The sequence below is a fragment of the Miniopterus schreibersii genome (genome assembly GCF_964146895.1).
Source record: "Miniopterus schreibersii genome assembly, chromosome: 2".
Classification (NCBI taxonomy): Eukaryota; Metazoa; Chordata; class Mammalia; order Chiroptera; family Miniopteridae; genus Miniopterus; species Miniopterus schreibersii.
The window spans coordinates 48,953,662-49,097,840 of NC_138102.1; positions in this window are offsets into that span (position 1 = coordinate 48,953,662).

Genomic DNA, 144,179 nt, shown 5'->3' on the forward strand with positions numbered 1-144,179 from the left:
CTTAGCCCTCTGTTTACATCACATATTATGCCTGCACGTGAGTGACAGGTTCAGAAGAGGCCTGGCTAGACATCAAGGCATCAAGGGCCCAGTTTCAGTGAGAGACTACAGTGAAGTTATATAAATGCACATTTACAGAGGGTCTGATGAAGAGGCTTTTAAACAACCCCTGAACAAACTAGTCCAATAGCCTACTTAGGCCAGAGAGGACATGAAATGAACTCACCGTCTACTCAGATAATGTTAAGACATTTGCAAAACCATTTTAGAATTAAATCATTGGTCCAGGTTAAAGAGCTTTGATTTTTAAACATTAATGAACAAGTGTGTTTGTGTGTATGTGTGTGTATTTAAATGATTCCTAAGAACAGAATATTTATTTAGTATGATTTTCAAGAAACTAGTGCTTAGAAAATTAGCTGCAGCAGGAACAGTGGCTTGCAATGCACACAGCAATCATTCAGAATACATCATAGCCCAGGAACTCTATACACTCATTCGTGGTTGAATGAATGAATGAACAAACATTATTGTCCATCCTATTTAAGCTGTGTACTCAACAGCGCAATTCTGAGGGTGGCTGGTATGACTGAACTGACAAATGCTAACCTGTAGTTTTCTCCCTTCTGAGTACACATGTAATCTGTCATGGTCAATTATATTTCTGGCACAGCCGGCCAGTGCCTCTCTGACTGGCTAGTGGAAATCCAATTAACTTCTCTTTAATTCTATTTCTATTTTTGTAGCTTGTAAATGAAAATACAAACTGACCATCCCCCTCAGAACCAGTGTGAAGCCAAAGGAGATACTGCCCGACTGAACAGTATAAGCCAATAAATTTGGACCATCCAGGTAAATCCTTAGAGACAGAACGGAGATTGGTGGTTGCCAGGGACTGGGGTGCGGGTGGGGGAGGGAATACTGAAGAGTGACTGCTTCATGGGCATAGAGTTTTTTGGGGGTGATCAAAATGTTTTGGAATCACAAAGAAGTAATGGTTGCACAACATTGTAAAGGTACTAAATGCCAGTGAAGTGCACACATTAAAATGATAAATTTTATATTGTGAATTTCAACTCAATAAAATAATTGTATTATAATATTTACAGTTCTAAAGCATGTTTTTGCTAAGTCTGTGAAAAGAGCAGTGTGGTGAGCATTGTCTATCTATGTGTTTCAAAAAGACAGCAATTGTGCCATAGTTTTTTAATAATGTCTAGTGAGTTTACAAAAACCAAGAGTGGATATCAATGATGAATGTGGTGATATCCTGATAAAGTTACACTGGTCTGAGTCTGAACCTGAAACCCGGGCAAATTTTGTGATGTGGTAAGGCAGAATATTTCCTGGCAAGAAAATTATTTGCCTCCTTGAGTATAAAACAAAACAAAACAAAAAAACTCGCTAATATCCTTCATATAAAAAACATTAATGAGCAATATTAATTATGGATTATGGCCCATTGACACATATTCTCTGAAAGCAAGGTTTCTTTAAACTCAGTTGTCACAAGTATATTTGAATTTCAAATTCATTGCTCTTCAATAAATCAACAAGTATTTAGTGAGCTCCACTATGTATCGTGTGTGTCTAGCACTATGGCCAGACTCTAAAGGGTAAAAGAAAACGGAAAAACAGGTTTTCCTCTCCACTATTGTTATTTACAAAGTTGGGTTTTATAAAGAGATAGTATCGAATTAAGCAAACAAATGCAACATAACCCTGCATTTATATAACTCTTGGCAAAATACTTAGGCATATAGAACCCTTACAGTTGACCTGGAAGCAAGCAGAGTTAGATTATTTATTGCCATACTATAGGGTTAGAAAGCTGCAAGGACACACAGTAAGTAGTACAGTCAGGATTGAATCCAGGTCTCACTCACCGAGGCCGGCACTCCTTTCATAATACATAAACTAGGGGTCAGGAGACCTGAGTTCTAATCACGATTCTGCCATTAACTTGCTAGGTGACATTGAGCAAGGCCCTCAGCCTCTTGGATTTCAATTTCCTCCTCTCAGATAAGATGGTTGAGGCACATTTGTTAAATGTGCTGTTTTTGGAGCCGGCATCCTCTGTTAGCAAGTGCAGGAATTGCACATGCATTAGCTTTCCTGTGATTTTTTAACCCAGGGGCACCTTTTAATCTTCATTTAACTCAGTTTTCAGATGCAGTAACCCACGTTTTTTAAGTGCTCACTATGTAAAGTTTGTGTTTGCAAAGCCACTTCAATTAAAGTAGCCTGACAAAGAATTTCCTCAAATTCCTCAGCCTATAACATGAGCTTTTCAAGGTCACACTGGTCCTATCTGTAGGCAGCATTCTTCCTTGTCTGCTATATCCTTCACTTATAGTACTTTGGTGCAAAGTGCTTTTCCATCTCTTGTCTCACTTGGCATCACTAGTACCAGGCAAAGCCTCAGACTAAACCACATTATCTCTCCCTAACTAACACGGCCCTACACCCAGTCCTGTTGTTAGCCTACAAGGATGCGACAGAGATAAGACAGGGTGGGAAACTTGACCCAGTGACAGCCAATCAGAAGAGCTTTTGTCTGTGGATCTGACCAGGGGTCATTCATCAGCCACCAATCCCAGAGGCTTTCAATAAAAGAACAAAAAGTCCACTATTGCTCCAAAGGCTATGCTTGGGTTTATTCCCTTGTGGGGGAAAAAAAAAAGAAAGTTAGATTAACTGTCAAGAGCAACTTCAGAATTCCCACAAAACAAAGCTCAAGGGAGAAGAGTCCAAAAAAACAAGCTAAGTGTATTCCTACAGTTTCAGAAAGAGTAGAGTCAAGTGGTTGCATAATCCAGGATAAGTTGTCCCTAAACAAATACCCTAATAAGCTCATTTTTCTTAAATGTCCACAAAATCAATGTAAAAATATAAATTATTGAGAGAATGGCTTTAACTTCCAATCCCAGATGGAAGCTTACTGGGGTGTCACTTCTTATAGGCACACCCTGGTTCTTACTATACATGAGTGTACAATTTTTTTTAACTTGCCTACTCCAAAGTACCTTTAAAATATAAAATCAAGCAAGCTCATCTTTTCCCTTATTTAAATTTAAAAAATTATTTCCATGGAATATGGTGTTATTACACTCATAACTCTTAGAATCCAGAAAAACTCCATCCATAATTTGTACCAGGGAAGACAGCGTGCGCAGAAAACCATGGGCAAGTGATGTGGGTGGTAGGTGTTCCAGAGAGTGAGAAATGATGTAAAGGCAACCTCTCCCTCCAGACAAAGCCTCTAACCCACCCTTATCTACAAGGGACTTCCAGAGTTAGAAGGGAGTAATATTAGACAAGGGGAGCTAGGAAACAAAGCAAAAAGCAAGCCAACTACCAAAATTAAAAGGCCTTTTACAATATGCTAACACTATATTCAGAGTCTGCCTTCTCTAGGTGTCAACCTTGTAGTTATTTCATTATTTTATTTTACCATTAGACGCAAATTGGTATAGTCAAAAGAGTTCTGGAAAGGTGACCAGGAGATAGGAGCTCTAACTGCAGCACCAGGTCCTGACGTTACTATTTAGATGCCCTCAGCCCAGTTATTTTTTTATTTATCATACCATTCATTGTTCAGTGATCACTTAGTACATGCATAATATTTTCCAAATGCTGTGCTGGGTGCTGGCTCTAAATGCCTGCCATGTTTAAGACTCCTTTCAACGAAGATGGTACAGGCAATTCCTTACATATAGATTTCAGTGATTTGTACTCCATGACATACTACAGTGACCATATTTGTTTGGATCAGAAATTGGCAACTGACTAAAGCAAAGCCATTTATTGGCCTTCCAGCACCTTATAAAATAGCTTATAAGAAATGCCCCAAATGCTTCTCTATACTAGATAATAACCAATTGAACCATTATAAGAATTTCTCAAGGGGGTAAGTATCAAATATAGACAGCAGAGCAGGCGGTAGAGTTCAGTAGAGGGAAGAAAGACAGAGATACAACCATGTGCTCAAGCCATGAGGCAATAGAAGCCATGCCTAAGTATACACGGTGAGTGAAGTAAAGAGACTGCAGGATCTGTAACAAAGGAAGTAGGGATCTGTTCCAAGTGGAGAGGATTCATCAATATAATCAATAAATGGTTATTGTGTATTTTCTAGGTGTGAAGATACAAATGAGAGTAAAACACAATCCCTGTCCTAATGGAGTCTACTGTAAGAGCCAGACATTAATCAAATAATCACACCAACTGTGATAAGTGCTTGGAAGATAAAATCACGGGGAGCTACAAGGTGAAATGAGGAGGGAAAGCTGATTTGGTATGGATGAGGGGTGCTCAGTGAAGATAGCTTGGGGTGGTGATTGGAAGGGTGATCTAAAAAAATGAATAGCAATTAAGTGGGCAAAAGTAATGTGGGAAGAATCATGATATCATGGAGACATTGGAAGAGTAAGGGGCAGAGGAGAGCAAGGTTAATCTAGAAAATTAGAGAGAGGCCAGGTCTTATCAGGCCTTGTAGGCCATTTTAATGATTTGGGCCTTAATCCCAAGAGCTGCAGGAAGCCATCAAAGGATTCCAAAAAGGGGAGACAAGTGGAGATGTGCATTTAAACTGACAACTGTGACGGTTATGTGGGAATTAATGGGAAGGGCTTAGAGTGGAAGGACCAGTTCAGAAACTTCTTCAGGAGTGCAGGGGAGAGACGGTAACAGCCTGGACCAGGGAGGTGAACAGTACCCTGAACATGCAGGGCTTCAGGGTGAAAAAAATATTTAATTTACCTCTGCATCCATAAGGTATGGCACAATTCTGGCGCCTTAGTAAATACTCAATAAACGGTTGTTGAATGAATGGAGATCGATTCTCCAAAGTCAACAGTCAGTAATAACTTAGTAAGTTTCCTCTTTCACAATGAATCTACCCTAAATGAGAGATGTCTAGTGGTGGAATTTCACATACTGTGTGTTACTCTTTCAGAAGAGATATTTGAGGTAAAGGAAACTTTAAGCCCCTGAAGTGACTCCATTAAAGGTACCTCTGCCAAGAGGCAGACTAGAATAGGGGTTAAGACTGTAGGTTTGGGAGTCAAAGTGCCCAAATTGACCTTCCAATTCACCCATTTCTCATTGTGTTAAACCCTCTTGGTCTCCATTTCTTTATTTGTATAATGGAAATATTAATAGTATTAACATCTGCCTCCAAGGAGTGTTGTGACTATTAAATATGTTGATCATTCATCATGAGACTTGTCAAATAGGAAGCATTCAATAAACACCATTATAATTATTGTTATTCTCACCTAGACTGTGAGCTTCGAAAAAAAGTACCCTTTATTCAAAGATGGGGCTTGTGACATATTAGGGACTCAATAAACTAATTTGTGCTGTTGAGTTTGCGATCTTAATCCAGCATCCTGAATTTGAGGATTCCACCTCAGCATGTTTGTTTCAGAGCCATCTTCCCTCCCCCTCTCCTAACACCTTTTGTATCCTGAAAGAGAACATTCTTCTCACCCTGTAATTATCGGCCTTTCCATCACCTTCCTCTTTTCCTGTTCCAAAAAAATTATTCAGTCTGCCTACCTTTCCCCCCCCAAATCCTGCCATTTCAGAGTTAATTGCTTCTCCTTCCATTACACACCTGCCTTGCTGTATTTTGTCTACTAACTTCGCTTTCTTGTAAGCAGATTGTATCTATCCCGCGTGTCCCCTTTCCCTTATTAATGAACATCCTCGCCCTGGCATCAGTTGAGAGTTACACTTCTTCAATCCAGGCTCCTTAAACCAGTCTCCAAATTCTTTGCTGCTTAGGTGATCGCTTTTGGCTTCCTCCTTGCTAATTCACCTTTGTTAAGCAATTCTTGTCTCTGAAAACATCCCTTTCTTCCAGAATGCAGGAGGCAATTACTCCTCCCAACAACTTTTTAACTGCTCTTTCTTTCGAGTTGGTTTTCTTCTCTCCTCCCTTTGAATGGCTAGTAATAAGCATCTTCCAGCTAGAATTGCATATTGTCCCTACCTCTGGCAGGGAAAAGGAGAGAAGAGCCACACCTCCAGGCACCCTTCCAAGAGGAAAGCCCACCCAGCTCCATCCCTCTGGGTACCTCTGAGCATAGGCCAGTTTTCTTCAGGAAGATTAATTCTGTCTTTTCCAATTTTTATGCTCCACTGGCATCCCTCACCTTCCATATCTTACTACTGTATAGGTTGATTGTCCTCTTTAATTGTATTCTTAACACTGATTCTATCTACTTACTCTGGACCTAGTTTCATGGCTCATTGCAAACTATTCATCTCACTACCCACCCTCCTCACCACTCCCCAATCTCTTGGGTTTCTTTACACAATTCTTAAATAAGATCTTAGGGATTTTATTCGTTCGAAGTGTGTTTTTCTGTGGGGACTCCTTCTTGTTTTGTTTTGTTTTTAACTCTTCCTTGTACTTCTCTAGGGATGGTTGCTGTGAAGGGCAGCATTTCCAGGGCTCTGTGTTTTGTTTGGCTACATTTCTGCCTTCACTCCTAAGGGATCAGCTTAGTTAATCACTGGGCTTAGCATCATGTTCACATTTGTCTTCATACTCATAGTGAGTCAGTACAGAAGAAGGGCTACTGGGTTGAGAATTAAAGAATCTTAGGGCAAAAAGAACCTTAATCTGACCCGATCGCCTCCCAACACTGATGTCTTTTTTACTGCACTTGAATACTTCAAGTGACAAGAAGCTCACTGCTCTACAGGGAGTCCTTATACTTTTAGACATTCCTATGTTCTACAAAGTACTTCCTAATCATGAAGTGAAATTCACCTCACTTTGATTTTCACACATGTGTATTACTTTTCTCCTTGAGGTTCAATGCAATACATTGACTCACTGTTCCCCATTAAGTTGTTGAAGTATTTAACAATCGGTGTCCTAAATCTTTGACTACTGCTCTTTTCTAGGCCAGTTATCCCACATTTCTTCAACCATTGATTAAGAACCTTAGCTTCCATCTCCTTACACTCTCCTATAGAGTTCTTGCATGCCAATGTCCCCTCTGATCCCTTCTGACCTAAAACCAAGTGCAGTGTTTCCCAAGGATCTGACCAGCTCAGAGCGTGGTGCAAGGATGACCATTTTGTTACATTAATTAGTCTAAGATTGCATTAGCTTTTGAACACCCTTATGTTATAGTGACTCATAAAATGTTTTATTCCTAATTTTGATATGACTTATTCCTGAATCCAATATCCTTTATTCTAGATAGCACAGCTAATTTTTGGAATCTAAATGTAAGACTTTGCACTTAGACTTATTAAACTACATTTTGTGAATTTTGGGCCATCTTTTTAACGTTTTTATTTCTTTTTAAATTCCAGCTCTAATACTCGATATAGTTATTCTACCTTCACTTTACTTCAGCTTTAAGTTTGGTAAGTACTTCTCCTATATTATAATGAAAACCACTAGCAAAATATCAACAGAGTCATAGCCAAGAACATGAACCAGAGAACCCCACTTACAGTTGATATGAATGACACAAGCAACACTCTTTAGGTCCACCACTATCCAGGGGCTACAACCCTCTGGAATACACGGTACTGCCCATATTTCTTCAGGTGGTATAAAGAAATCATCTACACCACAACTGTGAGAACAGCTAACATGTATTGTGAGTCTGTTAGTACTAGAAATTTTTCTGAGTTCATATACATTAGCTCATTTATTCTTTTTCTTGCCTTATCTATATTTTTAATTTTTTATTTATTTTATTTTTTCCATTACCATTTATCCCCCCTATACTCTCTTCCACCCCTACCCACCCCCTTCACCCCTCAATCACCACACTGTTGTCCATGTCCATGAGTTCTTTCTTTTTTTTCCTTTTTGCTCAATCCCTCCACACACCCCACCCACACAGAGCAGTCTGCCTACTGCTCTCTATCTATGAGTTCCTTTAGTCTTTGTAATACCTATGAAGTAGGTCATATTATTATCCCATTTTACATGTAAAGAAACTAAAGCGCAGCGCAATTAAGATGCTTGGTCAGACAGCGATGACATGAGATGTCATTGAGATTGTCAAAGGACATTCAAAAATATAAAATTTTTATGAGTCTCCTAATCAACCAACCTAGGGCTTTCCAAAAGAAGAAATGCAGCTGGTTTAATGTAGATTCTAAGTGAAAATGCATGTGGCTTTTAGTGATCACAGCTTCTGAGTACTCATAAACCATGTCCTCAGTAATCCAAAGCTATCATTTTACTAAGAGTAGAACTAAGTTCATAATATGACCCCAGGTTTATATTTGTCCCATCTGCATATGTTCCACATGGCATGTGCAGTCCAGCTACCCTCACAGCTTATTGGCCATGATTCAGAGATCATATTTTCTCAGATACCTTCAGAAATAGTAGACCAGTTTAAATATTTAACCTATCACTCTTTTAATCAGCCCATCTTTCTTGAACCTCAGTTCTCTCTTAACTTTGACAGCTGTGATGCTCCACTGAAAAATATACTCAAGATATTTTTTTATTTTTTTTTTAGCCCAGCTGGTGTGGCTCAGCTGTTGAGCACCAATCTAGGATCTAGGAGACTGAGGTTCAATTCCCGGTCAGGGCACATGCCCAGGTTGTGGGCTCGATCCCTACTCAGAGGCATGCAGGAGGCAGCCGATCAATGACTCTTTCATCATTGATGTTTCTCTCTCTCTCTCCCTCTCCCTTCCTCTCTCTGAAGTCAATAAAGATACATATATATTTCAATTTTTTCAGGGAAAAATAGAAGTTGAATATTTCTAGTCTCCTGCTTTTATCTAAAAAACGTTATAGCTTTTCTTTTCCCGCGGTGGGCCTTTCTCTATTTTCCTGGGAATTAAAGTGAAGAACACCAGTGTAGCAGGGTATGGACCTTTCTGCTCAAAATAAGACTGAAGGGAAGATTTTATCAGGGCATATAGCATGCTAGGATGTTTCAGGAACAGAATATAGTCCTACCCAAATATCTGTTTTCACAAGCCCTGCAAGAAGAAAACAATGGCATGTGTAGCCCAGCTGCACTGACACAGTTCACACCAAACAGGCTGACTGGAGTGGGCATGGCCAGGGCACTCACTACTGATGGACAGTGATACAGAGCCCGAGGGAGTCAGGGAAGTTGAGGGTTCACAGTCACTGGCAGAGGAAAGAACGGGAGCTAAAGAAAGAAGGAAATATGAGAAGATAAGCACCAAAGAAAAGAGAAGAAATGGGGAGAAAGTGATCTCTGTGGGCTGGGGTAATTAGCATGGGTCATGGGTATCTTTTAACGGTCAGCTAGCTTACCTTTCCAGCTTCGGCATCTCACATTTTCCTCCCATGACCCCAGTGTACACCACACCCAAATGTTGCCCCTAGCTGAGCATCCTGGGCAGCAGCACATCATGACATCATGACCCTTTGCCTTTGTTCACAATTAAAGAAGATTAAGCAAGTAGAGTGCTTGGTGCTGTGCCTAGAATATAGTATTTGTGTGGCCTTTATTATCAGTTGTTCTTTGTGGTTCAGTGACACTCAACAGAAAGAAAAACTCACTTTTTAGATGCAGACCAGATTTAAGAGCCTTGCAGAAAATGGCTGGGATGTAAAAATCCAAGACTGACCTTGGAATGACCCTAAGCAGTGGTATGAATACATAGACAAAGCTGAATTAGAAAGCCTGGCTAAAGCTCCTTGACATTTATTTCATGCTACTATATATTCCAAAAATATGCCTCTATAAGCCATTAGATATAAACATAAATTCTTTTTTAAGGAAAACCACGCATTTGATGCAGAATATAGTGTTCATAGTAGATCCAAGGACACTTTCCATTGCCATGTTCTGAATATATTTCCAAAGAAAATTTCTAGGGAAATTTTATAAAAATGTTGTTGTTGGTTTTTTTGGGTTTTTTGTTTGTTTGTTGTTTGTGTGTTTGTTTTTTTTAAAACAAAAAAAGCAAACTCTTTTGCAAAAGAACTGCAGTGGCGGGAATCTAGCACTACAGATTGTGCATTAGACTTGACCTCTTGAATCGTGGTCAATGAGAGAATGTGTAGCTCATGGTTTAGAGAAGAGTATTGAGAAGACTGTTGTTCACATACTGCTACTAAAACAACAGAAGTCGTTTTTGTCTCTAGATGTTTCAGGGCAAGTTGAATCCAAAAGAAATAAAAAGGGGGAATGTTTTTCCTGGCTACTTCTCTCGTGGTTTTCAGCATTCTGGCTTAGTGGGGGCAGAATCACGTGACAATCTTTTTGAGATGGAGAACATGGGAATAGCCCTTTCTTAGATTGTGCTTGCAATCTATAAATTCCAGCCAAGCCAGAATTCATTCTCTCTCTCCAAAACTGTTGCCAGGCATTAACACCAAAAGAATTATACTGCATAGGCTTTTTAAAGAAATCAATTACAAACCTTTTCCATTAGCCAAACAAGTTCAACTACTAGAAATATTTTGTGTGAAACATACATTAAGACCCACAGTCATTTTGCATGGTGTTTACAGGTTAAGCTTCTTTATGCACCAAGGTAGAATATGGTGAATGAAACACAAGTTTTCACAATACACTGCATTTTTTCTCATGCTTCCTCTGTGAAGGATTGTGAATGCTAAAGACCAGCAGTGGGGACCAGCAGCCAAAACAGAACTCAGGGCCATTCTCACTGACAGCATTGTGGAGTTACTGAGGGAACCGCAAGATGAAGCTTTCAGCATTTTTTCAGTGTCTAGGGGGAAATATTTAGAAGTAGATTGTGCTTGGCAAAAGTTTCCCTAGCTTCAAAATCAAGAAAGAGTCATGATGCAATTAGGCTGCAGGAAAGAAGCTACATCTGGGATCCCTAAAGAGTGAAGCTGAAATTTTAATTCCACTAATCAGGAAGGGAAATTGCTTTAGAGATACCAGGTCTGTGAAGAATTGTGTTGTGTACAAGATTATCCCACATTCTTTAAGTTATCAAATTCTTATCAGCTACAGGTACCTAGAAAATTTGGCCAAGCTAATAAAAATGACTGACTACAACAAGTTTCCATATATGGGAATTCCAGCTCATATGCAATATTGGACCAATATTAATAGAAAAGTTCCTAGATCTTCTGCACAAAATCCCTCCATGCCAAAACAGAAAGAAAAACAGAGTCAGAGGTGACACTCCATAATTGGGAATGAATAGCTCATGCCTCAGTTCCCTCCATATGCTAAAGGAGTTTGTATACAAAAATATAATACCCAAATATTCCCTGAGATTCAAGAAAAATTAATAAGCATCTAAAACTGAACATTGTCTGAGGCTAACTTCATCACCTGTCCTGCCTCCCCTGCTCCTCTTATGTCCTCTGCTTCAGTAGAGATCCATTCAGTTTATCCACACCAGAACACTCTTTCTTCCTGAACTCATCATATCCTGTTCTCACTAAGTCTGACTGATTCTACATCCCAAACATCTCTTGCAATTATCTATACCTTTCCTTTTCGTTACCACTACCCTAGTTTAAATCAAAATTCTCTTCAGTTCACACCACTGAAATGGTCTTTCAGTTGGTCTCTCTATCTCTTATCCACTCTTCCACACATATTCATACAGGGTGGGGCAAAAGTAGGTTTACAGTTGTGAGTATGCGAAGCACGGAGTTTATTCTTGTATTATTAGTTATTAATTATTGTACTATTTTCCATACAAAAACTGTAAACCTACTTTTGCCTCACTCCGTATTTCCTTCCTATAGCCAAGCATGATTCTGAGAAAATGTAATCATTCAGAAGAATTCCTTACCACTTTTAGACACTGATCTGGGAACTCTAGAAGCCAAAATTAGGTGATAAATTTAACCCAAAATCTAAAAAATAAATTACTAAATTATAATTGCCATCAAAATAACCACCTCACTAGGTCTCTTATGGAAAGGTAAGGTACTGACTGAAAAAGTGAGGCATCCTTAAAGTTGGAATAGGACTGGCTATCTGAAAAAGTTCTGAGAACTAAAAGAACCCTCAACACAATTAAATGCTTCTTATTTAATAATTTCCCTTCAACGCCATCTCCTCATTATTGCTGATTGGGTGACTAACACTGGACTTCTATGTCATCCAAAGGATAAAGTGTGGCACCCAAATAAGGAAAAAAGTTACTCCTAGACAGAATTAAAGATTCTCTAATTTTTTATTTATTTTTTATTTTTAATTTATCTTTATTGTTGAAAGTATTACAGATATCCCCCATTTTCCCCCCATTAATCCCCTCCACCCCGCATCTGCCCCCACCCCCAGGCCTTCACCACACTATTGTCTGTATCCATGGGTTATGCATATATGCATATAAGTTATTTGATTAATCTCTCCCCACCACTCCTCCACCCCTACTTTCCCTCTGAGATTCATCAGTCTGTTCCATGCTTCTACGTCTCTGGGTCTATTTTGTTCCTCAGTCTATTTTGTTCATTAGAGTCCACATATGAGTGAGATCATGTAAAACTGAATCAGGAAGAATCAGAAAGCCTGAATAGGCTAATAACAACCAATGAAATCCAAACAGTAATAAAAAAACAAAACAAAAACAACTCCCAGGAAACAAAAGCCCTGGTCTGGATGGCTTCACAGGGGAGCTTTCTAATTCTTTAAATTGCAGGGTTATAGAGTTTACTAAAAATTTTTCTTGCTTTTTGAGGTAGGCCTGTAGTGCTATGAACTTCCCTTTCAGGACTGCTTTCACTGTGTCCCATAGGTTTTTGGTTGTTGTGTGTTCATTTTCATTTGTTTCCAGGAAGTTTTTTATTTCTTTCTTGATCTTATTGGTAACCCATTCTTTGTTTAATAATTTGCTATTTAGCCTCCATGTGTTTGAATGTTTCTGAGTGTTTTTACTGTAGTTGATTTCTAATTTCATGCCATTGTGATCTGAGATGCTTGATATGCTTTCAATCTTCTTGGACTTGTAGAGACTTGTTTTACATTTAAAAAATCTGGGGGGAAAATATATCATACATTTTTAATATGTTGGACCAAAAAACACAGAACATAATTTTGGATTGGGTAGCAACCACCATTGATAGAGGTACAATTAATTGCATAGAGTCTGAATTCAATGTGTTTGCCTAGACAACTGAATACAGTTATAATCTAGTTGCTGCACTACCTAACTCAATCTAAGATCAAACATGAAATCACACTAGGGGATGCCAAAAGGTCAGAAAATCCTTATTTTATGTGAAAGGAGGACTTAAAAGACTTTGGAGACAGTAAACTAGATTGGAATGTTCAACATACTTTTCTACCAGTCCCTCGACAGGAAAAAAATTGAGGAAGGAAATAATCCAGTCTTTAAAATATGCCTAATAACGGGGTTTAGTTGGCTGGAATTGTTGATTACAGAGGATTCAACTGAAATGGAGAAGAGAGGAAGTAGGAAGAAATATGGGTATAATCACAAATTAGGCAGAGTGCCTAATTTGGATATCAGGGCTCAGAAAATGCACTGACCTACAGGGATATAAGTATTAGACTGATGGCCTTATGTGATAATCAGAATCTCCAGTTGTGACAGATGCCTGACCAAGTGCCCACTAGCATTGTGGCATCTCCCAGGCATCAGACTCAAGTCAGTTCTCAGGCCCAGAGCAGTGTGAATAAAAGAAAGTCTGGGTAGATCTCAGGAATAGCCCTCTTTTTACAACTATGCAGTTATAGTATGAATCTTGTTCCTGTCTTTTACCCAGGTAAAAAAGAAATCCTGGGAATTGTGAGTTCTTCTGGATACTGCTTTAGGCCTGGAGGTTATGGCTTAGTGGAACTCATTGGTTCAACTCCTCTCTACCCAAAGAGTGCAGGAAGTAGTATCACTTCTGGAGGGAAACTGGAGAGACTGGTGCAATTAGAAAGCCTCTAACTGTTGCTTCTTATCAGATTATCACTGAATTGCCTAGTCTCCCTGGCTTAGAGATGATATAGGCAGACACTAGGTGAAAGGAGAGTGCTGTGGGATGGAAGTCTTTTTTGGGGGATAACTTAAATAATCTTAAGTGAATATTTTATTCTCCACTTTGCCTAGAGCTGGTCCAAGGGCATGAATTCCTTTAATTCCTGGAATGGCTACTGATCTGGTTCCATGGTCAAGAACTTGGAAAGAAGAATATTAGGAATTGGTGAGGAGGAACTTCGAGAAAGGGGTATGTGAATGGTCATCTCAGAATGGGCCCAAGCCTGAAAATATGGTACATCACAGCACGAGAAGGTCTGGCTAATGTAGAATAGCCAAGTGTTAATGTACTGATCTCCTTTTCCCTTACAGTGGATGTAGTGAGGCTCAGACACCTCCCTTGGTCATCTCCCCAGTTTCTCAGTGTGGCTAAAGCAGTCCATTAGTAGATACTGACCACCGTCCTCTGCCAGGCACCCCAGTGTTTCTTAATGGAGCCACAGGAAGAGGGCTCTACTGGGCTCTACCACATATAATCCCATCACCAAGGCTGCCAGGCTGCTTTTATAAGCCAAGTGCCCTATTTGACACAAGTAAAGTGATTGAGATACTCTCCCATAGTTCAAGGAAACCAGCCAGAAATCAGCCAGTGGCAGGTCCATTTCTCTGAACCCCCAAATTGCAACAACTTGTCCTTGTTGAAATAGAGACTAATTTTCCATGTTAGGATATTAGAAGCCCTTTTCGTTCTCTTTACTCTATCCTAGTGAATATAAAGGATATAGTCAGTGGCTAAATTTAAACTGTTATTCTGTATGATGAAAAAATAATATAGTCCCATGATAGAACTAGAAGCAAAATGAAATACAATCTTTGCTTCAGTGAGCAACTGATGATTTTAGGGAGATAAAACTAACATAAGAAAAAAGAACATTACAATAATAATGTATAAGGATGCAAGAAGGACTCTGGTAAATAATTGCTTCCACAAGGAGCACTTACTGAGGATCCGAGAACTCTAGAAAGGAGCCATAAGCAGGTGCAACCACCTGAGCTCAGTGGAGTTGGACAGAATGGACAAAATGAAGCTGGTGAGCACACTGTGATGGGGAAGGTACAAGAAGGTGTTTACAGGAAGAAATGAAGAGAATACATCAGTAATTGTGCATAGAACCAGACTTTAGGATGCTGATTTTTCTATCTGGAGACTCAACTCTGAGACCTAGAATGCCCCTATTCTTTCTTTGTGCAGGAAGTATATTTATAAAATTATCATGTCTGAAGCATCCTTTTAATATACTTCAAAAAAGCATCCTGTTCTGTATTTTAATACCATAAAGTCTATTTTAAGTTCTCTAGATTCCTAAGAAAAATGTCTTGTCACTCTTAGCTGCTAATACTCTTTCATGATGAGAGGTTTTATTCAAACCTGTAAAAAATGCAAAAGAACAAACAATAATGCTCCACTTCCCATTGCATTTCCTTTCATCTAAAGTTCTTAAAGCACTTGAAAATATCAATTGTATCTCTAAGTAGCTGTAATATAATATGACTCTACCATCATGTGTGTGTTTTTTTAACCAATGAGGGTAAATTATAGAGCAATACAACTATTGACTCAAGTAGATGAGGTCCCAGGATCCAGGCTAAGAACCAGTGCATCACTCTACAAACCAGGACATGCAAAGGAAAAGAAACTAGGGATACAGGTCTTGCAGATCAAAAGAAGCAGATTCTAGTGTCCTTACAATATAAAAGAGTCATTTAATATTTAATATTTTTGTCATCTGTGAAATAGGGATAATATCTTTGAATGACTGGGATGTGTCTACCCCACTTAGACACTTTAAGGAAGGGCAGAAAAGGAAACTTCTATTTTCCCAAATTATTTTTCTTTTGCCAGCAAGCACATTAACCAACAAGACAATTTTGGCAAGATATATTTTTCCCAAATAAAAAGGACATGAGCTGCATTTGCCTGAACTAGAAATACATATTGTCTCTTTTGCTGTTACTTCTATCTATAATTTTAAGCCAGCTCACACCCTCTAATTTCCAGGTGTATTGATAGGGGACTTAAAGCCCCAGCTCCTCTATGGAAAGGCTTCCTTTGCAGCCACAGTTCTTGAGCATCTGAGTCCAGCTTTGCTTACTGAGCTTTCTTGAATTTCCCAAACAGCATTTTACAGTTGGCACTAGGCAGCAAGGTAGATAGACAGACTTTATGCTACAGCAGCATTTCCTCCCAGCAATTACAGTGTTAAATTATGAGCAAACAAGGTCTTTTTAAAATAAAGAGCTCTGCAAAAGTGACCACTTAATTAAGGGCAGTCAAATCCCTTGATGCCATGGCTAATTCACCTGCCCCCTTTTTTGACCTAAAATAAGCCATCTAATCCAAAACATGAGATTTTTTCCCCTAGGCCAATGAAGACACAATTTGTCACTCAGGTCATTTAGTGCCACATCTTGCCATAAGTCTCCCTAATGTAGTGAAAAGTCATGGTTATGACATTTAGGGTTTCTGGGTAGCCAATTTCAATGAGGGATAAATAATTTTTCCTGTTCAGCTAATACGTGTTGGTGTAGAAAGGTAATCCAAATGTCACTGCTCCATCTCTTTAATGCAGAAAGAGAATAATGGGCAACATCTGCTTTGAATATGTTCCTGGGGGGAAAGGCTCAAGGTCTCTTCTAATCACAGAATGATCTGTGAGAGTTGAGCACTCAGAGGCCTATGTACTTCCAATTGTCACAGTGTCACTGGGGAAAAAAACACAGCGGGAAGCTCTGGGTATAAAAACTGTGCCATCATTACTGCATGCATGTGTACACACTTCTGCTCCAGATGGTAGAAAAACATCCAGAGCAGGAAACAGCATACAACAAAGGTGTTTACTGCAGCTCTTTAATAATTGGTGGCAGTAAGAGGAGCTCTCAGGGATAGGTTCCTTCCCTCCAGCTTTAACTGTGTCCACAGAGCTGATGGGAGCCCAGGCCGGATGATCATAAATGGACAAATTTATAATCTAGCTTCCATAAAGTGCTCCAAGCTGCATCTCACCCAAATTACCTTTGGGCTGCATTCATCACCTGTGATGCCCAGGGGATGGGGTCAGAGCCTGATGTCCCCCTGCACCCGCACAGACCAGCTGGCTTCCAGTGGGGATTAGCCTGTTCCCATTTATCAGAAGGTTGAAGGCTTGTTTTGATTTCTTGGATTGCTGCTTTGCTGAGATGTCTAGATATTTATTTTTCCTTCTTTGGGGAGCATATGCTCAGACTCCTTTAGATTCAGAAACAAAAAATAAACTTAGCTAAAAAATGAAGAAACATAACATGGCACTCTCTGGGCCCTTGACATCTGCTTTTTCCTGTTGTGTTTTTAATATGGCCACTCTGTCCAAATTTGTGATGGACCAATGCTTAACTAAACAAATGAGAATAGGACCTTCTTTAAAATACTAACTCACCTACTGAAATATATATTAATATGCAAGGAATATAAATCCAAGACTTTAGGCTTGTATAAAAGCAGAGAAGCCATCAGTTGTTTCAGTTGATAGGGAATTATCAAGAAAAAAATGAAAAGAGCTTTGTTCTCTCATCTTTACTTTGGATTCCATTATTGAGAACCTGTATTAGTTAGGGTTATCTAGATAAGCTCACAATAAAAACATTTAAAAAAATAAACTCTAAATCTCAATGGCTTTGCCCTGGCCGATTTGGCTCAGTGGTTAGAGTGTCAGCCCACAGACTGAAGGGTCCCAGGTTCGATTCCGGCCAAGGCCACGTACCACGGTCACAGGCTCGATCCCTGGCCCCGGGGCAGGATGCGTGCAGGAGGCAACCAATCGATGTGTCTCTCTCACATCAATGTTTCTCTCTCTCTCCCCCCTTCCACTCTCTGTGAAAGCAATGGAAAAAAATATCCTCAAGTGAGGATTAAAAAAAAAAAAATTAAAATAAATAAATAAATAAATCTTAATGGCTTAGAATAATCAGTTTACTTTTTTGTCTTTTGTGGGATTTTGTTGTTTTGTTTTTCTTTTTCTTCTTTTTATTATTATTACATCATGATTGTGGTTCTGATGGCTGTTCTGGATGACTCCCAGGATACCACGCTAACTTTCTTACCCCTGTAGTCTAAGGAAATCCCTACAACACTTGCATCGGTAGGGTGGTGTAGTGATTGATCTCATTGCCGCTGGTTCCACTCTGAATCGCTTCTTGGGAAGTGATAGTCAAATCAAGAACTTTCCTTTTAAGGCCAGCAATGAAAATTCTTTCATAAAAACTTAATTTCAAAAGTAAATGGAGAAGGGATGGTAGAGGGGGTTATTAATTACCTCATCAAAATACTGGGTTTTTCTTGTTTGTTTGGTTTTTTTAAAATATATTTTTATTGATTTTAGACACAGGAAGGGAGAGGGGGAGAGAGATAGAAACATCAATGATGAGAGAGTCATTGATCAGCTGCCTCCTGCACATCCCCTGCTGGGGATCGAGCCTGCAACCCGGGCGTGTGCCCTGACAAGAAGAAGCTGCCAGAAAAAGACCCCAACATGAGTGTCAGTGTTAACTTCTGCTTCTCTAGAAAGTCTTCAGAATGAAGTGAGGTATTCTATCACAGAATGATACTCAAGATAGAAGCAGGATTTATTGGGATGATCATGTATTAAGTTATGTAATGAAATTTTTTTTTCATTTAAAAAAAAATTTTTAATCATAAAAAAAAGACTCAGTGGGTGGATGGAGGAACCTTGAATAAATGCAGGATGGAGTGCTCTTCAGTTTATTGGAGACCTCAGCATAAAAGTGAGTGGCCACAGGTCTTTTTGGGGAAGGACTGAGGTAAAATTATTATGTATAATTGCCTTGTTTATGCAAGGTCTTTTTCACTGGGACTGAGCCTCTTCTTCAGTTAATGGTTCTGAGTATAAGAACTGGCTCAAGTCTGGAAATCAAGATGTTGACTTTATTAGAGGTAACTACTCTCAGCCTCCTGGTCTCCCATACTTTTTTTTTGGATTGCTTGAATTGAATAATATCCTTGTTGGTTGCCCATCTACCCTGCCCCTAGAAAAGCATAGTGTTCTTTTAATCAATTCCATAGCTCTCCGCCTCTCAGTGCAAGTTTGACCTTAATGCTCATTTTGAAAATTGTAATCACTGTGAGATAGGGTATGTGGCGAAATGGCTGCAACTGATAAATCTACAGGAACTATCAACAAGGAAGTAAGACCCACCCCACCAGATTTATGGCTTAAAACCAGCAGAGACCAGCTCGACCCAGCATGGCAACTAATTTTACCTTACAGTAATCCCTTGCCTCATTATATGCTCATTGTAATACATTAGCATGCCACATGACACACACCCTCGACATCATGATCTGAAATGAAAAGCCCATATAAGGACACAAAATGGCCTACAGAGCTCTTCCAAGAAATCTCCACCCCTTTCCCAGGAAGATCCTGAATATTACACCCCTTGTTGGATACCCTACCTCCTGATTAAATTAACCTCAATAAAGGAAGAAAATTTTGCTAAAGGGAGGCTTCTCTGTTTGTGGAGTAGCCTAATCTCTGTCTTGCTGCTTTCACTAATTAACTCACTTTAACTTTATGCTGGCTCCTGTTTGAAGTCTTTCCTGCATGAAACCAAGAACCCATAGAAGGTGGCAGACCCTCAGGTCCCCAGACCCTTGGAACTCCTGCATCAACTTAAATGCTGAAAGTTAAGCACAGCCACTTGGCTTTTATTATATTGGGATCGCTTTATTCCCATTGCTCTTAGAAATCCCTGTTCTGTAACAACATCTCCTACCATCAGCCTTGGCTTATAGAGGACACTCATTCCTGACCTTGTCAAGAATACTGAAGTTCCTCTTCTCAGCGTCCTCTGGGGCCTCCCATGGAACATAATGGCCTGATAGGTTTTCTGTCTTATATAGTGTATCTACTCTTGCATGTCCATCTCTCAGCCACTGGCTGCCATGATTGCAGTTCTGGCATTTCTACTTGACTTAGTTTGTGCCATTGCTTTTTCAGGGCTTTCAAGAGCCATTTTTCTAGTGATTTACCACCATCTCTCAGAGAATTTGCTAGGATGTTTAATCCAAATGATGAAAGAGTGCTCCTATATTGGTACACTCTTTCTTATCTATCTTTATGTCTACCGCACCTCCTGGATCCATGTCCCTCAGAATCTCCGCCTACTAGGATTTTGATTAGAGTCTCAACTCTTTTCCTGTTATTGTTCCAGGATGGGCTGGAGGTTGCACATTGAAGGGCAGTAGCCTCTGTATTTTTTTCAAACAATGCGGGGAATGTTAGCCTTTAACAGGGATGTGTGAACCAGTTCTTCAATCCCAGAAGGCTGAGGACTATCTTGGGATCAGGGTTCCTTGAGTGCATGCACCCAGATTTCCCTATCCCAGGTATCAGGACTTCCTTTCTTCCCAAGCAGAGCACTGATTTTGGCATAGCAAACTTGGCCCAGGTGAGAATTCAACATCCCTAGAGCTGTACTACTCTTCTAATTAGGTCTTGGATCTGATCCTTAGTTTTGTTTTTTTATTTTGTTTGTTTGTTTTGTTTTTGTTTTTTAAACCTTGAGTTACAAAAGATAAGAGTCTCATTATAGTCTGCCAAGGAGGCCCTCTGGCTTTTAGGCTTCACCTTAAAAGTGTGGTTAATCACCATTAACTGTTGATTGTCTTTCTTCAATGCATCAATGGCACCTCACAACAGCCATCTGATTCGGTAATCTTTATAGTTTTTTCTTTCCCCCAAACCTCATATGCATGAGATATAACACCCACCAGTTAATTGCATATTCTCTTCCTTTGCTATCCTGAGTTCACAAAAAGGGAAAGTTAAAAAAGTATACTACTTCCACATGTCAGTGAAATCAGTGCTCCAAATACTACTAGTGATGGGGTTCCCATTGCCAGCGAGCCACCCAGCAATGACTGTCTCCAAAATCTCACTTGAGAATTTGCTCCTAAGATTATTTTAAGTCTTTGTTTTCTGGAAATAGACAATGATGCTGAGAATTCATGCAGGGGGTTTACTGAAAGCCCTTGGGAATAACACCTATAAGGGAGAGAGGGAGTTAGCTTTGGGAAAAGGGGTAAGTTGAACTGGGATGGTTTCAGCAAAGGCCTCATTTAATTCTATGAGTAGACTGGGACCTTGGCATTTCAAAAACAACCCTCCTTAGCTGGAGACTTTATTACTAGATAATAATGGGTAGAACAACTGTGCAGATCAACAAGGAAATAGAGGGTTTGAACATAACATAAAACAATGAGACCTAACAGACACCTTTTGAGCTATAAACTGTCTATAGAACATCTTCTCTAGTGCCCATGGGACATTCTCCAGGATAAACCATCATGGGCTATAGAACAAGCCTCAATAAATTTAAAAGGATAGAAATAATACAAAGTATGCTCTCTAATCACAGTGAAATAAAATTAGAGATTAATAACAAAAAGAAGTCCTGAAAACACACAAATATGTGGAAATTAAATAATACATTCCTAAACAATGTGTCAAAGAAGAAAACAAAAGGAAAATTAGAAAATACTTTTAAAATTAATTAAAATGAAGACACAGCATACCAAAAACTTATGAGATGCCACTAACTCAGTGATTAGAGGGAAACTTATACCCATAAATGCTTAGGTTAAAAAAGAAGGAAAACCTTAAATAAATTACCTAACCTTACATTTTAAGACACTGGAAAAAGAAGAGCACACTAAAGTTAAATCAAGCAGAAGGAAGGAGACCATAAAGATTATAGTGGAAATTAATGAAACAGAGAATAAAAATCCAATAGAAAAAAAAAATCAGTGAAATAAAAAACTGTTTCTTTGAAAAAAATCAATAAAATTAAACTTTTAACTAAAATGATCAAGATAAAAAGAGTACAGTCAAATCAGTAGAATCAGAAATGAAAAAAAGATGCTGGTATTGATCTTATAGAAATGAAAAGAATTACAGAGAAATATTATGAACAATTGTACACCACCAAATTAGAAAAATTTGATGATGTGGACTAATTCCTAGAAAGACACAAACTACCAAAACTGACTCAAGAAGAAACAGGTGATCTGAATATATCTACAACAAGCAAAGAGGTTGGTTTAGTAATTAGAAAACTACCCACAAAGAAGAGTCAAGGAGCAGGTGACTTCACTGGTTAATTCTACCAAAGAAGAATTAGTAACCAACTATCTGCAAATTCTTCCAAAAAAGTAGAAGCGGAGAACACACTTTTAATTTATCTTAAAGGGCCAGTATTACCCTGATACAAAAATCGAAGATCCTATAGATATGTATCTTTTATGAATAATGGACACAGGAATTTTCAGCAAAATACTAGCAAGCCAAATCCAGCAACATATTTTTTAAAAAATCATACACTGTAACCAGGTGGGATTTATACCAGGAATGCAAAACAAAAACTACATAACCATTTTAACAGATAAAGAAAAAAGCATTTGATGAAATCCAACACCCTTTCAAGACAGAAACATTCAACAAACTAGAAGTAGGACGGAGCTGCCTCAATCTGATAACTGGTATAAACAAAAAGCCAGAGTTAACACCATACTTAATGGTGAAAGACTGGATGCTTTCCCCTAATATGAAGGGGACAAGGTTGTCTTGCCACTTTTATTCAACTTTGCATTTGTGCTTCCAGCCAGGGCAATTTAGCAAGGAAAAAAAATAAAAGCATCCATTTAGAAAAAGAAGTAAATTTGACCCTAACTGGTTTTTCCCAGTGGTTAGAGCGTCTGCCCATGGACTGCAGGGTCCAGTGTTCGATTCCGGCCAAGGGCACATACCTTGGTTGCAGGCTCCATCCCCGGGCCCAGTCAGGGCTCCTATGGGAGGCAACCAATCGATGTGTCTCTCTCACATTGATGTTTCTCCTTCTCTCTCTCTCCCTTCCACTCTCTCTGAAAAGCAATGGAAAAAATATCCTTGGGTGAGGGTTTAAAAAAAGCATAACTGTCTCTATTTGCAGATGACATGATCTTGTACATAGAAAGTCCTAAAGAATCCACTAAGAAACTAGTAGAACTAACAGCTGAGTTCAGTAAGTTTTCAGGATACAACTGTATTTCTATAGACTAGCAATAAACAATCTGAAAATGAAATGAAAAACCAATTCCCTTTACTATAATATCAAAAAGAATAAAATACTTAGAAATAAAAGTTCACAACTTATACCCTGAAAACCACACAATATTGCTGAAAAAAGTTAAAAAGATTTAAATAAATGGAAAAACACCCCACGTTCAAGGGTGGAAGACACAATACAGTTAAGATGGTAGTACTCCCCAAGTTTATCTGCAGATTCTATGCAGTCTCTGTCAGAATCCCAGCTGGATTTTTGTAGAAATTGAAAAGCTTGTTCTAAATTGTTTATGTAATTGCAAGGGATGCTGAAATAGCTAAAGCAGTTTTGAAATACAAGAATAAAGTTGGAGGACACACACTTATTAATGTCAAAATGTACTGCAAAGCAACAGTAATCAAGACAGTGTGATATTGGCACAAGGACAAACAGACATTCATGAAATGGAATTGAGAGTCCAGAAATAAAGCCATGTGCTTATGGTCAACTGAATGACGTGAAGACCAGCTAAGGAAATGAAAGAGAACAAATCTGGACTATGTGATACAAAATATGTCAGGGAAAGCCTGACAATTGGAAACTATAGGATGTTTCATAGTTATGACCAGCTCTGGGCTCAGCTTCATCTGTTTGGAATTCCAACAGGACATTCCAAGATGGCAAAGAATCCCAGCTGTGACTAGAGTTGGGACACTGTACGTGGCCAGCACTCATGCCTAATCATCAGTAAGAAATACTCAAAAAGTCACTTGTTTTAATCAGAAAAAGATCTATCTTTCTTTTGCTGTAACTGTGGTTATTCAGCAGTGTATTTAAACCCAATGTTATGTTTAACACATGGTATTTAAGAAATAAGATAAAAATAAGAATAAGATAAAAAATATGCAGAGAGGCAGAAAAGTAATTTTTACTTAAAACTCTAATATTCATACCACTCTCTCTAGGAGAGTTTAATTCCAAGTGCCACTTAGTTATTTTCCAAGGTAGAAAACTGCAGCAGCCTGAGGAGGAAAAGGGAACAATTATATTTATATATCAATTCCCTTCCCACACTTCTGCTTGCCTGCCTTCTGTAAGTGTGTCTTTCCCTGAACGTTAATAGCAGAAGTGCATTTGTGACTAAAAGGTCCTTTTACAGATCTCAGTAAGTATTCTTCACAATCTTTACATTTTAAATACATGAGGTTCAGGGGGAGAGCAAAGAAAGAGCTGTCCTTTTATAATATGGAGTAAATAAAAATGGAAAAAATGTGGAAAAACAAAGAGGATTTCCACATCATTTTTGACCTCACTTCTCCATGGAGCGGTCAGTTCCAGTCTTATGATCAGTGCCTGGACCATGTGCAGTGGGTGGAGGTCATCGGAGAAAGAAGAAAGGTGAATGTAGAACTTCTACGATTTTAAATGCTCTCAAATCGACAGGTAAGCTTTGAGTTAATGGAAGTGTTTAAGGCTCTGCCAGTTAGTATTTCAGAAAACTCAGGGAGACTATGTGAAACTCTTAAATTGGATACTATCAGTAACTAGCAAAACAATCTCAGGCTTCTTTAAAATGTCATCAATGATCCATGTGTAAAGGGATCACAGGAGCAAAATAATAGCCAGACCAAGGACATGGTCCTGAATCTCACTCTGTCTAGCCTCTAGGAAGTAGAAAATGATAGCAATATTTTGGCTCCAGAAAGTCCCTAATATAAGTCTTGCAAATAAAATCTTAGTATATACCTGATTTTATGATGACAGAAATGCTACAGGCGGAATGATAGTGTCCTGAATCCCATGGTGGAAGCAAAAAATGGCCTTGAGGGCAGGCTGAGAGGATTCTGTTCACCCCGAAGAATCTGTACTCAGCAGATGTCCCCCTCCCATTTGTTCCAAAATCGGGCGTGAGAGACACTGTTATAACAGGTTCATTCATAAGCCTCCAAATACCAGCTGACTTCCCAGAAATTGGGTCCTTTCTCATTACTCACAAACCCCAGCCACCCTGGGCCATCAGCTCAGGTGAGTGAGCTACCCCTAATGCCAGGAGCCAAATGCATATTGTGTGTGGCCTTTGCAGACTCTACGCACACTGCTGACCCAGGCTTCCGAGGACAGAGTGAGAAGCGAACAGAGAAGCAGATCTCTCTTGGATCATGGAAGGTCATATGTTCCTAGAGACAGGAAGAATGCTTGAGTTTACTTAAGGCAAGATCAGCATAGTCCCGCAGATACAAAAGTGGGGGGGATAGTGCAGGGGAATAGAATCTACCTCACAAAGCTGTTCGGAGAATTAAACAAGACATTATATGTGAACAGCACAGCACATTGCATGGGCTTTAGTAGATGTTCAATAATTGTTATTATCATAATGACCCCTTTACATGAGGGACATTATTTTTAAAAATTCTCCTAGTCCTTTCTGCTTTAAATCCTTCCTTCTAGAGCACATTCTGGTTTTGAATAGTTTTAATAGCCACAATGTAGTGCCTCCTCTGGGAGCTAGATGCCAGTGGCCCTGCTTACTGGGCAGAAGCCCCCTTTCTGTGCCCTCCTGCTTCACCCATCCACTCAAGGCTTCTGGCCCGAAACTCCCAGTTCAGATTTGAAGAAAAGAATAAAAGGAGATTTTTCTTCCTCTTTTTCAGACTCAGGAAGATGAATTACTATACCTCTTCAGAGGAAATAAGGCAAAATATGTTCAATAATAACTTAGAAGGCAGAGAGCATGCTTATTGAATTAAGAAAAGTGGGTGTTCTCTTGGAGGAGTGGCAAAGAAAATTGGGGAGGAAGAAATGAGACGGGACTAACAGGACTGTCAGGGAGAAGTCATGGCGGTGAGAACGGGCATAGTGCTCATTCATCAAGGAGACACCTTCCAGAACACGGACGTTTGACATGGTCTTCACTCCCCAGACTGCCCCTGCACCCACCCCCTGGACTCTATGTGTGGGGGCTCTTGAAATCCTCCCCCTGGAGAAAGGCACTACAGAGGGCTCTGAGCAATCTGAGCTCTCCGTACTCACTGCATTTGGGCCTTACCTCCCGATACTCGGCTTGACCAAGTTCCAAAATTAAAGTCCCACCAAGTCCCACTGGCTTGGGCTTGGACCCTGAAGTGCACACATTTGGGTATTGTTTTTCTCACATAGAGAAATTGTGTAACTGCAACCGGAGAGGAGATGGAAAAATGGATGAGCAAAACTTTTAAGAAGTGCCTATAACATCTCATGTACTTGGCATATTTAATCTTCATAAAACACTAAAGTTGGTATTGCTTTGTATGTTTTACAGACAAGAGAAAGGTTCGATGAGGCATAGCCAAGCTTCAAATGTGGTGTTCCACCTCCTATCCAGTGCTTTTCACCACACCGATTTGCTTCCCCATGGTATTACTGCAAAAGATAGGTATTCTTATTCTCTCTCCCTAGCATTTTTATGGCCTTTTCCCCATTTAATAAGTTTGGAGATTGGCATAAGTCACCTCAAAGTTACTTCCCAGCTCTGTCATTTATTAAGAAGGGCCCTCCTTCAATGCCAAGGCCTAAGGAGAACAGGATTCTATTAAAGCTTGGAAACACCCTGCCCCCTCTCCGCAGGGCAGGAGACAAAGCTGGGATCCATGGGGGGGCTGGTCGTGGGCTGAGAAATCAGGCAAGTGTGAATTCTAATCCTGGTGCTGACATTGACTTCCTCTTAATCCTCGCACTCACTTTGTTTCCGAGTTTCTATCGCAACAAGGTTAATAGGACTCATCAATCTCCCAGGAGGGTGTTCACGTCTGCTCCGCATTTGCAAGGAGCTGAAGCCTCGTTTCTGTGGGCCTGTCATGGTTTTACATGGGGGTACCCAAAGAAACAAAAATCATGAATGCTCAAAGGCAAGTTATTGAAAACTGCATTAAAAAAAATAAAGCATGTGGGAACCTGCTTGATTATCTCTACTATAAAACCCATTTTGAAAAGCAGTTCATTATTTGTTCAGGGGGAAAATTCATGTAGCTGAAGTCCAATCTAGAAGAAGGCACATAGTAAAAGAGGTTATAAAATAATACCAGACACTTTGGAGTTTAACAACCACAAAAAAGCAATGTAATCTAATTATTCTTTTCTTTTTAATATTATCTTTACCAACAGAATGACAGGCTGAATAGAAACACAGGATAGACTTTTGCATCCAAATTTAAATTGTCAATTTTTTACTATGAAGAAACATTCTGGAAGAACTAGAATCACCCAGAACTTACAAATGTGCTCAGAGTTTGAATGGGTGAAAATAGCTAAGCACAGCAAGAAACCTCTAGTGCCTATACTTGTCTGAGGTTAAACAATTTGCCAGGTGAGCTTCATGTTGCCATGTCTTTTTGTATACAGATAGATAAATAAGTAGATAATTATATAGATATATATATGAATATATATATGAATATATGTGTTTACTTATCTATTGTTATTGAAGGTACTCCCAGAGTGTATAGCTTTTAGCATCAAAAAGTTTTTTCTAGCCTGCTGTGATGGGGGTGCCTGCCATGGAGAGTCGGAGGGAAGAGAGTGGGTCAGCCAGCTGTGCCCCTGTATCTGTATTTCCTCCATCCTGCACATTATGAGAAGAGAAAATTTCTGATGTAGCTTTCCACACCTTCTCACTATCACCAGAGACTGATCAAGTCTGCCCTTCCTCTTAAGAGCAGTGAGACTCATCTTTTTTTTTTTTTTTTATGTAGGCCTTCCACATATTTTCTTTTTTTCAATCCTTAATTGAATTTCCAACTGCCTTTCTTAGTTGGTAAATCAGGGACTTCTTTTTCCCACTCTGAACTCCATTCTGACATCACAGTAGCTATACAAACCACAGAGTTAAGCAAACAAAAGAATTTTTCATTTTCTCTTTCATTCAATAAGCCTCCATTTTCTGTCCCCCTACAACCTTTTGACCTGAGTCCTAATGGCACTGGTCACTCAAGGGCAGAAGTTCAGCTGTAGGTTAAGTCTGTGTGTGTTTATGCTGAGGAGAGGGCCTGTTTGCACTCATTTCCTGTTGTCTGTGCCTGCACCAGGCAATTGCTCTCCCAGAGCCCTGGGATCCCACCTGCTGAGTGAGCTCCCTCTCCTGAAAGATAAGTTACAAAAAAAAAAAAAAAAGGAAGGTTATTTTTCCCTTCTTCCCTCCAGTCACTATCACCAAACCCTTTGTCTTTGGGGCAACTAAGCTGACATTAGTCCAGTTTTACCTTGAGAAGTTAAGGGGATATATGCTCTAATATGGACTATTCCATTTGGTTGTAATCATTTCCCAGTTTGCATTTTTTAACATCCATGAATCCTGAAAGTGCATTAAAATGTGCTTTTGGTTGCTGTTTTAAAATGTTTGAAACTAATGGGAAACCATGTATTAATAACTGAAGCACCATGGAAACAGACTATATGGGGACAGTTCTAATTTAAATAACCAAGTCTTACAATTTCCCCCATAGGATCTTTTTTCTCTTCTATAATGTCTTCTCTTGCCACCTCACCCGCTACCGTTCCACCCTGCCATCCTGCAGTGTTGTTTCCAGGAGGGAAACACTAACCAGTATTTGTGTTAAATGGCTGACTGGTTGTGGAAAATGCTGCTGTGTGCAAATCATCCACCCATTCATTCATCCAGTCCGCCCAATTATCCATTCAACCATTCACTCATTTCCTCCTCTTCAAGGCAGGCCCAAGCTCTAGAGGGTGGACAAATGTGAACTCTGAATAGCTCAGTACGCCTCCAGTCTAGGATGGGACAAAGGATAGGTAAAAACTGGACTGCAAAAGAACATAGTGTCCACCAGCCTCTCCTAATACAGAACTTTGGGATACGCACCATGGCTTATATCTCCTATCTCCACAAACCCCCTCTGTATAACCCACATGAACAGGCATTGTGTACACAGCATGGCAGGGCCCTCCAGGGACCCCATTCTCTCACATTCAACTGTCCCCTGAAAGATACCACAGAAAGGATATTTAATTTGGTACCTCTCCAAAAACACTGATTTACTCTCCCTGCTGGTTCTCTATTTCCCCTTCATGTCTGTATGACAGACTCTAAGACCAACAATGGGCATGTAATTAACTACTTGACCTCTGTTCGGCTATGTGGACAGATGATATGTAAAGCTTCCTGCCTTCTTTTCCGTTTTTGCCAGGATTCCATGTTATGTGTGTCCCCTCTGTTGCTCAATCTCTTGTTTTGTCTTCCCCCATATGGTGTGACAGATCACTACAACAGACCATTATGGATGGGCTCCCGTGAGGGAAGACTGCCCTACGGAGGCAGATTAATGAGCATCCTGGAGCAGTGCCACATTCTCTTTTCCAGGGGCCAAACCCGGATGCTACTGAGGAAGATATTAAAAAACTCATAGGCACTTAATTGTGCAATGTTATACTTCCCCATGCCAGCTGGTGTTCAAATTATGAGATGAAACAAGAGGATTTATAATCCTTGAAATTTCATCTGAGCCTCTGTTGTCACAGAGGCAGTCCTTACCATATGGTCCATCCCTTTTGCAAGGTTCCAAGAAACCCACCAGGGCATTGGGTCCCAGGGGTTAATTTCATTTTGTCTGTTTACTTCCTATCGTAGCAAGAGATAAGATGCAATGGAATACTCCTAGTCAGTTTATTATTTTTTCCTTTGAATCTATGTCCTTTGCAAAAATAAGTGGTTCTCTCCCTAAAATATATGATTCTTCTTCCCCAAATGGTTTAGCATTTCTTACTGTAAAATCCTCCTTCATACAGCTGTTCCTTATTCTTTATCTGAACTGTCATCATACTTTCCTCACCTAGGATTTCTGTCATTGTGCTCATTCTGGTTTACTATAAACATTTGCAGAATGTTCATGGCGACTGAGTGTTTTTCTCATCTCTAACTCAAGGACCTTTGCCAAAATATAAATATCTGGGACGTAGTTCTCTCTATATATGGTTTTACCCCAATATAAGCAGGAGAATAAACTCTCTCCCAAGACTCTTCCATATCTGTGTACAGAACTTAGGAGATAAAAATGTCTCAGTCAAGATGTAAATGGTGATTGAACAAAAAAGAAAAAAAGAGAGAACTCACAGACATGGACAGCAATGTGGTGATTGGGGGTGGGGGTGAGTGGAGGTGGAAGAGGGCACAGGGGGAATAAGTAGTGATGGAAAAAATTAGATTACATTTTTTAAAAATATGTAAGTGGTAAACCTTGGGTATTTAGGAGATGTATAAAAATCGATGAGTTAAATTTTAGATGCAAAAAATCATCATGAATCTCTGAAAGGAGAGAGTGAAAAGGCAGATAATGACTAGTCTGGAGAAAAGTAAGACACCTTCCATTGAATTTCATGGGTAAGTGTGACCCAGAGGTAGAGCTGTGCAGAATTGCCAGTACTCTTGGTAATCAAAGAGTTTTACAGAAGCTAGAAAAAGATGGGAAATTCAAGGTCAAAGTCATGGACAATAACCTGAACAATTCACAAAACTGAAAGTGAAAGAGGTAATTGAAAAAATCTATAAGTAATGCAATTTAAATATTTGTTTATTTAATCAGTTGAAAACGAAATCTATCATAAAAGGGACTATACTCAGTCCAGAGAGGATATAAAGAGAAGAGCAAGTGAAAAAAAAAGTTTATGTCTTCAGAAATCCAGAAGGAATCCAATCAAGATAGACAGAAATATAATTAACTAGTTATATGTCCTTGGCTATACCATAACAGTCAAGTGTTAGAGGAAAGAAGGGTACAAGCACAGAGAATGAAGCCAGACTGATTGAATTCAAATCCTGGACCTGCCATGTACTAGCTGAGCAACTTGGACAAGTTGCTTAACCTTCCCATACCTCAGTTTCTTCATCTGTAAAATAGTGATAATAATAGCATTTTAATAATAGCATTTACCCCCAAAATTGATTGTGGGAACTAATGGACTATATACATCTGCATGCTCTAAAACAGTTTTTGACACACAGTAAGCGCCACATGAGGATTTGTTGTTGTGTTACTGTTGGACAGAACTAAGAAGCAAGAAAGAACTATTTCTGTGTTGACCTTTGTAAAGCCAGCTTCCTTACGGATAGCAATAGACCTCAAAACATCTTTAACTGCATGCAGGGTGGAAAAAACTGGGGAAAGAGCCAAAGGGAGAAGGAAAGGACAGGGATGCCTTAGAGATAATTTCTGCATTAGTCCAAATTATTTTCAGGGCTGCCTTCAACCAGACCTTTTATCTTCACATTTTCCACACCTCAACTTCTACAATGGGGACTAAAAATGCAACTCACTGCATGCATTCAAGGACATATTTCTACCACACTTCTGGAAATCATGTTAAATATTTGCTGTTCGTAATCAACTTTTTTAACCAGATGAGGTCCAAGTCTTCTACCCTTTATTTGAATTTACCCCTAATCTCTGTATGAGGCAGCTGAGATTTTGAAAAGTACAGATGGGAAGAAAAAGTTATCAGTGTGAAGGTAACAGCTCAAGCAAAGGCAGCAAAAAAATGGAAACATGAGGGTAAACCAGAGCATATGTGGACTAGAACAGACGTACTTCTAAGTAATGCAAAGGGGAAAAGGGGAGATGGGACGAATGCATAGTGTAGAAGCAAAAGTCTAGGAGTCAGAAGACCCGTTCACTAACTAGATAACCTTGCTCATGTCACTTAATTTCTCAAACCTTCAGTTTCCTTAATGTTTCAATTTTTAAAAATGTATGGAACTTCTGCTCTGTGCCAAACATCGTGCAAGGCCTTCTAATGGATTCAGAATTGAATGACGGCATCTGTGCAATTAAAAAGTCAGACCAAGAGACCTGTTTTACATGTCCCAAGCCTACATGTCATGATACTAAAATCAGGACCCAGCCAGTTAGATTCCCAATCCTGTTAACGAAGGATAGCCAAAATATTCACCAAATGTTGTTGTATATAGTCTGTAGACAGTAAACTCTGAAGAATTTTGTTAAGATCTACTACCATGAGCCTGGTAATCATTTTACTTTCTCCAGGCGAATGAACAGGTGAAGAAAACTGGGTAAAGAGGGATTGATTCCTTATACAGCCTAAGAAAGTAATTGCATATGAGAATGAAAAAAAACCACGGAAATGCAATTTATAATGATTATCAGGAGATACTTTATCTTGTCTAGTTTTAATCAACTTTTGAAATATATAAATAGAGATTTAACTGGTTGGTTGATTAATTCTTTGTCAGTTTGTGTGTTTTCAAGTGATTTGTGATTTTTTTTTAAAATGTTTTTCTCCTTTCCTTTTAAGAATTCCTGGCAAGTTGACATGCATATGGTGAACATATGGCCTTCTCCTAATTGATTTAATTCAAAAGAGGACCCAGGGGAAAGCTCTGAGCACTATCTGTTCGAGAGCTTTGGGGAATGTTTATTTCAGAGTGAAGGGTATAAGTGCAATCCCATCAGAGCAGTGCATTTGAAACAGGTTGGGCAGTACCCACACGTGGTCGGAAGTATCACTGGTATAAATCATTAGGATAATTTTCACTCAAAATTTCTGATTTGGCAGAATAATATAAAATACATTTTTAAGTAAAAGTGGTAGTTACTGACTGTGATGTTTATTTCAAGAGATTTTGAAAAATTATACTAAATTTCCCCACTTGTAAAACTGTCACTTCCCAGGTGAAACTGCACTGCCTCATTAACCCGCACCACCCATTTGGAGATCAATTTGACTGCATTCCAGAATGAGCCTGTGTTTGCCTAATGCATCCTCCACCTGATAGAAATAATTCTGTAGCTAAACTACTGCGGAAGAGATGGTGCAATCGACTGCATTCCTTCCCTGCAGACTGCTATAAATAAAGCCATGTGTCTATCGTCTGTTTGCTAAATGGCTCCGAGATGATAGTAATCCAGCTGCAACAAAACCAAAACCAAATTGAGTTCACTCACTTTATTGTCCTCCCTGGTTTGGCTCTAACAATAAAGTGAAAATACCTGTCATTAGCTGATGATGGCCTTATTGATTTCGAGCTTATTTAAATTCTAAATATTGGATCACAAGACTCAATTTTTAAAATGTGACATCTGGCCATGGCTCTATCAATGTCTTTGTGTCAGTTATGCCCTATAACCAAAGCCTGTTTTATCATGTGACAAAAATAAAGGATGTATCAGATATATCAGTCCTTCTGAGTCAGGCATGGTATTTATATTTAATGCATATTTAATACAGTATGTCTATATGTGTGTATATATTCACATATGTATCTTTATATTACACATGTATGTATATATATATATATATATATATATAATATATATGTGTGGCTTTTATTTTTTGCCTTTTTAGGCTTTCCTCTGACACATAATATGTTTCTAATACATATTTGTTGAATGAATGAGTGGCACTTTCCATGGTTTACATAAATAACTATCCATAAGATAATTGTATAGTGGTAGTAGCTCTAGTACTGATAGTAATACTACTACTATTAATATGGCTACTATTAATTGAACTCATACAAAGTCCAGGCACTAATGAAAATGTACCTTGAACTAAATATTGTCTCATTTATTCCATTTGTCCTAGAAGAGATATCTTGTTATTCCCCAGGCTACAGATCAGGGAGTTAGGGTGGGAGGGGGTTACACAATGCACTTAAGAACAAATAGTTAATAATACAGAGTCCAAATAATCTTATAACCACCAAACTATTTCAACTCAGGGAGCACATTGTCATTTACATGAGATTAAAGGCTATTTTAGTTTCAGCAGTTGATTTCACTTACAGCTTCCCTCCTCTCCTGAGAGTTAATTCAATTATATTAAATTGCTCTGGCAAGTTGTTAATGACCCTGTATTCATAGACTATAAAACAGAAAGGGTGGGGTGGAGGCCTTTGATTCTGGCAGTGTATTGCCATCAAGAACAGAGTAAGACACAAGTCAGAAAGTATTTCTGAAGTGCCCTCGTCCATTTCCATGTGCCTGAGCAATCCTCGGAAAAATTATTACTACACCAACATACCAACCTTCAGGTCATCCTCAAACCCTTTGCAATGGAATAGAGTATATCATTGCTTCATTTCCACAGAATGTTTAGGAATTTTCCATTAGAAATTGATCCTAAGGAAGAGGCCTTAAGATCTGCTCTGTAGAGAGCACCCCAGAGCTCACTAGTGCATTTTGATGTTTTGTAGAGCTGTGCAGCATAGTGCCACAGAAAACAGCACTCCAGCCAGAGGCCACAAATCAAAAATTCCCTTCCCGAAGCTCATATAGCCATAGTACCAAGGGGAAAAAGAAACGTAATATATTTCTCTGTGTATTATGACAGTATACTTCGGTTTACCGAGTGAGGCCCAAAGAAAGAGAAACAGTGCAAACATTATTTTAGAGCTTAAGATTAGCTCATGTTACTTATTTCACGCATTAGAGTTACCAACACCTCTCTAATACCATTCTTTAATCAACTGGAACTTGAGCTTTTAGAATTCCTACAATTACCTGCATAATTTGAACACAAATTGTACACTAAAACTTTCTGTATTGTCATGGCTAAAATGACTCTTTTACTTAATAATAGGAATACTATAGACTCACAATAGAGGATACCTTGGGTGCCATCTTTATTTGTGAATGAAACATCTCTTGTTTTTAAGTATTTTCACAGAATCCCCTCCAAAGTCCTTTCAGTTTTCTCCCATGCACATCTCTTTAATACTCAGGCAAAATGACCATCCATTGATGTTTTCTGCACAGCATAGTTTTAAATACTTTTTCAAAGGCCACATCAGCACATTCAGGCTGGTCAGACAGTATGTTCCAATCTGAGATTTGAAAGCATCACCACAGGACACAGACATAACAAGTGTACATCATAAGTTGAATATGGTTCTGTCTCTGTCCGGGTATTGCACAGAATTTTAAAGGGAGCAGGACAAAACTGACCAGACTACAAGGGAATTCACACCATAGAAGCTAGTGATCCTGCTTAAAATACTCCCCTCGCTAAGGAAAGACAATTCAAGTAAATATTTGTATGGTGAACAATTTACATTCTTTGTTTCCCATAAATGTCTACCTTTCATCAAAGATCCACTTATCACCTGCACAAATTGCAGGTGTTGAAGCCAGGGCTGTGACCTGAAGACCATCTTTGCCGTTTCCGAATGACCTGTGCATCCAAAAATGTGCCCTATGTCTACAAGCAGTTGAGCCTCTGAAATTCTCTCTAAGGAACACAAAGCATATGCCATGCAGCTGGCTCACATATCACCCGCGGTGTCAGACAACTGCTCTCTGAAGGGCTCTGGTTTTCTGATCAGGAGACACCTGTTATGCTGGTCACGCTGTGGGGAAAGCATGGAGCTGGGCTGCTAATAACTGGGTTCTGGGTCCGCCTTGGCCACCAGGAATGCGTGGGCATGGGTTAGTTCCGTTGTTTCTAGGCCTCCACTTCCTCACTTGACAGGAGCTTTAAGGCCCTTAGTCAGTTCAAAACACCTGTGACTATATGATTTTACAATCCAACAGGATAATAGCAACTCGCTTCAATCTACTCTAAGAGCTTCTTTGAAATTCTATTGGTTATTAGATTCCCTAGAGAATATTACTTGCTAAAAAAATTACTTTAAAAATTAAGTCCAAACTCACCCTCCAACAAATACATGATACACCATGAACATCGTAAACTATGTACCTTTTTATATGTACAACCCTCCACTGGCCAATGTACAAAGACTTTACATTCAAGCAAATTCATCACTTTTGCAAATTTGGTTCCGCAGATTTATAATAGATAATAACTAACATAAAAAGATTGGATGAACTTATTTTATAGAAACAAAGAATTGGAGAAAAATAGAAAGTGACTTTTCTGTCTGCTTGACAGATCTTGTCTGAGTGAGTGGGATTCACTACCCAGCTAGGACAAGTGGCAAGAAGTAGAGCTATCCAGAGCCTCAAAGAAAGTGTCCTGCAGCCTTTCAGAACTACCTTGGGTCAAGAAGATGTACCACTTCAGCCAAAAATAATCCCTCCAAGATCAAGTTGACACCTTTCTGAGAAGCAGCTCTGGTTTAAAAGCTAAACAGAAGGGTGCCACCTCCTGCAGTGCTGGGCCTATGTATACCACAACATCCCTAAATCATAGGGAAAATAACAAGAATTAATGTTTTCAGTTAACAAAGCAATTCTGCCTTCCCCATTCAAACTTTACCAAATGAAACTTGGAAGATTTCTGTGACAGAAGTATTTTGTTCTATTTTAGTATTATAATTTTCTCAGCACAGGAAATATTAAAGGCACACAACAGAGTGCAAAACCCAGTCTTACCCAGAATCACAGTGCTTCCCATGCTGGAAGCTTTTTAAATGTTTTCCAATTTCAGTTACAATGAGAAGCTATACAACCCACACCTGTAAATCCAAAGCATGAAATGGAAATAAGCAGCTATCCCTATGCGTTCCAGGGAGAGCTGTAAAACTCCTGGGACATGCTGAAGAGGAGGTGTTTCAGAGTAGAAAATGCTTTCTAACATGGAAAAATATAGGTGGCAAAAAGTTGAGGAACAGCCAGGTTTAACCCCTCGAAAGCAGATACTATTTTGTGGAGAGAAGATACTATTTTGTGGCTTTCATTAGGACTCATAGTCCCTCACTTAATTCAGTAGACCCCTCCTGGCTACTCAGGTCCTTCTACTCTGAATGGACCCTGTTGGCAACCCCTCTTTACTCTGGTATCTTTCTCCATAGCCCTTCCCAAGCTTCCTCTTGTCAATCACCAACGCCAGAGTCTCCACGGTCTTTCCTCTCCTCTCTCCCAGTTGTCTTGGGAACATCCTGGTGTAGTCTGATGTCTTGTCAATAATTATTAATACCACTGCCTTTCACTCTCAAAAGCGCCCTGTTTTGGAGATAAATTATATGGTTGCCCTCTATCTTGCCTTCTTCCCTTCCTCCTTCTGTAATTTCTGTAATTTCTGTAATTTCTATTTCTGCAGCATCAAAATGCCATGTCCATAGAAATGCCTACCAAATACTCCTTTAGCCCTGTGCTCCCTTCCAAGTCTCAGATGGACAGTTCCATTTCAGTGCTATACACGTCTATTTGAGAGTCCTTCTAAAACTGTAGACTCAACAAATAATAAATTAAGTCATCTGCCCCTCTTTCTCAGGCAGACCAGTTACTCTCTGGTATTATAATTTCTGTTTAAAAAAAAAAAAAAAGCCAATAAATCTCAATACTGTAAAGTCACCTTGTTAATGGATTCATATGCCAGTCTTATAAGTTCTTCAGGGTCAGGATGTTCCAAACCATGTTTTAACTTCCCCTCCAGTAGAAGCACATTGAACCCTAATCTCCTCTTACAAAATACTTACTCATAGCTGTTCAAAAATGAGCAGTGATTACAAAGGATGTCTAAATTAACTTCAACCCCTTAGCCTGGCTTTCAAGGCCTTGAATACTATAGCTTCAACTCAACTTCATCTTTTTCAGCTCTAACATTCCAGGACATTATAATTCTATATAGCCTTTCTTATTTCTCAATAGTAATCCACCTGGTATTCTGAGCTTCAGGTAAACTTATCTACTGCAAGGCAAGTTATATTCTATTTCTGAGAATAATCTGTAAACCCTTACCCATATGGCCTCATCTGTACCATTTCCTCAGCCTGGACTACTATCCTTGTCTCCATTTCTTTAAGAACCTATGAAATACCACTTCCTCAGAAAGCCTTTCTTTCTCTACTCTCCCCCAAAAAAGTAGTGTTGGTCTCTCCTCTCCATCTTTACCACTATTACCATCATTCTGTATTTACAGAACCCTATAAAAAAAAATAGTATTTGTCCTGTCCCTAGAACTATATACATCAGGCATTTTCATATTATGGGATTGCTTTATTAAAACTCATCCTTGGTCCCAGCGGTTGAGCATCAACCTAGGATCCAGGAGATCGTTGTTTGAGTCCCTGTCAGGGCACATGCCAGGTTGTGGGCTTGATCCCCTGTTGGGGGCCTGCAGGAGGCAGCCAATCAATGGCAACTCTCTCATCATTGATGTTTCTATCTCTCTCTCCCTCTCCCTTCCCCTCAAGTCAATAAAGATATACTTAGAAAAAAAAAAAAAAACTCATCCTTGGTTATATTTATGTCTGAGGCTTATCTATATAAGTTTGTTCATTAAGTATTCAACATTCAATAAATCTATTGAGCTATTAGTATGTACCAATGCTATACTAGTCTCAAGGAAACTGGTTGTAATGAAGACAAATAATGTCCATGATTTCATAAAGCTATATTCATGTGTTTGTATTTCACAGTGGGGAAGACAGGGGAGGAGTTTCATTATAAAATTAAAAAGTCAACACACACATATAACAATATAAGTTACAGTAAGCACTATGGAAATGAAAAACTATAGAGGGATACAGTATGATATAGTAGGGAAAAGTTTGATATTAATAGTAATACTTAGCATTTACTGAGTGCTTAGTATGTGATAGGCACTGTTTGAAGTCCATGTGTGTGCACATACCTGTTTAATCCTTAAAATATCCTATGAATTAAGTACTATTATTCTTAACCCTATTTGACAAACTAAGGTCTAACTGAGACACAGCAAGTTTAAGTTACTCGCTCAAGGTTTGCCTTGCTAGTAGGTGGCAGAACTGTGAGTCTCTCTCAAGCTGTTTCCAGAGCCTGGCCATCTTCCCATCTATCAGACATGAATGTGACCCAACATGACTGTGATGGAAAAACTCAAGTCAAATGGAAATATCTTGATGGTCCTCAGGAAGATGTTTCTATTTCTACCACACTGTCAAAAACGAAAACTTCCAGTGATTGTTGGTACATTCTTCCCTTCCCTTAAAGCATAAGAGGTGAAAGGAAAAAAACAAAGAAAGAAATGGGTGGATGAAGATAGAGTTAGGAAATTCACTGTGCTCAAGACACATTTTCTGACCAAAAAAAGAGTGAAATGGCAATACTTTTAAATAAATTCAAATGCTTTTTATCTAGTTAACCATACTAGAGTAACAATATGACTAAATTGGGGTAGTTTTTCTGATGGGTGATAGATAAATGTAAGTAAATCTAAGTTATTAAAAAGAATAAAAGCATTAGTGCAAGTGAATGTAATAATCACTAACAGTCTATGATGATGGCAGGAAAATAACTTACCTCTCTTTGAGTGGCAGTCAACTAACTTCACTTACCAAGCATTGTATTAGTGTAATTTTTCATTTAGCTTTTTTTCTTCCCCTAATGTGGAGTGAACTCTTTTTCCTGTTTTAAAAAGGTCAATTTTCTTGTGGATGAAAAACTTTGGGTTTTGAACTATTGCTTCCCTATCCTCTAAAAATGCTCTTTTATAGGCTTGAACACAGACACACAAGATTTGGAGAAATATTTGTTCCAAACATTGCATAAGACAATCTATTTAGTATCTGTTACTCTAACGCATATAAAAACAAAAACATTTAGAAGTAGATTCAACAGTATGGTACTGCACAGCCTATAATTCAATGATAGTAAATATATCTTATTAAAATAGGTATTTAAAATTATTGTAATCAATAATATGTGCAATATCCCACTTAATTTTTTGAGCTATCTTTACAGAATTGATTTATGAGCTTTTTGCACAATTGAAATGACTATTTCATTCTTAAATATTCTACATAAAACCGTCACAGTTTGATTCCTAAGCAAAAGTCTCTTAGAGTAGTCTTATGTATTTATATGACAGCTTTACAGGTTGACTTAATTTTAAAAAAATAATGTGGTAGCATGAAAAACAGGATTAAAGGATTCAAGCCTATAGATTTTTTACTGTATATGTGACTTCCAACAGAGCGAATGTGTGTATCAGGTTTAAGGCCTCTTAGTGAGCATTCTTATGTGCATAAATGAAAATGTACATTATAAGGAGAATGAGATTTTTGAAACTTAAGGATTCGAGAACACTGTAGGTCAGAAAAAATCATTCTGTGTTGTCAGCCAGTCCAGAGTCTAATACATGTTGATAGCAACCCTGATATCCAACAAACATAGTAAAAAGATGTGTGAATTCAGACCCACAGGCGTGCACCGATACCCCAGACTGACGTGGGCACAGGCAACCCTTTATGTCTGTTCTGACTTTGGCTTTTGCAGCTGCTGTTTTCTCAGTGTTGTCTCCGGGGCAGTTTCCTGTTGCCATAGCTGATGGCCTGCCCACGCCTGCCTGGGCCTTTCAAGTGTCAACACTCCCAGGCCGGCTGCAGTGGTCAAATGCTTGTTAATGAGATATAGCAGCTGGGTAGGGGTGAACCACTGAGACGGATAAAGGAATGCCGCTGGTGCAGGAAGCGATGCCTTTTGAATCTTTTCAGCGGAGTGAAAGCTTTCAAATCAAAGAGGGTATGTTGTATTCATTAATAAACCCAAGTTCCCATGCAGTCACATTAAAGCCAGCAGTTTAACTTTGCATCAGACAGGTGAATTTCCCCCGATTTTACCGAGAGACAATGCACAAGAAAACAAGGCCTGGGCTTGAAACAAAGCAGCACTTCCTCCTCTGGGGGCTGCCGGCTCTGCTAAGCCACGCAGGGGTTGCTGCATTCTTCTTCAATTTCTCCTTTGTCCGTGTATTTGTGTGTGTGTGCGCACGCACGCGTGCGTGTTGCAAAGCTCATAGCAACCACTCCTGCTCCCCTCTCCCTCTTAGCCCCTTTTTTCCCCTTTCTTTTAAAACCTGACTTTCAAAAACAGAATTAAGAACTTAACAACTACTTGTGAGGAAGAAATACATAGGTGTGATGTGGGCACACATTGCTTCTGTCTGGGATGGACTATAGCTGCACCCTCAACCCCCTACCCCCTTCCCAACCTGTAGATGAGGTTGTTTTTTTTTGGGGGGGGGGGGGTGGAAATTGGCAGATCCTGAGATAGCTCCAACAGCTGGGAGAAGCCCAGAAGGGGTTACAGAAAAGGATATTGAAAGCATCTAAGTGGAGGGGAGTCCTGATGATAGTGCTGAGGAAAGTATGATTTTTAAACTCATTTGCTAGAAAGTTGGACTCATGGGGAATGAAAATAGCCACAGTAAATAGAATTAGAGATGGATTATCTACTTTGGGGTTGTTTGAGAGAATTCAGAAAGAATGACACAATTTTAAAAGCAGGGATATGTAACTTGCACCAGCTGAGACATAAAGGTGTTCTTGTATCTTGCTGTCTCCATTTTTTTCAATAATCTCAAGAATTGGCTAATAATTCACCAGAGCTATCTAAGCCCTACAAAGCAAATGCAGTACTTATATATTGTCCTGATGACATTTTTAACTGCAAGACTAGCTATCCAAGGAGATAAATAAACAGAGTGAAAGAAATGCATTCTTCAAGTATGTCAGTTTTTAAAATATTCACAAATTCATTTATTTTGAGTCTCAATTCTTATAAGAAGGCCTTTAATCTATATGAAAAGAGAAATAGATATCCCATTTATTGGATGCTTATAAATAATGTGCCAGGCATTGAGCTAGATAGGCACATTAAAATTGTATATTAAAAATGTATATGTGCCCGGCCAGTGTGGCTCAGCGGAACCAGAAGGTCACAGTTCGATTCCCCAGTCAGAGCACACGCCCGGGTTTCAGGCTTGATCCCCAGTAGGGGGTGCAGGAGGCAGCCAACTGATGATGTTTCTCTCTCATCTGTGTTTTCATCTCTCTATCCCGCTCCCTTCCTCTCTCTCTAAAAATCAGTAAAAACATATTAAAATTTTTTTTTAAATATGTATGTATATAGCCCTGGCTGGTGTGACTAAGTTGGTTGGCATATCATCTTGTACACCAGAAGGTGATAGGTTTGATTCCCGGTCAGGGCACACACACAAAAATACACATATGCACACACTCACACACAGACACACACACACACACAATCTCTTTAAATACTAAGATAATCCTGTGGGTACTTTTATAAGGTAGTTTTTTTTAAAAAAAACAACTAATCAGGACCTTCAGTTGTGGAGAGTTTATATCAACTACTCAAGGCCATAACAGAGCTGAATTTAAAAAGAACGCTTTATTCTGCCTGCACTTTTCATTTTACTGTATCACCTCCCCAGCTGGGATAATTTTGGCCACATCACTCTGACCTATCAGGTATTGTCTGACAAAAAACAAACAACAACTTCAGAATATTCATTGCTGTTTGTAAGTACATACGTGAATGTGTGTTGTGTATGTGTGTGTTTGCATAGGGTATGGAGATGCATTATTACTAATTATTCCAGAAATCCTAAATAAAAATGCCATAATGGACTTCCATAAAGCCTGTATTCCCATTAAATTTAGCCAAGAGGTGACTATGGGATGTGTGCTACTTATATTCCATATTTTAAAAGGCACCTCGGGGCTGCGTATCTTCGTAGCACTGCGGAATGGGCTTCGAATAGATGGAGAACTGAAGAGGAAAAGGGCCAGCTCTGGAAAGGTCCTTGTTTAGAACCTACAGAAAGTCTCCTGGGACTCTGTGCTCAGTCTCTCCTCGGTGCAGAGGAGGAGAAGCCTAACTTATAGTAGGGAACCTACGGAGATTCCACACAGAAAACGTCTGCCAAAATTTTACATTTACTTAGAATACATGGTCTAAGGGTTGGTTTTCTAAACCTTCATCTCCTTCTGCCTTCACCCCAAGTTCTGAACACCTCCAAGGAGCTGCTGAGTCTTGTCTCTCCAGCAGCAATAACAGTGTGACTCATCTGGAGCCACTGCCCCTGCCCTGGCACCCACGGGCGCCTCGCATGGCAGCACCCTGCCCAGCCACGTCAGATGGGCGCCGGGCGTCCTCGGGAGGCTGCAGCCCCTCCTGCGGCGGGGGGGCACAGAGGGCACAGCCTGGCCCCCGCGGCAGCTCCGCCTGCACACTGCTGCCTGTATTTCTCCGCCTTTGAATTCACTGGATCTTAGCAGTTCCTTGGAAAGACAAAACCCTAAACAGCACAAAATCATTACAGTGCCTACCTAAAGCAAAACAGGAACCTCACTCCCCAGGGCCCACGTGCACCCTGCGCTTCATGTGAGTCTGGCATTTGACACACTGCTGCATTTTGTTGTTTTCTTTTCTGCTTCGCCCAAACCGCCTCCACTTTACACCACATTCTCTCATTTCTTTCGCCTCTTCTTCTTTTTTTTTTTTTTTGTTAAGAAGGTTTTGACTTAAAACCGAAAATATTCTAAGTGACAAGTAAGTAGCCCCTTCTCAAATAAAACCTGCAATAACGTGCCTGGATTACATTAAGGAATGCTGGAGGGGATCCCAAAAACCAGTGTTTGAACAGTCAGCCTGACAGAATCCTAGGACACCACTGAAAGGGCTCCTGTTACCTAACTGACTTAGAGGCAATCAGTGTAATCCGCATGACAATACGTTGTCTGACTTCAGGAACCTGCTGGAGGGAGGGGGAGGGCTGGAGGGAGACACTGGGAGTGTCCCGAGCCTCTGCTGTGAGCCTCCTTCCCTATGGCTCTGCTTGTAAACAATGGGAACCAAAAAGTTTCATAGAGTGAGATAGATTTATTAAGGCAAATAAGCTTAAGGTGAAGACAAAAACAGAGAGAAAACCACAGAAAGCTATCAATAGCTAATGTCCAAATCCCAGGAAACAGAGTAGTAGTGAGGGTAAGTTTCTTGGCTGGCAAACCAGACTGGTCTAGAAAAAAGTTTTGAGAAAATGTTTGAACCAGCCTCAAGACAATGAAAATGTTTCTAAATGAACCCTTTGACTAGTTTTCTCTTGGACAATGTGAAGACCAAATGAAGGGAGAGTGGAGATATGATTACATCTTTTATAGGCAACTTAGACTTTCCTGTGGCTTTTTAGCCTTTCTGCAAATTTGTCTCAAGACACTAAAGCCTAAGAATGCAACAACAGACTCTCGATGGCACTGGAACTGTCTGTCACCTCCTGGATGAAGGTTGAAATCAGTAGGTAACACAGTATCAGTCTTTGTACCAACATTTGTGTCTTTTGTCAAATGTCCCACCCACTCAAGAAAAAACTCTCAATAATTGCTATGGATACTTTAAAAACAACAACAACAACAACAAACACTTCTGTTTAGAGGTTCTTGTTTGAAACTGTTTAATCAGAAATAAAGGTACATACATTTACAGTCTGGCTTTATTTCATTCCAGGTCATGCTGCCCATGAGAAGGAGGGCTGATATCAAATGCCACGCTCAATTAAATTTATATCCTGTGGACAAAACTTAAGAAAAATCAAGAGGACTAAATGGAGGGAGAGGAAGAGTGATAAGTTGAGAATCAGAAGGTATGTTCTATATCATTTTGAGTGAGATTAAAGTCTTCGATGGCTTGAATAGCAAGATGGTCCTGTTGACTATCAGCATAGGCTATGGTTAGATTACTATGTCTTATCTCTTGTTAAAAGCTCTACTTCAAAGGACTATTATCAACTGTTCAAGTAGACAGCAAAAACTCACAATGCCTTAGAGCACTCAAGAGAGGAAAATATGAAAGCATTCTTTCTTGCGGTAGAGGAAGGTTTGTTGCATGTTGAAGAGAAAAAGGCTGCTAAGCCAGTCACAGTGCTAAAGTCTGGTGAGTGAACAGGGACAGAATAGGTCCCTGGGAAATTAAGAAATTTAAATAGAAATCAGAGAAACAGAGTGTTTGGATGAAACTAAATTTAATTCTAAACTGGAAAAGGCTAGACATTGTATCATAGCAAAGCCATTCAATTTGTTTTGGTAATTTTCTTAATGATTCTCACTCATTTGACAAGTATTTATTGAGCAACTATTAGCTGCCACACTCTGTTAAGGTGTTGGAAAAACTGCAAAGAACAAGATAGCTGAGAATACAGCCATCATAAAGCTTATATTCTAGAGATTATTACTATTTTACTACACATTCAACACAACCATACTGAGACTGCAGAGTGGCCTTAGTCAATTATTCTGGCTATTTTTCCCTAACCATTTACACTTAATAAATTCGAAGCCTTATGATTAATCTAATCTAGGTGAAAGACACCTTTTAGATGACATAGTACTATTAATCGCAGCTTAATTTGATGGTGGGAGTAGGGGGGAAGAAGTCATTTTAAAATGTGAATTTAGAAAATATCACAGAGAAGAGAGTTATTTTAAGGAGAGGGGTTTGGCCTTCCTGGAGGCATCCTATATTTTTGCCTCCAAAATCAGAGTTTCCAGAGGGCAATAATTTACTTTCTAGAATCCCCTAGGACATTTTCTTCAGGGCTAAGTGGCTGCAGTTCACCCAACTCAAGTCAAAGGAGAATAGCATCTAGAATATGCACTGAGTACAGAGAATTTATAATGAGGACCACGTCCAAGGATATATGCCTAAGAGTTACAAAGGAGAGAATAAATCTAGAACTTAACTGGTTATTGCATACTAATTCACCTAAATATTGTTTTGTACATTGTTTTAATATTTATTTCATATTAAAACTTGAATTCAAAAAGTAGAATGGCAATATCCTTTTAAAACATATAAGCTGTGACTTGTTACATTTTATATAAACTCTGGAGCAATAATAAAATAATCATTGGGACAAATCCTTATCTTTAAAGATAAAGATTAAAGGATTAAATTCAGGACACTGTATTTTCAAGTGCAAGGACAACAAGGAAGTTCTCTGTAAAAAATGCCCATCTGTTTGAAGAACTTTCTTTCATTTCTATACCCTTGCCTTGTATTGGACTCTAACCTCTGCAGTGCCCTAAAAGGTATGTGACACTTTGTTTTCCAACACATTTTCCTGAGGTACCTAATAATTTCTGCCCCATATTATAGACAGATGGTAGCTAATTTTATTATGCAAAATATTTGCTTTTGTAGGTCGATGTCAGAGTATCTGTTCTATATCTTCCTCCCTTCATACAGCACACTCAAAAATTAAAAATAAAAAACTACCCAAAAGCCTAACAGATCAATCACAGACTAATCCCAAAGGAGGAAGTCAACCCTTTGATTTTTATCTAAGGTAAGCTCCAGTATAAACAATGTTCAGTGGTTCACACTCAATTTCCATTTCAACCATCTAATTTCAAAATCAAAATTTATGAATTTTACCAGGGTTGTAACATAAAAAGGCTATACTTCATTTTTCTAAATTTCTTTAACAGACGTCGATAGTATCTATTCCAAATTATTTTTTAACCATCTGTTTTGATTCAGTGAGTCTTGCTGTTGGCATGCACGGCAACTTTTGTTCCAAAAGTGATGTTACTTTTTTTTCTTCTTCTAATTGGGTCAATGTAGTAAAGGGATATGGGACATTTTCTTTACACAGTAGAAATAGCCCAACTAAATGCACATCAAAGAGCATCTCCTTGGAAAATTATTAAATCAAATAAACATGTTTTTGCTGAGTGGTCAAAGGTCTGTATTTGAAGCTGTTAGTCTTCTATTCTATATGATATTTGAGGGAGCTCATAGAGGTCTAGTGGGTAGAGTAGTTGTCTTGAGAATGAGAAAACATAAAAAACTAGGTCCAGTTGATGGAAATGTAGCTGAAGCAATCCACTGTCTTCCCAGTGGACTGAACCAGGAGCTATATAAATGATGAAGATGATGAGATGAGTGATGTGATCAGATTAGTCATGCCAAAGTGTAGTTTAGCAATCACCTACAAACATCCAGCTGAAGTCCACGTTGCCTCAGCTCTCCCAGAACCTAATTGGTTCTTGGGAGGCATTACTGAATTCAGGTGTCTGCCCCTCATCTAGGAAAATAACAACACTACAAACTCTCAAAAAAAAGTTACTTCAAAATAATTCAAACTGTAATAGGATTTTCCCTGCAAGTTACCCTTACAAGTATAAGCTTCTTCATGCATGTAAGCATTGTTCCATTTGCAAAAAACTCATATTGTATTCAATGTTTCTGTGGCACATTCAATGTATAAAAAACAGATGGTACATGAATTAAAATCTCAACTTTTATTGAATGTTAAGCACAGAATAACTGATTGGAGAATAATTTAACTTCAGAAATCCATATTACACAAAACAATGGAGAGCAAAGGATATCCAATCTGACCACAGCAGCACGAATTTTAAAGAGGAAATCCAATCATCATCGCATCTTAGACTTCTAAAACATAGAATGTCTTAACCACTGCACCCTTTTTAAATCTATATAATGTTGACTATAGTATATGAATCATTCAACAGTCACAATTCAAGTTTGATCTTTCATTTTCTTATCTAGAAAAATTTTTATTTTCAAGTATCCAAGAATATTTAAAGTATCCAAAGTATTTCAAGAAAACTTTTGGCACATGTCACCCAAGCTCAATAGCTAACAGTTGCTGCCACCTATAGGCCCAGCCTCAAGAGAAGAAGCTGGGACTTGAACAGAGGCTTGCAAGTTTCAAAGGCACAGGTCAACTGACAAAGCAAGTTTTTCTTTCTCATAGAAAGAAACAGTTGGTACCCATAGATGGTTGATGCAGCTCCCTGAAATATTGGAATTACATATGACAAATTTCATTGGTTTTTATCAACCACAATCTTTTTAAACTACTTTATAAGGGGCAGGAACTTTAAAGTAACATCCTGTCCTCTCACAAAGCAAACAAACAAAAGTGATCAAGTTAGCTAGGTCTCCAGTCACATCAACTTCTGATTGTCATGCCTATACAATGATGTGAAGATAAGTGACAAGGATATACTTTCTCTTGTGTTTATTAGCATATATTACATGTGAAAGCCTGGATTTTGGGGATAGATTCTCTCTTTTGGAGATTTTGTGAACTCTTCCCTGTGAGATAGATGGATTGATAGACATTTTTCTTTCTAATCTTTAAAATGACATTTGAAGGCAGTCATTATTATCTCCATCTTACTGATTTTATATATATATATCTATAATATACAATATATAATATATACACATATTCTCAATGAATAGCACACCAGAGCTTATAAAAATGTTAGCCTTGTTATACCCATTAATTTTATTATATCCTGAAAATCATTTCATAATTTAATTTTGTCTCAGGCAAGGGCAACAAAAGCAAAACTAAACAAATTGGACTACATCAAACTAAAAAGCAAAAGCGCAGCAAAAGAAACCATCAACAACAACAACAACAAAAACCAAGGGAATGGGAGAAGATGTTTGCAGTTATATACCTAATAAGGGGTTAATATCCAAAATATATAAAGAATGCATACAACTCAACATAAAAAAATCCAATTAAAAAATGAGCAGAGGACCTAAATAGACATTTTTCCAAAGGAGACATATGATGGCCAACAGACACATGAAAAAATGTTTAACATCATTAAGCATAAAAGAAATGCCAATCAAAGCCACAGTGGATATCACTTTACATCTGTTAGAATGACTATTATCAAAAAGAGAACAAATACTAAGTGTTAGGATATGGAGAAAAGAGAACTCTCATGCTCTCTTGGTAGAACTGTAAATTGGTGCAGCCACTATGTAAAACAGTATAGAAGTTCCTCAAAAATTAAAAATAGAACTTCCATATGGCTCAGCAATTCCACTTATGTCCAAAGAAAATAAAAACACTCATCTGAAAAGATATATGCATCCTTATGTTCACTGTAGCATTACTAGTAATAGCCAAGATATGGAAGCAACCTAGATAAAGATGATGTGATACATGTACACATTACTCAGCCATAAAAATGAACTCTTGCCATTTGCAGCAACATGGATGGGCTGGAGAGTGTCATGGTAAGTGAAGTAAGTCAGACAGAGAAAGACAAATACTGGATAATTTCACTCATATGTGCAATCTAAAAACAACAAACCGAAACAAATGAACAACTAAAACAAAACAGAAACAGACTCAGAGATACAGAGAACACACTGGTTTTGTGTGTCCAAATTTTCTCTTCTTATAAGCTGCCAGAGAGTAGGGGAGAGGGAAATGGGGGAGAGGGGGAAGCAAAGGGGATTGAGGTACAAATTTCCAGTTATAAAATAAATAAGTCATGGGACATATGTACAGCATGGGGAGTATAGTGAGGAATATTGTAACAACTTTGTACAGTGACAGATGGCTACTAGACTCACTGTAAGGATCATTTTTTAAGGTATATAAATGTTGAATTACTATGTTTTGCACCTGAAACTAATATATATGAACTATGCTTTAATAATAATTTTTTTTTAAAATATATCTTTATTGATTTCAGAGAGAGGAAAGGAGAGGGGGAGATAGAAACATCAATGATGAGAGAGCCATTGATCGAGCCCACAACCTGGGCATGTGCCCTGACCAGGAATCGAACCCCGATGGCCTGGATCCTAGGTCGACGCTCAACCGCTGAGCCATGCCCGGCTGGGCTAATAATAATTTTTAAATAGCTAAAAAAAGAAGAAAAACAATCCTGCCAACACCTTGATCTTGGGATTCTATCCCTCAGAATGTGAAGAAATAAATTTGTGTTGTTGAAGACACTGGGCCTGTGGTATTTTGTTATGGTGGTCCTGCAAATTAGTACACCTCCTGAGTTAACTCTGTGACTTTGAACAAGTGACTTATGTTCTTAGATTCCTTAGCTTAAAATAGAGATAATGGTACTTTCTTTGGAAGTTATAGGATTAAAAATGATGATGCATATAAAAGGCCTACTATGTGGCTAACACAAAGCGCTTCCTCAAACATGAATCTTTTCCCTTCCTGAACCCTGCCTCCACTGTCAAATGAACTTGAGTAACCTTTGGAATGTAATGTCACCTATTTTTTGTTCTTCCTGATCTATGTGTACATAATTTGACAAATATTTTTAAATAAATATATTAATATGTAACATCTATTGTGAATCTATATACATTAAATGTAATACTTACATTTAACAAAATATTTTGTTAAAAAGAACAAATATATATGAAATCAAAACTATTATAATCAAGTCAGACAGCATAGGACTATATATCTGGATGAATTCTTAGGTTTACCCTACAAAGCTTCATGGACTTCAGCACTTAAACACTCCAAAGTCTAAATGTTCATTCAAATCTTACCTTAGGCATACATCTTTGCTGAGCTTCCAAAAACCTAATATACAATTAATATCATCTTAATTTTTTTATCCCACCTTCCAGCAAAGCCTCAAACAAAAATGTGTTGCTTCACTTATACCCACCACCTTTATTCCTCCCACACCCCATCTTTGATCATATCCCAGTCTCTGCCTTGTTATGGTAATGTAGGGTTAATTCAGTATCTTTCCAATACATTCTTTAAAATTTACTTCTGCAGATTTTATAAACTAGTAATGCTTAGGGTTCATTAAAAAATCAATAACCATAGTTGTAAAATTATAGTAGTTCAAGGAGGCAAAACTTTCAATAAGAATACTTTTTACCTTTCTTATTCTTTTGGCCCAATTCCATAATTTTAAAAATTTCTTTCCTCTTCCCTTTTTCTCCATATCCAAACCACAAAGCAGAATCTTCACAGAAGCCCATGAAGAAAGAAAGAAAGAAAGAAAGAAAGAAAGAAAGAAAGAAAGAAAGAAAGAAAGAAAGAAAGAAAGAAAGAAAGAAAGAAAGAAAGAAGAAAGAAAGAAAGAAAGAAAGGAGAGAGAGAGAGAGAGAGAGAGAGAGAGAGAGAGAGAGAGAGAGAGAGAGAGAAAAGAAGAAAGAAAGAAAGAAAGAAAGAAAGAAAGAAAGAAAGAAAGAAAGAAAGAAAGAAAGAAAGAAAGAAAGAAGAGAAAGAAAGAAAGAAAGAAAGAAAGAAAGAAAGAAAGAAAGAAAGAAAGAAAGAAAGAGAGAAAGAAAGAAAGAAAGAAAGAAAGAAAGAAAGAGAAAGAAAGAAAGAAAGAAAGGAAGGAAGGAAGGAAGGAAGGAAGGAAGGAAGGAAGGAAAGGAAGAAAGAAAGAAAGAAAGAAAGAAAGAAAGAAAGAAAGAAAGAAAGAAAAAGAAAGAAAGAAAGAAGAAAGAGAAAGAAGAAAGAAAGAAAGAAAGAAAGAAAGGAAGGAAGAAGAGAAGGAGAGAGAGAGAGAGAGAGGGAGGGAGGGAGGGAGGGAGGGAGGGAGGAAGGAAGGAAGGGAGGGAGGGAGAGAGGGGGGAGGGAGGAAGGGAGGGAGGGAGGGAAGGAGGAAGGAAATGTAAAATAAACTTTTTGCAAACTTTCGGAAATGAGTTGTTCTGGTTCATTTCAAATTTTTTGGAAAAGACCCAGGATCAAATAAGAACCAAGATCACATATCCATAGTGAAGAGTGGGGAGTGTGCATGGTGTAAAAGTAAGTGGAGAGCTAAACAAGTATCCATCTAGTTAAAGAGAGTTAACTTTGGTAACCAGGTAAAATCAGGAATTTTCCTCATATATGACTCAGGAAATTTTAACTATCAAACCTCATCACCCAAGATAATAAAGTAATATAGAAAAGTTTTAAAACTGACAAATATTTGAATAAATAGATGATAAAACTTTTTTTAAAAAATCTTAATTTTAGCATAAATGGTAAATATAGGAAAAGATAAAAATAATTTGAAATAAAAAAGGAAGAGTCATAAATTTATCAATCTAGTTCTTTAGTTATAAGTAGCACCAAGTACAACTAGTCATTTGAGAAATAGAAGAGACAATTCAAAGAATACAACGCTTATTAAAATTGCAGCTAGTATACTTGGTGGACATTTTAAACACCTTCCAATTCGTGTATGGTAGCTATGTGATGCAGTTCTGGACAGTGCTATATAAACAGATATCACTGGTTAAAACTTTTAGAAAAGCTTTTAAAAACATATAGTTATCTTTAGATATAGAAAATATATAGATTCAGTCAGTTATTTTGCCTTTATCTCTTCTTGTTTGGAACTTGAAAAGATGCCTAAAAGTGGGGTAGCTCTCTTATGACCAAGAGATAAGCATGAGGGAAGAGATCCACATGCTAGAGATGGCAGAACCCCATATTGGAGAGATAGTCTTTACTCGATCAACCCCAGCCTGCCTATCCCCAGATTCTTGCTTCAAGAAACAAGTAAACCCTTTCGTTTATTAAACTACTATAGTTGGGTTTTCTGCTACTCATGGTCAACCACACTGATACAATATCCTCAAAGAGATTCATAAGGTAGTTCATCCATAAAACAAGAACAGGTTGTTACAAAAAGAGAACTTGAAATAATTCTTGCGATTTCAACATAAAATCAGCCAATTAAAAATAGTAATAATAGAAGGGCTAAAGGATAGTGTAAAATTAATTTATCTAATTTTTTTTTAAGTAGAGATATAAAATATGAGAAGTTCAGAGATATGGCAGATAAACCAAATGAGCATGGAATCTGGTCCAATAAAATCTCCAAAGAAAAGAGAGGAAAAAACTGGGAGAATACATATAACCAAAGAAATTGGGAGAAATTTATTTTTCCTCTGAAGTGCATGTAAGTGTCAAATTGAAAATGTCAAACAAAATATATGGAAAAAATATCTATGACTTGGCAACTTATAGGGAAGTTTCAGAATTCTAAGAAACTGAATAGATCTAATAAGCTTCCAGGAAGAAAATATAATGTTTTCATCTACAAAGAAATTGTCATCAGACTTTTCATCATAAACATAAGATGCTATTGGAAAACTTAGCAATGTATTTAAAGCTCTATAGGCATACGACTTTCAGTGTAAAGTTGTACATTCAGGTGTACTATTACTTGAGCATGAAGATGAATCTGACTCCATTATTGATGTTTTACCACTGACAGTTTTCAATCTCCACTCTGTCTTCCTCCCTTGCCCCACATCTAGGCAAACCAATAAGAAGTATCATGCACCACCTTCCCTGGCAATGGCAAGAAGTTCAAAGCCTCATTCTGGCCTTACCCTCTAACCACATAAAAGCCAAATACACCTGCCCCTCCCTTCACACAATCCATTTCCGACTGCTTGGTTACTTATCCTGCCATCATCTCAGGAAGCTTTAATATGTGAGTAATTTTCACACAGCCTTGGTGATTATATGACATCATCAGTCTCAACATTTAAACCAATTTTGTGTGGGGTATTGATCCTGCCCACTGTGAGGCAACCACAAATCAGAGACTAAATAAATATATTTCCTAATATAAAAGGCCTGAGTAACATAACTTTCCATGCACCTTCTAAAAAAAAATCTATTGAAGATATTCTCCAGAAGAATGTAAAATGTTTCCTAGATGATATCCATCCTAAAAAATAAATTTATTTCAAGACATAGAAGATTTAATCCAGGAGTGTGATGAAAACAAATCCTGGGATTTCTATGCAAGCCCAGAAATTAGACAGACCTAACTAGAATTAGAAGTGGAAGTTGGAACTCTAAGTAGTCAGAATTTCAAGAGGAACATCAAGACAAATGGCATGATTAAGAAGTTTAAACTTCTTAGGGACATGATTTAAACATATTTCTTATGTCAACAAGGCTAGAGACAACTAGAAACTTCAGGGGGAAAAGCTCAATTAAAAAGTTAAAATTCATTGAGCAACTGATGGTATAAAATACAAACAAAGAAAAGAATCCACCTGACATTGATATTTATTGGAGATGTAGAGTTATTATTTCTCTCTCCATGTGTCAAATTATACTCTTTGGTTCTTCAGATAAAAATATATGCATACTATATTATGAATACTCTTAATAATTTTCAATTTTGGAATCAACATATAAATAAAGCATAGAAGATGCAGTTTCAGATTGGAATGTCATTGTTAAAAATATTAATAATGAAATATATTTAATATTTTAGTAACAGATGCCTGAAATATAGAAATACAGATCAGGAAGATAAGAGGAAATATGAGTAAGATACTGTGTGTATATGTATGTATAATAAAAGACATAAATATATATGTATATATAAGATATTATGTACATATATAAATAATATCTTTTTAATAGTATCTTTTAATGAATGAAAGTTTTTAATTTTAATGATTTCCAATGTATTAATGTATCATTCTTTCCTTGGTGATGCCATCCTGAGCCTGTAGGGTTTTTTTGGGGGGGGGGGGTTAAATTATGGATTTGATTACATTGATAGATACAGGACTATTCAGACTTTTTTATTTCTTGTGTCAGTATTGATAAGTTAATATTTAAGGAATTTGTCAATTTCATATTTGTCAAAATTAGTGTAATGAAGTTGTCTATAATATCCTCTTCTTACTTTTGTGTCTGTGTGTGTGCATATATATATATGCATATATGTTTGTGTAGATATATAATATCATAATTATTTAATACAAAAAAGATATATTTATATATACAATATCTTCTTGATTTTTAAATAAATTATATATATATAGTAAAGAGATATATAAAGCCCTCCTATGAAGCAGTAAGAAAATATTGGCAGCCCAGCTGGGTGGCTTAGCAATTGAGCATTGATCTATAAACCAGGATGCCATGGTTCAATTCCAGGTGAGGGCACATGCCCCGGCTGCGGGCTTGAGCCCCTGTAGAAGGCATGCAGGAGGCAGCTGACTGATAAGTCTCTCTCATCATTGATGTTTCTGTCTCTCTCCCTCTCCCTTCCTCTCTCTGAAATCAATAAAAATAAATAAATAAATAAAAGCATTATTTTTAAAAAATGAAAATATTGGTAAACCAATATTAAAAATGGGTAAAGACAAATATTCAGTTTCCTTATCTATAAAAAAAATGAAAATAATATCTGTTCCACAGAGTTAAATTAGAAAATCTTTGTAAAATGAAGCAATTATCATTTTATTACTATTGTTATCTATATTTAAGGATCTATTTAAGAAGTAAACAAATTTGGATGATAGACATAAAAACCTAAGAAAACACAGCGTATTTCAAATTTTTATCTTCCAGCTAGGTGTGTTGTTTTCCCACAAGTATAGCCAGAAAGAGTAAGACAAAAAAATTTATCGACGTGGACAAAAGAGAGTTTTCATCCAAATAAATTTAAGCCAGTGCAGGATGCAGCCTATATTAACTAATTTTTATTAATAATAACTCTTTATTCCATCAAGACTGTTATTTTCTAAAAGAAGAATGTCTTCTATAGCATAGGAAATACAGATTTATAGCTAGAGAGATAGAAAACAAAAGCTTCTGATTTTTCAACTTCAGAAAAACCTCTTAATTACCAGTATGCATTTATCATTTTTATCTGCTGAATGACATTAATAATTAAATCTAAAATGACATCTCAGTTAAAAATATATGTATAAAATACAAACAAAATAATGCCAGAATATAAATAGTATTCACTAAGTATTTTGTAGCACTAGCTAAACAATATAAATTTGTTTTAGATTGTTGCCAAAGAAAATCATTTTAAGATTTGTCATTAGTTTTGACTACAAAGCTGACAATGTTTATAAAGTAAGTTTTGTATTTGTTTAAAGTATTGAACATGCTTATACATTACCTTGAAAATTCCTCAGAGTTCATGAGTTTGTTCGGCGCCTATGCAGCTTAAATATATTATCAGACATGTGATGAATGAACGTCTTAATGAGGTGCAGCCAACCGCTGTGAGGCAGCCATTAACCTGAACTAGACCCCAGAGTGGCTCACCTATCTTGATTTCAAGAATTTTACATGGGAAATAATCCAAAGTGAAATTGGTCTTTAATCTAAATGAACAGAAACTTAAAGCTGTTAAAAAAAAAAAAAAAAAAAGCATCAGAGAAATGCATTTCTAGTTTAACATCTAATTTATATTTGAGAATTTATCTATGAACCTTACTGTTTCTTAATGGTTTTATAAAATGATGTGCACAGAAATGCAATGGGGAATGTTAGCTAGGACTGTTCTCTCTAATTTTTGTTTCCTTATAAAACCTTATTCTCTGAAATTACTGAATAAGCTCTCATTTTAAAGGGCAAGCATGCTTTTTCTCTAGAGGTAGAGCTTTAGATGCTGCTTTGAAGAAAATAGCTTTCTTTTTCTGTCCCTTTTTGGAGGCATGAATCTTTGGACTATTCAATGGGAAAACCAAGATCTCTTATGGAATTGCAAGATTTTAGAAGATGGAGGGGCTAAGCTATGAAGGGATTTTTTCTTGTGGCTAGAGTGCAGCCTGCGTGGCCATGATCCTTCCCAAGGTCCAGGTGAGTGGATTCCCAGAGGGACGCTGGAGCGGGCAAGGTCCCTGACCAGGGAGTGGAGGAGCATGTTCAGGGGGAAGTTGGCAGGTGGAGAGTTAGCTGGGACAAGACCAACTTTGACTCTACATTTTTTACTAAGGGCCACACCTGTAGTCACTGCCCGAGGCTACACTCTGGGTACAAACAGCCACAGGGTATAGTAGAAAAGAAAGGAGGGCACAAAAGGGAAATGTTCAATTAACTAACCTGGAAAAGTATTTACTCCCTAAAGTAAGGTATTATAGTTCACAATTTAAATAATAAGTAACTTTAAAAGTGAGTAAACTTGTGTTCTTTTACACAGAGTAAGTTTGCTAGGTTTATCAAACAAAATCCCTTAAAAATTAAAGGAAAACTAAAATTGATATATTAGGAATCTAGTTTAAAAACAACCTTTTCTATCATCTCTTTCTGAGAAACAAATACTATTTGAAATAGTTAGCCCTGGTCTTCCTTCAGGATGGGGGAAAATTATAACATTCAAACAGACTCGCAACTCAAAATCTAGCTTCCCATGAGAGTTCATGGTCCGTGTCTATGAACTTTGTGAAACTATATAAAAATATTGGCCTTCAATGCATTCTAATGTATTTTTTTTTTCTGAAAGAATATTCATAATTTTTTCTACTAGAATGTCAAAGAATCCAATGCTCCAAAATAACTAAAATCCAGAAGCAGCCCCCAGAGGAGTTCTTTCCCATTGCATTGGACTAGATCTCATTTGAGACTCTCTGCTGATCTACAGTAGGAGAGAACCATTCATTCCCTTTCCCCAGTGGGCGCCACTACTTTGTCTCAGAAAGGAAGAGGCTCCATCCTGTCTCTCTCTCTCACTACTGCCAGACACATGGAACAAATAGAGGGTAAGAGTGGCCTCTCCACTTTCTCCTCTCCTGTAAAGAACATCCAAGTCCAGGGCCCTGGGTCTACCTACTCCAGGGCTGGAGAGATAGAACAAGACGCTTCATGCCACTGGACAGAGTCTGATTTGCAGAACCCAGTTCTCCCTGCAGATGGTGTGTTCAAATGTTGAGTTTTGAGGGTCCGTATGAGAAGGCTTCCTGATGTGGCCTCAGGTTCTCACCGTCTTCTTCAATGCAAGTTTAGTTGGTAGCCACGAGTCTGAGAATAATTGGACCTCCATTAACACTGTTGATTCCCTCTTGATTCCAGTGATTCATCTTTACTAGTTAGGAGGTAGGAGGCTGGATGAGTGACTACAACTGGGAATCCAGAACTGCAGTAGGAACTTCTAGAATAGCCTTTGCAACTTACAAAGTATTTTTACATCCATTGTCTCCTTTACTCTTTGCAATAACCCTCAAATTTAGGTTATTTTGTGTTTGAAAAATGCTCAGATTTAGGTAGCTGCTAAATTGTAAAGCTAAGGTTCAAATGCAGATCATTTGACTCCAAATATGTTGCTCTTTACATCTTCTATTCCAACAAATATCCCAAGGATGATCCCTCTAAGGATGATGTGTACCCCTAGGGTCCATTCAGATATCAGGATCTGATGAGAACCTGACATCTTTCCAGGAAAGCTTTTTAAGCGAGTACCCTTTAGGGTGTCCCTTTTCTGCTGATACATTGATAAAAAACATTGCCTTCCTTATATCATCCCCATCACTCCTGTGATCTTAACTGATAGACACTAAGTGAAGATTTGAATCAGCAAAATATATGGACGTAGAGATTAGAGAGAAGGGGTTTATATAGTACTGGTGTATTAATTCCCACATGTAAGCACCAGAGGACAAAACTAAAGTAACTAATTCCCCTCTAACCAAATAATATTGAACTATTATTGTCTCTTTGGTTATGAGAAGCAGGATATATGCTCTAACGGTCTCAGAGGGTAATTGTGAAATCAGGTCCCATAATAATGAAGCCACCCTTTAATATTCTTTTAGTTGCACATATATTTGTCAAAATTTCCACTTGGATCCTTTGATATTCAGCATCCTTATGTCTTTATCAGTTACCCTCACTCAGGCCACTGCACCCAGGGCTCCTCCTGCTTCTCTCCTATCACATCTCAGCTCAATGCTCCCTCTTTACCTGAGCTCACTGAGTTACCCGGCCTTTTAGATTGGGGCTCTCACAGGCTGCTTCTTGTAAGGGTATTATAAAGAGAGACAAGAGGAACTAGACTGTTATCTAGACTAGAGAAATTGGTAAATAATTTGGATGTAAAGAGGGAGTTAATTTGTGATTAAGAATATAGGCTTTGGAGAGAGATACATGGATGTTTTAATATTCAGATTCTACCCCTGCCACCCATATCTCTTAAATTGGCTAAGCATTAATTTCCCCATATGTCAACACTGGGATAATCAATACCTGCTTCCTCTGGTTGCCATGAGATTAAAAGAGATAATATGTGTAAAATGATTTCACAATGTATGTTGGATAACAGGTGTTTAATAAAAGAAAATATAATTATTTTATTCTATGAAGATTTCCCTAAACCAAAATGAATCTTCCTAAATCTTAGGGCCTTTTTGCTTATGCTAACAATTGCTATTTTATAACTATTTATTTCAGTTATTGGTGGTCATACACCATCTCACCTACTGCTCTTAAAACTTCTTGAAGGACGATCTTGTATCCTATACATCTTGGAATTTTTCCTAATGCTCTGCAATAATTTACATGAGATAAATGTTCCATAATATTTGTTGAAAGATAAAAGGAAGTGCACTTAATACCATGTCCTTACTGGAAGAGTGATCTCATTAATTAGCTATGATGTGTGCCCTTTCCATTCAAAGTTCATGCCTCTGATTTGTCTATAATGGATCATATGTTCCACATAGCCTGTGCCACACTGATGGTCTCCCAGCTTCACTACAAAGTTCCAGGACCAATGAAATGGAGGGGCAGAGCCCTGGTCGGGCTGAGCAGTATGAGAACATCAGGAAGGCATGGACCACACTCAACCTTTCCTCATCAGTGTTCTGTTCTAACGATCCAACCAGGAGGGGCTGGTGGCATCTAGGTTAGAAAGCCACCAGTCTGGAGAGGAGTACTTTCTTCTACATTTCACAATATTCCAATTTATTTTTCTCAGTGTTTAGTTAAGTTTGTAAAGAAGCAGTGTGATCAGCAGAAAGAAAAAGAGAGGGAAAAATAATTCTCTAGGTTGTAGATCTCCCAGTGAGCAAATTTTGAGTTAGGGGCCCTTCCTTTGCAACAAAACACAGTTAAAATCTCCAGGGGCGAAGGTATAAAACCATCTGTTCTTAATGATGGTCAATGTGAATATGGCTTTTCCAAAATGTACATTTGATCAGATTGTCCATGGCCCAAAAAAAAGGCACTAAATTTTAAAACAAAATTTTATTAGGATAGATATTCATAAACAAAGAAGTAGTTTTTATGAGACTAATCCAAGGGAGATACAGTCTATCCAAGCAGAAAAAATATATATACTTTTTTTTTTTTTCAATTTAACGCTAATGAATCTCAGGTTTTCATAGGGTTTTTTGTTTTGTTTTGTTTCTTTAAAGTACCAGATGACCTCTGCAAATAGTCATCCAGGTGGTTCTGGATGAATCAGTTGTTGGTAATTCCATTTAACATCCCCCCAGGTGAAGAGTCTGTAAGACAGTCTGACTTGATTAAAAATCAGTTATAGTCTGTACCTTCACCTTGCAGGAAACCTCACAGAATGTGCTTGGTGTGCTGGGAAAGTCCTATGTTTTGTAAATAACCTCCCTTAAGTCTGATCTGAAAGTGCTCTCTTCCTGATTTCATCAATAAGGTTACTATGTGACTTTAAAAAATTCCACTGCTCTAGGAAAACTTCTGTTTCCTTTTATGCCCAGATTTAGCAGGTTTTTCAAAGCCCTTCTTATTAAGAAAAGTTGTGGCTGGAAAAATGGATAAGTAGCTACAACTATTCCAGGAAGCAATAAATATTCTGGTTTAAGCCATCTGAGAGATTCTCCTCTCCTTTATTGTCTCCCTGGGCCCACCTACAACCAGGTGCTACCCTCCCAAAGTGAAGTGGATGGTCCTAAATGATCATAGGTGGGTTTTGAAAAATAAACACAAAATTAGTTTCACACCTACTTAGACAGCTTAGAATTTTAATGTGTGAAGTATGCCAGGACTCTGCAGAGAAATAAAGCTTTGCATTCAAACTGATGTCAGCCAATCAGAAAGCAGTACAGAGTGCTGCCCATTTCATAATTAGGGAGCATGAGTCCAAGTTCTAGATTTTACTTATTAATGAATAAAGCATTTCTTGACCCAGTTTTGCCATTTATTCATAAGAATCTTGTTTTCGAAAAGTGTTAAAATAGCATGAAGGCCCTGATTTATGCCCACCAAATCCAGGAAATTCAAAGCTAATCCTCGGAACTATTTGTGTCTAGTTTTGCAGCAAACGTTCTATATAAAACTGTGCCGCTCTGTTAGAGGATAATGCGGAGCAACAAGACTATGGTGGGCCCTCTGGCAGGCTTGGCTTTTCCAGCGTCAAAGCTCCAGGCCATACGCTGACATGTTTTCTATTCTATATCTCTTTCTGCCATAGCCTGATTTCAGTCTTGCTTGCCTGTCCTTAGTTATACCTTTGACGTCCAAGGGACTTCATCAGATGGACAGGAGCAATGGGACTTCATCAGATGGACTTTGATCAAAGGTCCTGTGGGGGTGAGACCTCTCAGACTGCCAGAGGTGAGAACAGTTACAAATCTCCTCGTCACCCTCCTTCCCCAAACTCCTCTCTCCCGAACCATTTTTTATTTTATTATTTTATTTTATTTATTTATTTTTAAATTTTAAATATGTCTTTATTGGTTTCAGTGAGAGGAAGGGAGAGGGAGAGAGAGAGAGAGAGAAACATCCATAATGAGAGAGTCATTGATCAGTTACCTCCTGCACACCCCCTACTGGGGATCGAGCCCACAACCCAGACAGGGATCAAACTTCTATCTACTAGATCATAGGTCGATGCTCAACCAATGAGCCATACCAGCTGAGCTCCTGAACCATTTTTAGACATACCAGATATTGAGAAAATGTTCTTAGTGAAAAGAAAATAATACAAAAACAATTGAAATATGATTCGGGAGACCATCATTCCTGTTTCCCTCCCTGGAATGCCAGCCAGGCCTCTCCAACTAGTTAAACCCCTACTCAGCCTACAAGTGCCATTTATATGCCACCTTTTGGAGCAGACTATTCCTGTCATTGGTTCCCAGTTTCTCTCAGCGGAAAGATTCAGATCTTGAACTCTCCTCCACTCCTGAGATGCTGTCTCTGTACCTTCCCCAGTACACTGTGATTTTTCCAGCTTTGAACTTCAATAATATTCTTGTGTCCCACTCATCTGGGACTTAATATTTACTGACCTATGCTACTCTAAGTCCCAGCTTTGGCAAATGCTAGCTGTGAGACTTTGAGAAAGATACCTAATTTCTAAGCCTCAGTTTCCTTGTCCATATAAATGTGGATCATAATGGTATGCAGCACACATTACAGAGTTGTTTCAAGGATTACAGAACAGAACACATAGAAAGAGTCACTACAGTGGCCGACAATTAGTAAGTGCTCAAAAAATCTTTTTATGTATAAAAGTTCCCTGTCATCTCTAACATGATCATAAGCTACTTGAGGTTGAGGAAGCATGATATGTTTATTGTGTGCCTCACCTTTCTTATTATAATGTCCTAAAAATAATAGGAATTTATCACTGTTTTGTTGATTACTTGATTATTACAGCTTTTGGTCTGTGTTTCAGTCATCAACCATTCTGTACTTAGTTTTTCTGTCTATAAAGGTTGACTTCTGCCAATTCGAGTCTTAAAACTGTATGAAGATAATGATTCATGACAATATTCTCAATTGATTACAGTTCCATTACTACATAAATAATTTGAGAAGAGCAGCCTAAAAGCAAGAGTGTATTGGTATTGGGCTGGGGCCTGTCCTGCTCAGAAATCATGCACCCAAACAAGGCTGAACGGAACTGGAGTTGACGTCAGCCCGCTTGAAAGCCATTGCATTCTTTCATTACATTGAATTTTCCAGTGGATCTGAGTGTATTTGTATTTGTGCTTATAATTTTTTTTGTTTCTGAGAGGAGGAAGGAGAAAAGGATTGGAGAGAGAGTGGGGAGAGGAAAGACATAAAGAATAAAAGTAGGAAGGGAAAGAGAAAGAAAGGTAAGAACAGAGAAAAAGAAGGCGGAGAGAATGCTGTTCTGCAAGAGGTAAGGTGAAAGGGAAGGACTCGTGAGGGAGGAGGGATGGTGTGATAGAGAGAGGACAGCCTACGGTGGAGAAAACTCTCCCTCCAGGACTAAATGTGCAGCCTGCTTACCTGGCTTCCAAAATGTTAACAGGAGGCATGGGAATAATTTAAAGAGGGTGTCACTCTGAAGCTGAAATTTGGCCAATCGTATCATCAGATTACACTTTTCATTTGATAGAGATTTCCATTGTGGAACAGAAGATCTTGGGTTCTCAGACTAAGGGAACCACATCGAGTCATTACTTCTAGTCTGAAGAGAATGTGTATGCAACAGACATGGTTTTTAAAGATTTTTCCCGCCTTTTTCTCCCTTCCACATGTCAGAGATTTCTAAAATTCCAAGTTGTGCAAAGAAAAAAAAAAGACAGGGCTTCAGTGACTTCCCAGCTGACTGAATGCATCCCCAAAAGTACCAGCACTACTTCACACAGAGCTTTCAAGAGTCTACACCAATTTCTTCTGGGTTTCTGAATAGTTTGCCTTTCAGTTGATTTAACCAAACCATGGCCCCACTGGAGAAACCAATCAGACACCAGGCTTAAAGCCCCCAAAGTAATATGAATGGCCTTCTGTGAATCCAAGGTAAAGGGTGGTGTTGTTAGGAATTACTAAACCTTCCAGGCAGATCTGAGTATGTAGAAATCGATTAACACACCCAAGTTCCATTCCATCTACATTTTGGGAAAACACTGCTTTGCACCTACATAGGTGGCTTATCTATGAATCAGTGATGATTCAATCTTGTTTTGTAGAGGAGACACCCGTAAAGATCGCTGTAAGGTATAATTGTCAAAAACTATAATGGGGGGGGATGTTTGGGGGGGATTTTGTAGTTTTTTGTTTGTTTGTTTTAACTGCAAATGTAATCGGCGAGTCTAGTAGGGACTGCTTCTCTGACAGGCACTCAGATTTACTGGAATGCTTCAGCTGCCACAAGGGACAGAATCATTTCCTGTGAATTGCATGTCCTGCAGGTTACTGAAACGTAGCCATTTCCTCCTGCTGCTGTGCACCCTCCCTCGCTGTCTCTCCAAGGGCTACATTCCTCTGCTGTGTAGCTGTGGACATCCCTGGCCCGTTTCCATGGAAGCACATAGCAGGAGGCTCTTGTGCCTGCGTACTGGGCCAAGAACTTTCACTCTTAGAAGACATATTGGCCTCTAGAATTTCAGTGCTATTTGAAAACAGATACTTCAGTTTTCAAGGAGTTCTCTTGTGAAACATGCAGCTATGGGAAGATTTAAGTCATGCCCTATCACAAGATGGAAAAACAGAAATCTCTGAGGGTTAGAAAAGGAGGAATTCATGTAAACCTCCCCATATGTGTGTTTATTGCATGACTATGAAACTCTTTGACATTCTGAAACCAAGACTTTTTGAGACACTGCAGAGTCATGGAGTCAGATGGTTTGAGTTTAAATCAACCTTACCACTTCTAGCTGTGTACCTTGGGTACATTTCTTGACTTCTCTGAGTGTCTGTTTCTTCATTTGTATAATGTATTTTTAAAAGAAAAAACTACTCCTACATGTATATAGAGGCTTAGTGTAGAGGAATCAGTCAATATGTTCCCTGGTGTAACATCAAAGTTGTTAAAGGACTTGATGTCAAAAGAGTCATCATGGGGACTAAAATTCACGTTTCCTAATTTGTTCAATGACCTGTTAAACTAAATCCCCTCCCCACCAAGTGGCTGTCTTTCTCTAAAGATTTTTTTTTGAAAAGTTAATTCTCATATCACTTTACAGTCAGTTGGCTAAAGAAAGTAAAGCTCCCCCCCCCCCGCCCCAACAGCAGGAGTATTCTGATGTATATATGTTAATTTGGGAAAGTTCAGTTTATTTTCTTTTTTAAGTTTTTATCTGCCATTGTCCCTGCCCTCACTTGCTCCTTGGGCCCTTCAATCCAGCCCTTACAAGCCCTTGGTTATTTAGTCCCCAACAAAATTCTTCCCTGACTCTTCAAGCCCTACTACTCCTCCTTCAAAGTTCAGATCACGATCTTTATAGTACACTCCTAATTAAACCACCCTCCTTGTTTCCTCTGAACTGCATAGAACTTATAGCCTGTAAGAAATTTCATATTTAATAATATCTTATCTTACTATTCTTTTTGGTTCATGCATCAACTGTATCTCCAGCTAAATAAGTTCCTGTTTTGGCCTCCAATAATTGCCAACCTACCATTCTACACAGAATAGGTGTTCAATACATACTTCTTTTTATTGAATTGAAAATTATTCATTGATAATTGATGTAGTTTCATCAGAATCACCATTTGCCTTCCCATCAACCACCTCCACAGAGCATCCACAAATGGGACTTCGGCCATGGCAATATTTTGTCTGCTTCTTCTCTCTCTCAGCTCTGCCTTTGACCTATAGTTAAGATCTATCCCAGCGTCAGCAACAATGTGACTCCAGCATGTTTCCAGTTTCTCAGCATGGAACTGGAATTGATGTTTCCTTCAGTTAGGTCCCTACTGAGAGGATATGTGGCAGCCAGACACTTAAGTATGTGATTTTTACTGTAAAAAATAGAAGGAGCCAAAGCAAAACATGTCATTAAGGCTCCACATAGATGCCTTGGAATGTCATAGAATAGGACGTATCTGTAGAATTCAAAGGAGCAAGAAGCATAAGTAGGTCAACCTGGGATACAAACTCTGTGGAGAAGGACAGTGCATTCAGATTGAAGAAGAGTGAACCATCACACAGTCTTCGCAGGGAACATGAGCAAAAAACAAATGAGATTTCACGAACTGTCATTACTCAAAGAAAATGGCAGTTTATATTTGGTATAAATGCTTCCAGTTTTGTTTCCAGGTAAACAGATGTGTTTTTCTTTTTGAAAAATTGCTATCATAATACACGATACATTTATGAGATAAAATGTTTATTTCAATTACTAATTTATCATGATTATTATGTCATTCTATATTCTCCTACAAGATTACTTTTCATTGCTACATAGTACTCCATTGGGTGGATAAATACAAGATTTCCATTTACATTATTAGCAATCCTGAGATATAAATTTATACTAAAACCTTTGTGTATCCTTTATTATATCCTTAGGAGAAGTTTCTGAAAGTGGAATTTCTGGTACCGTCTATTCTTGCTCCCTTAACCCTACATCTTCCCTCCAGTCACTTGTCCATTTCTGACCGATCGTTTTTGCACTGGGTATCTTTCATTTAACTCTCCTGTACTTCTGTGTCTCAGGAGATGGATCTGCATGGACTTTTATGACAAGCACTCTGAGCCTCTTGCTTTCGGCTTGATACAGCCACTGAGACATGAAGCAAAAGATTGGAGAGATGGACAGAGGAGAGTGAGGTTGGGATATATACTCATTTGACTCCTCCTTTGCCCGGAAGGTTTGCCAGGGGCCAGTCACATCCCTCAAGTGAGCATCACAACTCCTCTAAGGCAGCCTTCTCCACACAGCTCTTCTCCTTTTCTCTCTCCAGGTTCTAGTAATGACTCCCTCTTCTTGCTTCATCAGGCGTAGGGCAGTAACAGAGTCCACTGTTAGGTAGCCACATGGTAATACACTTTTCCTGTGGTTTCCCTGCTCTGTCCAAATCTTTGTAGGAAGTCCATTTATTAAAATCCCAAATTACTAAATTGAGTGTGCCATCAGTTCACTGCCATGCCGCTGAATGAGTCATCCATCCCCTTTCCAGCAAAACTCCTTTTACATGAGTTGTGTCATTACCATTGTCAATGCTTTCTCTTTTCCTTTTCTACCCTGAAAAACTTCAGTCATGCTTCTCTGTCCCACTACTTTCACAGAACAGCAAAGAGTCCCACACTGCCAAACCCAAATCACAGACGTCCGTTCTCGTCTTCTGGGCCTATCAGCAGCACTTGGCCCAGTGCAGCTGTCATTAGTTCTTGAAACACTAGCCACATCAGTTGTAATTCTCCACCCTCCTCTGCTGGTTCTTCTTTATCTTCTTTAACCTCTAACACTGAAGTTGCAGGGGCCCAGTCTTTGGACCTCCTCTGTATTTATACTTGCTCTTGGTGGTTTCCTTTAGCTCCACGACTTTAACTATCATCTCTGTACCAACTACTTCCAAATTTATATATTCAGTCTGTACCTGTCTCCAAAACTCCAGACTGTATATTCAACTACTTATTCAACACCCAAACCTAAAGTTATCTCTACTTTCACGTACGTAAAACCTAACACTTTATTCCTTTTAACCTGTAAATGTGGAGATGGCAACTACACATTTGCAGGTTGATCTACACATTTGTCTGGTTTCTTGGGCCAATAACTCTAGAGCCATCTTTCTTTCTCCCATTCTGTGTGTCCAATCTATCAGGAAATCCTGTTGACTCTGCCATCAAAATGCATAGAAATCCAATGGCTTCTCAACAACTTTTTCTAGCATGATTCTCACCTAGATGAGAGAAATGCCTCTCAGCTGTTTTATTTTTCAATCTCACTTGCCCCCTCCTCAAGAGAGACTTCTTATTGCAGCCAGATTCTACCAACCATCTGCTCAAAACTCTAGTGGCTTCCCATTGCATTCAGAACAATGACGTATCTTTCCAGGGACTTGCAAGTCTCTAAGTCTTCTTACCTCTAGGTCACTATTGTTTTTTGTTTTCTTTTTTTAAATTTATCTTTATTGTTGACAGTATTGCAGATGTCCCTTTTTTCCCCCATTGACCCCTCCCACCCTGCACCCACTCCCTGCCCAGGCCTTCACCACACTATTGTCTGTGTCCACGGGTTATGCATATATGCATATAAGTTCTTAGGTTAATCTCTCCCTACCCACCCACCCCCACCTTCCCTATGAGATTCATCAGTCTGATCCATGCTTCTATGTCACTGAATCTATTTTGTTCGTCAGTTTATTATGTTCTTTAGATTCCACATATAAGTGAGATCATATAATGTTTGTCTTTCTCTCTATTCTTATATCATACCCCTCTCACCCTCACAGACAGTCCTTGCTAGTTCTGAAACACACCACTGTGCTCTTACCTCAGAGCCTTTGCACTTCCTGTTTACTCACCCTGAAATGTTTCTGGAATGTTTTTCTGCCAGATATTCACAGAGGTTGCTTCCTATGTCTGTGCTTAAATGTCATACTATCAGAGAGGCTTTCCACAGGGACCTTGTCTTGAAAAACATAGAACTACTCCCACCTGCAACACTCCCTTACCCTACTCCTGCTTTTACAGCGGCAATTGCCACTTGCTATATTTTATGTTCCTTTTTTACAGCCTTTTCTTGCCCTTAGAATTAAGCCCATTGAGAGCAGAGATGTTTGTTCTCCACTATATCCCCAGCACTCAGAACCGTGCCCAGCACAGAGAAATGCATTTGAGTAAACAAATGCATGAAAAGATGTGTGCATTTTTTAAATGTTTATTGAGAAAAGTTAAAAACATACAAATTAGAGGAAATAGTTTAAAGCATCTTCGTTTACTCACTAGTGAATTTCAACAATTATTAATACAGAGTTGATCTTGTTTCATTCTTTCCACTTAACTTTTCTCCAGTCGCTTCCTACTGCATAGTTTAAAAGCAAACCCCAGATGTCATTTCATCTGTAAATTATATGTGTGTTTTTCATTGTCTTCCAAAAATTTATGGAACTTATACTCACAAAGCAGTGTTTCAAATGCCCATTTCCTAATCTCTCATTCACACTAGCAGATATGATTATGTAAAAATACTCTACCACTTTTAATGGTAATTTTCTTTTCATTTTTAAATTCAAAAACATAATGAATAAAAAGAAAGTTCTTGAGGTCTGCGACAATGTCCTCTTCTTTCTCTCTGTCACCTTTCACAATTCCAAGATCCTAATATACAAAAATGCATTAAACTATGTATTTCTTTCCTTCTCTTTTTAGAAGCTTGTCTCATATAATTATGCATAAAAGCTTGTATAAGTATACGATCAGAGCCCCATCTGAATCATCTCAGCACGTACTACTAGAAGCAACACAATTTTTAAAAAAATAAAAACCCTTTGATTTAACAGGATGAGAAGAGGTCTGGAGCGAAGAGAGAAATTGCTAAGAAAACGTTGTTTGCCCCTAGCCAGTATCTTTTCCCACTGGTTACCTGCATTGATAACCTTATTTTTTTAAAACTCTCTCCAGAGACTTTGCTCCGTCTTTGAAACCATCTTCCAATTCTAGGAGAAAGCCAGGCCAGCCCAAAGTGCCCCTGGGCCCCTCGTCTGCGTGGGACTGGAGACAGATTGCAGCCTGGCAGTGCTGGGAGGGCTCAGGTCGGCGGTTCTGGCAGTCACACAGAACGGCTCTGTGACTCTCTCCGGAGAAAGCCTTCTGTTCTCCTAAGTGCTAGCATATTAAGCATCTACTGCATGGCATAGGATGGGGAGGGGTTTGGAAAAGAAAATGTGAAGACAAATGGGGATATTTAAAAGCAGAAAAGAAAATCCAGTGCTCAGAAGAGCATTCTTTAACTTAGACGAGCTGTAAATTTTCTCTCCTGTTGATTTCCTGACTTGGAAAGAACCCATTAATGAAAAAATGAAAGAAAAAAAAAAAAAGGTACAGGCTGGAAGCTCAACTGAGATTTTTTTTTTCTTCTTCTTAATGGTAAATCTGGTACCATTCATATCTGTGAAATGCGAAAGAAAGATCTGAAAATCTCATTTTGTCATTTTACCAAAAGGGTTGAACCTATTTAAGAGACACAAAAATAAATTTACAGTCTGGGCGGAGGCCGAGGAAGTGCTTTTCTTGCCTTTCCCCCTACTTGCTTCACCAGCGGAGCTTGAAGCTTCTCAGTCTGCCCTCACACTTAACTCCACGTCTTCCCTGCCAGGAACCTGATGGCCGAATTTCCCGTGAGGCTGGGGAGAGGGCAAATCTTTGTTGTAATTTGCTCAACTGAGATCCCACCGGACTAGATCTGGGTGAGGAGTTTATTGCTTCTCCTTGTGGGAGGATATCACAGCAGGTCAACAATTTCCACACTCCCTGTGACTGGGCATCCGCTAGACCATGGGTGTGGCCACATATTAATCAGTGTGCAAATGTAAGCGGAGGCAAAGGACAGGAGGGGAGGTCTGCAAGGACTGAGGCCTCCTCAGGCAGATCTTTTCTGAAGATTCCTGAGAGGCCTCTCAGTGATCCCAAGAAACTCTTCCAACTCTCTGTGGCTCCTGCCCTCCACAGTTCTGAGGGGCAGACCCAAGCAGAACAGTCTTTCCGTGAGTGTCCAGAGGCCCTCAGCACCCTTTCGCAGTAGCTGCCATCCAGAGTTCAGAGGCTGGCCCTCTAGGGTGCCTGTTCAGAGCCTTTTTGTAACATAAATCTGAATAAAACGATAAGTGACAAACTGCTGGCCATCCTCTCACTACCCAGACTTAGGCCATGTGGCTATGACTCTACTAACTCTACCTTGGCTAATGGAGAGAAGTCACAGTCCCCAAGGGAATGCTTTCCCAGGCAGGAGCAAGCCATCTTAGCCACGACACACACTGGAACTGCCTCTCCATGAACACAGCCTAGGAGAAAAAGAAAAAAGAGAACAGAAGAAAGGGGGGGGGGGAGTGAACAGGAGGGAATGGGGGGGGGAGGAAAACGCAAGGAGTCTACTGCTTTTATTACATCTGTTTCTTGGTGTCATTCCAGAAACTGAAGATGCCAACTAATGTGAAACAGGGACTCTTCACCTAATTATCTTGATGGAGGTGGAAAGGTTTCAGCAGTACTTCAAATTACATAGAAATTTGTAGTGTTCCTAGAAATCTATTTTCCTCCTTTAATTTACAGAAATTCATATTTCAAATGTACCAAAAAAAATTACCTACTTAAAGGATCCCTGCTACGAATTTATTTAAAAAGTGAAAGCTCCTTTGAAATGAGAACAATCGCCTACCTTATTTTGTTTTATTAATGTGGCATTTTCTTTTACAAGTTAAAAAACAACAACCACACAATAAAAAGTGTTATATTTAAATAAAACCTACTTAGAAGTTAAAATAGATAGTTCTGTAGTGGGCAGTCAGATAGGCACGAACAAAGTAGGAATGATGAGCCAGGTGCAGAGCGTCACCTGGGTGGAGAACACTGGGTGCCTAGCAACAGGCAAAACTATAAGCCCTTGCACAACCACACTCTTAAGCATTAACCTCTGGAAGATGATATCTAGGCTTCAGCTGTGTTTCCGCGCCAGGCCCAGAGAAGCAGAGAAATCAGAGTGATACCATGGCTGACATCAGGACAAGCTACATTGACTAGATCCCCTGGCACCGAAAAATCAGTGGAGACCATGAGGGGGGTACACCTGGAAAGCTGATGAATGTTCTATTGGGATTCTAGCCTGAGGCCTCCAGGTAAAAGCCGTTGGTAGAGGGACCCAGTGCAGCTCTCTCTATGGAGCACACCCACGCCTTTCTCCACCCCTTTCTTTCCCAAAGGTGCACTCTCCCGGCTTCAGCACACCTGAACCTTTCCCTTCTTCTTTCCTCAAGGCACATTTTCTTTGTTTTTGTTTTTTTCTCTGTGTTTCTCCTAAGTTTCAAGTGTCCTTCTTTTGCCTTTGTAATCTACGGCTCATTGCTTCCACCTCTGTGTCTTTCTAAATAAACTTTCTCTTAGTTTCAGTCTTGACTCTGAATTCTTTCTTAGCCGGAACTCAGGTACCAAGGTTGCTGATCTGAGGTCCATCCGAACTCATTGCTAATGCCTGGTGCCTTTTTTCTGCAGCTAACAGTTCTCATTCTTTAAAATAGCTTGACAGTTGCCAGATGGGAGGGAGTTGGAGATGGGTAAAAAAGGGAAGGGGTTAAGACATATTAATTGCCAGTTATAAAAGCAGTCACAGGGATGTAACTATGGGGAATATAGTCAATAATATTGTCATAACTTTATATAGTGTCAGATGGGTACTAGACTTATCAGGGTGGTCACTTAGTAAGTTATATAAATGTCTAATCACTATGTTGTACACCTGAAACTAATATAATATTGTATGTCAGCTGTAATTTAAAAATAAGAAAAACTATTTTAAAAAATAAAACACCTTGATAAGGAAATAATATACCAACTCTGACTCTGACCAACAACACAGTTTGCAAATGGTTGATGTTGTGACTAGAACTTGGGTCCCCTGGCACCTTTGAGAAAAAGGAAAATGTTGTAGGAGTGCCTCACTTAATAAATTATTTGAAAATAAACTCTTTCAATAATGAAGTCCCTAGTAAATAAAAATAAATGAAAATACTTTTGAAAGTAACAAAGATTTGAAGATAAAGCATTGCATGAAGACTGACTTCTGTTTCTCAGTCTTCTTTTTCATCCCCTTTTCATTCTTTGATGCCCATCCCTGCCCTTCCACTCCAGTTCTCCCTGAAGCTCTCTATCACTTTCCTCTCTAGTAAAATGACTCACTTAGAATTAGCTAATTCAAGAAAGCTTTAGTGTAACAGAGTTTCTGGGTATCACCCTAAGCAACAATGGCAACAACAAAAAAGTTTTCTTTTTCCATATATTGGGTTAGTTTTTTCCTTTTACGAAGAAAACTTCAGATATAAGCAAACACGTGGTGATAGATATATATATATATATTTTAAACCATAAAGCCATTCCTTCATGGCCTCTTGGTGATACGATGAGGAACAGAATTAGCCCAAGCTAACTCTCATGTACCTACTGGAACTTCATATTATATTCAAATGGTGTTTTTTTTCTGACATGTTCTTCCCTGACTGAGTGCCAAGGTTCACTCTCTCATTCCTTTCAACTTCACTGTCTTCAATGTATCTCCTACCTTCCTAAGACTCACATTTGATTTTTGTTTCTGATACTATTTTAGTATTAGTAACCTTTTTATCTCATATGCAGTGACAAAATACAATTTTTGTAACTTAAGAACTGACTCCTACAAATATAAAATGAACATGTGCAAAATTTATTCAACCCATAAATTAATGAAGACACCAGTAGAACATAAAATTGTTTCAAAAAAAACCCTTTGAGGAACTATTTATAGGCAACTTGAAAAACAAAAAGGAGTATTAGAATAAAATTGCTAGTTTGACACAAAACTGGTTCATGTCCTATAAGGCAATAAGCCATTATGTATCTGTTCTACCAGACAGAAATCATTTGCATCTCTGTTAAACAAAAAATACATGCAAATATGTAACTCCTCAGTGCCTGAACACCAATCAATAATAATTTTGAAAGTTAATAATAGAATATTCAATAATATGGGGGATGGGCCTCAAATATGCTATTAAAAGATAATGCAGTCATCCTCTGGACCTTATTTAAAGGATTTGGATAACTTTTTTAAAATAGAAAAGCAAGTTCTATGGCTCTAATATTATTTCAATCCACTTTTTAAAGTCTCTGACAATATTTCAGAAGGGTTATTAGAACATGTGTTCGTCATTAGTTGAGGTATCAGTGCACCACATGTACTTTTTAACAGAAAAGAAGTAGGAAACACATTCAACTGAAAGTATTTGCTAAAGGACACATCTGCCATGCCAGGCAGTGAGATTCATCAGACTGGAGCCCTCAGGGAAGGCCATTAAGACAGAAAATCTGAAAAATCAGGAACCATGCCTGATATGGATCATGACAAGTTAGAGGTTGAAAAACTTATTTAAAAATTGGGATCAGGGAGCATGAGGGGTTGGGAAGCCAGAAAGCAACGCTTGAGGCTACAATCAGTCAGATGTCAATAGCCAAGATCTTAATGAGCCTCAAAGGTCAGGAGAGATGAGGTAGTCAGATAGACTAAATCAAGGGCACAACCTAAGAAATGTGAGAGCTTTGACCTTAGACTGTACTTGACACCCTTCATCTACCCACACTAGAGAGGTTGCTTGACACTGGAGCAGAAGGCTTCATCCCAGGGTCAAGTGTTGCCCAGCTAGGGTGATGCTTCTCCCAGTTCCATTGTTTCAAAACTAGAGATAAATTTTGACAGCAAAAAAAAGGGGGGGTGGGCAGGGGAATAGAAGAAGAATATCCCTGTGTTTCTAGGGTACTAGTAAAGTGGTCTATTACTCTTTTAAACTGAATTTCCTATAAAAGAAAAAATCTAAAATGAGGCTAATGCCTCTAGAAACCAGAAACTGATTCTTAACTTCTGAATCACTCCTGAGTGTTTATTACACCCCATTGGCTTATCTACCTGATGTTAAGAAAAGTATAATTCCTATCTTTGCATAAACAAGAATCTTAAGTCTCTTTTGTATTGATGAGTGGAGGAGATTTGAAAATTAATCAGTGAAGTTAATCAGTTCAGGAAGTTAACTTGAGGAGCAGATTATCTTTTTCTTTTTAAAGAATTATTTTTTAATTGATTTGGAGAGAGAGAGAAATTGATGTGAGCATGAAACATCGATTGAGCTGGAAACCTTGGCACCTGCCCTGACTGGGAATCAAACCAGCAACCTTGTGGTACACGGGACAAAGCCCAACCAACTGAGCCACACCAGCCAGGGCAGGAGCAAATATCTTTTGAAGTGACTACCTAGAACATGACCATTTTCCTTTAATGAAAAAGAAAAAAGAAAAAAGAATTACCCTGTGGACACAGACAATAGTGTAGTAAAGGCCTGGGGTGAGGGGTGGGGGTGAGGTAGAAGGGGTCAATGGGGAAAAAGGGGGACATCTGTAATTCTTTCAACAATAAAGATAAATTTAAAAAAAAAAATAATAAAGATTTTAAGCAGAGAAACAACAAAAATAATTACATCTCCTCTCTACACATAGGGTTGGTCCTGGCTGCCATGATCACAGTATACATTCCCACCCCTTTCCCAAAGCTGGCTGAACCAGGGGTGGTACCTAACACAAGTTGGGCCAATCAACATTTCTCTCTTGAGAAGTCGAAATTGGAATTCAAGAATGCTAGTCAGTCTCTGCTAGTTGCTCAAACTGAGGGTATCCAAATGAAGACACTGTCGGACAGTTAGCTTTTCCCATTTTGCTGTCTAATATGATAGAGGCTAGCTACTTGTGGCCATTTAAGTTTAAATTAAGTAAAATTAAAAATTCACATCCTTACTTACCCCAGCCATATTTCAAGTGCTCGATGGACATCTATGGCTAGTGACTCCATCTTTAACAGTGCAGATATAGATTTATTTATTTATTTATTTATTTTACCACTGAAGAAGTTTTTTGAACAGCCCTGATTTACCACTTGCTCAGAGAAGCAGAGAACACCTGTCTGCAGAGACAGAGGAAGAAACTAAAAGTGTAGACAGAAGTAGAACCAAGAGACAAAGAAAAGGTAGGAGATCAGCTGTCTCTATTTGCTAGGCCTTTTTTCCAGTCTTGAGTATGTATCCCTATAATAAATTCTCCCTTCTCACTTAAACTAGTTTGTTTAGAACATTTTACTTGCAACTCAAAGATGCCTAATTAAGACATCCTGAATCATTTTAAGCCTCCCCACTTTCTTTCTCAACACACTGTGGCACTGAATTACTTGGATAGTTATTGATATTTTTCCCTTCATTTTTATCTACAATATGAGGGGTTGTTTTTTGTTGTTATTTTTTCACATTTATCTGTGGTAAAAATTCCAAAAATTTACTGAGCAGAGGATATTAATTTTTAATTTTAAACCTTTAACTAATACAGTCTGGGGTAATTCATTTGTACAACCTGTGAGTAAAGCCTGGCTGGGGTAAAATGAAGTGGTAGGTATAGAGTTAATTGGAGGGTGACTTGTTTATTTCCTCTGTCCAGAAGAGTACTAAATAAAGTGGCTCACAGGTAGAAAGAAAGGACTGAAAGTACCAGAAACCTCAAGATTATGGTGTACAAAGTATCTCAGGAGAGGAGTTTGGGGAACCAAATGTGTGTGACTTAGGAGCTGCCTCAGAAATATTTTGTTTCCATTTACTATCTTTTGCTGAAACTTTTTGGGACAGAAAGCAGTAGCCTTGCATCTGCTGACTTAACTTTAGAACATGCAGGCTTGCAAAGCAAGAGCGATCTTGACCTCAAGCAGGCAGAATACCTTTGATCTGCACCAGCCACTGTAGCTGCCTGAGATTATCCTCAGCGCTAACCAGAGAGCCAGCGCCTGAAGCTACGCTCACTCACTACCTGCCCTGTGCAATGATCCCTTACAGGCAAATGGGCCGCTGCGAAAACTGATTCAGGTCTGCGGGTGGTAGGGAGAGGAATTTGTATCAGAGAAAGAAACAGTTTGCCAGTGAAATTCAGCCCCCTGTCCAAGGGAGGTGGATCACCTTCCTTGTGTGCTGAGGGGTTTGTGTTTTTAAGTTCAGGGTAAGATCCAGAAATGTAAAGGGGACAAGAACTGGCATTAGGGAGTGAGGGTAGTAAGGAGAACCTGAGTATAAAAAACAGTAAATATCGAAGTTAGGTTCTGTGAGAGAAAAGCATCCAGAGGGATAAAAGCTAACAAATCCAGAGAAGTGACCGAGGAAGGACTTTTAGGAAACACCTCATATGGGCTTAAAAGTTGTTTCATGTGAGGTGCTCAATGTGAATGCTCATTCCAACTTCTCTCCTGTAAGATTTTATTAACACTTGCCCTCCCAAACGACAAAGACCCGTCTTGTTGAGGGAGGTGAACCGGCCTGACACGTTCATGAGAGGCAGGCCAGTGATGAATCACTCAGCATGCGAGTATACTACATCATTCGTCTCCATATCATACTTATTTTATTAATAATACGCTGGCCTCCATTAAACGTTGTGAAGCTATTTAATCTGATAAAATTGCATTTCCGACAAAAAACAGCCTCAGGACTAAAGTAGGGTAAATCCAGGGAAATGAGATTAGGAAGCTACAATGTGGCTATTTCATTCTTACATGAAGAGAACTACACCTTCTAAAATTGAAAGAGAAAAGAGCACAAACTGGATTAAATGTAACAAAACACTTGTTCTTCAGCTTTAACTAATCCCCTGTTTCAAGTCTACCTCTATGCCAGATATTGCGAGGGGTACACATCTATGCACACAGACATGAATATTAATATTTTTCCCTGTCCTCAGAAAATTAAAAATTTTCTTTTTAATCCTCGCCAGAGGATATTTTTTTCTGTTGCTTTTCAGACAGAGAGAGAGAAAAACATCGATGTGAGAGAGACACATTGATTGGTTGCCTCCCATACACGCCCCAAGCTGGGGATTGAGCCTGCAACCGAGGTACATGCCCTTGGCTGAAATCAAACCCAAGACCCTTTAGTCCACTGGCTGACACTCTAACCACTGAGCCAAACTGGCCAGGGCTAAAACAATGTTTAAACCAAACAAAATACTATAAAAGAATGAACAAATTAAATGATGTAATAAAGACAAAAGTATATCAAATTTTAATGCAGGGGGGAAAGCATGTGTGTTGGAATGCTTAATTTCAGCAGCCTCATGAAGCAGAGGATAGCACATGTGGAGAAACAGCTAATAAAATAGCAAATAAACCAGATTCTCTGACTGGACCAGTCTGGATGGGTGGATGGGTCTCAGTAGAAAATACATTAGATAAAGAGATCTAAACAGGTTTACAGAAGGCCTTGGATAGAAGACAAAAAAGTTCACGAGTCTCCTCTTTTATTTGTTCCTTTTAGCATATTCTCCTACTCCCAATCCTAATCTCTCTATAATTCCAGTGACCTTACTCTTTACACAAAAACTAGCAAAATGTACCAGACTCTTAGTTTTATAAACAGTCACTCAAAGTTTATGGATTGAATCTTGTCTCTGCAAAGGTACGCTGACTCCAGTAAAGCCGACTTTTCTGGAGAGGCCCCGGGCTGGCAGAGGCCCCAGGGCCCCAGGGCTTCTTCAACCAAATGAACATTATAGGATTTATATGGGTCGCGGCAGTTCATGGATTCCTATTACCTCTAATCCGCTCAACCATCAGTGGGATTCAGGAAGGGAACTTAAGTCATGTGAAGAAATTTTCATTATGAAATTTATTTTAACTAGATATTTTGGGAGATTATATTCCTTGCAACATACCTTCGATAAATTACAAGGCTGCTAATATTTACCTGATTCTTACCTTGACTTTTACCTGTGAACTTTGATGAGACTTTCTGGGCCTTTGAAAGCCCATTTAGTCCAAAGAGATAATGAATTATGAACATCTTGTCTTATTTACTACTTTGCTGCCACTTCCCTAATTACTTTTGGCTTCACGTCTTCCATGCCTAGGATAATTACTGGATGATTTCCCCCTTCTTTCTGGTACATTTAGAGTTCAGTTTGAGGGCATACCATCCCTCTTCCCCTGAAAGGAGTAACAAGAATGTTCATGTCTTGTTTTAAAAAGTGGATGATCTGCCCCAACTTCAGTCAGAGCTTCACACTATAAAAAGGAGACCATTATGTTTAACTTTTTGGCCTGTGAGAAAAGCAGGATATGTCAAGCCTCTACTTAAGTTTTTTCTTTCATCCTTATGAGTCCCTCTCATGAGCTAATTTCTTTCGTAGACTATATAAGCCCCTTAAAGAGCAGTACTGTTCCCTGACAAACACACTGGCACGCAGTTAATCATTAATTTTGCATGGTCCACATCTGCTGTCTGCTGGACTGTACATTGTTTGAGAGACTTCCTCCCGTTTGTGTGAACACTGCTGTGTGAGGGTCAGTGTGGGATCTTTATCTAACCTATTATCAGCAGTCCAGACAGAGTCTTACTGCCTTCTTCTAACAAGTCCAAGTTACAGAGTTCACCAGGCTTAAGCTTACATGAATATAGTAGTATTTTTTATGGCAAAACAACAGCTGCAGGAGCAGACTCAGCAACACGCCCTGGCTGAGTATGTGCAGATACTAAAAACAGGTGCACCTCACGACGAAAACGGTGGTGTTGTGTGCCATAAAAATTTAAAAAAATTTTAAAAGCATGACATTCATTTACATTCATTTCTTCATCCGATCAGGGTCTAAATAAAGTATGGATTGGAGGCACATGAAGGAATTCACAAACATGGTCAGCTGAAATACCAAGGCTTTAAAAAAAGCAACGAGGGTAGAATTTAACATTGCAAGAGAAAGATTACTTTTCTTTTACTGCTGGTGAGAACAGTACCTTATGAAAGTCTAAGAAGCCAGCCATGCACATAATAAAATTACTTTTAAATGGCAAGCAAATTAAATTATATCATCTTTCTTCTCCTTCTTGGACTTGGTCTGGGGTTCCCGTTTTATACCACTTGGGAAAAAATTGAAATTAGGCTTTGTGTGGGTGGAGGAGAGGCAGATTTGAATGCGATCCTGTTCAAATAATCTCTTCCAGCCTTGCTCTAGGGTGGTACGTGAAGACTGGAAAGAGTGAGCCTGTGAGCCCCGGTGTAGGGGCAACACCTCTGTGGCCACGCTGCCAGGAAGGCTCCAAAGGGAGTGCCTAATAAATGTCAATGTTGTGTGGCTATTTCGACTTGAAAGCAACTTGCACAAGTTTACTTGAAAATTAACACTGCAGTCATACAGAAGGGGGAAAGGAGCGCGTGTTGTTTCCAGACATAATTGAGATTGAACTCTAACCAATTCAGAAACAAGCGTTACTTTCCGCGGCCCCGGAGAGGCCAGCCTGCCTCTGCCAGAAGGGAAGTATTGCAATCGTCAGGAACACAAAGCGCTCTGTATGCAGCTTGCAGAGAGAAGCAGCCCTGTCATTGGGGCCGGCCATTCATCTTTGTGTGTCCTTATGGCAGAAGTGGTATGAGCAGGAACCCCCCGAAAACATGACTGATGCTTCTGGGGTCTATGTGGTCTCCAACAGCAGCTGTATTTGAGGCATTGCTGACATAGGAAAGGGCCCAAAGATCACTATCAACCTGCTACGTAGACATCAATGATGCCAGCCTGTCCCCAAGAGCTCTGAGCACTTGCCTGCCTCATATGGAGGCTGACTTCTCCTCAGGCTTCATAGTGAGGTGAGCAGCGACCCATTGAGGAAACCAGGCAACCCTCAGGGGACTTTATTCAGCCTCACCAGAACCACTGACATGTGCAAGCTCTCCTTGGAGGCCTGCAACACTTAGAAACAGCCTAGATTTGGAGACTGAGAATTTTCAAGTTATGTAAAGGTTGAGTAAAAATAACAATTCTGCTGCTATATTTTATTACAGATGTTTCACATTTAGTCTCTTGCAACTAAACTCCTGGGTTTCTGTCTTGAGTGGAGAGCCAGGCCTTTAGTCTGGGGTGAAGTAAGAAATAATGAATGAAGCAGTTAATAGAGATAATTTTCTTAGGCATAATGGCAATATTTGGAACTATAACATTCTTAATGGCATAGGTTTTTGTTTGTTTATTTTAAGGAAGAGTGTAAAGTTTCAAGCAAGGGATTAAGGGTTTCCCGTTATTCTAATATCATGAGGTATCCCCTTCCCCAATTTCATTGGCAAGAGAAAGAACTGACATTTTACTACTGAGTTAATTGCCAGAAAGGTTATTGATAAAAATTAAAATGTTCTGACTGTATTAGGTAAAATATTTACATGTTGATAAAACATTTACAAATGTAGGTAGAAGTGGGTAGCAGCTGAAGCATGTTTGTCAGCCGCAGCAAGAGGTCTGGGTTAGGACTGGAAAATGAGGCATTAAATCTTCCTCGGTTTGGCTGGAGGAGAGGAGTTGTCAGAAGCAAGTCAACTTTCAGAAGGCTGAGAGATCAAAGGAGTCCTGGTAGCATCAAAACCGAGCATGGACTTTTCCAGCAGACCAACATGCTTTCAAACCTGGCTCTCCTCTGAGCACATTGTCTGAACTTTCTAAATCTTATTTCCTGCATTTATCACTCCCTGTGTGTGTGCTGTGCTGACTAAATGAAAAAATGGATACCTGAAAGGAATATATCCACTGTTGTTGGGTATAGGCAAGAATCTTAAACCCAGGAGCGTGAAGCAAAGATGAGCATATCCAGGTTCCAAAACAAGAGAACTAACAATCAAGAAGTTGAGGAACCTCAGCGACAAAGAACAGACTGAACTTGTCAGAAGCTGTGAAAGCACCCTGACGGCAGGAGATCCAGTGTGGACTAAGCAATCAAGGCTCACAACCATCCAAAACCCTGGAGATCAAGTAAAGAAAACCCATCCGACCCGAGGCCAGCTTGTCCCTGTGAACAAACCTTGCGTCATCTTCATGTCAACAGGCCAGAAAGGGATTTGAAGTGAGAACTAAATTGGGCACATGTGGCTTCTGTAACCACTGAGACAAGAAACAGCAAAGCGGTCCAGATAAAGGGCAAAGAACAGGAATATTCGAAGGATATTTACCAACTTTCACTCATCCTCGAAGAGGTCATGTCATCCAACTTATGACTTTGTATTAGTTTCCCATGGCTGTTGTAATAAATTACCACAAACTTACTAGCTTAAATCAACAAAATTTTATCATCTTAGAGTTGTGGAGGTCAGAAGGCTCATTGGGCTATAAAATAGTGGTGTCAGCAGGACAATTCCTTCTAGGGACTCCAGGGGGAAATTTATTTTTTCCCCTTTCCTATCTTCTAGAGGCTGCCTGCATTCCTTGGCTCATGGTCCATTTCTTCATTTTCAAAGCCAGCAGCTTAGCATCTTGAAGTCTCTTTCCCTCCTTATTTCTCCTTTCCTTTATTCTCCCTCTCTGTCTCTGACTCTTGCCTTCCTGCTATCCTCTTATAAGGACCCTTGTGATGATAATAGATCCACAGGGATAATCCAGGACAATCTTCCAATCAAAATCTTTAACTTGCCCAGCCGGGCATGGCTCAGCGGTTGAGCATCGACCTAGGATCCAGGAGATCAGGGTTCGATTCCCGGTCAGGGCACACGCCCGGTTTGTGGGCTAGGCAGCCCATCAGTGACTCTCTCATCATTGATGTTTCTATCTCTCTCTCTCCCCTTCCTTTCCTCTCTCTGAAATTAATAAAGATATGTTTTTTAAAAAAAAATCTTTACCTTAATCACATCTGCAAAAACTAGTTAACCATAACCTAACCTGCTGGGGCATTACAGGAGCCTAACTCTGACAACTCATCACCACATTACTGAAGACCTAGTTACTGCAGTTTCTTTTACCTAATATGTGACATTTAGCTATCAAGAAAAAATTGTAAGTCACACTAAAAGACAAAAAACACAATTTAAAGAGACAGAGCAAGCATCAGAACCAGACATGGCAGGGATGTTGAAATTATCAGACCAGGAATTTAAAATAGTTACAATTAGTATTCTAAGGGCTTTAATGGATAAAATAGACAGCATGCAAAAACAGATAAACAAAGTAAGCAGAGAGATGGAAATCCTAAGACAAATCTCAAAAAGAAATCCTAGAGATAAGAAACACTGTAAAAGAAATAAAGAATGTCTTTGATGGGCTTATTAGTAGGCTGGACATGGTTGAAGAAGAAATCTCTGAGTTAGAGGATATATCAACAGGACCTTCAAAACCAAAGAAAAGATAATGAAGTCTGAAAAAAACAGAACAGACTATGTCAGCACAAAGGGACAACTACAGAAGCTATAACATACATGTAAAGGGAATACTAGAGGGGAAAGAAGAAAGAAAGGAACACAAGAAATAGCTGAAACAATAATGACTGAGAATTTCTGCAAATTACTGTCAGACACAAAACCACAGATCCAGAAAGCTCAGATAACAACAAGCAGAATAAATGCCAAAAAACAAAAACAAAACAAAACAAAAAACCCACACATTACATCTAAGCATATATAGTTTTCAAATTACAGAAAATTAAAGATAAAAATTCCTGAAAGAAGCCAGTTTTTTAAAAAAATACCATATCCATAGAGGAACAAAGATAAGAATTACATTTGACTTTCCCCTAGAGCCATGCAAGTGAGAAGAGAGTGGAGTAAAATATCTTAAGTGTTGAGGGGGAGGGACCCCCACCAACCTAGTATTCTGTAACCTGTGAAATTACCCTGGGAGAGGTGAAGAAGAAATAAAAACTTCCTCAGACAAAAAAAAAAAAAAAAAGACAATTTAGTGTCAGTAGACCTGCCTTGTAAGAAATGTTAAAGGGAGTTCTTTAGAGAGGAAGAATAATCTAGGTCAGAAACACAGATCTACATAAAGCAAGGAAGAATATCAAAGAAAGAATAAATAAAGGTAAAATAAAAACATATATTTTTTTTATTATTAATTGATCTCACAGTTAACAGTTTGTTTACAATACCAACATGTACTTTATCACATATGCTTATGTGCTATATATCATTAATTCTGTATAGACATAGTCATAAGCATAATATGTACATAAATATATTAATTATGTATATATAAGTGAAATAAATAACAAACTAATCTGTAGTAACAGCAAGCATATTAATAGTTGCCTAGACAGCGTTAGGGTTGTGGGTAGGGGCAGGAGGGAGAAATTACAAAGAAGCACAAGAAAACTTTTAGGGGTGATAAATATGTTCACCATCTTAGTGACAATGATGGTTTTACAGGTGTATGTATACTTTAAATACATGCAGGTTATTGAATCAGTTATAGCTCAAAGCTCAATAAAGCTGTTAAAAATATATCACTCAAATTATTAAGAAAATATGCCTTGTTTTTATGAAATGAGATTGTCCTCTTCCACATGGGAAGGTATTAAAGTGATTCGCAGTTGAAACGACTACTGACGTTTTGCCAAGAATGACACCATTAAAGCTGCTGAAATGGTCACAATTTAAAATTTGGTATTTTGCCATTTCTGCTTCAGAAAATATAATTTTAATTCAAAGGGTATATATAAAATGACAAGATTTAAAAAATGTACAGGAAACCTATTCTTTTAAAATTGTAGTTTAAATGTAATTTTTAAAAAGTGAATTATGTACTTCATTTTCCTGAAAGTAACTGAAAAGACAATCTACAAAAAGATAGAAATTACAAACCTCCCATTACAAAACACCTAGAAATTCTGGCTGAAAACCACCTGCATCCATTAAAACACAAGTTTGTAAGGAAATGAGGTAGGACTTTTATACACCAAAAATCACTGAAGAAAGAACAGAAAATCAAAGTGGTAACTTTTTAAACGGAAACTGCAACTATCCGAATGGGGTTGTTCATCTCAGTTTTCAAGTGTCCAAATTCTAAGAAAAATTTGTGGACAGAAAAAAATGGCCTTGACCTGCAAGGAACAAGGAAGTGTCAGAACCCCATATGATGTCAGGACACTCAAAGGACTGTAATCCTAGTAGCAATCAGCAAATAATAATTCACCAAAAACCACAAGACAACCGGAAAGCATGTCAGTATAAACTCAGGGTGGGGAAAAATAGTCTCCTCTGAGAATTCGTCATCAAGTCTCAAACCCAACTCCCATGGGTTTGAGACTTGAAATTATAATATTCATGTGGTCTGGAAATTTTAGAAGGAGGAATTAAAATTAAAAATCAAATGGAGGACATCTGTAATACCCTCAACGATAAAAATAAATTTTTAAAAAATCAACACAGAGTCATTAGTAAGCTTGGGATGCCTGGCAAAAGCAAAATCAAAACTTCTCCAAGGCAGGCTTTTAAACAGGAATTCTCACAGATAAAACCCTGCTTATGATGAATTCACAATCCAAAATTATAGAGTACATGAAAAAAAACAATCCTGTGAACAAGAGACAACAAATCCAGCAGTGTTGTTAGATCTCCAGTCTTGTGAAATTCAAATAACGTAAGTCCCTAATATAAACTATAAAATGAGTATATTAAAGTTGTTTAAATACATAAAAATACATAATGGAAAGATGAAAAAACATTAAAATAATGTATTACTAAGAAAAGAGGAGAGGAGAAACAAGGTGGCAGGGTATGTAACAGCTGCTCCCGCCGCCTCCCGCAACCACATCAAAATTACAACTAAAACACAGAACCACCATCACTCAGAGCCTCCTGAGATCTGGCTGCACAGAAGCCCTGCAACCAGGGAGCTAAAGCAGCACCGAGAGCGGGAGGAGGGGCGGAGACACGGGCGGATCGGGGCTGAATCATGGAGACGCGGCCGACGGCCCACACCCAGTGCCGCGGTTGAAACCCAGGAGGGAATCTCGGCGGTGGGGGTTTCCCGGAGGAGTGAGGGGTCCCAGCCCCACAGCAGGCCCCTACCCAGGGCTGGGAAGAGACGTCCCCACAACTCTGGGCTGTGAAACCAGCAGGGACTGTCTCTGAGGGTCACGGAGGCTGCGGGAGCCCCAGCAGCTCCTCTTAAAGAACCTGCGCACGGACTCAGGTGCGCTCCCTCTGAGCCCAGCGCCAGGCAGCAGCCGGAAAGGACCTGGGACACTCGGGGAGGAACTAACCTGCCTGAGATCCGGGTGAGAGGTGGAGGGGCGGCTTCCTCCCAGGCAGAAGGGCTGGGGGAGGCCATGGCTCCTTTGGCGAGTCCTCCCCACACACAGCCAGCAGGCAGGCACCATATTTTAATCGCCAGTACCTGACTCTCACCTTTGGCCCCGCCCCGTGATCCCCAGAGGCCCCGCCCCTCCCCACCTGCAGCTCATCCAGGCCATTTCCAGGGGCTTTTCTGCAAATGGCCTCTCGAGCCTCATGCTTAGGACTTTCCTAAAATCTCTCAAACAAGCAGCAGCAGGCCCCAGATGGCTTGATAAGTGGCCCCAGGCCTGGCACCAGCGGCAGCCTGCATTGGCTCATAGCTTGGCCTCTTCTGGACAACGCAAAGCCCAGCACAAGTAGCAGCCAACTATGGTCTGCTGTGTAGCTCATGCTTTGTGGCCCTGGGCAAGGCACTGGCACAGGCTGACTTTGCACCTCCCGGGAGGCCCCAGAGACAGTGCACCTGGTGGTCAGACTCGACCACGCTAGATTACAACCCTACCACATCCATGAGTGATACTCAAGGGGCGCATTTGGTGAACACCAAAGCTCCACTGAAGTAAATCCTGCTCCATAGGGGTGTCTCCAGCACAGCAGCTCTTTGGCTGTAGTTGCAGCTGGTCCTCACAGCTGATTGGTCTGGGGGTCAGTTCCTCCCAGGGACTCCAACAGCAACCAAGGCTCAACTACAACAGGACAGTGCACACAGCTCACATAGGGGAGCACCTAGAAGGCCCAGCTCATGTGACTTGGGAGGCTGAGCCACTGGGCCCTACAGGACACCTACTACACAAAGCCACTCTACGAATTCCAGAAGACATAGCAGCTCTACCTAATACATAGAAACAAACACCAGGAAGCAGCCAAAATGTGGAGGCAAAGAAACATGTCACAAAGGAAAGAACAGAAGAAATCTCAGGAAGAGGAACTAAATGAAATAGATCCAAGCAAGCTAACAGATACAGAGTTCAGAATAATGGTTATAAAAATATTTAAGCAGACTGTTAGGGAAATAACTGAGAAAATCGATAACATAATAAAGTACCAATTTGAAATGAAGGCTACAGGAACTGAACTGAAGAATAATTTACATGGAATCAACAGTAGAGTAGAGGACACTGAGAATCAAATCAGCAATTTGGAACATGAAGATAGCATAAGGAGCCTCTGGGACAACTTCAAGAGGCCCAACATTTGTATTATTGGGGTGCCAGAAGGAGAAGAAAGAGGCCAAGAAGTTGAAAACCTATTTGAAAAAATAATTACAGAAAACTTCCCCTACCTGGGGAAAGAAATAGACTTACAAGTCCAGGAAGCACAGAGGGTCCCAAACAAGAGGAACCCAAAGAGGCCCACAGCAAGACACATCATTAAAATGCCAAAGGTTAAAGACAAAGAGAGAATCTTAAATGCAGCAAGAGAAAAGCAGCTAGTTACCTACAAGGGAGCACCCATATGGCTGTCAGTTGATTTCTCAACAGAAACTTTGCAGGCCAGAAGGGAGTGGCAAGAAATAGTCAAAGTGATGAAGAACATGGAACTACAACCAAGATTGCTCTACCCAGCAAAGCTATCATTTAGAACTGAAGGTCAGATAAAGAACTTCTCAGACAAGGAAAAGCTAAAGTTTATCACCACCAAACCAACACTACAGGAAATGTCAAAGGGTCTTCTTTAAGAAGAAGCTAATGAACAAAAGAATCTGATGAACTAAATAAATCCAGAGACATTGACACATGCAACAGACGATCATATTTCAGAGGAAAGAGGGAATGGGGGTGGAGGATGGGAAGAGATTAACCAAAGAAATTATATGAATATATGCATAACCCATGGACACAGTCAATAATGGGGTGAAGGCCTGGGGAGGGGGTGGGAGGGAAGTGGAGGGGATCAGTTGGGGGGAAAAATGGGATACCTGTAATACTCTCAACAATAAAGATAAATTTTAAAAGAAGAAAAAAAAAAGAAAAGAAAAGAAGAAAAGGCAAATAAATTTAATTTTTTTCTAAAAAACTATTGAAGTGTAAAACCAAATGAATGGATTAAATATAGGTGTGACACAGCTGAGGAAAAATTTGAGATAAAAGACACAACCGAATAAATTACTCTTATTCAGCACAGAAAGTAAAGTAGATGAAGAATATAAGCTATGATATTTTCAAAAGAACTATGTCAGAGAGGAAATACCTAAGGACATAAAAAATAGAATTTTCCAGGATTTACAAAAGACATGAATGGTCACATGATTCATTAAACAATGAATCATGTTTAATTCCAAGTAGGACAGGGGTGGGCAAAAGTAGTTTACAGTTGCATTGTGACATTCTTTTGAGTTAATAAAGCTATTACAATAATCATATGCATTTCTTTTTCCATCCAAATGAGTGTAAATCTACTTTTGCTAACCCCTGTATAAATAAACTAACTCCAGGCATAGAGCAATAAATGCTAAAGACCACAGGCCAAACAACTTAAAAGCAACCAGAGAGAGAAAGACAGATGATTACACAATTATGACAATTAACATCCAGAAGACAAATACAAAAGAATAATACCCTCCAAATTCTAAGACAAAATAGCAAAATAATAAAATTCAATGAGGCTACATATAGCTGGAATCTTTGAGGTAGTCTAGTTGAGCAAATATTTCAGGTTACTGAAATTTTTTCTTCATACACTACAATGATTTACATTTTGGCTAAGTTATAAATGAAAGTCTTTATAAAATACACTACACTCATTCATCCCTGAGTCTATATTCAAGTCATAATAACGATAATGTAACTTTTCCTTGAAATCTCATAGTGTGCCATAGTTGCAATAAAAAATGACATGAGTCGGGGAGATTTTGGTTCTAGATAACAAACCAAGTACATAAGCTAACTATTTTCTCAAAATCCCAGTGAAATGTCAGCAAAGATTTATAAAAGGGAATAAATTCATCACTGAGAAAGGCAGGGCATACCAGAGACATACCCATCAACATACCAGAGACATGACAAATTACCAGGAGAGAGAAAACATATGGGAACCTTATTTCCAGTTAGCCAGAGAGGAAGTTCAAGTCCAGGAAAAGACCAAGCAAACATGGGAAGCTTTCCTCTTGACTCAAAGCGCAAGTGTGGCAGATTTAGAAAGCAGGAATGGGAGGCGATACGGTAATCAACGTTCTGATAAAGGGCAGTATAGAAACAGCTGGGCCAGATCACCTCTACACTCACCTCTCCTCCACACAAAAACATGGAACCAGGAGTGTTTGCACTGGAAGGAGAGCAGAGATGAATTTCCTGAGGAAACTGTATCATCTCCAGGGGAGTGCTAGAGTTGAGGTCATCCCTAGGGTAAAGTCCCTCTTATTTTGACATTTGGGGTGGGAGAAGCTCTGTATTGTTGCTTTCTTCCTGACAGCAAGTCAGCTAAAGTCCAGAGGCAGATCTTCAGAAGGAAAGTCAATTCATTTACATAATTAATAATAAGGGGAATTATTTTAGTAATAAGGTAAAAGTATCTGATTTTGATCCTAATAAGAAAAAACAATTAGAGGCTCCAGAGGAGGGGAAAAACAGCCAAAACAAGAAAATCCTGGTCTATATCTCAGGCAAACTTAACTGTAAAATTATTTTGAGTATTTAATGAAGTAGAAGAGAAGAGAATCCATTTTGCATTGACTGTAATTCTCCCTCAAATGGCATGAGTTTTGAAACAAATAATTCAGTTTGCTTCTTTATAGTCTGGCTATTAATAACAGCAACAAATATTTATTGTTTTATAATTTTTAAAATACACTTAGAGCCAAGACACAGAAGACTAAATTATACTTACAGAGCAAAATGCAACTTTTCTGAACTTTAGCAATGTAAAAAGATATAGCTGAGAGATGTAAAGATCTGGAAAAGGCCAGATAAAATGTAAATAAGACAATAAATTGTCTGAAGTTGATAGATTAAGAAGTAGAAATTCTAGCTGGGCTGTGCCTCTGTTTCAGGCTTGTTCTTCTCTGGCTCTGGTCAGGGCGCTTGCGCGAGGCAACAAATCATTGTGTCTCTCTCACATCGATGTTTCTCTCTCTCTCCCTTCCACTCTTTCTGAAAAGCAATGGAAAAAAATATTCTCAGCTGAGGATTAAAAAAAGTAGAAATTTACTATTCTTATGTTAAATGATAAAGGAAATTTAATAGATAAATTAATACTACATCAAGCATAATAAAAATATGGTGAAGAGGAAAAGGTAGGAGAAAATATAATTAGTTCAATTCTTCTTATTTCATAAAAGGAACTAATTAAATGCTGTCTAAAGTTGACATATTAAGAAATGGCACCTATATAAACACATTATTAATGATATCAAATAATCTACAGAAGTACTGAAACCAGAATGATTTTAAGTGGTTATCTCTAAAGAGAGCAGGAATGTTTACTTTATGTATTTCTGTGCCATTTTACTTTTGTATTCCAAGTGTTTGTTTTTGCAATTAAATACATATATGAAAATAATAATAAACTTACACTTAAATAAAGAATTGGAGATTATCGTTTTTCTAAAATATCTTATATAACCAAATGTTAAAATGTTTATCTCTGGAAAAATATATATTAATGAGAGAATAAAGCTGAGATGAAATTACAGTACAGATTTCTTTTAAGATGAAGTAACACTTCAAGATTTAACTATAATTGATCAAATGAAAAATATTTTAAAGGTTTTAATTTAGTTTTTAAATCTACATAATAAGCATACAATTATATTCTTCATCTTCACTTACTATGTGCCCATGACTGAGCTATTTACCCTGAATCTTGATTTTTCTCAAAATCCTATAAAAGGAGCTTACAGATATCTGTAAAGGTGGTTGGCATAATTAAATGAGATGATTTCAATAAAATTACTAGTCCTGTTTTAGATGTTCAAAAGTGCTACATTAATACTGTCAATATCTACAAAATAGATACTTGTCCATATTTAAAGACACCCTCTTAGGATGGTAAAACAGAAAGATCACTGATTTTTTTAAATTGATTTTAAAGAGGGAGGAAGGGGGGCGGAGAGAGAGAGAGAGAGAGAGAGAGAGAGGAGAGAGACATGGAATTGAACCCCTGACCTTTGGTGTGGAATGATGCTCCAACCAACTTAACCACACTGGCCAGAGCAAGATCACTGATTTTTCAAACAGGTAACTTAAACTTTCTAAATCTCACGTTCTACATTCGAACACTGGGAGTGATAATCTATCTCAAAATCTTCAGAGGATATTAAGATTTGTGGCTATCTGCTTTCACTTACATAGATGATCCCAGACGGATGAAATGTTGTAGCTGGAATTTCTTTTTTCTTCTACACTACTGTCTGTAGTGGACATCTGTCATATAAAATAGACAAATCTGAACTCCTTTACATGTCTGAGGAATGCCCCACTGCTTGAGTCTTGGCTGAGACCCAAGACCACAAGGTGCTGAATACATTGGATACATATTTCCCCAACCTCCTCCTTCCTGCACCTAGGATGAAGCACATAACCTTGACTCTGCCAATCAGAGCACCAGAGTTCAATTTCAGATCTGGGACACAACAGTACATAGATTTGGGGAGTTCAAATTCTCTCCTGCTGGCAATGCCTACAGTAGCAAAGATATAAGCTCAAATTCCTGATGCAGAATTAGTTGCAGTGTAAATTGTCACTTATGGTAATCAGAGGGGGTATGAGTAGCCATTTACTGAGCAATGTCAGGATTTTGGATATATTTTAAAAATAGAATTCTCATCATCTGCTGATGGGTTAGATTTGGGCTGTGCAATAAATCAAGAAATTAATGATGAATCCAAGGGTTTTGCTCTAAGCCAAAAATTCAACAGATTGTATGAATTCGGATTCTAGGAAAATTATACACATTTCATATGTTTTAGAAGAACCTAAATGGAATAAAAAAGCTGAAATTATGTTTTATTGGCATGGTTTTAAGATATTTAAAATTTGAAACAATCCTCATAACTGCCACTTATATATTATTATTATTATTCTGTAATAAATAAACATCATTTGGCCTCACTTTTCTGGGTACTAATTATAGTCAAACACATATAAAAAATAACTTTTCTTCTTTCCATTTAAGTATTTTAGATTGCAAGCTGAACAAACATATGCATAAACAAACAAAGCCCTTTTGGTGCTTGACAAAATTTACCTCTAGAGTCTCTAAAACACATGTTTTTCTTGGTCAAGACTGAATACTTATTAAATAGTTTACTTTTTCAAATATATGGAGATACAAAAAGTTTATACTTTTCACCATAGTTGAAGTAATAGGCAAAAAAATTAGAGAGCTTCTAGTGACCCCTTTACCAAATTACCTTATGGTCTATTAAATCTTCTCTTTTTAAAATATATTTTTATTGATTTTAGAGAGAGAGGGAGAGAGGGAGAGAGAGAAACATCCATGTGAAAGAGAAGCATAGACTGGCTGCCTCGATCAGCTGCCTCCAACATGCACTCCTACACACCCGCACCCTGACCGGGGATAAGCCTGCAGCCTGGGCATGTGCCCTGATGAGGAATTGAACCAGTGACCTTCTGGTGCACAAGATGAAGCTCAATCAGCTGAGCCACACTGGCCAGGGCCTAAAATTTTCTTAAGCCACCACTCTCATTATGCTATCACTCTCTTTAAGTACCAAGATTCAAGTCCAAATTCATTAGCTGGGTAGTCATGATCATACATTAGTTTAATTCATCTATTTCCTCAATTCCATCTATTTTCGTTACTTTTCAACACTTGCCATCCACTCTAGCTAAGGCAGTCTCTCATACACCATGGCCCTCTTTCCTTTCTGAACGCTCTTGCTCACTGTCTTTGCACTCTAAGTTACTCAACTAACATGTACTCATTCATTCAGCCAACAGAATATTTTTAAACACTCACCAGGTCCAGGGAACTATATGAGCCTCTATGTTACATGTGCGTCTCTGCAGGTTTTGATGGTGGAACCTCTCTCATCATCTCCTCTGCTCCATAGTGATCCCCTCAGCAATACCACCTCTCTTCGGGCTGAATGACTATGCTCAGAGAACTGCATCAGGTGCAGTTACTACATTTATTATGGCCTTTTGCAGCCACCTACACTTAGGAACGTAAAGCTAGGTCTTTGTTAACTAGGTCTAATAATGATAACAACAATAATAACTTAGCAGCTAGCATTTATCGAACACTGTGTGCCAGCTCTATTCTAAACTCTTTACATATATTAATCCATTGAATGATTAAGACATGGTAAATATATTAGCTCAAATGTAGTGATGAGGCTTTGAAAAGACTATTATAAAATTATAACCTCTGGCCCGACCAGCGTCACTCAGTGGTTGAGCACTGACCTATGATTCAGGAGATAGAGGTTGGATTCCCAGCCAGGGCACATGCCTGACTGGTCACGGGCTCTGGGAGCATGCAGGAGGCAGCCGATCAATGACTCTCTCATCATTGATGTTTCTGTCTCTCTCTCTCCCTCTCCCTTCCTCTTTCTGAAATCAATGAAGACATATTTTTTAAAAATTATAACCTCTGAATTCTGTCAGTGTAGCCAGTTGGGGCAAGCTACTTGCTTAACCCAGTCTATGCCATAGGAACTCAATAGTTTATAAACAGCATTGCTATCATGACCTTATCTCTCTGCTAAGTATCATCAGCAGGCCTTCAGTGCCTTTGCCTGAATCTGATAAAACTCCTGAATAGAACAAGCAATGGAATAAAGCCTAGTGCTAAACCTCCAGAGACTTCTCTGCAGTTGCTATGAGTCCATCAATTAATACTTTGTGAAATTAATCTTTCAGCCATTGAAGATTTTCTAAGTGCATTGGATTTGCCAGGGTTTTCCAGAGCAAGATATATATATCCATGTATATATTAGAAGAGTTAGTATAGGAATTGGCTCATACAATTATGGAGGGTGAGATGTCCCTCAGTCTGCTATCTGTAAGCTGGGGAACCAGGACAGCTTGTGGTGTAATTCAGTCCAAGTCTGAAGGCCCGAGAACTAGAAACCTGTCCGAGGACACAATATGATGGATGTGTCAGCTCAGGCAGAGAGTAAATTCTCCTTTCCTCCGCCTTCCGATTCAGGCTCTCAATGCGTTGGATCATGCACACCTGCTATGGTGAAGGCCATCTGCTTTACTTAGTCTACCATTCATTCCAATGCTAATCTTTTCCAGAAGCACCCTCACAGACACACCCAGAAATGTTTTACCTGCAATCTGGGCATCCCTCAACCCAGTCAAGTGGACACATAAAATTAATCATCACAAGTCCATCTCTTGTCAACTTGGTACCCACACCCGCCTCTTTAAACCACAAATAAAGATAATAAGGAGGCTCTAACTCCACCTAACATGATAAAACTATCCCGTGTACAACCTAAAACACACTAATTCCTTCCCCAGATGAGGAAGTAAAGGTCTTGAGTAATGTCTACTCCTATCTTAAATTTTGGCATGGTCCATGTTTCTGCAATTCCTGAATCCCTCATTTTCTAACATTTCCATCATTTTTCTGACTCTGGCCTTTCTATACCTCTCCCATTCCCTATGATTCATATTAATCCTAATCATAATTCTGTGATTACAATTGCAAATTCTTGTCATACAGAACCTTATTTGTTTGGGACATCTGGATATAGATTTGGGGTTGGGCAGGGTAAGGACTGCTAGCAGCAATACCAACAATACCAGGAAACGACACTGCACAGCACACCAGTCAGGTTCTTAGTTGCAAGCAACTCATGAATGGTTTTGCAGCCCTTTCAATGACTCTGTAAACGTAAACCAACCAATATTCTTAATGTCTCACCACCTTCTCTGCCAGCACCTCTGAGCCACCCTCTCCTCTTGCCTGGGTTGTTGCAAAAGCCTTCTAATGAGTCTTCCTGCTTCCATTGCTGCCCCTTTTAAATCAATTTCAGAAGAACAGCTAGAGAAATTGTGATAAAACCCCTACTTTTTTCCTCACTACCCTGCATTCTAGGTCATGGGTAATGTTCTTTGGGCAAATAGGACACTAACATGACTCAAGGCTTTTACACTTGCCATTTCCACTGCCTGGAACATTCTTCCCCAAGATGTCCCAACGGTTTGCTCTCCACCTTTTTCTCCAGTATTTACTCGGATGTCAGTTTCTGAGTGACCAACGTGATAAAAATTGACACATCCCCTCCATATTCCTTATCGCCTCTCTATAGCGCTATGTATTCCACACACATACCACGCATTGTACTTATTTATTTTGCTTATTGTCTAAAATAAAGTTCCAAGTGGGCAGATATTTTTCTCTCTTTTATTCACTTATTTCCTCCATGCCTAGTGTAGTATAAGTATCCAATAAATAAATGCTGAATCAATTAATTAATTTACTGAGTGCTGATTTCAATATAATCCAGTGTTTTATCAGTTTTCATGAGGATTGGATCAGGAACAGCAAGGAAAAATCAGGGCCTTTAAACATCACTGGCACCATCAAAAGCCAGGTAGATAATATCCTGGCTTGAGAGCATATATTTAGCAATCAGACACAGCTTTACTACCTTATGACCATGTTATGAAAGGAATGTTAGTTAATCTCCCTGCGTCTGAGATTTTTCATCTGTAAAATGCAGGGGATAGCTCTTGGGTTATTGAGAGAGTTGAATGCAATACGCATAAAAAAGTGCTTAACACAGTGTGTGGCACATAATTAGTGATTTATAATCATCATCATCATCATCACCACATTATTAGTATAATAAGAAAATGGGTACATTAATTCTTTGGAATTCTTTGTCCTTGTTTATGTACCTGACCCAGTCAGCCCAAATGTGTCTGAACAAAATGTATAAGACATTGAACTTCTTTCAATTTTCATTTTTAAAATAAGAAGGTAAAAGAACTGTTCTCTGTCTTGATTGTGGTGGTGTTGACACGGCTGTATGCATTTGTCAAAGCTCACAGAGGCTAAATTTCACTGTATGTAAGTTATGACATTTCGAAGCAATAAATTAGGACATTAGTGCAAATGTGTGGGACCAATGACAGTCGTCAGAATTAATTACGTGCTTCCTCCCAATGAGAAGCAAAACCACAAGGAAAAATCTAATATCAGAGGTAGGGAATTTCCCCCTCAATGCATGGGAGATACAAAATGACTGTGCCTGCCTAATTCCAGGTAAAAATATTATTTCAAAACAAAACAAAATAAAGTATGTGCTATCATTGCACAGCAACTGACTGACTCTCCTGTCTCTCTCTTATACTAAGGAGAGGTAGCAGCAGTTACAAGCCTTGATCCAAATATATAAAATAACTTTATTATAATACATGTATAATTTTATAGTTCTTAATACTTTTGAAACAACTTTAAGTTAATCTAAAAATAGCTCTTAAATGTACACAGAAACTTTTATGGTTATATGCTAAAGCAACATATTCAAATTTTTACTATTCTTTTGATGAATTAACGTCTAGGCTTTCACAATATTGCCAGGCCTAATGAAATTTATACAAATATGTATCACTGAGTAGAACAGAAAAAGAAAAAAAACATGCTGTTTTAAAATATATGTTTATAGTTTAAATGACCCAGTTTCCTCAAACATTAAAGCAGTGGTAGTTTTAATATATAAGGTGGTCAACAGGGAGGAGAGAAATCCAAACCTTTATTTTTAAAAGAGATTTTTAAAGAGATTATATTTCAAGGTAAACTTCCATTTAATTCATTTATTATTAATTTTTCCTAAATGTTTGGCGACGCTGACTGGCTGCCATATAAAGAAGGGCAAATTCTTAAAAATTGAAAATTGTTTGCTTAAAGCTAATAACCAAACTTTGTAGAAAATTTCTCACTAATATCTACCTTAAAAGAAAAGAAAATTAACAATTGTTATTTTCTAATGCCTGATTAAGGATTCAAGCCAAAATTACTCAGAGATTTAGCTAGACAAGCTAAATAAATACAGCAGAAACAGGGCCCATTTGAGTTGAATTTGAACAGCTGTCTGTGGTGTCTAGACCATAAATGATACTGTATTTCAAAAACAAAATGCTACATAGTTAAGTATTTCCAGGGTCTAAGATAGAAGCACAAAGCGAAATCATTTCTTTGTAAGCAGTTGGAATTCCCCAGATATTTCTTAACACCTGTCTCAAGAAAAGATCTTCTATGTTTATATGGTGAAAAGATTCAAATCAAGGAATAAGGTCACTGTGACATGGGCTTGAACTCCCAAACATATTAATGTGTAGGAAAGTAATTGGCAAGGGTAGAATTTTTTTTCTTCTAGAGAAAGTAGTCCAAATAAAACCTAATAAAAGGCAGATGGTAAATTGGAGAGAGTTGGTGGTTAGAATTATGGAAGATATGCAGTTCATTTTTTTGTTGTTGTAAAAACTATTTGTAAGCACTAGATCAAGTATAATTTTTATATTTCAAACCACCGAGATTAACACAAAGCAGAGTAGTTTGGACAATCCTGCTTGTTGTGATGAAAAACTCCGTCTGAGGTACTGATTAGTAGCAGTGCCACTGGCATAAAAAGCTTCAAGGCTTCAAGCCAGAATCTTCTGAGTGTGGTGATGATTTAAAACAGTTTTAAAGCAGACAGGATACATACATATAAAAGTAGCAGTAGGGTCCTCAGAGCCCTTGTGGGATCTTACTCTATGCAGTCACCTAAAAGTAGAGTGCTCTGCGCATTTCTGGACTCCACCAATTACAAGAGATATAGTGAATTTGCACAAAGTTCAAAGCAAATCAATGCACATAATTAAAGAGCTGGGAAACATACCTATAGGCAAAGGTGAAAGGAGCTGAAACAGCCTTATTTAGCTCCCTCGGGGCAGGGGTTTTGCGTCCTATTTCTTTTTCATCCCTCAGAACAGTGAGTACAATATACCATGAAGTAAAACCTTGATAGAAACTTGTTGGTTGGCCTACGGGGGGAAAAGTGAAAAGAATGACATGATAACGGTCTTCAGATATGTGAAGGGTTGTGTTTTTAAAAATGGTAACCAGCTGTCTCTGCCTCTACCCAATAAACAGAGCAAAGATAGAAGGCAGACACTCATCAGGATAGGTTAGGGTTCTTCTGTAGGGTGACCAACTTGTTCCAGTTTGCCCAAGCCTTTCTCAGTTTTAGCAATGAAAGTCCCACCCAGAGTAACCCGTAATTCACGGGCAGTGCATCATCTAACAATGTAGATGTCTAAAACAGGAGAGATTCTGATCTGACTGAGAGAAGTTGGATGAATCTTATCTAAATGCGGGGGGGAGAGGGGGGACTAAGTATCCTTTCATGGGGCTTTCCAGGTATATGATTCTACCAGTATTATTATTATCACAACTATTAATTATCAGGGGCAATAATGACAGTGATAAAAATATTAATGGTTTTAATTTTTACCTGTCAAAGTGAGTTTGTACTGACATTAGGTCACCAAAACCTCATTAAGTTTTTATTTTAACACCTAGCAGAAGAGCTAAGAACATTCCCCAAAGTCATAGGGAATAAATGTGAACCACAAAAATGGAATACAATGATTACTTCTAGTTGCATAACAAGCCAGTCTATGCTCGGTCATGCTTGAGGTTGATCCGGCCAAATAAAACATGGCCCAGTGGTTAACAGCAGGGCTTAGAATCATGCGTGTCCAGGTGTGACTGCTTCTTGCTGATGAAATGGCCTTGGACAAACTACAAAATCTCTCAGCATCTGTTTCCTCATCTATAAAATGGAGATAATGTCATCACCTGCTCGTAATAAGAAGTTTATAAGACTTTCTTTTAGGGAAGCCCACTGCAAAGTAACAGCATAATGGCAGTCTATGAAATGAAAACATAACTGGGTTCAGGAACTGAGGCCTCTGGTTACAATAGCTAACATTTTAAATGCTTTCTATGTGTCGAAACTTTCTCAACACATATCCTGTATTACACATTGAATATAACAACCCTATGAGGATCAATATTCTCATCTTCATTTTATAGATTAGGGAACTGGACTACAGAAAATTTAAGTATTTTGCCCAAGATCACATAGGTAAGAAAGCATCAGAGTTTATATTCAAACCCTGGCAATGTAACCTCAGAGTCTACAGTGCTCATAAATACACACTATACTGTCCTTGGTTTACTTTCACATGACCTATGAAGGTATGTGTGAACTTCATACCCTTTAAAAAATAATACATAAATACAACTTCTCTCAGTAAAACTTTCAATAAGTTTTAGTGATGATGAGGTTAACTTCTCTTACAAGTACCTAAAATATTAAATTTTGCTGATTAAAAGAATGAAATATTCAGACCTTTAGATACAATTTGAAGTGATAAATACATACATAGTACATCCAATGCAGTTTTCATCCAATCTAAAACTCATTTCCATTAGTTCTAGGTGATGTATACTCTATGTATTAAAAGACAATTTATTGGTACACTGAAAAAATATATAAATATTTTTCAAAACACCATTTAAAGGCACTGGAGAGTGATCAAAAGAAGACAAAAAGTGATGGGAAAGGATTGAAACTTAAAGAAAGGAACTGCACAAGGTAAAATTTACATTTGTATGACTTTCATTTAAGTCCTTTCCCGTGTATTTGACACAGAAAGGCTAGAACTCAAGTAGAAAGCCACAGTCACATTAGTTTGAGAAGCTCATAGTTTGGGGTTGCCAGAGAAGATGAAAGGGGAGGGAGAGAAATCTCAGAAATAATTGAGCAACAGAAAGGGAATAGAAAAATCTCCATGGCTATTCTAGTGAATTCTATCAAACATGTGAGGAGGAAATAAGAGTAATCTTATATAAACTCCTTCAGAAAAGAGAAGAAAACACTTCACAACCTATTTAGATCAGCTTGAATGAAGCCTTATATGAAAACTTGGCAAAGACATTACAAGGAAAAAAACCCAACAACTATAGACCAATGTCCTTCAGGAATATAGATATAAATATATTTTTTAAATATTAGCAATCGAAATTTATGAATATATAAAAGGAATAATACATTGTGACCGAGTAGCGCTCATTACAGTAATGCAAGTTTGGTTCAACATTCAATATGTAATCACTGTGTTTTATTATGTCAATAGACTGGACAAGAAAAACCATATGATCTAAAATATATGCAAAAGAAAGCACTTGACAAAATTCAAAATCCATTCTTGAAAAAATTCCCAGCAACCTAAGAATATATGATAAAATTCTCAATATGATAAAGGAACTTTACAGAAAACCTATAAATAACATTAGAGTTAATTGTGAAATATTGACTGCTTTCCCACTGAGACTGGGAAAAAGGAAAGGATGTCTGCTCTCATTACTTCTTCTCAACATTATACTGGAGGTCCTAGTCAATGTAATAATAAGAATAGTAATAATAAAGAAATTAAAAAGAAAAACCATCTCCATTTGTTGATATTATCTGTGTAGAAAGCCCTAAGAAATCTACAAAGCAGATACAAGTCATAACTAAATTTAGCAAGATCACAGAATACAAGGACAATTTTTTATTGCTGTTAATCTACACCTGAGGATATTATTTCCATTGATTTTTAGAGAGAGTAGAAGGGAGGCAGGGAGAGGAGGGGAAGAGAGAAAGGGAGAGGGAGAGAGAAACATCAATGTGAGAGAGACACATTGGTTGGTTTCCTCCCACACATCTCAACTGAGACCAGGGATCAAACCTGCAACTCAGGTAAGTGCCCTTTACTGGGAATCAAACCCACGACCTTTTTGTATATGGGCCGATGCTCTAACAACTAAGCCACACTGGCCAGGGCACAAGGACAATTTTTTAATATCAATTGCATGTCTATTCTAAAGGTAAACAATTGGAAAACATAAATTATAGAAGCTACTATGTTTATAAGAGCACTTTTTAAAACATAAGATACCTAGGAAGAAATTTAATTAAAACTATGAAAGATTTCTACACTAAAAACCTAAAAATCATTGCTAAGAGAAATTAGAGATGTAAAGAAATGGCAAGAGGAACCATGTTCATAGATTGGAAAACTCAGTATTGTTAAGATGTCAATTTCCCCCAATTGATCAATATACTATGATCATTCATAATAAATTCTGGAAGCCTTTTAAAATACAAATATACAAACTAATTCAAAATTTAAATGGGAATGCAAAGGTCCTAAAACAGTAAAAATAATTTTTAAAAGGAAGAACAAAGCTGAAAGACTTCCACTACATAACTTCAATAATTACTATTAAGTCACAACAATACAATGGTTGTTTTGGCATATAATAAATAGCTAGATCACTGAAATACAATAGAAGGTTCAGAAGAAACTGAATTATATGGTCAATTGATTTTCAACAAGGTGTCAAGATAATTCAATGGGGAAAGGATAACTTTTTCAATTGGTCATCTATCTGGGAAAAAATAAATCTTCACCACCACCTCACAGCACACACAAAAATTCATTTAGATGGATAATACATATAAAGACAAACACAAAAACTATAAAGCTTCTGAAAGAAAATATTTAAGTTTTCATGATCTTGGCACAGGCCAGCATTTTAGAAAAAATAAGAGAAAGCAATAACCATTAAAAAATGAATACACTAAACTTTATTAAAGTCAAAAACTACTCGCCAAAAGTCACTGTCAAGAAAATGAATAGCCAACCATAGACTGAGAAAAAATACACACAAAACATGTATCTGGACAAAAGATTTGCCAATAAAAATTGCCAAAGAATTTAAACAGACTCTTCATGAAGGAAGATGTACCATTGACCAATAATCTCATGACTATGTGCACAATGTAATTTGTCATCAGGGAAATGCATATTAATTAAGCTATTAAATATTAAATTGAGCAATAAACTATAATTACACACCAACTAAAATGACCAAATTTAAAAACAGTGACAGTATCAAAATGTTAATAAGAATATGAAGCACAGGAATTATATACATCTTCAACTCTTCTCATCAAATGGCATATCTTGGTCTACAAGATCCACGATGGTGCCATTCTATGTTCTTGTTACATAAATATCATTAGGTCAACACAGGAGATCAACTGACAGTCTTATGGTAGTTCTATTGTAGGTAACTGTCTTTCTCTTGCTGCTTTTAAGATTCTTTGTCTTTAACCTTTGTCACTTTAATTATGATGTGTCTTGGTGTGGGTCTCTTTGGGTTCATCTTGTTTGGGACTCTCAACTTTCTGGACTGGTGTGTCTCTTTCCTTCACCAGTTAGGGAAGTTTTCCAAAAATATTTCTTCAAATAGGTTCTTGACCCCTTATTCCCTCTTTTTTCCTTCTGGTATCCCTGTCATGAAGATGTTGTTACCCTTCATGTTGTCCCAAAGATCCCTTAAACTATCCTTATTCTTTTTAATTCTTTTTTTATTTGCTGCTCTGATTGGGTGTTTTCTGCTACCTTGTCTTCCAAATAACTGATTTGATTTTCTGCTTCATCCAACCTATTGTTTATTCCTTCTAGCATATTCTTCATTTCAGATATGGTATTTGTCATTTCTGAATGTTTTTTATGGTTCCTATATCCATTTTTATGCTTGCTTTCTCTTTGTTGAACTTCTCATTAAGTTCCTTGAGCATCTTTATAACCTTTTTTTTTTTTTAACTTTATCTAGTAAAGTGCTTGCCTCTGTTTAATTTAGCTCTTTTTCTGGAGATCTCTCCTTTTCTTTCACTTAGGGCATATTTCTTTGTCTCTCATTTTGGCTGCTTTTTTGTATATGTTTCTATGTATTAAGTAGATTTGCTGACTCCCAGTCTTGGTTGAGTGGCCTTATGTAGTAGGTGTCCTATGGGACCCAGCTGTGCAGTCTCCTTGATCACCTGAGCTAGGCGTTCCAGGAATGTCCCTGTGTGGATTATGTGGGCTCTCCTAATGTAATTGAATTTTTATTGCTATTGGCCCATTCATATGTGGGGTTGACCCACAATCTGGCTGACTGTGAGGGTCAATCTTGACCCCAGTGTACAAGCTGCTGTGCAGGTCTTGACCACAGGAAGCAGAATTTGCCTCAGCAGTGTATGGTGCCTGCCAAGATATCCCTTTGGATATGCTGCTTGTGAAGCTAATTGGGTCCTGTTCTGATGTCTGAAACTGGCCACTGGGTGTGTTGGTTCTGGGGCCCCTTGGGAGGAACTTGGATCTGGTCAATGTCAGACTCTGCCTGTGACTAGCCCTGGGACAACCTATTTGGAGCTACAAAGCAATCCACATTTGTGGCTGCCTCTGCTGGGGCTGGGTGTGCATGGGAAAGACCAAGCTGTGCACCAAGGCTGGCTTTTACTAGCAGTGGGCTTAGGGGAAGGCCAGTGAAAGTCCCAAGGCACCCTGAGATCTGCTTCTGCTTGCCTCCATCTGCTGGCTGCCTCATAGGCACAGTCACTGAAAGAGCCTCCAGTGATACCAAGTTGCATGAGGTAGGCTCTCAGTGATTTACCAGGTAGGGGCAAGGGGCAGACTGATACAAAATCAAACTCAGTGCTAATGCTAGGTCTGAGGCCACTCAGCAAATGTCCCCAGATATACAAAGTCTAGCTGCCACCTGCTGAGTGCTTGCAGAGCTTTGTGGTAGGGCAAAATCTCAGGGAGTCATCAGGGAGAGGCCAGCAGAGTTTGTCAGGCCCAAACAGACCAAGATTTGGCTGCATGAAGGGAAGGCTCTGCACCAGTTGGGCATGCAAGGCATAAATGGGCCCCATCCTAGAGCCACACAACTCAGTCTGTCCAAGATTCTGCCAGGAACCTGAGCTCAATGGGGCAGGGGCCTGGGAGTCAGGAGAGTGGAGTCACCTGGAACCTGGAGGGTGAGGCTAGAGGATCTCCCATGAGAATAAGGCATCAACTAGGTTCATGGGAAAGTGCAGGGAGTGGCCCCCACTCCAAAACCACACCACTCAGTCCCTGACAGCCCCTGAGTCTGCCCAGACCTCTACACCCCAGCCCAGGCAGCTAACACCTAAGCAGGGTGCAAGCTCCACAAGGTGGGCAAGAGGGAGTCAAGAGGGTGAGAATGTTGCATACCCCCAGGCTGATGCCATATGGAGGAGAGTGCTCCACCCAAGAAAGACAGTCTGTGGTATGGGAGAGTGACTAAGCTCAGGGTTCTTGGTAGCTGTCCTTTCAACTCTCTCCCCAGAGCCACAAACCCAGTATCTCCTCACAAAACTCCAGTCCACCCCACCCTCTTTGCCAGAGCCCAGGGTGAGTGGCTTGGAATGAGATTTTGTGCATTGGCCCTTTAAAAGACTCCTGTGTCTCTAAGCTGACTCTTGTATCTCCCTGGCAGACAGAGCACACTGGTTTTCACAGCTAGATGTTATGTGGGCGCTTTTTCTTGGCTTAGGTGCTATGGGTTGGGGAGCCAGGCTTGGGGTTGAGATTCCACCTTTGCAGCTGAGATATCCCTCTGGAATCTCAGATGCTGTCCATGAATGGGGCCAGATCTTTTCATGTCTCAGTCCTTTCTACCAGTCTCAATGTAGCTTCTTTTGTTAAATCTCTGGTTATAAGACTTCTGTTCAGCTTGTCTTCAGTTAGTTATTCAGGTTGATTGTTCTATATTTTAATTGCAATTCCAGTTTGGTCCTGGGAGGAGATAACTGTAACATCCCCCTAGTCTATCACCATCTTGGATCAGAAAGGATCTTATATTTCTTGTAAGAAAAATTTATCTGTGTCTTTTGCCCACATTTTCTATTGACTTGTTTGTGTTTCTGTGATTAACTTCTAGGTAGTTCTTCATCTTTTCTGAACCCAAATTTTTTGTTGACTTTATACTTGCAAATACTTTTCCCCCCAGATTTTGGTGTGTCTTGTTGTTTTTTAATTATGTCCTATGATGAACAGATGTTTTTAATTCAAGAAGAAGTGAATTGTGGATCTTTTTCTCTATGGTTTTTTCTTTCTATGGCTTGTTTGGAAAATGTTTCCCTATCATAAGGTTATAAAACTAATCTCCTGTATTTCCTTCTAAAAGTTTTTAGTTTTGGTTTTTACATTAATGTATTTAAAACATCTGGAATAAAGTTTTTAATATAGTATGAAATAGCAATTTAATTTTTTTTTCCATATGGGTAGCCAATAATCCCAGCACAGTTTATTGATGAGTTCAACTTTCTCCACTGCTCTACAGTTTTTTCCTCATTATATAACACATTTTTCAACATGTCAATTTTTTCCATTGACATATTCCTCTATCCCTGTACTCATATTATATTTATAATTGCTATAGCTTTATAATAACTTTTGATATCTTTAAAGCAAATCCTCAATGCCCAAGATCAAGATACCCACTGATTTGGTTCTCAGGGAAAGCTCTCTTCCTGGCTTCTTAGACTCTCTCCTGTCTTCATGCTCTGACCACACATGACCTTTCCTCAGTGTCTGCTTATGGAAGGAGACCTCTGATCTCCCTTCCTCTTCTTATAAGGATGCCAGTCATATCAGATTAGAGTTCTGCCCTTAGTACTTTATATAATCTTAATTACCTTCTTATGGGTAGCAAATATAGTCATTTTGGGATATGAATTTGACAAAGACACATCAGTCTATAGCAGAGGAGAAGTGATGGGAAGAATCATATATGTATGTAGATGCAAGTAACTTGTGGTATTCAAGTTGGGTGATGAATATTTAATTTATTACAATGATTTATAACAGGTAAGTGTTTATTGTATTATGGACATTTTGTCTAGTATGTTAGTAGGCTCTGAGTACTGCTTAAAGTGTTTATTTTCACAGGTAGTTACCTTATTTAGGTTTAGCATATGGGTCTTGGCCTACTTTTGTGCCATGATTCCAAGGACAGTTTAATTTTCAGAGCCCTTTCAAAGGTACTTTGGTCTGCTTGGTTTTGTCTGGTGCTAATAGGGCTTGCACTGGTCCCTGGTAGTACTACCTGACTGGGCAGAAAGGGTTTCCACAAGCCAAGCTGCCAGGTGTCTCCTGATGAATAAGATGTATGTTTAGACCCCCCGACTGGTGCCTGCCCTCTAATGGCCTGGTGGTTAATTATTTTTTATTACTCCATTTTCTCTTCTTTCAGCTTTATAGTTACACATACCTTTATGATTCTTTTGGTTGTTGGTTGTCCTAGAGATTACAGGATTCAACCCAGCTTATTAATTTAGTACTTAGTTTATATAAATTAGTACTTTTACACCTGAAACTAATATAATATTGTATGTCAACTGTAACTGAAAAATTAAAGAAAATTAAAAAAATAAATTAGTACTTTTATAATGCAAAAACCTTAGGACTCTTTCACTGCATTCACCTTCTTATAACTTCTATGATTTTTCATCTTGTATTTTAATTCTAGATATATTGTAATCCTGCAGATAATATATTTGTTATTTTACATGGTAAATATTTGTTTAGATTTACCCACTTGAAACTTTTCACTTTTTTCACCCCTTTCTATCTCTCTCTTTCTTCTTCCTGAAGAACAACCTTTATGATTTCCTTCAGTTTGAGAGTTAATGTGAGGAATCCCTTGGGTTTTGTCTGTCTGAAAATATCTTCATTTTACCTTTATTTTTATAGGATATTTTCACTAAATATAGAATTTTAGATGGCATTATATTTTCTTTGAGCATTCAAAACATGTCACTTGATGTCCTCTAGCGTCCATCATTTCCATGAAGAAGTCTTAAGAACACTGACAGCATTACTATTACTCTTTTGCTCTCAGCGAGGGTTGGTAAAATTAGTCATTACCAGATGTGGCAATTGGTTATAATTTCAATGATCATATTTTCTTGCCATATTTTGTTATTTTTATAATACTTTTATAGATTTGTATTCCTTATTTTAAAATTTTATCTTTTATTTACTTAATGTTTTACATAATTATTTTATGTTGTATTTCATATAATTCCAATATCTGAAGTTCTTGAGGGCATCATTTATTATTTTTTCTAATTCATCATTTGTTTCCTCATTTTTTGGTAAAAATTTAATATTTTATTTTAATTTGTGGAAATTTGTGGAAGTCTGTGTCTAGAATGCTTTCACATAAAGCAGGAGTGGGGAACATCTGGCCTGCAAAATCATTTGGTCTGGCCCTACCAAGGCAACCACAGGCGGGACTTGAAATTCAATAAATCTAGGAGCTTTTTTCATAGCTAATTTTCAAGTTGATAATTTTGTATGGCCAGTGAATGATATTATAAATATCCAAATGGCCCCTGGCAGAAAAAAGTTTCCCCACCCCTGATATAAAGAGACTTGTGTTTGCTTCTACTGGAAACTGTATTGCCTTATCTATCTAAAATTACATTTTTAGTGTATTAGTTTGGGTTTGTAAATTACACTGGTAATATAAATTTGGACTCCAGAACCATTTGAGGGTAAACGTATGCCAACAAGTTCTCATAATTCTCCTGAGAGTCTAGATAGAGACACATAAGTTTAATTTTTGCTTTGAGCAATCAGATTTTTTTTTTTTTAATGATCACATTTTCACTGAGAATGGAGTTCCTTCACGGGGCCCAGAATTATGCTAAGGTGTTAAGTTCAGCTTCTCTCCTTACAGGTCCACTTAGTTTCTCCCATTATCTCTCATTGGAATTAATATCCAAACCCTTGATTTTAATATTTGACCCCAAGGCAGTTCAAGCTGCTGCTTCTACCTACCACGCCTGTTTCAGCTTATTAATGTATGCTTACCATATTTTCTTTTCTCTTTTTAGCATCCTTTGGGGTTTCCACTTTCTTCTTTGTGATGTAAGCAATACATGTAAAAGCATTTTGCTGTTATTGTTGCTTATCCAGACCTATATAGTTCTCAGTGTGAGGATTTTTTTAGAATATGTAATCCATCCATACTGCTGAAAGTGAGAGTCATGTAACATCTCAAGTAACTTTCTTAACACTCCTTAAAATGACACAGATTTTATTTGGTTCATCTCTTTTCACTGATGCTTCAGAAGAGCAGTTGAACAAAGAAAGTCTTTTTACTATCCTCTAGGTTAGACTTAGAAGTAACACCAGGAAAGGAATTAGGCTTCACCTCTTCCACCAAGGCCTTAACATGAAGTGAGGGGGAGAAGACATAGCCTAAAAAGATTTTTGTGTGAAGAAACTCATAATCCTCCTGCAAAACCTCCAGAACAGACTCTTTCTGGGGTTTCCATCTCAGGTTCTTCACAGATGGTGAGGAAACATACACACAAATTACCCATTTCAACTTCATGTGTGATATTTCTGTTTGATAGAATTTTCTTTCCATTTGCTAGCCTATTTATGCTTTTCTCACTACTATTTATGGACTCCCCATGATGTTGGTTAGATGTTCATACCAGAGCTCCCTTAGATACAAATCCTTGGCATCACCAGTGACCCCTTTTATATTACTGTCTTTTTTCTATTCCAATTGTCCTTTTTCTTTCTTTCACAGAGCCAGTAGCTCACTCAGCTAAGTATAACTTCCCAAAAGGTAGTTTTTTAGGTTATTTCTAAAGACCATATTAATAAGTCTGGCGAGGAAAACCAAACACAAAATTTATCTTCCTCCTGTGTCTGTTGCAATGAGATAGAAGAAGAACATACAGACATCTGCTACAGTTAGAGCAAACTGGGAAAACTCCAGAGATTAACTGTACTGGACACTAACTTGGAAAAATATCAGTATGATATGTTTATAAAAATGAAATCCAGAGTTGCTACCCAGCTTCTTTGAGAAAGGGTTTTGCCAGTTCAAATATAAATACACGTGGTAGTAATCAATGCCTATGGCTTTTCTTGATTACTATTAAATACCCATTGTAAAGTTAATCATCTATTTTTAATGGTATACTTCTTAACTTAAAATTTCCATTGCTTAAAATTCTAATTATTAACATATTTTTTAAATTTTCTTTAATTTATTGATTTGAGAGAGATGAAGGGGGAGAGAGAGAGAGAGGTTTGTTGCTCTACTTACTGATGCATTCATTGGTTGCTTCTTGTATGTGCCCTGACCAGATATCAAACCTGCAACCTTGGCGTATGAGGACAATATTCTAACCAACTGAGCTACCTGGCAGGACAACATATATATTATTAGATACGTCACTTCAAATAAAGTATATATTAGCAGACGTGAAGAGATTAAAGGTAAAGGAAAAGATGAGAGAAAAATCAAGAAGTAAAATTGTGAAAGAAATAAGAGAAAGCATGAAATAGAAAAAAAAGGAATTGAGGGGAGAGTAGTCTGAGAGTAAGAGAAAGTTGGAGGTTGAGAAGCAATAGACATAGTAAAATTTTGTTGGGTGTGCTATATATAATATCACTACCAATCTATATATAATCTATATATAAATCATAACAAAATCTACTTCTAAAAATTATGCCTTTAATCTGAGCCAGATTGATGTTTCTAATTATGTCCTGTGCTTTCCTTGAGGATGAATTAGAGACATGTCAAGATCAACAGGTTTAAAATAAAACCACCATCTATCCCTAACGTACTTATCTCCCCCAATCATCTATCTAAACCTGCCGCATCCAATTTCTAATCAAAGTAAGTATTACCCTCTAGTCTCCTACCTGGTCACTTGGAGCAAGTCCTATTTTCTTTTTCTCCTTGCACATAGAGAGAAAATGCTTCCCAGCCTCTTTCATAGTTAGGTATGGCCACATGACTGATTCTGTCAATACAACATGGATTAAATGAAGTATGCCACTTTTAGATCTTAATTCTTCACTTTCTCTCTCTGCCTTTGTCTGACAGCCAGATGCACAAAATCTAGTGGCAGAGTCAGGAAGCTCTAGGATGGCAGAGGCAATAAAAGGCATGGGTTCCAGAATGACTGCTTAGATAGAGTCCTTCCCTATGGCACTCTTATTAGACTGATACATGAGCGAGAAATGTATGTTTATTGTATTGAGGCATTGGTTTGGGGAGATTTTAATTATAAAGGCTTGCCTTCCCAATTAAATTGGTATCTTAAAGTGAGGAATTGTGATAACACCAAATACACATGGCATTAGCTTACCAGTTGAAAACCAAGTGATAAAGAAACACTTGTCAAAGATTCTGAAAAGATGGCAACTTACGCTATATGATGACAAAACATTTAATAAAACTGTTGCCTATTATCCACATGACAACAAAATCTCAAGATCTGGGAAGATAGCTAGAAAGAATCAGATGTTGTGTGTTACCTGCTACTGGCTTCCTTAGGCAAGGTATTGCAAGATGAGCATTAAAAAGAATTGGCTTGCCCGGCCAGCATGGCTCAGCGGTTGAACATCGGCCTGTGTTCCAGGAGATCTCGGTTCGATTCCCGGTCAGGGCACATGCCCGGGTTGCGGGCTAGATCCCCAGGGCGGGGCTTGTAGGAGGCAGCCGATCAGTGACTCTCTCATCATTGATGTTTCTCTGTCTCTCTCCCTCTCCCTTCCTCTCTCTCCGAAATCAATAAAAAACATATTAATTAAAAAAAAGAATTGGCTTGTTTCAAGCAGAAATGCAAGAGGCTAAGGTGTTTAGAGAAGCACATTGCTACTAGCCTTCTAATAATAAAAGGGTGAGAAAATCTTCAAACAAAAAATGTCCAGTTAAACTTCTCAGTTAAACAAAATAACTCAACCTTGTGGCAAAGATTGATGAAAGGTCCTAACCTCCTACCCATGCTTGTTGCAGAGAGTCTTAGGTTGCCTCTATGTTGAGAAGTATGGGTGTGAGAAAATCGTTTTAAAAAGAAAATTAAAAGCAAATATGGGAAACTAGTGTAGAAAAAACGAGTGGTTATTGGCACATGAAACTTACTGGAAACAATAAGATCAGAAGCCTCCTACTTTCTTGAGGCAGTTGTAACGACAAAAAAATTATAAACCTGGTCATGAGTGTTCAATGAGCCTTAAAACATCCCTCAAGCAAGAATGGGCTGTGAAAGCTGTGCCTCCTTCAAGGAAGGCAAACTCCCCAAATCTGCTTCGATGTGGTCAAGGAAGATACAGACAGGCATCGGCCTCCCAGAGGACAGAACCATTGAGTTTCTCCAAGAGAGCAGAACTAGGACTAATTAAGAAATGGCCCCTACCTCCAGAAAAGGGATTTTTCATGTCTGTCCAGTGAATTTCAGAATTGCTACACACCAGTGACCATGGATTACACATTCTGTCTCTTTCTGATGGGAGTGTTTATTTGTGCTTATTTAGTTTCTGTTATACCAACATATGTGGGAGTGGGGTAATAAAATTTGTTATTTTACACCATAAGTCACCAAACTATGAGGAGCCCTGTCTCACTGTAAATCATCTGCTGATTGTACACTTTTACAGGATACATGACTAGATGGGACTTTGGGTTGTCTCCCTTATAAAAAGGATAAGTATCTTCTAAGTGAGAGAAGAGTAGTTAGAAATACACTTTGTGCCCAGCCGGGTGTGGCTCAGTGGTTGAGCATCGACCTAGGATCAGGCAATCGGGGTTCGATTCCCGGTCAGGGCACATGCCCAGGTTGCAGGCTAGCTGATCAATGACTCTCTCATCATTGATGCTTCTCTCTCTCTCCCTCTCCTTCCCTCTCTCTGAGATCAATAAAGATATTTTTTTTAAAAACACACTTCGTGGTTGGGAAGGCAGACCACGTCTTTGTCTTCAGCCAAGTTCATTTTCTTCTCCCCCTGGACACTCACAGAGCCCACATTTCCCAGACTCCTTCGCAGTTAGGTGTGGCCATATGTATCAGTTCTGACCAAGAGAATGTTATAGGCATGATACACAAATTTCCATGAGTGGGCTCTATAAATCTCTTCACAATCCTCCACACTCTCTTTCTATGTCAACCAACTAGATGAAGGATCAGAGGAGGAGTCTGAGGCCCTATGGGATTGTGGAGCCACAAGATGGAAGGAGTTTGATTCCCTGAATGATTGTGTGTGGCAGTGACAATGTCACTCACCACTACTAACGTGCATGGGACTGTGCCATGAGAAAAAAATAAACCTTTACTGGATTAAGCCCACTAAGATTTTGAATTCTTACAGCAGTGTACTTTGACTAATATATCTCTAAAGCTGAATACTAAAAATTAGTCTCAATTTCCCTCTCTCTCACCTCTTACATATAATCATTTTTATGTCTATTTTGGTACATAAATATCTTTTAAATCCTTCTCTTTCTCACTGTCCCTATTGCCACTACCTTAATTCAGGTCCTCATAATCTTGCATCAGAATTATTAATATAATCTTCTCATTAATAGTGCTACATCCCAGTTCACTGTCTATCCCCTTAATTCGTCTTGAACACTGCTTCCAGGATATTTTCTAAAATGTAAATTTCCCTACTCAAAATTCCTTCAGTGTCTTCTAAATAGCTTCAGAGAAATTCTAAACTTTTAAGCATGTACTATAAGGAGTTCCACAATTTTATCACTGTCTACCTTTCTGGCCTCATCTTCCTCCCTCACCCCCCAACTCTACCACATGCTCTCAGAACTTCTTCCATACACAAGGACCTTCTAGGTTTTCCAATTATGCAGCTTCTTAAGTAACCACCTATAACTTGGTTGCCTTCTTAGGGTGTGAACAGAAGACAGATTCCTGGACCTCTTATGTTATATCCACTAGTAGTTTCATTCCTCACCTCTCACTGCTCACTCTTCATTTATTACCCCAACTTCTCCTTGTTCATTTCTGAATCCTTGTTCCATTTTCTATTAATGTCCTAATTTCACACACATTTAGAATAGTGACTAATTCTGTTTCTTCTAACTCTAGTCTGACTCCTCTTGACCTCATCCCTCAATTCTATATTCCTACCGATGTCTTTCAGGGTAACACCCTCCACTATCCCAGCACCTACTCTCTCTGCTCTTTTCCAGGAGAATCAAGTCTTCTCTACTTCTCCTCGTTTTCCACAATGGAAGCCTTGTCTGCCTTCCCCTCGTTCCAGGGGTTGAAAATGGGATTTACACATGTCCTTCTCCGAACTTCCATTCCAGCCTCCATACTCTTGACTTCATTTAGAGTATGTCCTTCTACTATTTTGCCTAGAAATTCCTAGTCATTTTTAACTCCCAGTTCAAATATTACCTCCTCTTCAAATTTTTCTTGATGCTCAAAGCAGAATTTTCCATTTTCTTGTCCATACTCTCAGAGCACCTTTTAAATACTCCTATTTCATCATTAATCTCACTGTATTTCAACATTTTGTTTACTGTTCATCTCTCTAGGAAGTAAGACCATTGAGGACAGACATTTCTTTTTTATTCTTGCATCCCTGGTTCCTAGCATAAGGTGGGAACATTTCTTGAATAACTAAACTCATAAAATCACTGATATATAAAATGTAGTTGAGGAAGAACCAAAACAGTGGGGTTCAGCTTGACAGCATGGAGTGGTCAAAAACACACTGCGTTGGGTCACAAGACCTTACTCAGGAGCAATGTGCGAAGTGTCTAAACTCCTTAGATCATGGACTCACTAGATCAGCGATTTTTTAACCTTTCTCATCTCATGGCACACATAAACTAATTACTAAAATTCTGTGGCATGCCAAAAAAGTATTACATTTTTTGCTAATCTGACCACAAAAAGGGTATAATTCTGATTCATTCACACCAGATGGCTATTGTTGTGTTGGCTCTTGTCATTCTTTTATTTGACAGTCTAAGGGAAAAGAGGATAGTGCCTCTGACAAAATAGGTATGGCATGTTATAAAAATTCTTGTGGCACACTGGTTGAAAACTGCAGCACGAGATCAATCCCAAGGATTTTCTAACTCTAAATTCTAGATGTCACCCAGACATGCTCTTCCCACACCAAAAGTGGTGGGGTAGGGGCAAACATGCTACAATTACTCGTGGACAGCACCAGACTCTGCACAGAATTTCTTTGGAATTCGATGTGTTCTGTGACAAGCTTCCTTTCTCACATATTAGTAGTAGCAATACTTTGTTGACCAGAATGTTATTAACTACATCTAGTAAAATAAAAAACTTCTTGGTTGCTTTCTCTAAACTCTGTATTTTCATGAACATGCCTTTTTTATTTTGTCTGTCTGATCACTGTCCAGCTTCCAAATTAGCAAGAGTCTCTCCCAAGGTTTTGCCATTTCACTGATAGTTAAACTCTGAATATGTAAACAGAAATACATTGGTTTTAAAAATAATTATTTCTAAGTCAGAAGCTAGACGCTTCATGAGAAATCTCTTACTCGGAGGAGAAAATTGCCAGTGATATTTGGCTTGGTTTAGCCCAACTTGGATAAAGCGTTCAGATCTGTCATAACTGATACTTGCCCAAGTTTATACTCAGAGTGAGGAACATATGCATGTTATCAAGTCATTATCTCATTACTGCCATTAGTTCTGTGTGTGTGTTGGGCAGCAGCATGTCTGTCTACCCTAAGCCTGAGAATGAAACCTTAATGCCAAGTTATCAGGCTGCTGGGAAAATGGCAAAAGCTAGACTGTGGTAAGATTAAGATTCAATTGCCTATGCAAGAAAGTTTAGAAAGCTTGAAATAAAAAAAATTGGCCTGGTGAGCAAGTTTGATTTTATGCTTCTTTAACATATTTAAAAGTTTTAATATGCACACATAAACAAATATATCAGTTTTCCAGGAAGGCCTGACATCTCACAAGCCTAATAGAAAACATTTTTTAAAAGTATAACATAGTTCTAACTACTATTATAGTTAGAAATTTATCTTGAAGTTCCCCTTATAGTTAGAAATGTGTCTTGATGTTCCTTTTAAATGAATATATAACTTAAAATGTGTCTTGAAGTTCTGAGAAAGCAACTTGCTATTTTTATGTTAGGAAGATTTTTTAAGAATCAAAACAATGTCAGAAATCTATAGGATGGGGGTTTTCTTTCTTTCCCATAGGGTCTTAATTATTGGGGATCCTGGATCCTATTTCCTCCTATATCAGCAGGGAGTTGCAGGAATGACAGTAGCCAGGCTGTGGGAACAAAGACCAACGTGTGAGTCTTCCATGCATTTTTCTCCATTAAGCCAGAGCCATATAAGTCTGTGAAAATTTCTGCTCCTTTTAGCTCCATTCTCCCAAATATACACTATCTGTGGCTTAAGATATAAGTCCTATATTTCTCTGAAATTTAAGAAAAGCCAAACCCCACAAAATCTATTAGTTAAGAAAATACCTAATGTCTGGGTGCCTAGAATGTTCAGTAACAAATGTGGTAAGTGATTTGGATATTTTAGTGACTCATTCTTCCTTCCTTTAAATTTAGTGTTAGAGCAAAATTAATGAATACACATGTAGCTTTTGATAGCCTTTAAAATTCTATTCCCTGATTGACTCATCAAATTCCTGAAACTCAAATTTTTCAACACAGCATAATGATGTATTCAAGGAGGAAGTATAAAAGGTAAATAATGCCTGATTACCGTTAGAATGAATAAAATTCTAAAACCTAATTGAGAGCCAGACTCTCTCAACCCCCAACTTTTTTTTATTGCTGACGCTATGACAGATATCCCTGATTTCCACCCCCTTTTCCCACCTCTGCCCAGCCCCTGCCCCACCTCCACCTGGCCTTCACCACACTTTGTCTGTGTCCATGGGCTATGCATATATATTCAACCCCCAACTTCTTGACATCCTTAATGGTGGCTGCAAATCCTATTTCTCCCATTGAGAGTTACGGTCTAATTCTCCTCTTCTTGAATCGGGACTGGCCTTGGTACCTTGACTGATAGTAGAATGCAGCAGATGGGTTGTTGTGGCACTTCTGAGACCAGGTGATAAGAAGCCCTGCAGCTGCCCTAGGCAGTTTTGCTCCGAGGTTAGAGCATCGGCCCTCGGACTGAAGGGTCTCAAGTTTGATTCTGGTACCTCGGTTGCAGGCTCCATCCCCTAGATCTAACCACTGAGCCAAACCGGCCAGGGCTCCCTTTGAATCTTAGCTGGCCTTAGTGACTCGCCTGACCTGTAGAAAGCAGCATAAGTGACACACAGGGACTTCTGAGCCCAGATTATAAGAAGCCTTGCAGCTCCTGGCAGGGTTTATTGGAACACATTCTCTGAGAGCCCTAAGCCACCATGTAAATTATCTGAATATCCTAAAACTGCCAAGCTGTGAGAAGCGTAAGTCATCTGCTGAGGCCCTGTTGGATGAGACAACAGATGGAAAGACAGGCCGAGATGCGCTGAGGCATCCAACAGGTGCATAAAGAAGCCACCTTGGAAGCGGAAGCTGCAGCCTGAGCTGCCCTCGACTGTGCTGCATGGAGCCATTCCCAGGTCCTTTCTCTACAGTATTGGGGGGGGGGGGGGAATCATTCCTTTAAGCCACTAAGTTTGGATCATTTTTATACACTAATAAATAACCAGAGCTTTTTCTCTTTTTTTTGCTTATTTTCACACTGTGTTCCCTCCTAGTTGAAATATATTTGAGATTCTTTCCCATGAGTTTAAACTTTTAGGCTACAATATGGCACTTACTCCTAGAACTGCCCCAATTGTAGACAGCTTATAGAACATTTTTACAAACCTGAGAGCTCATTATTTTATTTTTACAAACATGAGTGCTCCTTATTATTTTATTTCTCCAAAACACACTGTGAAAACTGAACTCATAATTGCAGAGTGCTCTGCCTTTTAACCGTAGCATATGCTGATGTTACCCATTAGCTGACAAATGCCATGTTGTTCCTATAGTTTTTGATAAACTCAGATAAAATTTCAATATCTTACTGTCTTAATGTAAGAGCTTACTTCTTAAGACCTTCACTCTCTTACTGTATTGGTCAAGATGGTTTTTGTCATTTGGCTTAAAAACAACAGATTTCCTCTTCCACCTGACTATTGCAACTGAAATTTAGCATCCGTGTTGTGAGGAAGCGCAGGTCACATGGAGAGCCTGTGTGGATTTTCCAGGGCACTGTCAGGGAGGTCTAAGAAATAATCAAGGAGTTGGCAAAATAATATATCCAGCTGGATTTCAAAATTTCTATGAACCCTCAACTCCATTTCCCCGACCACCTCCCTTTTTTAATTATGTCTATAGCAGTTATCCTAAGCTTACCCTACCATGGCATGTTGATTATAGGGGATAAGAAATTTGTCTCTTTAGCTCACAGTTCTGACCAGGAGCAATGGGACTCAGTGAGCTGCATCTGATGTCCTGATGTCCTATACCCACAGAACATCATCAGACCTGGACCTGATTTTTATAGTGAGATTCTGGACTCAAGCCTGAGTCTGATACTAAAACAAAATGAGATTTTAGAAGTCCTGGAAGGAGGTTGAGTGCATTTTGCATGAAGATATTTCTGTTGTAATCACCAGAATAGCTGATTGTAGACATTATATTTTCTACAAATGGTGATAGCAATATTTTCAGTCACACATGTTCTTCCAGAAATTGCCATTCCTTCATCAAAAGGTGAGGTCTTTTACTTTTCCCCTTGAAAGAGGGTAAACTTTTATGACTGAATGAGCTGAATGCTGCAGAAGTGATGCTTGTGTGCCTTCTGAGGTTAAGTCATAAAAGGCAATATGGCATCTCTCTCTCTCTTTCTCTCTCTGTCTCCCTCCTTCTTTCCCTCCTTCCCTACACACACACACACACACACACACACACACACACACACACACACTCCTGTCTCTTAGGATGCATATCCTTGGAAAACACAGTCACTGTGTTGTAAGGAAGCTCAGGCCACATAAAGAGGTCCATTTGTAGACATTTGGCAATAGTCTCAGCCATGTCTCAGCCAACAGCCAGTACTAACTATCAGGCATATGGATGAGCATGCCTTCAGATGATTCTAACCCCCAGACTTCAACCTGTTCCAACCGATGCCAAGCGGGAGAGACACAAATGATCTCCATTGAGCTCTACCCAAATTGCAGATTCATGAACAAAATAAATGTTGTCATTGCTTTAAGTCATTAAGTTTGGGGAAGTAACTAACTTTGGAGCCCATCGAGGAGACAACTTTTCTTCCTCCCATACCATAAACATAAATATCCCTGTTACAACTTATGTATACAGAAACTATTGCCTACTTGGGTGAAGAAAAAATTAATTTTCTGTAAGGATCATCTACTCCAGACAATCTCCCAGTCCTTGCCAGAACTGAAAGGAGTGTTGCTATTTTTGAAAACACGGATTCTCCCTGTTTATTATTAAATGTACCAGGGTTTCTGGGTAGGTTGGAACTGAGACTCAAAATGTCACATTGTGAGGGTCAGTTTCCCCCCACTTCATACATACTATAACTCCTTGAGTCTTACCCACAATAGCAAATGTACTCATTCAATTCTTCCACAGAATATTCACTGAGTGCCTGGCATATGCTAAGTACTATTCTATATGCTGAGCATACATCAATAACAAATAAAATATCAATAAAATTATCCCCAGTTCCCCTGGACCTTATACTCTCTTCAGGAGAACAAAATAAACAGATTAATGAGAAATTGTGTTAGAGATGATTAGTCTGTGAATAAAATGAAGTACTGGGAGTACTGGGGAGGGAACAATTTTAAATATAAGAAGATGGTATGGAAGCAAAGACATGAGAGAAGTAAGGGAGTGAGCCCTGTGGGTGTTTGGAGGAAGAGCATTCCAGGGCAAGGACGAGGAGGAAGGGGTGAGCCTGCTGTTTCCTCACATACAGGGTGTCCCCAAAAAATGTATACACACTTTAACAACTGATAGCTCAAATTTGAAAATGAAATGTATTTGAATAAACACTGCCTTTATAATGATTCAAAGTGTGTGGGGGAAGCCCTATATATGAGAGGGGTAAGTAGAGAACCTTAGTAGAAGGCAGAGAGTAACCGAGGATCTAAAATCATCATAAGGTGAGGGCTTCTCACAGCAGCACAGACTCTCAACATCACTGTGACTCAACATCATGGTGGTGAGAAATTCAAAAGCACTGATTCTAGGCACAAGGTGAGGTTGTCCTTGAAGCCACACTGGCCCCACTCCCTGGAGTCCTATGCACTATGGTAAGATGAAGGTCATATGGTAAAACTGAAAGACCTGAATTTAAGCAGCTGTATAAGACACTCCCCTACCCAGCAAACCAGGTGGTGAAACACAAATAACTAGGAAATAATATATTACTAGGAACCTAAATAATTCTTCTGTATGGCATCTCCCTTCCTTTCCTGCTTACCACCTGTCCTCTCTACTCTGCCTCAGCCTCAGAAACATGAAGACACTTTTTAAAGCACTTTTTATTTTGTAATAATCTCATGCTTACTGAAATGTTGCAAAAACAGTACAAATCATTTTTTCTAAGCAATGTGAAAGTAATTTGTTAATGGATGCCTCATGACCCCAAATACATTAGTCTTTGTTTCTTAGAAACAAGGATAGTCTCCTATATAACCTCAATATCAACTTCAAAATTATGAAAATAACACTTATACACATCTGTATCTTATTCTTAGACACCAATCAGGTGTCACCAATTAATTTTTATTATTTCTGAAGACATTCTATGTTCTTTCATTGTTTATTAAGTCCCTACTGTTTTTTTTAAATCCTCACCTGAGGATACGTTTATTGATTTTTAGAGAAAGGAAGGGAGAGGGAGAGAGAGAGAGAAGCATCGATGTGAGAGAGAAACATGGATAGGGTGCCTCAGGGTGGGGTTGAACCCACAACCTTTTTGTGTATTTGGATGATACTCCAGCCAACTGAGCCACTCGGCCTGGGTGAGTACTGACTGTTCTTTTATAGGCAATGTCCCGGCCACAATTCGAGGCACACGCAACATATCACTGAACAAAACAGGCAAAAATCACTGCCCTCGCGGACCCTATATTCCAGTGAATGATGAGAGAGAAACAGATTTAAAAATATAATAAGTAATTTACATAGTAAATTACATTAGAATTATAGAACTAAATACTATGGGGGGAAACGTGGAACAAGATAAGATCAGCGATGTTGGGGATACAAGTTTACAACTCAAAACAGGGAAGCCAAGGTTTCCTCATTAAGACTGTTCCCCTAAATTGGCAGAAGATTTGCAGGAAGCTGCATTTCTCCAGGCCTGGTGTAGTCCAGGTAAGTGCAAGAAAAGTGCAATGAGCGAAAGGTGAGACATAGAAGATGAGGTCAGAGTAACAGAGGCTTTTAGGTCTTTATTAAGGATTTTGTCTTCGATTAAGAGTGAAATCAGAGCCCTGGCTGGGTGGTTCAGTTGGTCAGTGTGTGATCCAGTACACCAATGGGTTGCAGGTTCAATTCTCAGTCAAGGCACGTATGGGAGACAACCTATGGATGTTTCTCACATTGATCTCTCTCTCTCTCCCCGCCCCCTCTCAAATCAATAAAAACATATCCTCAGGTGAGGATTAAAAAAAAAGTGAAATCAGGAACCATTGCAGAATTTTCAGCTAACCCATGACATATGTGGACAGCCAGGATTACTGGTTGCAATGTCAAGAAACAGACTGTAAGGAAAGCTACGGTAGCTTCAAGGAGACCAGTCAAAGGCAATTACAGTAATCCAGATAAGAGATTATGATGGCTTGTCAACAGTATTAGCAGCAAGTAGGTGGGAAACAATCAGACTCTGAATATCTTGAAGATATAAAAAGGAAAAGGCATCTCTCTACTAGGCCAAGAGAGGGATGAGTAGTGAGTGACGGAGGCCTTTAAGATGATGGCAAAAGGCAATCTAGACAATCCAAGGAGGGTCAGTGCCACCATAGAAGTGACCCCAATGGACACAAATGTGTAGGAGGCCAGTGTAGCAGAGACCTGGAGTGGGTAGTCTGGAACTCCAACAAGCAGTAACAGAGAAACAACATACACACAGTTTTTAAGAATCTTTATTCTAAGTGTCTGTTTGCTGAAATTAATTACATGATCTAAAGGTCCAATAAGATGCTCTTTGTCTGGAATTCTATAGTAAAACTACTGATTCAGATTCCCCAGTGGCAAAACCTCAAAAGTGCATGGTGTTTACTGTAGGATTTTGTCACTTCTACTTTCACTCCAACCAAAACAGTGGGAGTATAGAGGAAAAGAAAAAATAAAGGCCAGAATATAATAATAATAAATTGAAAAACAAACTGAAAACTTCAGAATATACATCAGCCCCATTAAGAGTGCTGTTTGCCACAGTCCACCTTCTAGCTTCCATCTTTTGGGGTCATTTCTTTAAGTTTTAAAAGATTCAGCAGCACCCTGAAAAGTGTGGCTTAGTTGGATGGGCATCATCCCATGCCCGGAAAGGTTGCAGGTTCAATTCCTGGTCAGGGCACATGCCCAGTTGCTGGCTCCATCCCTGGTAGGGGGCATGCAGGAGGCAGTGATCAATGTTCCATTCTCACAGCAATGTTTCTCTCTCTCCCTCTCCATTTCTCTCAAAAAGTCAGTAAAAAACACAAAACATAGGGTGTCCCCAAAATATGTATACACACTTAAACAGCTGATAACTCACTTAATTTTCACTTCTTTTCAGGTTTAACTGATTTGAAATAATGGGTGGAGCCAGACTAAGCTTTGAACAAAGAAAATTTATCCTAAAGTGCCACTAGAATTTTTTTAATGGGGATACATAAAAGATAAAGTTTACGGTACAAAACTGGCAACAGTTGATGAATTGAGGGCACACAAATTCTGAACAAAATGATTCTTGATGTTTGGGATTCCATTGCTTCCATTGTCAGCAGTGCCTGGGCCAGAATGGTCATCAGTTTGAACACAGGCATTGACAAAAAAATTATTCATTTCTGTAGATTCTTTCAAATTTTGAAAATGAACTATATGTTAATAAACACTGACTTTATAATCATTCAAAGTGTGTATGCATTTTTTTGGGACACCCTATGTACAGGGGTGGGCAAAAGTAGGTTTACAGTTGTGAGTATGCAAAACACAGTTTATTCTTGTATTATTTATTAATTCTTGTATTATTTTTCATACAAACAAATGTAAACCTACCTTTGCCTGCCCCTGTATGCATAAAAGATTAAGCAACAACTCTGACTGAAGGTTCTAATACATTGAGATCCCCCCTCAGATACATTTAGCAGGTACTTATGTTTGGGGAAATGTTTTCTCTTGACACCCATCTTATCACTAACGTGAGGCTGTAAGCTGCCCAAAGCAATGTGGATGTGAGTAGTAACACAATGATCTCGTGAGGTGACATCCTCTCACAACACAATTTTCCACTGGCTTGTCCTCCATCCAACCAGAGAGGTAGAGCCAGGGCCTTGTTTCTCAAACATTCACCACTTAATGAAGGAGAAAAAAATATGGAACTAGGAAGGAGGGGTAGACAACACATTTGCCTTACTCTGATTCCTTTTCCAGAAACTGCCCAGAAACTAAAGTTTCAAATATTCCAAAAAGCCACTTGGATAGATGAAAATTTTAAGAATATCCTCAAATTTTTGATAAATTTCATAAAATATAATGGATTATATATAAAGGAGAAAATTGTCTGAGTGAGTTTATTTCCATTTTCAGAATTAATATTCTCAAAGCAGAAAACTTGTTCTACATTTTTTCCCTCCCTCTTATATCCATTCAGTCATGCAGTAGTGAATTAACATTTCTTTTTTTTTTTTTTAATATGTTTTTATTGATTTCAGAGAGAGGAAGGAAAAGAGAGATAGAAACATTAATGATGAGAGAGAGTCATTGATAGGCTGCCTCCTGCATGACCCCTGCTGGGAATCAAGCCCACAACCCAACATGTGCCCTGACCGGGAACCCAATAGTGATCTCTGGGTTCATGAGTCTACACTCAACTGCTGAGCCACACCAGCTGGGCTAACATTTCTTTTCTTAACAGTGTCTCTGAATTTCTTTTCCATTCATTGTCTCTATCTGGATGCCACTGCTGCTCCTCTTCACAGTGGTAGCCCCAGATCTGACTTTCTGCATCTATTCTGTCCCCTTCACCCTGGCTGCCAAACTAATTTTCTTAATACACACTTTCACTAGGCCACGCTCCTGCTCTGAAACCTTCCATAATTCCCCAGTGCCTACAGAATTCAGCCCAAAAGCTGTGCATAGCTGCCCCCTGGTGACCACCTGCTGATTCACTGTGCTGGATTCCAGAAACCACTAAGGCTGCAGAGAATAGTAGTTTTTCATGCAAGATGGAACACCTTTTTATGTTCTAAAGAGGTAAAGGTGGGCAATTGGGAAGGTAGAAGTCTTTACTCTCACATGTATGGAAAAGAGCACCCAAGAGATAGAACTTCATGCTCCCAGGAGACACCAGTCTTCAGGCACAGCTCTCTTAGAAGGACCCCCATGTTTCGAGGTGTGTTCTCCATGGTTTCCACCTTTGAGTAAAGTTTTCTGGACAAAACATAAACTGTACATTCCCTGATGCACAGTCTAAATGGTCCCCTGATCTTATACAGGGTACAGCAAAAGTGGATTTATAGTTGGAGTATGTGAAACACAGAGTTTATTCTTGTATTATTATTTATTAATTAGTGTACCATTTTCCATACAAAGAACTGTAAACCTACTTTTGCCTCATGCTGTATCCTAAAAGCACAATGCTGTAAAATTAAGATTCCATTCTTGGAACATAACATAAAAATACCTAAATTAATCAGAAAATAAACTTAGAAACACACAAAATTTGCATTAACACAAATTAAAACTGTAAAACCAAGGATTCAATGTCATCTTTTAAATGTTCCTTTGGGAGATATTTTTTCTTTTAGTGGTCTAGACCACTAAAATACTAAAAGACATTAAGCTAATGTCTCTTAAAATATAAATGTAAAAGGGTTTCCTTCTTGTGGATGAATGAATACATCTGCCGTGATCACCTAGTCATTGTTTCCTGAGAACTCCAGCAGTTCCTCCAGTAGCTTTCTGCTGATGTTTCTTTGCCCCTCCAGGAAGCTCTTGCACAAGATCTAAGATGATTTTGCCACTTTAATTTATTGATTTTTAGAAAGAGAGAGAGAAATGTCAATTTATTGTTCCACTTAATTAGGCATTCATTGGTTGATTCTTGTAGGTGCCCTGACTGAGGATTGAACCCTCAACCCTGGTGTATCAGATGACACGCTAACCAGCTGAGCTACCCAGCTTGTAAAATGATTTTTAAATGGAGTTATTTCAGTCTTGGTTTCAGCTGAGGTCTTAATACAAGTAAATGCCAACTACTCAAACATTTAAAAATATAATTCCATACCACTTTAGCAAAGAAAGTGGCTAAAAACTAGTTGTGAAACTGACCTGCCAAACCTATGAGAAGGTATAAAAAGTTTAAAATTGGAGGCCAAGAGGAATTGGACGTTAGAAGATTTCTTTAGGGACAACTGTAGCTGTGCTGAGTCTCCATCCACCCCCATGGTGAGGGTAGAGTGAGAGTCTGGTATTGTCTTCTAACCTCAAGTGTAACTATGAAGACTTTGAGGAGACCATTCAGAGAGCTTGAAATGTGTCCCCTGAAGTTGGGGGGACAGAGAAAACTGGAGTGTCTGATTCACCTGAGTGATCTTGAAGGATAAGAGTCTGACTGGGGCAGCAGAGTACAAGCTGTAGTTTGAAAAATAGTATAATTCCCATGGACAGATGTGCATCTCTTATACACTAAACATGGGTCACAAGCAAGTAAGTGGCAAAATCATCTTAGATCTTGTCCAAGACCCTCCTGGAGGGGCAAAGAAACATCAGCAGAAAGCTACTGGAGGAACTGCTGGAGTTCTCAGGAAATGATGACTTAGTGATCACGGCAGATGTATTCATTCATTCACAAGAAGGAAACTCATGATGAGATCTGATGTGATGGTGGAAGTGGAGGGATATCCTCAAAGAGCCCAAGCACCCCTAAAGTCTGCCGTGGTAAAGTAAACTTTTGTCATGTCAGAGAATTCAAGAAAGATCCCTTCTGCTCCTTCTACTCCACCCCACCCATTAATTCTAGAGAAGCTAGCCCAGTGACCAGGAGAGAAAAGCAGAGGCACTGTGCATGGATGTGGAGAATGAGGTAACTATGCCCCTAATCCCACTGCATTTGACTAGACATATTTCTAACCTTAGACTTTTAGTGATTAAAAGCAACTCAAGGGGTTTGTATTATTGAAAGTGACCAAAAAGTTATGAGCCAACTCTAAATTTCATTTGGAAGCAGGAAAATAACATTCCAACTACACGAAAAACTAGGGCAAACTGTCCTGAAATTTTCTCAATGTTCATAAATGATAAATACTGGTAGTAGAACAGTATTCAGATAATTTAATTAATTTTTTCTACTTCAAAGTTTCCTTATTCTTTTGTTTGAATAAGACCTATTTATTTCAAGAATGAACATTTTATAGTTGCTTGTTAAGTTATAAGTCCAGGTATTTTATGACACAAGAATATATGTACCCATAAAATTAAGAAAAAAAACTTCTGGTCAACTAAAAAAAGACTCATTTTAATATATCTTAATTATGACTCATGAAGTGACTTTAAGATTCAGAACTTTATAAAAAGTTATTTTTTTATTGTTTTTGAATATCAGAATTTTTTTTCCCTGCATAAGTCTGAACATGCCGGAACAATGTCTGCTTGATTTATCTGTGCTTTAAGACAACTGTCCTTGAGTCTGGAAGTGTAAACCTCGGATACTGGATCACTGCCACTTTACGCCGTGAGTTAACTATTGAACTGAAAATGAATCTTGTCTTAATAGCCTTGTAATATGATTTAACATTAGTTATGATAGACTCAATATCCAGCTGTAAGAAACCTCAGTCGCCATTAGGGCTAGAAGGCACCGATGTATCGATGATACTCAGAAGGCCACAAGGAGTTCTGTGATAATTCTCCTTGCTCCTGGGGGTAGTATAACATTTAGCAAGCACCTACTGAATAAGGAGGTAGGTGGGATGTGGTGAGATGTGAGTGGTGCATATTAATGAGAACTATTTGTAGCAGTTTAGCTTTCACTCAATATCCCTCATTCATCTTACCAAGTGAAGAGGTAAAATTGGTTTCATTCTACATGTATTTTAAAGGACAAATATGCTCTTTCAAATAGGACCACTACTAGGTCTAGAATTTGTATAACATTTGTATATCTACTAGACTAGACTATCTGCAAGGGAAAGGGATGGACACTTTTTTTTTTAACCATCCAAAGATGTGTGATGTTGATTATGCTAAGCTTGTGCATAGGCGTGAACAGACAATCTAACTAAAACAATTCAAAAAATAAGAGATAAAGATAAAGAGGTAAAATGTGCACTAATTAGAGCGGTATTGGCTTCCATTTCTGCTCATCTAATCGTGATAGAGTAACAGGGACTGGGTATTCCCACATGTCTTAATGTTAAAAAGAGGAAAATGCAAACAAACAAAAATGAAACAACACTTAATAGACTTTGGACAAGTAGTTCAGGACAGTGATCTTCGAGAGAAGATACACAGGGTGAGCTCCTCAAGTAACCCTGCTCACTCCTGTCTCAAGCCTAGAGAGAGTTTTCTAGTGAGGTCGAGGGAGAGAAAACCCAAACAGAGCTCATTAGTCCCCCTGAGTAGAGGACACAGAATTGAATCAGGAGACCACTGCAATTAGAATTAGCAGATCAAAGTGCTGTAGAGAAGAGAGGTGCAGAGAGAGAAAGCAAATTCACAAATCTACAGAGGGTTCCCTTGCTTCTTTGAGTACCTAACAGCATGTGAAGGAACTACTAGGCCTGACAAAGAACCACGTGAAAAGAGCAGAAGGAACAGTCCATGGAGCTCACCCAGGGCTAGGAAGAGTTCCTATTTCCACCAGCCAGAGTGGAAAGACCTCATAATACAAGGAGCATCAGGGAGAGTCCTCAGGAGGGTATTGCCTTAGTAATGGTGCCAAATTACGCATAAACTACAAGCTACTCTGGACCTGCCTAAGAATGCTTAAAAGCAAGCCTCAAAAGGATCAAACTATGCCAACCAACTAATTGCAATCCAGATCAAAGCCAAGAAATATTTAAAGAAGTATTAACCTCCCCCCCTACAAAAAAAAACACCAAAAAACAAAATCCAGTACCCACCCTTATAAAATTCACAATATTTGGCATTTAATAAAAAATTATCAGGCATGCATAGAGCAAGAAAATACAACCTGTGACAAGGAAACAAAATTATAAAGAGCCTTAAATATCATTTGGGATCGTTTGTATTGGTTTCCTGAAGTGGAAAGGGTGGAGTCTGGGGAGTGGGAAATAAAGAATTTTAATAAAAGATGCAAAAAAACAGAACCTAAGTCACAAGACTAAGGAAAAAATCTAGAAAAGAGGTAATAATGTCCTACTCAAGATTTGCTGCTCTTGAATAAGGAAGATATGAGATCCACTTTAAATGTATGAACCATAGGGCCTGCAAGCCATGATGAGAAAGGTGTTTAAAAGCTCCATTGTTTTTTAATTAATGTAACTTGGAAATGAATGTTATCATACACCAACAAAGGATAGGTAGGAGATAAGATCAGCCTTGGATATGTTGAGTGTGAGGTCATTGTGGGGCATATCCAGTTGAAGATGGGCCATGTGAGACTACAAGAAAATGGAAAGAATATAGTAGATGGTGCCAACAATGCTCCTTTCTGAGAGTCACAAGCCTCAAGGCACATGGCTTGGTTGCTATCCTATACATTGTTGAGTTACTAAAGGTAAATCCAAAGAGGAAACCCTATTTGACAGACAGTTCTATAGAAAAAGTAGATCTGTAGCTGAATAACCTGTAATTTCATGGGGAATTCCCTCAAAAATCGCACTCCCAGGAAAGCCTGGAGACTTCTGACTCGCACCCTTCACCACAGCCTCTGGACCCCTGCAGGGACCGTTGCTTCTCTGCTCTGGGCCCTAGTCTGCATCTCCCCTCACCTGTGCCCTTAGGTAGCTTTGCCCCACTGAGGGGTTCTCTGTAGACTAGCTCCAGGCAAATGCCATCCTGCCTGGGCCTCATGGCTCACTTCGTCTCCACCTGTGTCATAGTAATTATTTCCAGTATGGTGACTACCCTCCCAGGTGTGTACCTCATGCTCTAACCCGCTAGGAAAATACCAAACCAGTGAATTGGCATTTCCTCTCTGAGCCTTTGTTTTACCAACTATGTTACTTGTGTCCAACTTCACCTAATAGTTAAGTCAAGAAGAAACACTGGCCCTTTCCCCTAAATGTCAGACACAGTTTGCTTTGGTCATCGTGCTCAGTTTAGTACAAACTGTAGAAATAAAAAGAGCTATGATGTCCAAAACTTAGTTTCTCCTTCACAATACTTCCTGTGGAGAATACCTATATTGTCTCCCAGTCATTACCAGCCTGGAATCAGAGGGTTGCAGACTGTGTTTATTAGTTTCCAAAGTAGTCCTATGTGTTGTGTTTTGTGCATATTTAAAAATATTCTGAGCCCTGGCCAGTGTGGCTCAGTGGTTAGAGCATCGGCCTGGGCACCAAAGGGTCATGGGATCAATTACCAGTTAAGGGTGCATACCTGGATTGCCTGTTCACTCCCCATCCCCGGTTAGGGCTCATGTGGGAGGCAACCTGTCGATGTGCCTCTCACATCGATGTTTCTCTCTCTTTCTCTCTCTCTCTCTTTTGTCCTCCCTCCCTCCCTTCCATTCTCTCTGAAAAGCAATGGGGAAAAAATATCCTCAGGTGAGGATTAACAAAAAAATAAATAAGTAAATAAGTAAAATATTCTGAGAAGGTAACAAATGTTTCATCAGGCTACCAAAACATTTATGGCATAAAAATGGTTAAGAAACAAAACAAACTGTCTCATTGCAGACTTGTATCCTTGGATTCATTCACATATTTGCAATATTAACTACCTGGAAAGGCATAAGGCAGTTTGTGGGAAGACCGGGAAATATCAAGGTGCATAAGGCACAGTCCTGGGCAGTTCACATCTACTTTGGGAGATTAAGCCATATACATGAAACCCACATAAAAGCTGGACAGAATTACTTTCCACCACATTCCTCTGCTCTACTTTCTTCATAGATCTAATAATATTTGACATTATCTCATCTGTTTCCACTTTACTTATCTGTTGTTTATCTGTCTCCCCCATAGAATATCTGTCTTATTCACTCTAAATCTCCGGACCTAGAACAGTGCCTGGCTCACAATGGGAACTCAATAAATATGCAATGGATGTATGAACAGGCAAACAATGAACACAAAGACAAGGGCAACTCTAAGACTAAACTAGATACTGGCTATGGGCTTTGTATGCAGCAACACACACACACACACACACACTTCCTCATCATTTCTAAATATCCATTTGTTCCTCTCCCCAAAAGCCCACACTGAAAGAAGCACTTAAATTCTCTTCCACTCTTTCTCATCCAGAGAGTTCCCTACACCCCATGCCTTGTTCCCAAGAGTGCCGGCTCTTCACGAGTGACCAACCTCATCAGGCAGCTGCTGGAAATACCATTCTCCTCCCAAGCAGCAGCAGCTTCCAGAATTTCTGGTGGACAAAGCTCCTCATCATGTTTCACACACTTACTTGAAAGGCTAAATTAACAGTGCAACACCAACAAGCACATGAGTTCAAAGGAGGGAAGGACCAGCAGGCCTCGGAGTTGTCAAGAAAAACTTCATGGCAGGCGTGTGACTTGAGCTGGTGCTTAAAGGATTAGGTTGCAAGGAGTTCATACCCTGCCCTGTCCCAGGACAAGGCCCCGCGCAGTACAGATCAGCATTTGTAGCAGTCACTGGCTGACATACAAAACTGTTCAAGAAGGGAATTGGAGCTACTATTTAAACAGGCCCAGAAGGATCCTCGGCACTGTAGGTCCATTCACAGTTTTAGTTCAAATAAAACTGAACTCTAAATTCTCCTGTAAACTTCATCACCTCTCAAACACTTATCCCTTCAGTAAACTGTGGCATATTCCCTGATTTATGAAATCTTTAGAAGGTGCTAAAGGGCCTGGAGGAAGATATTCAATTGCAAATTCCTCAGTGCCTCCCTGCCCTGGGACTCTGTAATGACAGGAAGACTAATACTTGGCATTTGACTAGGCTTTCCCATGCAAGGTACCCAGAAACTCTTCACACATATTATCTTAGTATAATTTAGCTGGAATTTTGCATTTTAAAGATGCTTCAGGACACCTTCCTGCCCCTCTATCATTTCCTTAGGTTCTAGTCTCAAAGTACCAGCCTCCATGACCTCCAGATGCCTGAGCCTACAACCATTAGGGTCACTCTTTTATGTCTAATGGGTCATGTTTTAAACAGCAATGCATTTCCTGAGATGGGTATTACATCACAAACTGATAAGAGTCTTTTCCAGACCCAGGCAGGTCTCTTAAAAAGTAGAGAATAAGATTCTAAAGAAGTAAAAAGAAAAGTGAATAAATTAAGACTGTGGGTAGAGAGTAGGAATAAGGAGGATAATAGTTCCAGACCACACCCAGCCAGCATGGCTCAGTGGTTGAGCACCAGCCCAGGAACCAAGAGGTCACCGGTTTGATTCCCTGACAGGGCACATGCCCAGGATGTGGGCTCCATCCCCTGTAGGGGTCAGTGCAGGAGGCAGCCAATCTATGATGTTTCTCTCTCATTGATGCTTCTCTCTCTTCCTCTCCCTTCCTCTCCCTGTAAGAATCAATTTTTTAAAAAGTTCCAGACCATGAAAAGGGGAGAGTATGAGACTGTTGGGCAGCAAGGTGGCTAAATGAAGTGAGTAGAAGCAATGAGATAAATGACCAAAAAGAAAGAGATAGTCCCCAAGCCCAAGCTGAGTTTATTGGATGCTGGTGCAGGTGGAACCAGCCTAACCACTCAGATCAGCTGTCTAGGAAGTGATGGAACCAAAAGTTACCCTAGAACTCATGTTCTTAGTGGTAATTTTAGAAAACGTATAAGAAATTTAGCTGTAAAACAAGACTGAAAGATCAACTCTGATGCTTTTATCCTCTCATCAAAGCTCTGCTACACATAAAGAAGAGAGTACCGCAGATTTCCATTCTGAAATTATTTCCAAGGATAATCTTGTAAGCATGCTCTCTCCACTGTTCCTGATTCCCTCTTCCTTTCTGCTGGCATCATTTCTTTCATCTCTCAACAACTCATATCTACCCCCTTCTGCAGGCTCAGCGGGCTCCCTCCCCCGCCTCCACCTGGCACAGACCTTGTGGCTCTCTTCCTCTGCGTGCTCTTCAAGAGCAGCAGCTGGTTCCTGATACAAATTCACAGTTCCCTACTCTCCTCTACAGCAACTGCACTAATGGTGCTGAAATTCATCATGCTTCCAAATGTGTGTGCTTTAAAATTCACTTTTAATCCCTAAACTGTACCTCTACGATATAACCTATACTTCTCTCATATACTCTCTATCTTTCTCAGTTTCTTAAGGTGAGGCAGACATATTCTGTTCAAAGAGCATTGTTATTCAGAGTGATTATATGCCTACCAAATTAGTCTTATCTATTATTGTTTTCACTCTGAATAAAAGACCCTAAATTCTATCTTTTCCATTCCACTATGTGTACCCCAACTCTGAGCATCTTCTCTTGAAAATAAGATATTAATCTTGGCATTTCTCTTCTCCAGACTTCGTTTTAATTCTATGTATTTAAAATTTTCATGAAAATACAAACAAAACTACAGCTTCTTTCCAGCACTGAGTATTTTCAGTCAAGTCACTTGCCTCAAACAGGGAACCCAGAATAATGAAACATGTGTTTGGCTTGGTTTCAAAAGAAACACTGCTTTCCTGTTCCTCTCACTGCCAGCCCCGCAGCCAAGCATTGATCCCCAGGGATCTGTGAAGTTTCCACATCTCACTTACTTTAGAGCTTAAGAGAAGAAATCTTTCTAAATTACCAAGTACGAACTGATCAGTTTAAGTACAGTGCTGTCATTTCATTAGACTATTCTCTGGTATTAGAATTACTGCTCTCTTCCAATCACATTTATATATATTTTTTGCATTGGATACAAAGACTAAAAAAATAATATAACCTCTGTGAAATTAAACCACTTTTCTTTCTTTTTCCACCAATAAATTTCATCTTACTGAGTTTACATTTTGTCACTAAAACTAAAGATTCTTTCCTTAGAAATCCATCAAATTAATAATATGCTGCATAGTGGAAGGAGCATTCAACTAACAGTCAAAACACCTTGGTTCTGTTCCAGAATCCACCTCTAATTATGCAATTCTCCTAATTCCACTAAGTCTCAATTTCCTCGTTAGTAAAATGAGCAAGGCCAGCTATATGATTACCATACTCTGCAAACTTCGCTATTCATTCATTCAGCATTTATTGAATACCTAATATATACCAGGCACTGTGAGGCGCTGAATATATAAAAAGCCATGGCCTCCAGGAGCTCATATAGAATGAGACTTAAATATAAACAATTTCCACAGAGTAAAGGGAACTTGTGCAGTACACTTAGAGGAACTCCTAGCTTTTCCCAAAGATGGAAGCCCGAAGGGGTGGTGCAAAAGAGAAGACACTTGCACAGGGACTTGTAGAATGAGAGGTAGTCCAGCACACAAAAGGGGTGGGAGGAGGCCTGAGGACTGGGAGAATTCTAAACATAGAGAAGAGAATGTGCGATAAGATAGTACATTGTTAGTTCCTTAGCCTTTCTCAAGGCACAGACATATGAAAAGGAATGGCATTTGGGGGACGGGGGAGGTGTTTGCATTAGCTGGAACATAGTGCATGGTGAGGAATGACAGAAGATGAGCCAGAGAGAGGAGCTGAGGGTACACTGAGTAGAAGTCCTACGTACATCAGGATTTAGGCTTCATCGCTGGCAATGGGAAGCAGCAAAGGTTTTGAATCAGGGAGTTACATTGGTACCACTGTAATGAACCCAATTATTAATAACTAGAAAGGAGCAAGGAAAAGGCCAAATATTATGGGCATGACATTTGTGCAGTTTTGTCAGGAAGCTGGAATTTAGACCCATCCCCAGTAAAATCAGGATGAAATAGGGAAGGTAATTGGCTGTCAGTCATACCTGGGAACACTGACCAGAGTAGATGTGGCCACTGTAAGTTTAGGAAGATTTTAAATACTTCAACTCCTAAACAAAGGAGTTCCCTCTCTTGCCAGCTCTTGCTCTTATGCTTCCTTTTTTCTTTTTTTTTTTAATTCTTTTTATTTTTTTAAAAATATATCTTCATTGATTTCAGAGAGAAGAAGGGAGAGGGAGAGAGAGATAGAAACATCAATGATGAGAGAGTCATCACTGATCAGCTGCCTCCTGCACGCCCCCAACTGGGGATCAAGCCCGCAACCGGGGCATGTGCCCTGACCGGAATCGAACTGCCATCTCCTGGATCCTAGTTCAATGCTCAACCACTGAGCTGCACCTGGCCAGGCCTGCTTCCTCTTTTTTTAAAAAAAAAATATGTTCTTATTTCTTTTTAGAGAGAGAAAAGGAGAGGGATAGAGAGATAGAAACATCATCAATCCACTGGCTCCTGTACGTCCCCTACTGGGGACTGAGCCCACACCTGGGCATGTGCCCTGACTGGGAATCGAACCAGTGACCTCTTGGTTCCTGGGTCGACATTCAGCTGCTGAGCCACACTAGCCGGGCTTGCTCTTATGCTCTTGTCTCTTGGTTCACACTCCTGGCTTGCGGGACTGTCATGCTCCTTCATTTGCCCACATGCCCCATGGCCATGTGGACCCCACACAATGGACTGATAGACTGTAACTAGCCTAATGCTGTACTGGACCCAATTCCACCACGGAACAGAAACTTTGGACACTGGCTTTGCTTCTAGTTCTACTGAATTCCCAGCTGTGCATCTTCAAGGACTGGATTAAAGGAAATGGGACTTTGCAAACCCAAGGGTATAATTCCACGCAAATAAAACTTTCTACCACATCTCATCCTCCCATGGGGGCCTCCAGAAATGCTTATTCCAGTGGAAGCCCAAGAACCCCACTCCCACTAGCAACAGAGAAAGCCTACCCATGCATTTCTCTGATACAACATTGGCAGCAGAGTAAGAGGCACTGGTGGCAGCAAGTCTGGCAGTGGCAAGATCAGTTGGAAAACTCCAGCAAGAATCTATGCAGTGGAGGATGACCCAGAATAAGAGAGTGGCAGTGGGATGTAGAGGGATCGTATGTGACAGATACTTCTCAGGTATAATCAACTGGCCCTGCAGCCCATTAAATGTGGGTGTAGAGCAAGAGGAAGAAATTTTACGTTGGTCCTACTCATTTAGATGGCAGGAGGAGTCATGAGAGGAGCAAGATGAGATGTTCACCTGGGGATCTGTAGTACAGCGTGTCTATAGACCATGCTGATGGAGATATCCATTAGGTAGTTGCACAGTCAGGTCTGGATGTTTGGGATATAGATCAAGGTTTGCAGCTTAATATAAACATTGATCGTAGATGGTAGAGGTGTGTCTATTTTGTTTCTTTACCCTCTAATGTTTTTCTTATATCTCCTGTACAGTGCTGTTAGAATTAGGGGATCCAGAAATGCTTCTTGGTTGATTGATTGAGTGGTTGTAGTATTCCTACTTCTCAGAAAGCTCACTAGATTGAAGGCTGCTTTCTCTTGCAATCTGATGAAGGGACCTGAACTTACAATTGGAAGTCATTCCTATCTAGTTAGACCATTAAAAATCTCTAAGCAAAGCATCCTTGTCTAATGCCACATCACAAAACCATTTCTTAGATTCCTTAGAGAAAAATACCCATAGTTAAGAATTTAGTCGATTGAGGAAAATGATAGAGTTGTAGGTGGATCCAAGATAATAAACCAATGAATTATGATCTGAAAGTGGGATACATCTTTCCACTCAAATACCAAACTGTGCACTTAAATTGGATACCATTTACTGTACATGCATGTGCGCAAGTGTTGGGGAAAGTGCAGTGGTTTTCAGCTTCAGGGGAATGGACGTAAGTGATGGAAAGGTGATAGAGTCTGGACAGAAAAATGTCAAGGCAAAGTTCCAGCCCGCCTGTCCCTTCAAGGTGGGAAAGTTTAAGGTTTAATATAGAGTGATAAAGATAAGAAGGGGCACAAAACTCCACACCACGTTTATGCTTAGAAAATGATGGCTTCCTTATAATTCAAAATACATTTAAAACTATCATACGGCCCATAATTTTTATAAGAAAAATAAATTTCTATCTGGATTCTTCCCAGTAATCTCTCTGCTGATAGTTAAAGACTTGAAGCCATGAAAAGTATTTTCCAAAGAAAATATACAGAGGGAGAAGGAAAAATGGTCTAGGATGGAACCAAGTAGAACACTAAGATTTTCTCTTAAACTATTTTATGTAACAGACTGTTTGAGAATCTGACTATAGCTATGGACCATCTCCCCAGAAAAAAAAAGGTAATGTTCACACAAACAAACAAATTTTAGCATGGAATTAAAGGAGACTCATGACTCTATGATTCAAGAATCCCAAGTCAAAGAGAGGGAGGAAGAGAACCCAAATAACCAATTTTCACTCATCCATCTTGCTGTTAAAAATCATCTTTCCAAGAAGGCTAACAGTCAGTAAATAAGACCTTTGGTGGTTTTTTATTTGTTTGTTTTATTTTGTTTGATTTTCCTGCCATTAAGACGCCATTCTAATGTTTCTATGCATGACGAGAGAGACACTGAGAATTGGAAAAATGTATATACAACATGTTATATGTAAATTATACCTTAATTGTAAAAATGTATATACATTCCTTACATAAGATCCATGCATACACAACTCAGAAACATAAAAATACTACAAAGCAATAAAAGTAAACAAATTGACACAGGCGATATAACATGGATCTCAAAAACATTATTCTAAGTCAAAGAAGGTAGACACAAAAGACTACACATTGTATGCTTCCATTTATATGAAGTGTACAGAAAAGGCAAATTGACAGAGACAGAAAGCAGATTAGCAGTTGCTTAGGACTGGGGCTACGAGTGCGTCATTTCTAAAGACAGACATGAGGGAGCTTTTCAGGGTGATGGAAATGTTCTAAACTGAACTGTGGTGATAGTTCTATAAATGTACTAAAATTTATTGAATTGTACACTTATAATAAGTGAAAATTTTGTTTGTAAAATGTGCTTTTTTTAAGCTATTTTTAAAAATCATTTTGATTTATTAATTTTAGAGAGAGGAAAGGGAGAGAAAGAGAAACACTGATTTGTTTTTCCACTTATTTATGTGTTCACAGGTTGATTCTTTGATTCTTTTTTTTTTTTTTAATATATCTCTACTGATTTCAGAGAGAGGAAAGGAGAGTGAGAGAAAGAGATAGAAACATCAATGGTGAGATAGTCATTGATCAAGCCCGCATCCTGGGCATGTGCCCCGACTGGGAATCGAACCCTGGTCGCCTGGATCCTAGGTCAAAGCTCAACTCCTGAGCTACACCCAGCCGGGCGATTCTTTGATTCTTGTATGTGCCCTGACCAGGATTAAACTCGAAACCTTGGTGTATCAAGACAACACTCTAACCAACTGAGTTACTCAGCCAGGGTTAAGCTATTTTTAAAAAAGATTTCTCTGGAAGCAAACCAGCACCTCAAGATATTCTTTAGAATTCAGAAATGGAGCGTTGATAGTTGAATGCATTGTTTCATGATATTTGGAATTTACATTATAAAATCCTTTTGTACCAAGTCATGAATAATCTGATGGGCTATTTTCAAGGAGTCCTATTATATTAACCCGCTGGACTATATTTGTAATTGTAAAGGAGATTAGTCTAACAACAATCTTTCATTAACTACGCTAAAAATTATTGTAGCAACTTCTTGTGGTCAGGGGGGAATGTATGACTGTGTGGAATTGATACGCTCACCAAATATTCCATGAGGATCACTCGACTAGGCTATCCCTTGGATAGTTGGAGTGGCTTGGCTTAACATAAATAATTTTTTGTCCTCAGTAAGCATTTGCTTAAGTAGAACCATCATCATTATGCCATTAGGTTGAATTTTAGGACTAGGCTTGTTTTGTTGGCTTTTGATACATTTATTTTTGGCTTTCTTAGGAATTAACCACAGACCATTAGTGAAAACAATACAGAGGCCTGAAGAACTGTACAGAAAATCTGAGCAAAGACAGTAAGGAGGTCCTTGGCAAAGTTTCCAGAGTTTTGCTCAGAGTTCCTCAAATTCATTGACAAATAATCTCTATTAAAAATCATTTTAAAAGAAAAATGTCTGGAACTATTTCCACAGAAATCCTCTGAACCCTCCTCACCTTCTCCCCTCCCCCACCACCTGCTCTCTGACACAGCACCCCACTCAGGCACATGGCAAAATACCAAGACTATATTACTTTTTAAAAGTAAAGCAAGATTACCCTGGCCAAGTGGCTCAGTTAGTTGGAGCGTCATCTCATACACCGGAAGACAGCAGGTTTGAGTCCCAGTCAGGGCACATATCCAGCTTGTGGGTTTGATCCTGGGTTGGGGCACATACCGATCAATGTTTTTCTTTCGCTCCCTTCCTTTCTCTAAAATCAATTAAAAAAAATTAAGACAATAAAACAAGATTAAGTTATTTTTGTTAAAGAAAGGGGAGTGATCTGGAAGCTCCTTTTACATTTTTAAAATTTTATATATGCCTGAAATCAACTCCACCACTACCTCCAAAATCCTGATGACTGCAGTAAGGAAGGATGTTAGAGATATACTGGCAATAGGGAAGCTGGCTTTGGAAGATTCTGGCCTAACCCTCAGGTGGGCAAGGGCATATACAGGGATTACAGGTGAGGGTGAAGGGTCCTTTGAAAAATCTACCCAGATTATTTTTCATGTACGAGTTAGATATTTCCTCCTTAATACCCCCTATCACTTGGAAATAACTCTATTTTTAGTGTTTATCCTAATGTATCATTGTCTTTCTCCCTCATCAAGACTGAAATGCTGCCCAGCCGGGCGCGGCTCAGTGGTTGAGGGTCGACCTAGGATCCAGGCAATCAGGGTTCGATTCCCCATCAGGGCACATGCCTGGGTTGCAGGCTGCAGCCGATCAATGACTCTCTCATCATTGATGTTTCTATCTCTCTCTCTCTCCCTCTCCTTTCCTCTCTCTGAAATCAATAAAGATATATTAAAAAAAAAAAAAAAAGACTGAAATGCTCAAAGATACAACTCTATCTTATACATTGTTCTATCCACAGTTTCTGGCATACTGCCTTTCACATAGTGTGTGCTACTTACATATGTATAGGATGAATGTATCTAATAAAACTTTAGAAAAGCTTTTATAGATTTTTTTTATATAAATAAAAGTAATTATGTAGTGAAATGAATTTATTGGAAAAATTACATTGATTAACAACACATTTTACCTAGGGAAAGAATGTTCTCATTTGAAAATTTTCATTAGACTTTGTGCTCAATATCCACGTATTTATTTTTGTAAGCCAGTTGCTTATGTTAATGTGAAGCATACTATATGCCTTTAGCACCAAAGAGAGTCATGTTATTACTGGGAGCTTCTCTAATTAATGTCATGTCAAAGAAACTTTCAAGCCTGCTTTAGTAATGCTTATGTAAAATTTCTCCCTGGTCAATATTAGTCTAAGTATAGGACTTGCTGTATGTAGTGTTTTTCTTTGTACAGTTCCTTTTATCTATAACTGCTGCCACTTGTTTTGCAAATCAGTCAACTTGTTATGGTGATATCCATATGTGAAGTTATATAATAGTTTTTCTTTAAAGATTAAAGGTACCTTAACAATATTATAAAATATTTAGATCTGACCAAACACTTTCTAATTAGATGCAATGTACTTTTGCAAAAAGTCTAATAAAACGTACCCAATAAATAAGTTGACCAACCAAGCCTGTTGAGACCATCTCTTACTCTGTGTAACTCTTTTAACTAAACATCACAATTTTCACAGGAAAGTTGAACTCTCATCAATAAAGAGTCGCTAGTAAAAGAAGAAAGTGAAGGGAAATACACCCAAACAAGCTCCCAATGCTCTCAGGAAGCTAGTTTCTATTAAATTTCAAGTACATGAAAAAAAGAGAATGTATTGATTAAATAAGTTACCACTAGTTATCTCATCACTGTTAAACAACAGGAAAGCTAGCCCTAAAGTCAACTGACGGAGATCTGCCGATAAATACATAGCAGAGAAAGTGGCTGCATTCCAGCGACTGCCATCTGGTGACACCTTATTGGAAAACAGAGATAAGGAACAGGAGAAATTATTGTGATCTTTCTTTATCCTGGATAGTTAAGAGGATGTTGACATCCACTCACCGTAATGACTACATATCAAAAGTTCCTCAATATCTGACCTAAAGTAAACAGATCTTTTCATGATTTATTTCACAACATTTTAGCTTCTCATGAAGACTCCTTTGAGTCTGAAGCCTGGAAAGATGTGACTGATTCTTAAGCAATAGGGGAGCTCAAATGCCCAGGGAGGGAGATAGCAATGGATTCTTGTTCAAATACATTTTTCCTAGGTGGTCCACAGTGACAGTGGGAGAGAAAATGAGGTCTCTTAGAAAGTGATGAGTTGGCTAAAGTTAAACTAGCTTTAATAGAGAGCATAAGAGACAGGGACTCAAAAAAATGCTTGACCCCTGGCTGATGTGGCTCAGTTGGTTGGAGCTCGCCCTGTACACCAAAAGGTGGAAGTGGGTTCAATTCCCAGTTGGGGCACATACCCAGGTTGTGAGTTCAACCTACTCTACTCATTTGTGAGGTGTCTAAGAAGCAAAAAGTGGAAAAGGCCACACTTGGGAGTCTCTTTAAACCTTCTCAAATAAAATGATAGTTATAGGTTGACTATAACCTAAATTTATTCTAAACTCAGAATAAATTCAATTGCCTCATGAGGAATGAGCTTGGAGTCTATTTAGCAGACCTAGAGTAAAACCCAGATTTCTGTTACCTCCTCCTGGTGTGACCCAGGAAAACAGCTTAACTTTTCTTAGACTCAGTTACCACACCTGTAAGAAGAGGATAACAAATTAAGTGCCCCCTCAAATGTCACTATAAAATTAAATGAGATAACATTTAGAGTGTCTACCACCTATTAGATCTTTAATTAATATCATCTTGCTTTCTTCTTCCTGTAACATTGACAATAATATATTTTAATATATCTAGTAAGTTTTTATGGGCCCAAGATTTTACTGATACTATATTAGACAGTGGAAGAAGAGCTTACACTTCAAGGAGCTTATACTTCCAATGTAGATCAGGAGTTGTGAGAGGTAAGGCAGGGTTTTCCTCTCTCTTGCTCTTCACACCCTTGGTAGGGAAAGAAACTTTCATAATAATAATTCATAGAAGCTGTACTTTAAAAAATGTTGTTGTTAGCAAGAGAGAGAAACTTTGGATTTATAGTCATCCACTCTGCAGAATCAGAAACAAAACAAAAGCCAACCCCTTAGGAATATAGGTAGAGTCTACCACACACAGAATTAGAAGGCCATTGTCTCTATTTTCACATGAAAACTAGCAACAGTCTGATGCCCTCCAAGAGTGCTGACTTAGAAAGAACTGGAATACATTACCTTTGGCACAGACTCTGGGATTCTCATGATGGATCCCAGGCACTGCTAACCATAAAGATACTGTTAGCAACTTCAAGAGCAGAGGACATTAACAAAAAGAAAGCAGAACAAGAGAGAACATGGTAGATACTACTCACAGACTGGAGCCAACAGACTGGTTGGTTCCCCTTTGGGGAATCATTGAATGCTAAGGGATTATTCAGGAAGGGCTTCAGTTCTGCAAGTCCAAGTAGTGGTTGAAAGAGGTTACATTTGTAATAATAATACCGAATGGTATCTGCCAGTCACCACCATTCCACATGCTTTACAACATTAACTCTTGTGAACCTCACAACCACTTTGAGAGGTAGGCACTATTATCATCCTCATGATACCAATCAAGAAACCAAAACTCAGAGTGGTTCAGTGACTTGACCAAGGACAGGTAGCTAGAAAGTTGTAGAGCTGGCTCTTATAGGTAGGCAGTGAGGGCCCAGAGTCAACATTCTTAGCCACTGTGCTACACAGTGAAGCTTAGAACTAAAAGTTAGGGGGAAATATAATACACCTCCAATTTTGTGAAATTGTATAAACAGTATATAAAGCAAATTGAAAAAATACAACCAAATGTTTATAACATTTACCTCTGAGAGGTATCTTCCAGGTAGCTTTTAGATTTTTTAATAACACTTTTTGCATATTATCCAACATTCTTATATATATGAATAATTGACATTAGAATTCACTTTTAAGAGAAACTTTATATACTTCATATATTTTATCTTACATTTCTTTCCTTTGTAGCACATTATTAAGATAATCCCCAAACCTTAACTTTATAAATGTCATGATGGAATAAAGTATTAATTCCAACAGTATTTTATATGCCAGAAAATTGGGACAAAGGAAACAAAGACAGGAATTATTTACTCAACAGTAAATAATGTCCTGATGGGTAAACATTTGGGATATGACCACCAGTTTTTGTCAAATATTTATCAGATTTTTAAACTAAGTATTTAAAAAGAAAAGGCAGAAAAAGGGAAATAAATACCTGAAACACCATGAAACTTAATGCAAAATTCAAAATAAAACCTAAGCTTCATGATTGCTAAATGAATGATTTTGAGTAATTCCCAGCTTACATGATGCAATGAGGGACTCTTACTCTCACTGGAGTAGTCCTGGGTTTTAATTCACTGTAAATGTAGATTTCTGAAGAAGAGGCATTGTTCTATATTCTCCCTTGTAGGCAAGCTATAAGATGTAGTAAGGTGCAGCACTACACCACTTACCACCTAGAGCAGAGCTGCTCAGTGGAGGAACATTTCAGTATATACACTGCCAAAACAAGCACAAGAGCATTTTACATCCACCTTATGCAAGACAGTAGCCACATGTGGCTATTGAGACTTGAAATGTGGCTACTATGACTGAGAAACTGAACTTTTAAATTTATTCAACTGTAATTAATTTAAATTTAAATAACCATGTGTGACTATAGCACAGATATAGAGCTTTCCCTGGTTTTAGGCCTATTTCTCCTATTCTTTTTATATACGTACATAACTATTTATAATACCAATTCTGCCATACTGATATTTTCTAATGATTGATGTCCTCTCTCCCATTTCCTATGCTACAAATGTCTAGTCCTTAAAATATATACATGGGTAAGCATCTCCAAAATTATTCTATTCAGAAACTACGTTTATTAGAGATTCAAAAGTAAGATTGTCTGTTGAAGGAGCACTCGCTTGGGTTTCTACCTCACAGGAAAATGGTGCGTCACCTTGGTTAAGCTTGAACCAGTGTCTCTCTTTTGTTTTTATAACAGCTTTATTGAGATAGAATTCATATACCATAAACTTCACCCCTTTAAAGTATACAATTTGGAGGCTTTTAGTATAGTCACAAAGTTGTACAACCATTACCACTACCTAACTTTAGAATATTTTCACCACCCTAAAAAAAACCCCTAAACCCATTCTCAGTGACTCCCTACTCTCTTCTACCTCCAGCCCCGGCAGCCACTAATCTACACTCAGTCTTGGTACTCTTGTCAAAGTACCTCATTCTTTAAACAACATATCTATACTAAGTAATCTTTGTCTCCCTTCCTTTCCTTTTTCATGTATTTTTTATTTTTGTTATCATTTTAAATGTCTACTTTGCCCCGAATTTCTCCTTACCTGCCCTTCTTAGCTACACTCATGTACCTGGGCTCTCTAATCTATTTACATTCAATGTGCGTTAATTCTTTAAACTCCAAGGCTCAGAGGCAACAGCCATCTTATTATCAAAATATCACAAGTGTGGAAACTAGTCTATGCTTATGAGTCTGGGATTTTAAGAGTCTGGGATTTTATCATATAAAATAGCATTGATTATTACTTTTAAAACATAATAAAAGTACATTAGACAAAAAAAGTGTCTGGAATTTTAAGAGCCTGGGACTGGTAGGGAAAGTACAGGTAGAATGAGAGCATCTCTCAACTTCAATTTAGTAACTATCTAAGTAGCGTTATTCCCACCCCCACCCCAGGCTCCATCTGGTTCTGTTCCAGTTCTCAGCATCTAAAACAATGCCTGGCATATAACACCCTCGCCATAAATCACTGTTGAGTGAAGGAAGGGATAAACGTATTCCTCTATGATATGTTTATAGGTTTATCCCGCCCATAGACCCATCCAGCTAGAGCATTATTTATTTTCTTTCAAAAACTGCCTAATAAATGGCATCCTGGCACTTGAAAGACTATATATAATGTAAAGAGATACATGTCAATTCGGAGTGTTTTTCCTAAATGGCTAAATCCAGTGAATTCTCTGAATTCTTCTCTAAGGTGAACACCAAATTACGAGGAAGGCTCTCATTTAAGTCCCCAGAAAATAACGGCCTTAACCCTTTCCTCACAAAACAGGAAAATACAAACATCTGCATTTGTAACGTGCATTAGTTCCTTCACTAGTGTTTCTCAGGCCCCCTTTTTCCTCGCTTACTCCTCGGTCCGTCTCATTCAGGGTATGCAGAGGATTTTAGAGCCTCTGTGATAGTCTTTAATGTGTAGACAGGTGAGGGGAAGGAAGAGGGGTTCTAGGGAGTGAGCTGCAAGTCTCCACACAAACCTCTCTTTCAGTTCAAGTACGAAAATGAAGATAAAAAGCCAAACTGCAGACGCACTGTACTCGGCGGGAGCCAAGAGCTACCTTTAAGATTGGCAGTTCCAAAAGGCATCAACAGGAATCCTTTGGGTAATTACCAGTTGGGAAATGTCATCCCATTGATTGTGACAGACGTGAAGCAGCTGTGCTTTGTTGAGGGAGAACAGAGGCTGGGCCAGAGCAGTAACAAACAGCGGGCCAGCTGCAGCCTGCACTCCGACTTCCTCCCCACAAAACTCTCCCGCTTAATACTTGCCAAACACTGAAGCAATTAATCACACAGTAGAAGTGGATCTAAAATGTCTGAAACTGCCTGTTGAAGATTAACTGAATCTATCATATTTCTAGCCTGGTTTGGGGGCAGGGTGGGGAGGGGACTGAAGAGTGTCCTTTTATTGCAAAAAGATTTTCAATCAAATGAACTGCAAAGCTCTAGGCTGGTCATTCCAATTCTGACTGGAATTTAGAGACTCCTCTGGCCAGAAATTCTTACCTTAGGTGAGAGACAGAAAGGACAGATATCTGCCTTTATGAATTCCTGGTATGGAATCAGAGGTGCAGGGCTCCAGCCAATTCAGATCTCCCTGTAACCTAAACAGCCATTTGAAGAACAGATTTTCAATGTATTCTTCCTCTTGTTTGTATAAAACAGCTCCTCTGTACCAACACACACCTCTCCCAGGGTGGAGAACTTCAGTGACTGTCAGGCATCAGAAGCCAGAGACTCCCCTTCAGGGGAAAATGGGTCTCTGAGCTGGGCTTGCAGTGCTGCTCTCTGCTCTCTGAAACAGTCACTACCTCTAAAAATCGCACTGCCTTGGGCTTGGGAACTGCTCAGGCCACATGCTACAAAATCAACTGCCACCTTATAGCTGTGTAGAACAACTCACTCAAAAAGCTTTTTGTGACTCTAGCCCTGGTGTGGGAGGGAAGAAGTGATGGGAAATTCCCAGGGTATCCGTGATCTCAGGACCCTCAATGGTGAGTCTTGGGCAAACCCCTTGGTATATCCTTATATAGTCATTGTCCTTAAATACCTCAGACCCAGGCCTCCAGGGAAGCCCAAGAGATAGTTATTTCATAGAGGAAAATAATCATGTCTCCTTTCTAACCCTATCAGTGTCTCATCTGACCCTGCCTTCTCATTCCTTTAAAAGTGTCATCATTGCATGATCTAGAGGCAAGTTCACTGCTTTCTATTTGAAACTATTCATTACATAACATTGACTCCTGCCAAAAATGCTGTTGTTTTCATTTAAAAAGCTTTGTTTACATAAATATCTTCTTAATAACCTAAACACTTCTAAATAAGGCATAAATAAACTATTCTTAAAATAGAATGAATGACCTATAGTATAGGTTGTTACAAGGTGGAAGAAAGTCCAAAATATACTGGAAAGTGAGAAAAGCAAGAATAGAATGTTTTGAATGATTTCAATTCCTAAAAAAATTGTCATACAGAGAGAGAAGATGATTTGGAAGAGTATGCATTAAATTGTTGACAGCAGCTGTCTCTAGGAGAAAAGATTATTGAGAACTTTTGCTTCATTTTTATCTCTGTAATGTCTGAAATTTTTATAACAGATCATGGAAACTGGAAAAATAAATTAAGATAAAAGTAATAACCAGGCAAATCTCATCATCAGTTGTGATTTCAGGACAAAGAAAGCTTAAGGCCCTACCTAGGGCCTCGCCACTCAAAACGTGACTCCCAGATTACCCAGAATAGCAGCATCACCTTAGTGCTTAGAAACACAAAATCTTAGGCTGCATCCTATGTCTATAGTCATATTCATGTTAAAGTGGGAGACACACTGCTGCCCCTATTAACCATTACCTTCTTCATCTGGTGCATGTAATTCTTTTTTA